This window comes from Lathamus discolor, chromosome 1 (genome assembly GCF_037157495.1).
Source record: "Lathamus discolor isolate bLatDis1 chromosome 1, bLatDis1.hap1, whole genome shotgun sequence".
NCBI lineage: Eukaryota > Metazoa > Chordata > Aves > Psittaciformes > Psittacidae > Lathamus > Lathamus discolor.
Window position 1 is genome coordinate 68,293,898 of NC_088884.1, and position 142,879 is coordinate 68,436,776.

Sequence of the window (142,879 nt, forward strand, 5' to 3'; positions counted from 1 at the left end):
CTTGATGCGTGGTTGTTAAAATCACGTCTACAGCTGAAATTATGCAGTGGATTGCCTTGCACTAGGTGTGTTCTTTGCATCTTTTATCCTCTATTCCTAGCATCTCTCTACAGCTGTTCATGCCTTTTGCCTTTGTTCTTGCTGTTTTCTTGTTGACCTGAGCATGTTTTTTGACTCTTGTACTGATAGATTTCCCGGCGGTGGTAGAGGAGAGATTTCTGGTGATGGTTCAAAGATGTCCTCTTTTACTGTAATGTTACTGGCACATTATACATTCAGATTCATATCCTTTTGCTCATATAAAAAGTTGTGCTTATCCATGTTTTACCAGCATCTTTGTTCATGTGTTGCAATCTTTGCATGTTTTGGCTTTGTAGGGCAGTGGCTTGTGGTCATGGTAAGATGGACAGTTTACACCTTCAGATTACTTACTGTTCTGTTTCTAATCCAGAATTAATTTAGTAGCTATTTGACTGCTTTTGCCTTCCCCTCCCTTACTGTGACAGTGAAGGAAGTTGATGACTGGTTGATTTTGCAGGAAACGATTGCAAGTGGAATTCGTGTATTAAAATAAAATTCCCTAACTGAAGACAGTCTCTTTTCGGTGGTCTGCATAGTTTGCTTTCTTAACTTTAAGTAGTTCCTCAAGAACAAGCTATTACACTCGCAGGGTACAGTCTTTGTGATGCTTGCCTTGTTGCTTAGTGTATTGTATATACGTTATGGACAGTGTCATCAGTTTAACTCTCAATTAACTGGAGAAGTAATTATAACAACAATTGTGTGCCTGTGTTAAGCTAACTGACAGGAAACTGAAGTTGTTTGTTTTTTGTTTTTTAATGACACGACCTTGAAGGTGTTCTGTTGGTGACATTTCTTTTAATATCTAAAGATAAGAAGACTGTCTCTCACTCTGATTGTTATAACTTCTCAAGCTAATATGATGCTTCAGCTGCTAACTTCACTTCCTTTGGGTTATTCTTTTGATTCATGATGACCTGGGGGTTATTGTTGCCTTTGGGCGTGGCATGACATCCTCTTCTTCTCTTCTCATTCATTTCAAAGATTCATCCACTTAAAGCCGTTTTGCCCCACAGTTGCCTCTTCTCTTGGCTGGATGGTCTCAGCTGGCATAATCATCTAGCAGAAGGCTGCTCTTAAGTTTAAAATAAAAACCTTCTGTCTTCTCAAAATAGCCCAGATGTACACACATGCACTTGCTCTTAGGTGCTGGAGGTTGCTTAGCAATTCTTATATTGGTAGGAAATTGCTATTACCCTGGTAACACAGCCCCAAAATGCAAACAAGGGAAAGCTGTTTATAGAGATGTTCTTGCTTCATTTGGGAGTTGTGCTCTTTGTTTTTTTCTTTCATGTGCCTCTCTGGTCTTTACTTACTACTTCTGAATTTTTTTCATGTTTCACTCTGGTTATTGAGGTTTCATGTTAGGGAAGGTGGTTCCTTAGTTTGTTTAGTTGTTTGGTTCATTTAAATACTGACTGTCAAGATTTTGATGATGCCACAAATGTGTAAATATTGCTAATGCATGAAGACTTAGTGCATGTGTCCAAGTCCAATGTGAATGTTGGATTGATTGAACTGTATAACAACACCATAAGGTGACACTGCTACCAAAAGTAGCTATCCTGATTTCTTCTTTTATTACCGTATCTCTCATTTTTCCTTATGCTAGCCCAAGTTTTTGGGGTTGCTGGGTGGCAAGCCAGATCAGAAAGTGACTAATGCAGCTTAACACTAGTAGTCTGTGTGTGTGTGGCCAGGTCAAATTTAATACAGATCAGTTCCTTGATCTGTTTCAGCCTTTGTTGGCCCACAGGAGCTCAGGAGTGAGCAGGCTGGACTGTTCCTTTTGTTGGCAATGCCAGTTCAGTGTCTAACCAGAGGATGTGATCTTACGATAAAGCTAAGTTGATCTAAACTTGCTCTTGGCAAGGGGGAAGGCTGGGATGCCTTTGTTGCTTCCTTGTGCCAGTGTTGGTGCTTGTCTGGCTTTACGATGGGATGATTAATGAAGGTGAAATGGCAGGAAACTAATCTTAATCCCTTCTCCCCCTTCCAGGTTTCTTTTTACTTTCTTTTTGCTTCTTCTACTGAGCTAGTTTACTGTGGGTCATACAGGTTTCAGCACTGCTGTGTCTGTCTATTTTGTTTCCCTTTTAACTCTTAGGCTTTGAGCTGTCCTTCAGTGATTCTAGATGAGCAGCTTTATGAGCAGTTTCTATAAGTAATTTTGTCATATAGTAAGTGCAAACTAGAATACTTTTTTCAGCAAGGTGTAAGGTAATCAGGTTTACTGTGGTATGATGTTGCTATGGCAGGAGGATAAACCTAAAAAGCTAACATGTAGAAGCTGCAGAGCAATTTAACCTTTGTAGCTTGCAGGTTTGATAATCTTTTTCCAAAAATTCTCATTGGCTGTGAGAATGTGCAGAATTGACCTTGTGAAAAATTGACTCTGCCTTATTTGTGTATCTGAAATTGAAATCTCCTAAATGCCTCCAGAAGTCAGAAAGGGATAAAGATAATTTATATATTTGAGTTGTGTCTAATGTCTCTTTTGAGCAGCTCCATCTTCTCCCTAGTGCTGTGGTCCATGCTTGTGGTGTTCTGGCAGTGTTTCAGTGCTTTATAGCAACATAATTTGGACGCTTCTAGCTCCTGAGAGCTCACTGTTGCCCCTGCATTTGGTGACACAGCTGTGTGTGTAGATGGCAATGGCCTAGGACTGGGGAACTGATTTTGCTCAATACCCAGGAAAGATGGCTGTCTTTAGCTAAATTGATTTCCTAGTGAAAGATGGGGCAGTGTAGGGATAGAACTGAGCGGCTGGACAGTGGAGGACTTGAGGGCTGCTTAAGCTGGTGTTGCTGCTGTAGAACATCTGTGGGATCACAGCCACTCTTGTCCTGGAAGCAGCTGGGCCAAAAGTAGAAAAATGCTGTGATAGAAAGCTGCTGCCTGGTTAGGCAACAAACAAATTTTATTAGCAATCCTGAGGGCACTCACCCTGAAGCCCTTATTGAGGTTAAGGAATACTTGTTCTTAATACTGTACATTAGCTTCTGGATGAGTCACTTGAAGATTGTGTGGCACGTTTCTTTATGGGAAACTTTCTAGACTGTTCAGAAATGGCAGGAAAACAAACATATTAAAATTTTAATTGGGTTCTAAATATTAATGCCTGTAGCTAACTGATTGATCATTCTACAATGACATTCTACAGTGACAGTTATAGAGTGGTGTAACTGTCTGGGAAGTCTAAAAACAGCCTTACTGTTGGTTGCGGGAAAGGATTCCATGCCTTTCACAGGACTTCCATATAATGTAGCATGGATGATTATAAATCCTCAAAGCATCTTATAAATCCCTCTGTGTCCTCATCAGACTTTTAATTGAAAACATAAAAATCAAACTTACCCAATTATAGCTTTTACTGTAGTCTTGTGCACTGGATGCCTGTTTTTTAAAGTGGGGATATGTTGCATGCTGAGATTTGGCATTGCTCTGAAAAAAGTTCTCTTTCCCTTAGGCAGAGGTTAGATGTTTGAACGTACTCATGGTGGAAGTGAGTTCTTTCCTCTGTGCTGTGCTGGCACAAGCACTGTTAGTGTGTAGCTGCACAGCATACTGCACCAGAGTCCTGGTTTACCTGAGTGTGAACCAGAAAACTAGCTTTTACACTTGGATCATTTTTATCCTGTGTCACTGCAGATTCTTGTGCTGGCCTGAAATGGGAGGGGATGTGGAGGAAGGAGAAGGCAAACTGGTGTGCAAGCACTGATTTCTTGTTCTGTTTTATGCTGTAGCTTGCTACTGTGCTTTTACAGAAAGGGTGTAGTTTCAGTGGCCTGGCTAATGTGAATACAGCTAGATTAGGGAAATAGATTCTGTTTTACAACATGGGTGTTAAAATGGTGTTTGAAATGTGATTTTCCTAGTTTATGCAGATTACAAATTCCCGTTAAAAAGAAAATTAGTATGTTAGAAGTTCCTAAGTGCATTTGCTGCTTACCTTGTTGAAGCAGATCTTACGTATTTGAGATATGTCAAGCTTTTTCCTCCCTCTCTTGAAAGAGGAAGGAACTCTTCTTTCCTTGGGTAGACTGAGAAAAGTAGGTTGAGTCTCCTGCCATACCAAATCCCTGCAGGATCTGTCACTTCTGGATTTGGGCCTGGCTGCACTTGTCCTCCTGCGTGAGCTAACCTAACCATCATGTGGTACTAGGCAAAGTGTACTATCTGCAGTACATTTCTTCTGATAAAGTAGATAGAGGCTTTGGTTTCTCTAAGATGGTGACAGCCAGCCTCCTAACTGACCAATTACTCTTCCTTTCAGCCCCTTTCCACAGGTCTCTCATCCTACAGGGACAGGGCCTGAGGCCAGTTATATTGGTTATCATTTAACGTCTTCCAGCCTTTGCAAGGATTATTATAGTTTACCACACTGTTATTCTAAGTCTGTGATTTAAGGGTGTGTATTTCCAGGTATTCATATCCATTATAAAGAGAAGAAGGGCAGAATCCCAATTTTTTCTCTTTGCAGATTACCGTTAAAATTTGCTCTCAAATGGATATGACTGATGTTTGCTTTGGACAGGAAATATATTGAGGAAGGGGTAGGCACTTTCTAGCTGTATTGTAGCAAGTACTTCATATGGCAGTAAGGTTTGGCTCGGTTTCATTTGTTTTTTTTGTAATAAGCACCAGCTTTGGTTGGTGGTTTTTGTTGTTTTCTTTTTTCCATCCACCCTTCTTTTACTTGCTTCTCTTCAGATCATGACATAAGGTCCTGGGAATGAATGTATGACAACATGGATGAAATAGTGCGTATTCATTACCAGTAAATACTTACTGTTGCTTGAATATACACTGAACAAATTTTTGAACAAACGTACTGCCACTTACAACTTTGTTCTGGGTATTACAGAGCAAACATGAGTAATCAGCAGAAGTATGAAACTGAAATGGAAGTGGAGAAGCTGACTATTAGAGCTACTTTATCAGCTATTAATGTGTCGATATTGTCACACTCAAGTTAAATTACGAGTTTTAAGTGGTGAATACTTAATAAACAGCTATTTTCAAAACTTGCTTTGAGTTTATGCCTTCTAATTGATTTCTGAAGGTTTATCCTGATGGTTTTTTCTTTGCTTCTCTGCAGTTTGCTTTGCTTGCATCTTTTTGAAGCTGAAAGCTAGCCTCTGGAAATACCTTCTGCTTGACAAATTACTACAGTGCAGCAGTTATGTAGTGGTAGTCTTCTGAGTTTAGAGTGGTTGAAACAGCAGCATATTAAGAAGCAGGAGACTTCCACCTTCATTAATCAAACCCAAGTATGATTTGTCCTTGTATAATGTCCGTTACTGTTTAAATGTTGACACAATAACTGTTTCACCAGACTTCCAGCTGGTTTGTTTCTGTTTAAATTACTGAACAGAAAGGACTTTTAATTTTAACATAGTTGTGCCTTTTAAATACTTATTTTAAGCATTATGGAAATATGAAACATTTAAAAATTGTGTATTGCAGAAAGTCCTTTTATATAGTGCAGATTTTGGTTACTATAGCTGAGGTTTTAAACAGGAAAGCTTTTCTTGTTTATGTGAAAAATTTTTCTTGCATTCATTTTCACTAATAGTGAATGGGGAAGAGAGAATAGACCAAGAGAATGATATTTTTCTTTTTCTTTGTTTTTATTTTAATTCAGTGCAATTGATTTTACTTGGAAATCCTCATTTGTTGTACTCAGCTGTCCTTCCAGGTTTATTATGAAGGATTACTTTATCTGACTGGATTTCATATTGACAATTGTCCTGTTAAAAACCCTACTGTTGGTATAAAAAGACAGTAATCAAGAGTTCAGCAAGATTCTAGATAGGCTGACTTCACTGGAACAACTTGATCTCTGTCTTCTCATGACTGGGTTCCTCAAGTATAAAAAGTTGAGAATGTTCTCCTACTTATCTGTAGCTTCATCAGTAGTTTCTGTGGTGATGCTGTTGGAGGTTTATGCAAGTTTATAAACTGCTGACTTTAGCAAGTTTCAGTCAGTAGTTGGCTTTGAATTGATGATGATAACACAAATGCTCTGCTAAAGAACATGTCTCTCCAGAATACAGAGATGCCATCATGAACTGGACTTATGGGTTAGGACTGTGAGATTTATTGTTTGGTTTTTATCTGGTTCGTCTTGCAGGTTGCCATCACGAAAGCCAAAGTGGATTTCTCCGGTGTGGTGTGCCTGCCCCCTTCCGTCATTGCTGGAAATGGGCTGGACGGAGGAGGGGCTGGCGAAAATGATGATGAGCCGGTGCTGGTGTCGCTTTCGGCGGCCCCCAGCCCTCAAAGTGAAGCTGTTGCCAATGAGCTGCAGGAGCTCTCCTTGCAGCCCGAGCTGACCCTCAGCCTCCATCATGGCCGAAACCCCAACCTCCCTCCACTCAGTGAAAGGAAGAATGGTAAGTGGTACAGTACACTCATGTCTCATGGAGCATGTCCTCACCAAGAAATTACTGTGTTGTTGTCATTGTATGTGGTCTCATGACAGGCCTGTTTCTTGTTGCTTCTTGCAATGTTCTATTTGCATGAAGAACTGCATGATCATCCAGAGTTGGCAAAGATGATTTACATTGTTCAATGGGAAAGACTGATGTTACAGGCTGTGGAAGTTCTAGAGAGCTCCAGTGATAAATGCTTTTGATTATTGTTTTAGGTAAGCACCAGCCACAACTTCCATGTGCTTTGTGGTGACTAGAAGTTATATAAAGCTGAGACAGAAAGTCAGTGTTAGCTCATCTTCAGGCTATAACCATCTGTAGATTTTAATTTGCGCCTTTGGTCTGAACTTACAAAGGGTGAATAACTTCCTCACTGCGAATATCTGAAAGATTCCATCATATTTGTTAGAAGGAGCAACAAGATCTAATGTTAAAAATGAAATATCCCAGTAGGCCTTCTAATCCTAGAGTGAGAATGACCTGCCTATGTTTCTAAAGCTATGGACAACTATGGTATGAATCCCTCTAACCATTTGGTGGGTAACAGAGGGGTGCTGAAGTATAGGGTCATTTGGTGACCAGAATTCCTGGTTTTGGAAAGCTGTGAACTGTCTGAAGCTCATAGTTGCCAGGCTGCCATGAAAGCCTTTGCATTTTCAACCCCATCCTGTGACAGACTGGTGAAACCATTGGTTAACTGGTGGCTTCTGTTCATGACTTCCTCGTGGTGATCTCCTGTCACCCACTGGGGTATATGTTGTGGGCTCTTCACAATATGAAGGTCTTGCTACAGTCTGAATTCTTGCTAGCAACTTTACCTGCAAGATACTATGGATTAAAGCATGGTTGAGTCCTGGGTGCCTTATAGTGTTGGGCATTATATGTTGCATTTAATGCATTACATAGAGTTGCATGGCCTAGCATGTTGGAAATGCTGGCAAGGTTTGTAGTGGCTTTATAGCCAGAACATAATGCTTATGGTAAAGTCATTTAGAGTATGTGAAATGCAGGACAGTAATTTGGATTGGAGTGATACCTCACTTGACATGCCATTCTTTACCTCCAGAAATTGAGCGTGCCCTTCTCTGAACAGTGTATCAGTGTTTTCCTGGTTGGAAGAATTAATTAACTGCAAACACAAATACTTTTTTTAAGAGGATGAAAAGAGTTTCTCTGTTCATATACATTATACCGTCGTTAGGTGATTACAGTCGTGTTTACAGGCCTTAAAAATGGAAATGCTATAAACTGCAAAAACAGAACAAAAAGCTTCTGATCCTTAATGTTTGCAGTCCTCTAAGTGTAAGAGAGAACAGATAGAGCTAAAGGTGGTGTTGATATATAAAAGAGAACAAATCGGAATATTAGTCAGCATGGTAGACTGTGATCTGAACACACTTCAGCTAGTGGCAGACTTGGGCATTTTATACTTATAAAGGCAAGGAGAGATTTCAAATTAAATTTAACCAAGCTAATTTGGAAGCTCGTAGAGGGCTTGAAGGTAACATGGGAAAAGCATAGGAGCCTTTGTTTCCAAAACCTGACAGCTGGCCACCTGAAGGTGACATCAGGATTTTACTGGAGGCAGGGTTCTTCTCTTTCAGTAAGACGTGATTAAGGGTCCTGAAGCAGCAGTTTATCCTTGATGCCACAGGGAAAGCGATACTAGGGCTGGGAATGGGTAAGAACACCTTAGGAAAATGAAACTTGTAGTCTCACTTTGAAGTGGTTACTTTGAAGAAGGACAAAGCAGTATTGTTATGGTCAGAGGAAATGATACTCAGAATTAAAGTCCTTATATGATTCAGTTGTTTGGATAGGTTTAAAAATCGGCATCTTAAGGATATTTTACAGAAATAGATAGTTTTTCTTGATCAGAATAATGTTATTATGGACTCAGCCTTGAAGCTGTATCACTGTTGGCTGCAAATCTTCTTGATTGGAACAGGTAAAATAGAGTGGGGCTTAAAAAATGTTTGGAAAGGAATACCTCTGCCCATGCCTTTTGCCAAAGAAAATTAGGATATTCCCGGAAATGACTCATTAGGTGGGTCTCTTCAGAGCTGATTCTTTATCAGGACTTGGCACAATAGTGGGAATTTTACTGCTGGAGGTGCAGCTTTTCAGACAAGGCATTAAGTCCAAAGTCCCTGATCTAGACTACTGAACAGTCCTTATCTTCAGAGGTATACAATGGTCTTTTCTCCTAGTCTGCAGTATGTTATGTGTTGTTTGTGTGTGCATTCATTAAAGTATTGTGGGACTGAAAAGTACTGTTGAAATACTCTGCAAAATCTGCAAACTGTTACAGCACAGAAGGAGGCTTGGTTCATTGTGCTGATGAGAAACAAAGCTGGTGTACTTTGAATGTATGGGAATTTTTCAGTTATCTTGGAGTAGAGGTTGTATGGCCGTTGAAAGCTGCTGAGCTTGTTAAAGCTTCTTTTAAAAATGTGGTATATCTTTGTGCCTTTGGTGTATGTTAAAAAACCTTTAGAGATGATCTGCCAGTTGAGATGGCAATCTGCTTAAACATTTGATCAATCCAAAGTGGTTGTAGACGCGTATCTTGGGTATTGAAACTGCTTCTGTGACAACTTGCCAAATTCAAGATATGAGGAAGATTGAAGCTGAGTGGCAGTGGGAGGGAAGGAGATGGTAAATAGGCAGCTTCCAGCAAGTCTCTTATCTGTGTCAAAGGGTCTCCTGTTTGCAGTTCTAGACAGGCATTGCTGACTCACAGCTCGAATAACTACTTAGGCTGGGCGCTTCTAACAGCTTAACCCGTTGTGTAACGTTTGCTTGCAGAAGACTATCTGTAGATGTCTATAGAAAAACATTACATAGATTTGTACTGAATTTGTACTTCAGACCACAGTTCTGGAACGTAAACTGCTAGCAGAGTTAAAATAGAAATCTGTTTGGCATGTGAAACATCATGGAATTCTGTATCCCATGGGAGAAGTGGGAGTGCAGGCCTGTATGCATATGCTGCCATGTGTCCTAGGACAGTGAATTCCTTTTTCTTTTTTTTTTTTTTCCCTGCCCTTAGAGAACTGAAGAGCAGCAAGAGACAAGGTTTTCTTGGTGGTGGTTTTATTTATTTATTTATTTTACTTTTTTTTTTTTTTCCTTCCCCTGACCCAGATCCCTTTTCATATTCTTCTCCATCATAGGTACAACTTGTAGGTGTGTGTACCAACAAAGAGGTACCCCTGGAGAGACGGGTTTAAAGACGTTAAACATCTTGACTGAATAGTTGTTATTAAGTTACACTAAATTAAAGTGCAATAAAAGCTGTTATGTGTGAAATATTGGAACATAATAGATATATAGGTAACAATTCCCTGTCATTTCAGTCGAAGGAAACCTTATGTGGTAAGGTGATAGTAAAATATTTTGACACAATTATTAGGTTCTATTCAGACATCAAGCTTGATGGAACACATAAGATGTAGTTATTTAATTTGTCTTTGTGCATCTCAGTGAATTTTCTATCCAGAATTCACCTCCTTTCTCTTTTATTTTAATCCATGTTTAAAAAGACCTCAACTTTCTTTAACTGTGAGAGATTACCTGTGACTGACTCATTTGTTGCCACACAAGGCAAAAAAAGAAAAAGTCATTGCAAAGTCATCTGAAGCTCTTCAGTGTATCTTGATTTTTCTCTGTCAGCTATATTAAGATGCCAAGATAACTTTTCCTAACCCGTAGGGCAGGGTTAGAGCAAGTCCCTGATAAATGTAGTTACAAAAAAAGGGAAAAAACAAGTGAAAAAACAATACACATCTTATGCAGATTGATAATTTCTGATCAAAACTGACCTTCTGTTTAACCTTCATTTGAAGTTATGATAATTGATCCTTTAGTTTATTGACCTTCTCTCTTGACCCATTTTCCTGAGGTGAATTCATAGTTACCTTTGTTCAGAGGTCATGGAAAACACTGTTAGAAGCCTAGAGCAGTCCTGGTTTCTTCTTACTTTAGGCTGGTTTAAGATCGGGTAGCATTCTTTCAAATGAATTGTTGCATTTTATGATTACAAGTTTGGGCAAAACTTGTACCAGCTTGTTGGGGTTTACTTGATCTGAAGTGTCTTCTACAAAGTACTTTATGTGCTGGAGGGAAAGAGACTAATTGGAATGTGTGGAATTTCAGTATGACTTGAAGTCATGTTAGAGGTATGTGCTTTATGTATCAGAAGGTACTCCTGTTACTGTAAAGACAGTACTGTATGAAGCATGTTATTCATTGTTGCCACATAAGCTGTTGGTGATTATACTGACTTACAAATTGCAGAGTTGATCCTTTGAAATGTTTCTAAGGAACTAATGTAGTGCCTATGTTCCTATGCCCATTTACTGTTAAAAGGCAGGAATGATATTTTAAATATTTAGTAGGGTGTATAATTGTATTTTAAAGAACTGTGTAGGTTATTGCTTCTATAGTTCTTTTTTTGGGTTATACATTACTATCTCCGTCTCTTTCTTTCCCTTTTCCATCCTCGATTGTCATTACATTGAATGCAGTCAGATTCAGGATTTATTTAAAGTATAGCTTATTACAGAAGCTTTGCAGATTCTAGAGCTGCCCACTTGCTACTGTGATTTTTAAAAGCATTATTAATATTTTCTTGAAATCATGTCATAAACTGTCCTTTAAAAAAGTGACTTGTGAACTCATTTAAGAAGTTAGACATGTTTGTGTGTCAACAAGGGTGGTATTTTGTTCCCAGTAAAGGGTTTTAAAGGGACAGGATTATTCTGAAATTATTTTCTTTTTTTTTTTTTTTGGTGAATTTTTTGGTTTTTTGTTTGTTTGTTCTAGTGATTTCTGGAATAGTGTTTTAAAGTTACATCTAATTACCAAGTGATGACTTACATGTGAAAAAGATTAAGTCTGTAACAAAAGGACAAAGTCTGTAACAAAAGGCCTAAGATAGGAAATACATAGCTTTGTGTGTTGTCCTTCACACATGCTCCACTGTGCCTTGCTCTTTTCTCTTATATGTAAGGAGAATGATTGTTAGAATAAAAGCAACAAGTCTATCTTGGATATATTTGTTGTAAGACAAGTTATGTCCCAGGAGACTATAAATTTAGCATACTGTCTTAATGTTTCTGATAAAGCTACGAGATTCAGAGCATGATAGAAATGACTGGCCTGTTGCTGATGGGAGCTACTAAACAGCTGAGAAGTGGTAATCTCTTGAAATACTAAAAACAAACTATTAAATTGTGACAGGGGAATTGTTGAGCTGGAAAGAGTAATGCCAAAGACAGCTTAATGTGATGGCTTTAACAGGTTAGCTCTCCACACATTTTTTTGTTTGTTCCTCATCAAGTTAACAAGATTAATGCCCTTCTCCAGTCACTGGTTTGTAATATTCCTCTCCTTTCTGTTTCTCCATTCCATTTTCTCTCTTATTTCACTTTGTCTTTAAGGTTTCAAAGTTCAGATCTGATAGATGAACATTAGAGATATAATTTGATACCTATTTAAAAAACATTCATTTTTCATGAATTTAAACTGCTTGCTAAACAAGTCAGGCCCAGATCTGGGCAGCTGTTTTGTCTGTGCAAGGAGTTCTGTTGCTGGTTTTGCTGTTTTAAGTATTAAGTATAATAGCGGGGAAAGGAGGTCTGGTTCTTTAAAGGGAGAATGCCATTCAACAGGATTTTTTAGTCTGTTCTACTTCAACAGTAAGTGGCTGTTTAATGCAAGAAAGATTGCACCATTGCACAACAGTCAGTTGCTGCTAGTACTTAGCAAACTGAATCCTAGCTTTGGGTGATAGCTTGTTTCTGTAACGTAGCTTTCCTCATGGAAATGTCAAGTTTTCTGTAACTCGTTTATTTGGGGATACTATTGGCTACTTTTGCAGGCTGTAACTCTGCCTTTGCCACAATCTACGTTACCACAAAGTATAATGAAGGAATCTCTGTCCAAAGACATTTGGGAGTGCAATCTTAATCTTCCTTGCTGGTTAAGTAAGCAACATGCTTTGAGTTTCATCTCTGTTCATGGTCACTGACAGTGCCTGTCTACATACTTGGGGGAGTTAAGTGACATTCCTTGATGCTGTAGGAAAGGTTTTCTTTCCACTTTACTCTTACTGCTTCCCCTTATATTTCCACCACAAAAGAAAAGGATATGTTCTGCTGAAAATTGATGGTTTCCTTTATGATGAATATGGATACTCATGGTAGGTGTTCAAGTGACTTTTTTTTGTCACTAATGTCTAAATTCTCAGCATACAGTGCAACACTGCAGTTCTGTCCTGTAAGGATTGCACAGCAAGAATGGGTGTTTGGGCCTTTAATTTTTGCCTGGTCTGGCTGCAAATTTAGGACTGCATAAGGCATTCGAATAACAGCCCAAATGAGCTGATTCTTGTCCTTTTACAACACACTACTGGTGTAAGAAGTATGGAAATCTAAATGCTACAATATCATCACTGTAAAGGATCTTCCTGTATTGTTTAAAGCTGTCAAATGAGTATTTGCTGCCTCCTTTGAAGCCTCAAATGTGTTTGTATGGGGGAAGGAAGGTATGTTAAAACCTGCCATGCTTTTCACTCAGCTGTTGAGCAGCTGTTGGGGAGTTCTTGCATCTGAGTGCTAGAGAAGGTCTGAAGTTAGTTAAGATTGGAGAGGTCAGAAAACAGCACTAAAGCAGTTTTGCACACCCAGTTACGCGTCTTTGTGAATACTGTTGTGGCAGGAGAGGGATTCAGACTTGCTACAAAGGGATTTTAAATCCAAAAATTGGTCTGTCTTTTCTGCAGAACTGAATATAATATTGGGCTTCGTGGAAATACATAGTTACTTACTTAGATGACCTAATGAGAAATGATGACGAGCCTTAGGGAGAGCTGGGGAATAAGGGAAAGCTGCTCTGGGGACAGAAGTGTTGAAATTAGTTTGCTAAGATAATTAAATTATCTGTTGGGCAAATTACTTGAGACTGAAATTGAATTTCTGTTGGGAGCTAGAATCATCTAGTGAGGAAAGACTTTATTCTATTTTTTATCTTTTGCTCATGAAATACCTGACTGTAAAAGTTTTGTCCACTATCCCAAATAATTTGAAACTAATGATCTGGATGTGGCAAATACGGCTCTAGACAGGTTGGTTGGAAGGTGTGATCCGCAACGGGGAAAGTCTGAAGGAGAAGGGGCATTTTGTTTGTTTTTAAGAAACAAATGCTATCATCTATTTGGAGGTAGTTCCATTCTTTTCTTACTGTAGTTCAGGCTTAGTGGTCAGCAAGAAGAGTTGATAGGGATAGGGGAATAGTGTGATTATTCACAAAAAGGACTGTTAAATACTGAAGAAAAGTGACTGATCTATCAGCAGGATGTATATGTTTTGGGCCATGTTGTTTCAAAGCTGAGGATGTCTGCATGTTTATGTTAACACTGGGTCTCCTTGTCCTTGGAATGAAATTGCCTCCTCAGCAGAGCCCCTTAGGGGATTGAAAGTCTACCCAAGACGTCATCCTTCCGTTGTAAAAGGGGGAAAAAACTGCCAGTTCTAATGTCTCTGACCCTTTCCTCTCCCCTCCCTTTTACTTACAGAGCATCAAGGGGTGGACCTTACTTCTGCAAACTACACATCTTGCGTTCCCCTTTGAGTATTCATTTTTCTCCTAGGAGTAATTTGATTCTGGGCTGTTCCAACTTGCCTGTAGTGAATAAGCAAAGAACTGCATGTTGAAAGACTGAGTTTTCTCAGTAGGCTTTTTCTATCTGTGTATGAACAGAGGTCTTTAAGGGATTGTAACTGTTGAGAAAAGGATCAACATGACGCTGCTGGAATCAGAAATGCAGATGACAACACTCCAATCAGGTATCACCCCAATCATATCTTACGGATAAATTTTGCTAGTGAATCATGGTTGCTGAACTATATAGGGAGTACCAGGAGGCTATGTGACTTTGAGTAAGACAGATTAGAGAGCTGTGGTAACTTCATGTACAAGTTGCAGGTGGATACTTGTTGGACGTTAAATACTGATCACTTAAGAACTTCATGGAATTGTCTTTCTGTTCTTCATTTGCTGGTCCACAGTGTTAAAGTGTCTCATGAAGATTAGAAAACCCCAGTCAAATCTAAGGCTTGTTCTAAAGAAATTTCCTCTGTTTAGCTTTTGGCTGATTTGTGTAGTTTTGCTGATAATTATTTTTCAATTACACATATTCTTGATACATTGGAGAGATTTTAAATTGTGTCATTTCAAATGCGCTTCTGCTTTGAAACTTCCCAGTACTTGTTTTATATCTTGAAAGACTGTTACCTTGAGAATGAAAATGGTATTACGTGTCTGTGATGTTGCCCTAAATATTATGATCTTTTTTGTGGTGCTGTGCTTACCTGTTAGATATGTAGAGAGTTGCATTTCTGACATGTAAGACACACTAGAGTGAAAATTATCTGTTAATGGCAGTATGGTGTACTTCTGTAGGGCATTTTTATCTGAGGCTTTAAAATATTCTGTAGTTATACTACAGAAGTGTAGACACTTAACAAATACATATCAATGGCCTCTGTTCTATAGATGGGAACAGAAACTGTAACTTTGGTAAGATCCGACTGCAAACCAGTAGTGACCTCAAAGCTTGGGTTTGCATTTGTGTACTCTTAATCTCTTGTACAGTGTTGCCTGAAAAACAGCACATATGTGTCAAGACAGACTTGTTCCTGAAAGTTAAATGCTTTTTCTTTTCCTCAAGTAGTGACTTCAAAAGAGACAAGTAAAACAGTAACTTCAGAGTTTAATACATTTTATTTTGTTTTTTCCAGAAATTGCTGGGGTTTTTTAATGAATTTACAGTGTTGATTTCCCTAACTTAGAGTCTTATGTTCTGTAAAGTATCTGTGAAGACTGTGTATGTCTATAAAGATCCTGTCTGACCTTTTTTTTGTTGTATTCTTTGTTGTTTAGAGAACCAAAGTACATTTTGGGTTGTTTGTTTTTTTTTTTTTGTTTGTTTGTTTTTTTTCCCCCCACCTCCTGTTGTAGATAGGAAAGGCAAGAGAGGCGTTATAGAAGAGCTGCATCTTATATGGAATACACAGTTTTTTGTCTCGCTTCAAGGGGATGTTTGGACACAATACATCATTCCTCTGATTGTACCCTTGTAGTTTGTGACTTGTGGAGGTAGGTTTTAGGCGATAGCAAGGTGTTTGGTACTGAACATGGTGTATATGGCAAGATGATATCTAATCTGTCTTCATTGTAAAGAAATTAATTTTTTTCCTTGATATGACACTTGCTGTGGAAAGGCCTGAAAAGGATCTCTACCTCAATGGGCTTTGTTCCTACTAGCTTTTCTAATTATGGTAACTTTTTTTGCAGACAAGAAAGAGCCATGGAATTTACATTTCACGGTTCTTAGAACTGAATTTGTGCGTGATATTCTGTGAAAATTCACAGAATAGAGTAAGGCTTGTTAAAATTTGGGAAATGGCCTTCATATTACTATTACTTTTTTCAAAACTATTTATTGCTGTGTTTCTCATTTCTTCCAGATTATAAAAACTTCCAAGGCTTACATTTAATTCTTAGGGTGAGAGTTTCTCCCATTAAAGAGTACTTGTGTGTAGCCTTTGCTTAAGTCAGCTAACTCGTCCTTGAGTATGCAGTGGCGTTCTGCAGTGGTGAGGCAATTTCCTGGCAAGCTTAGCTTATCTAATGAGGGATACAGATTTATTGTACCTCTTCCATCACTGGTAGCTCCCTTTTCTCCTAGATCAACCACTGCTGGAAAAATATTTAGCAAGAAGCAGACAAATGTTTTTGTAAAGGGATTCACAAGTTTGGTGGGTAAATTCAGTATGCCAACAGGATGGAACCATGTGGATAGTAAGTTTAAAAGATCAGTCTTGAATAATGGAAGAGTATTACAAGGTTCTAGATAAAGAAAATGGTTACTTGTTGAGCAATTTGCTCTCAGCATCAACTTTTTTTATTAAAAAACACAAATAAATTAATATTTAGTGACTTCAGCTCTTGTTGGTTGCTACTGTTATTTGGCTTACTGAGGTAACTAAGTAGTCTGAGTGAACTACATGAGACTTTTTAGAGACTGAAATTGGATCTCCTTTCTGTTGAGAGCTAGAATCATCTAATGAGGAAAGACTTAACTTCTCAAAGCTTCTTGGTCCTGATGTTTGTCTTCAGAAGCCCTACTGGAAAGATGGAAACTGGAAATGGTTGTCCCAATCAACTCCTCAAGGTTTCTGAACAGCCATTGAAGAAATAAGAAAATCATGGCCTAAGCTGGGTAAACAAATTATCCTGATAGAACTTGTACAGCTTGCACTCCATAGACCAAATGTTCTTAAAACATGAAGGTCATTAGACTGTGCTTATTTAGTGCACATGAGAAAATATTCCTAATATTTTAGAAGAACTGAGTGGGGGGAATATAATTTGACTATTCTAGGAACAGAATAGCTTAAGCAAGAAGGGACTGTGTCTTCAGAACAAAACATAAGTGAAGAAGGAACAATATGACTAGTGAGGTGCACATTGTATTAACCAGAAAAGTGAAACACACCTGTCAAACCAAAAATGGTGGGAGTAAAAAAAATCAATACAAGTGATGGATGACAGCTGAGGAAGAAAAAAGTAAAAGTGAAAATCAAGCTGAAAAGACATTCCAAAAAGGCAGTAAACCCAGAAGAATATGTGAAAATAAGATCAGAAGCTTAACTGCTGTCTTTCACATCTCATAGGACTATTGAACTTCTTTGAAGTACTTGTGGTATTACTGACCCAGTCATTCAAAGAGTGATCATACGCAATGAGGCAAAATTCCGCATTCATTTTCAAGAATAGAATTTCGGCAACAGCCCTGTGCCAGTTTGCCTGTTGTCATTCTCTTGAAAATGAAGCTGATGGGCCGGTCTATACTAAGCTCTTAGCAGTGGGAGTTCCCTTATTAGCGTGTTTCTCCAAGAGTCACTTCTCCTTCGGCTTTCTCAGCATCCAACTCATTCTTTTTTTTAATGTTTATTTGCTGATTCCAAAAGCTTGTTATTTCCTTCCCATTATCTGCTACCTAATCTCCCTATATAGCCTCTCTTTTTGTTCCACAGAAGCCTTTTAGTTGTTCATATTGCTACCTAATTATCCCATATGAAGATCTTGCACATTCTTTTGCTGTTGGTCACTGATTTTGCTGTTGGCCAAGATATGGATTGAATAGTTTGTTGATATGACCTGGCTTTGTTCTCTGACAAACTGTTTGGCCCACTGAAAGAATGAGTCATGAAAATTATTTCATTTTTTACAAAGAGGGAAGAATGCTAGAGGAATACCTTTTTTTGACACAATCTACAATCCGGTAACACTAATCATAGAATCACAGAATGGTTTGGGTTGTAAAGGACCTTAACATCATGTAGTTCCACCCCTCTGCCATGGGCAGGGACACGTCATCCTAGACCATGTTGCCAAAGGCTCTGTCCAGCCTGGTCTTGAACACTGCCATGGATGGAGCATTTACCAGTTCTCTGGGCAACCTGTTCTAGTGCCTCACTTCCCTCACAGTAAAGAACTTCTTCCTTAGATCTAACCTGAACTTCCCCCTGTGTAAGTTTAAACCCATTCCCCCTTGTCCTATTGCTACAGTTCCTGATGAAGAATCCCTCTCCAGCATCCTTGTAGGCCCCCCTTCAGATATTGGAAGGCTGCTATGAGATCTCCATGCAGCTTCCCTTCTGCAGGCTGAACAGCCCCAACTTTCTCAGCCTGTCTTCATATGAGAGGTGCTCCAGCCCCCTTAATATCATCCTCATGGCCGTCCTCTGAACTTAATACTGGTTTTGAACAACCGTATGAGGGACTCATGCAACTTAGGGAAATCTTGGGAGTCTTGGGTCTGCTGCTGGCCTCTATAGGCAAATTCTGTGCTTAAATGGCAATTACAAACTTTCAAAGATAATTTCAGGTTTTTATTTTGATTGTTATGGTTCACAAGTTTCTTTTTATGCCTCCTAGCAGGTGGCTGGGCAGAAATGTGTGTGCAGTACACATACACAGGTGCAATCAGCCACATAGAGAAACCCTAATTTTCACATAACTTTTTGCAAGCTTTTTGCATGTATGGAGAAGAGTTATGGCCACTTAGGGTCACTTAGAGTCTAACAGTGCCTTGCCAGAATTAATGGATGTTAGCACTTGGCCAAATGGGTACTTTTGTTAATGAATTCTGTTTCCCCTAAATTTTGCTGTACTGAGAAACTCAGTCTTAGTGTAATCCTCATTTCTTTCTGTGAGTATACTGTAAAGAAAATAAGATCTTTTCAGCATAGGATGATCTGTTGGATAACATCTTTAGCTTTTGATACATTGGTGCATTGACCAGCTGAAAAAAAACCCTTAGAATGTATTAGAGATCAAGCCAGGTACGCAAACCAGAAGCAGGTTGTTCCAAACTCTTAGAAGTGCAGTTTGGATGAACGAGAGGGTTTTTTTCCCATGCATATTTAGAGAACAAAAGAAGTGTTGTTTTGAAGTCTGCAATGTAAATGAGAATAGAAATAATTCAGTTCTCAATAGTGGATAAAACTTGACTTCTGTAGTCTAATTTGCTTTGTATCCAGCTGGTTCTGAAAAAAGAACAATTGTTTCAACTGAAAATCGGTGTCATCTTCAATCAAATGCAAAACTTCATTCATTTTCAGGGGAAAAAGCATTTTTGAGCTGCTTTAGCAGATTAAGGATATATTAAACTCGATTTTGGACAAATGGGTGCTGGTCCCATTCATTCTTTCAAAACACAGCTCCCAGGTTCTTGCTCTCTTCCCTCTCTGAAGGATTTAAGTTGAAGCACTTTAAGGATATCAGCTGCTAAACTGTTTAATGGGAAGAAAGAAGGACAGCATGTCTGTGTATTCACAGAAGGGATGTGTCCCCCTCCAGCTCTTTCAGAAATGATGAATGTCTGAGCTGCAGTTTTTGTGGTTGATTTTCTGGTTTTCCTGTTTTAAATAAAGTTTAAGTGCTGGCTTTTTGTACTCAGAAGAATAACCTCTCATGCATGCTCTAAAGAATGCCTTCTAACTTCATCTTGTCTTTTTCAAGCACCTATTAGTGGGATTTTTTTTTCCCTTACTGTTTCTTTCATTTCCTAGCAAGAGATTTTTCTGGTTGTGAGGCTTTTCCTCTAGTTTTGGCATTTTGTTTTATTTAAATAGTAGAACTTAAAATACAGGGGTTTTTTGTTTCTGTTTTTTTTTGTGTGGGGGGTGTTTTTTTTTGTTTTTTTTTTTTTTTTTGTCTCCTAGTGTGTGTTTTTTTTTTTTTGTGGTTGTTTTTTGGTGGTTGTTTTGTTTTTGTTTTTTGTGTAATTCCCCAACTTGGAATTTTGAGTTGCCAGTGATTTCTTGAACCAACACAATCAGGTTTTGGATGGAGGGTGGAGGTGAGGGCAGAACATTCCTAGCTTTATAGCTTTCATCATCACCACTTTAAAAATAGAACTTTTGATTTTGGTTTGGAATCTATGGCATTTGGAAATGTAAGCTTTTATATCTACATAGCAAGTTCCTGGGGAGCGTAAAGAGTTCCCTCCTTGCTGGGATGGCTCCCTGAGATGTATATATTCTGAGTAGTGATAAAATGAATCTTCACTGGCTTTTAACCAGAATCCTACATGTGATCCAGAGGCCGAACAAAGTTATGTGAGCTTCATCGTCATCATGCAGAGGGAATTCTTTCCGAAGCAGCAAATGGGATGTTCCTGAAGTCAGCTTTAAATATGGAAATTTTTACGTCTGAGCTGCTAACTGCATGAGGTTCTGAGTTGACTGTTGTAAGATATGGAGTGAGGAGTGCACAACTGTAAGCTGCATATTACTGAATTACTCCATTCATAAAAGAATTGAACATAACCTTTTGCTGCCTTTTATCCCTATGATTAACTAATTAAGTAATCCAATCACTGTGGTGTTTGTTAGCCAAGCTGAAGGATTGTAAGGAAACTAAATATGAGAAGGATGCTTTTTTTTTTTCTTTCTTTCTGTCAAGAATGACAGAAATGCAATAAAGACTGTTCAGTAAAATCACTTAGTGAACAGTACCTATTTCTACTTCTTTAAATGAGAAACTGCTGGAAATCTATTGAAACCTGGACTAAGTATTCCTGCCATGCTAAATTACCTTTTAAAAATAGTAAGTTTTACTCTACTTTGAAAATACTCCATTTATTTTATGCAGTGAGTATTACACTATGGGTTGAGAAAGAGGGAGTAGGAGAAAACAATCCAGGTAGCTTCTTGTCTTCACCTATTCTGTGTACTAAGATGAACTTGCAAGGGCACACTCTCAGGCTGCGTTTGTTCTAAAACAGTGACACAGGTAGACACAAACCAGTTATTCACTGGCAGCTTTGTTTCCTAACCTTTCCTATGGCTCCAGCTTACTTTAAAATGTAACTATTGAGAAATAACTTGAAGGGAGGGGTGTGCATTTAAACTAGTTTCCAGTGTACATACTAAGCTGGTCATCATCACACTGCATTTTTTTTTTTTTTTTAATCATTTACCAATTGGTATTACAAACTAAGTGAAAGTTCAAAATGCAGGTAAACGTGTCAGGTTTTATAAGCTGTAATTTTAATCAAAGCAAAGTCTTCCTTGCTCTGAAATTAATGCATTATGTATAATGGGGCCTATTGATGCCATCATGTTCTGTAAGTTACCTGTTCATTTACATGATGAATATAAATCAGCCTTTCTTTAGGAACATAGTTCAAGTGCATGAGCAAAATGAAGTAAGAAAGAATTATTTAAATCAGCCTCTTTTTTGAGGTCTTTAGGCACGATTGTATAAAAATTATTTAATCATTTAAATAGGCTCAGACAGGTCATTGTTATCTTTGTGGCTCAGGCTGATCATAGTCACTTTTGTGGCCTGCCACTAATTTAGATTCTGGATTAATATCTGAACATGTGTTACGCTGAGTCTCTCTAAACTGGTATGATGATTACACCATGCATGCTTTGCCTAAAGGGGTACAGTGCAGACATGCATCCGTTCTGTCTTCCAGTTACCTCCTCAATCCTTGCTAGCCAGTGTTTGCCAGATTTAAGAAATGACTAATCTTTAATAAAGAGCTCAAGAGTCCATTCCTGTTTGATAGCAGAAATTAACATTAGGGGTTAGATTCAGGATTACTTTTTTTTTTTTGACGGGATTCATGTCCAGTCTACATTTTGATTATAGGCATAAATATATATACATATCTATATATACATATATATTTTACATCTAAGCTTCAGTATGAGTCAATCTCTAACGTATGGCCAGAGCTGTACAGATCAGTGGTGGGGATTATAAGTAAGTGTTGAGGTTCTGGGAATGTCTTTCTCCTTGTCTGATCTTATGTGGAAATTGACATAGATAAATTTCAATATTTAGCTGTTTGCCATCTGCTTTTACTAGTCTCAAACGACTCCTGCAGCACTTCTCCCTGCCCCCAAACCTAACAAAAGCCAACCTCCAAAGCCTGAGATAACCTACAGCTTCCTGTAGCATCTGGATATGCCTTGGCGCTGAGCTGATGCACCCCAGTTCAGACTTACAGCACCCTCTGCTGTTCTGACCTTAGGGCTCTTCCAAGAAGAGACTGACACTTGTTTCAAGTTGTCTTTTCAAATGGAGAAACTTAAGCTGGTTATCTTGAGGTGGTGTGAACTTTTGTTTTTATTTGTGACTGAGCCCTGTTTTATGGAGGTGAAACTAGAATCTTAATGGAAGAAAAATTGCTCCACTCTCCTCTCAATTTCTTTGTCAAGCTAATTTTACTAACAGAATCAATACAGGAAAGTAGTTTAATTACGTTGGCACAGCTCCCATTTGTGATTAACCTTAGTATAACTTGGCGATAGTCTAAGTAGGTAAGGAGTCATAAAGAAACAGAACTTGAATTACCTTTCAGGGTCACAGAACCCACTCCCCTACTGTTGCAAGTAATCAGGTCATATACTCCTCTTCATACCCAATTTGTCAATCACCATTTTAAAAAGTACTAAATTTCTCACTCACCAGCAACTCCTACTAGAAAGCTGTCCTAGAATTTCTCTCTTTGGTTAAAAATCTTGTAGTTTTTTTCAATGTTAAGTGAGCATGTGTGTCAATGTTGTTTTGTCCAAATAGCTTTTTGTAGTTAAACTCATTCAAACCTTAATGCATGCGAAACATTTTCAAAAGAACCTGCATCCACTTACAATATACTTAAGTGGGCAAGTGCTAAAGTAGTGTCTGCTAATATGACCTGCTCATTACTTTTTGTATCTTTCTATCACAATGCTTATTTTAACTCAGATCCTCTATGTAATCTTAATGATACTTCCTAGCCCTTATGCACAGCACTGGATTCCCAACACATTAGGAACCTATTTAATCAGCTAGCGTGAGAAGTAGGTTGAGAAATGTATTTATGGTTCTTTGTAGGCTTTTCCATTTTCTTTGTCCTGATTGTTTCTTCTCAGAAATGAGCGTATCCCAAATAAAGAAGTTGCAGCTTTCAGTGAAGCACAAGCTGGCTTGATCCGCCTGTGACCTTGATGACATGATTTTTTTTTTCCTGCGAGAGATACTCTGAAGATGGTTTTCCTTGTCTGTGTCTTTCAATATTTGAGATTTATTTTTTGCATTCACTGATGTGAACTCAAATTAAATGTATGCCTCTTAAAAATATACTGAGTCATTTTGATTTATGAAAGTGACACTGAAGTACCACCAGTTACGAATTACAACTCCCCAAACTTTTGGTTAAGCTCTTCAGAAAGTATGTTTAAGCTTGACTTATTGTGAAACACTCCCAAGGCTTAGAGCCTTCAAAGTTCTTTCACTAAAAGTTCAAATAAACAGAAAACACTTTGCAGTATACCTTTGCTGACTCTGTGTTACCTCAAATAAGCAAGTGCAAGGTCCAGGTTAGTAGGCTCCTTATGGAGAAACCTCTTTTGCTAACCTTACCTTGAAAATTCACAGATGAACACATGAATGTTTTGAACAGTCTAATGCATGAAAAATGGTCTTGGACAGGAGTATTTAGCCCATGTAAAGGACAAAGCATCTTTAAGCTGGAAAGTTACCAGTAATCTAAATGGACCAGAAAAGAATAGCTAATTTAAACAGAAATGCAATACTCTACAGAAGTTTAAGTTGTTTTGCTTTTAAATTTTTTTTTTTGATTTCTATATAACGTTAAATGTACTACACACAATCTAATTTCTGGGTTTTTTTTTTCCCCCATTTTATTTTGTTATGCTTTGTTTTCTTCTCCTCCTTGTACCAGGCTTTTGCATTATGGTGACAGACAAAATGACTGGTTATAATAAGAGACTGCTCCACTCATCCCAGTTTTCCTTGGAGAGAGGCACTCACTGTTTGCTGTGATTGTTGATTTAATGCCTGGGAAGAATGAGGTTTTTTGGACCACTTCCTCATCACTCTCTCGCTAAGGGAGCCTGCGTCATTGAGAAATGTTTAACCTTCTGGCCTTTAAGTGGGACTGGAAACTTTGCTGCAAAATCTAGAAGCTAAAACTAGATCTTGCAAATGTTATTGATGCGAACTACTCTTTCCTTTGATTTAATTAGGACAGGAGATTGCAGAGCTTGATTTAGAGTTTTGAGTAGCTTATAATTTGGAGAGTAAGCAGGAGAGAAAAATTAGTTCTTCAGAGAAGAATGGGAAGTAACTGGTTTAGGAGAGGAGGAGGGAAGAGTTTGAGGTAGAAGATGGAGAAGTGTGGGAAGACTGTGGGGAAAGGCTGTCCTAACATCATAATCCTGGCATTGTCAAATGCTTATGTAGTTCTCTCTAATTTTTATAAGGAGGCAAGCTGTGCATAGTTTAATTCATATAGCACAATGGTTTCCAGATGCTGATAGTAGAAGCATATCCTAAAAAAGCATTGTAGAATAGGAGTTTTCAGACTTAACCTTCAAGCATGAGTTGCTTGTGGAGAACCAGGAGCCTAAACTGTGGTGGGAGCTCTTATTTCTAGAGATTTGATGTATTAGCAGATACTGCCTTTCCCTGTAAACTTTGGTATGACTATTATATGTCTGATTTTCCTAGACTGTCGACTTTTTTCCTTTCCCCTCCTCTTTACTCTGGACCATGGGGGTTTTCCTAAGACTCACACAGAATTTCCAGATGTCTGGCTGCCCTGCTTGGAACTACGCTCCATTAACAGAGAGGGCAAGAAGACATCCAGAAATCCCAGACGCTTCTGCAGCATAATCATAATAAATCTGATATATCTTGAAAATGTTGTGCTTTTGCAACTTAAGTATAGTGTGCTTGTAGCACAAAGAGTAATCCTGACATGTCCACAGAGGGCTGGATTTATTGTACATGCTCTGGCAATCTACACAGCATTTGCTTGTGTGTTTATCTTCAGGATATTCCAAACCAAAACGTGGCAGCTCTGTCTCTTGGAGTCCAATCACTTTATGGTAAAGAGGTTGAAACTAAAATGAAGAAGCTTGACTCAAGGGTGAAATAACAGGAGCCAGTTTGTCATGACTGATGGAAGGGAAGAGAAGGGGCTGTACTTTCTAAAGAGTTTTTTGCTGGAAGACTGAGCTGAATTGAGCGCTGCACTTCCGTATGAAACCTGCGGCCGTTAAAAGAAGGAATGATGAGAAGTGAAACAAGATGCTAGATTATTTCATCCATCTTGGGTAACATCACTCAAACTGTACTGAATAGTGAAACTGAGGAAAGTACAACTATGAAGTTATTGGTAGGATGGGAAAACTGCTGAAGTCAGTAAACAGTGGTAGTGTCTGGGCAGTAGGTCTAGGAGAGAAAAAAGATCAGGCAGCAAGGAAGAATATATAATTAAGAAATGTATGAAATTAGAAGTGGGTGATTTTTTAGGAGAATATTAAAATGTGTAATTCTCCAGTATGAAGTTTTCCGTGTTAGAATTTTGCTTGGTTTTATTCAGAAGTTGCTACATATCTATTAATGGACAAGCAAGCCCCTGGAAAAAGGGTGGTTACTTACCTATTACAGAATGGTTGAGGTTGGAATGGGTCTGTGGAAGTCATCTTCTCCAACTCCTCTGCTTAAGTGGGGCCACGTAGAGCTAGTTGTCTAGGACAATGTTCAGACAGCTTTTGAATATCAAGGATGGAGACTCCACAACCTCTTTGGGCAACCTGTGCCAGTACCTAGTCATCCTCTGTTGTGGTTTAACCCTAGCCAGCAACTAAGCACCACACAGCCGCTTGCTCACTTCCCACAAGCAGGCAGGTGTTCAGCCATCTCCAGGAAAGCAGGACTCCATCACATGTGGTTGTTACTTGGGAAGACAAATGCCATAATTCTGAATGTCCCCCCTCTTTCCATCTTCCCTCCGCTTTATATGCTGAGCATGACACCGTATGGTATCCCTTTGGTCAGTTGGGGTCAGCTGTCACAGCAGTGTCTCCTCACAAATTTTTGTGCACCCCCAGCCTACTCATTAGCAGAGCAATATGAAGAGCAGAAAAGGCCTTGCCTCTGTGTAAGCACTGCTTAGCAATAACAAAAACATCCCTCTGTTATTAACACCCTGTCCAGTGCAGATCCAAAACATAGCCCAGTGCTAGGTTCTATGAAGAAAATTAACTCTATCCCAGCCAAAACCAGCACACCCTCACAGTAAAAAAAAATTGTTTCCTGGTGTTTAGAGCGGACCTCCTGAGATTCAGTTTGGTGAAGCACAAGCTTCTGGTCCTGTCAGTGGGCACCACTTAAAGGAGCCTGTCTCCATCTTACTTTTACACTCCCTTCAGGTATTTGTATACGTTGGTAAGATCCCCCTGAGCCTTCTCCAGGCTGAACAGTCCCAGCTCTCTCAGCCTCCTCTCATACAAAAGATGAGCCAGTGCACCTATTATCTTCATGACCTTTTGTGGGACTTTCTGCAGTGTGTTCATGTCTGGTTTATACTGGGGAGCTCAGTAATGGACCCAGCGCTCAAGGTGCTCATCAGTGCTGAGTGGAGAAGGATCACCTCCCTCAGACTTGCTGAGAACATTTCTCCTAATGCCGGTGAGGATACCTTCCTTAGCCTTCTTTGTCTCAAGGGCACACTGCTGGCTCATGTTCAGCTTGGTGTCCACTACGATTCCCAGGCCCTTTTCTGTCAAGCTGCTTTCCATCCATGCAGCCTCCAACATGTGTTGGTGCACCCTCTGGGCCTGGCTGCTTGGACAGTTTTCAGTCCATCTCACCATCTCTTCATCCAGCTCATAGTTCCATCAGCTTCTCTATGAGGATCTTACAGAGTGTCAAAAGCCTCACTAAATCAGGGTGGACAATAGCTGCTCTCTCATCTACATATCTATCTCTCCACATTGTAGTTCAAACCTAAAGACAGTTTTGCCCAATAGCTGTCTTGCTCAGGCAAAAATATTTTCTGATATGAGAGAATTGTGAGTTTATAGTAAACTCTGGACTGACTATAGCATAGTTGCCAAAAGTAAGCATATGGCAATGTCTATAATGTTAAAATTGTTTTTGTTCTAAAGATTTGTTTGTAAGTGACTTCTGTTCAGCCAACTGTTAGGTCTGTGGGGAGTGAGCAGCCAAGTCCTGTCAGATCATAAGAACTGACAGGCATATGAACCCCATATCTTTTTCAGTTGCATGTTTGTCTATCTAATTAAATCATCAACCTGTTTGCTTTTCTGTAGTCCCTCTTAATGGTTCTTTTCTTGTGTCTGGGTTCATAAAATAGATTCAGTAGCCAAGAAAGGATGCTAGGATTTCTAATTCCATTTCTGACACACAGTTTCTGTGTTACATATAAATCTTTCTACTTAATTTAACCTGGATTATCAAACCAAAGGGGTTTTAATAGGATTGAATTGTTTAGAATCAATAAATGCACAGTTCTGACTGGTGAGTTCTTGTAGCTCATACCAAAGTGACAAAAAATCTTAAAGGGGTGCCAGGCAGCTGGTGAAAGACAGTGACCAAAGAGACTTCTCTTTTTTTCTCTTTTTTCTCATATTGTTTCAGGTGAGCTCACAGATTTGTGAGGAGGGAAGCAGAAACCGAAAGCTGAAGCCCGAATCAGAACATAGTGTTTCAAGTACATTATCTTTAGAGTTGTAAGCACTTCAGCTACATTCCTTTCAATGTGTTTAAGCCAGTTGAGGATTAAAACTCCTAAGATTTGGCAGGTTTTGCTGGGGCAACAGAAGAGGATAAACCCTCCCCATACCTTGTCATTTTTGTTTTGATTTCCTAGCTGGGATTAGCAGAACTCTTGGATACGAGATAAAATTTGTTTTAGAAGTAATCATGCTCCTTGCAAAGGAGGCCTGCATCTTTGTTTCCCCCATTCCCCTTCTTTTGGGTAGCCACATAAGTTAGATCAAACCACATGCAGTATTTTATTGCACTTTGCCTGCCTCTAAAATCTTTTCTGCCTTAAATTTTTGCCAGTGATGATAGTATCACAGGCGCTTAAAAAAACAGCAGTCTCACATACCTGAAAGGTCTTTGGCAGAGCTTTGTTACATGGCTCCATGTAGGCCAAGTTTAGGGTATAAAGCTACAGTGTTACATGTTGTAGCAATTCCTGGTGCATGTGAACTTACACTGAGGTACAAAGTAGTCGAAGCAAGGTAGCTCACCTTGGGTTTTGCTGCAGCGAGCTCTTGGCTTTATGGCTCTGTCTGTGCAAAATAACTGTTGCTTAAGCATGGGTTTTGGTGAGCTTTTTTTCCATGCAGACATGGTTCTTTTCAAATGTTTAGAAAATGGGATTTATCATGAACTGTATTTTAGGTCAATTCAGTTTGGGAAAACCACTATGTTTTGGTCTGGTTCCTATGAGTATTGTGACCAAATCATTGGAGAGAGGTACAAATGATGTATGAACTAGGAGTTGTACATTCCATACCAAGAGATGTCTTCTGTTATAACTTTGAACAGCTTCAAGCAAAATAAACCTTTGGATTGGTTAATGCAGAATACGATTTACTTACAGATATACTCTATGGAGAAGGAATGGTAGTACTGCCAGAGCTTCATCTTGCTGAAGTGATAGGCAAGTGAGTCCCAAGAAGGCAGTGAATCCCATGAAAGCATTAAAGGACTCTACGACAATAGCATAACCAGGATATTTTTCGTGCTAATCAAAAGCTGAGTAATTTAGTGGCATGCAGGTAAAGGCTATCCTAAATCCAGCCTCTCTAGTGCTTTATGTTGCATTTAAGGTCTGAAATGTCTGTACATGTGGACGGGGAATGAGTACATACTAGGTCCTTAAAGCACTTTACAGAATCAGTGCAGTCTGTTCCATGAGATTAAATGGTTGTGTTCCTTGACATTGTCTCAGGCTTATTTCGTGTTGTAGCTAAAGCTTAAAACTCAAACGTGCTATACCTTTTATGTTGGAAACATAAATTCAGTTGTTGAAGCTGCCATGAAAGCTTGAGATTGGCATCTATCCAGGGAGTAGTTGAGTTTCAGCACTAAATGAGGAGTTAGAGCATTTGACATTGGGGGTGATTTATAGACCTTTGGCAATGCAAGAACTGAATTTTGCATTCCAAGGATGCAGTTATTTCCTGTCTCAGATAGTCCTGACAATAGCTGTTTCTTGCCATGGGGCAAGATGAGCATCTGTGACAATGGAAAAAGAGACTACCACTCTCAGTGACAGCTAAACACGGAATTGGCTTAGAAGTTGTGTACAACTTCTGTCTCCTACTTGATGTTATCCAAGTCTCTATTACTGCCTGACTGTGACAAAGTACTTGAACCGTTTTTAGAGAGAAATTAACAGTTAAAAAACCCCACATCTGAAATTATTAATGTTGACTACTAACATTAAATGAATGGGATGCTTTATGGTCTTTTTAGAATTACACCTCCATTAGTGCAGTTGAGAAGTCTTCTGCAACCATAAAAGGTAAATAGAGACTTTAATAAAAATCTAGATTTTGGGATTGCAGTTTTGTATCAGATTAACGAAGGATAATTGTCATATTGTGCCTCAACAATGTTGTTATTGTCCATATTACTGATGTATCTGGAGAAGGAACAGGAGCTTTCTGAGCAAAAGTTGCAATCCTGTAGTGAGGGTGTACTTGGTAGCTGTTCTGCTGGTATGAACTGAGAAGAAAATTAAGGGTTTGCTACTCCTTTCACAAGCAGTGCATGAACATTGAGTGCAGTCTGGCTGTTTCCTCTCTTGCTTAGGTAGTTTAAAAATAGACTGTATTTCCAAGTATTTTCAGGTAGCACGTTTGTGCAGCAGGAGGGTTTGATAGAGACGAAACCTTTTATTGCCAGGAGCTGAAAAGATGTAGGAGGAAGTGTGGGGTATCTTTGCTCCACAACCACAGGAATTAGTGATGTAACTTCTCAGACTCTTAGACATGCCTTAGCATGAGGGGAAGGGTTTCTTTCTCCTCTCTTTTCCCAATTATCCCTTTCTAAAAAGAAATGGGTGTTTTAAGAGAAATTCAAATTGCCTCCTTTTCCACTCTGCTCTGCTCACTACCCTACTTGGTCTGGCCAGAACTTCATCTCTTTTCATTCTCTTGAGAGCGAAACCAAATGTTTTGGGTTTTGCTGTTTTCACTTGTTCATAGTGGTTTAAATTGAAGCCTTGAATATCTGCAAGAAGAAATGTTTTGAAAAGTCTGTTCACTTGCTTATTCTTCACTGGGCATAGTGTATACTTACTTACATGTCAGTCTTCCTGCACTTCTGGATGTTCTGCCTGTGTGCAGTTATGGGAGTGGGGAAATGCACATCTGCATATGTTGGAGCACATCTGCCTACCCCTGGAGACATTAAAGTTATTTGGGGTTCATGTGGGTGAATTAGCAGACCTAACTGTCGGTGGGAAGGCTGGTAAGATTCAGACTGTTGAATCTTGGGTAACTCTCTGGCTTGAAACTTTTGACTTTTTTCATAACAGGTAAGCTATGGCTCTTAGGTAAGAGCAGGGAACTGTAACTCTTACTTTCTTTGGTCTTAAGTAGTTATTTTAGAGCAAGGTGGTTAGTAGCTGAATAAAATGAATACAGGGGAATTCTATTGCAATTCCAGCTGGAGCAGCTCTCAGTTAAGCCCCTCTACTGGAGATACCCGCTCCACATTTGACTTGTCATACTTGATGTGTGAGCTCTCACTGTGAAGCTTGCTGGCTTAGCAAAGGTAACGTGAGCTAATCTTTCTAACTTTGCACTGGAACAGAGTGAGAGCATTCATACAATCAACAACTGGGGGCTCAGCAGGGGATGGTAACTTGACGAAGGGCTAGTAACTTTAGACTATAAAGAGGTATGTAACAGTCTTTGCATCTGAACAGAATTTATCCAGCAAAATGGTAAAAATAACTAAATGTGTTGGGGCATGGGTTTTTAACTTGCTTGTTTTTCTTGGGATATATGCACAGTGGACTGTGGTTGTTCAGATATAAAACTTCCTTCTCTTAATTCCTCTGCTTTCATTCTGCCCTCTTCTGTTGTGGGCAGAGTCCTTCCACTACATTAGCCAGAGAAATCCAGCTGCTAGTTGCATTTCTTATCTTGGATGGAAATCTCTTAATAGGCAACACCGTTTTGTAATCAAGGGGTGTATGTGTTTTTTGACAGAACTGTTGCCAGTGGTTTGCAAAAGATCAAAAAATCCCCCAAGCTAAAACCAAAAGGTGAATTTAATCAACTTGTCTTTAAAAGCTGCACCACTTTCTTTGGCTGTGTAGATGACATGTTCTGAGCGGGTGTACTCCCATGTAGTAATGCTAGGAGCATGTGCTGCATAATGTGTTGTTTTGGTTTTTTTTTGTATAATCCAGAGTAGGAAGACTTCTGGACCATTTCCTTCTCTTTATCACCTCAGCTTCCCCAGTACCACAGGTCCTGAAAGGATGGAGGAGGAGGAGAGGCATGAACCATAAGTGAACCAACATCTCTGCTTCCCTTCCTCTTTCTCCTTCCCCTCTTGTCTGCCCTTGTAGCAATATTGCTGCAGTCATTTTGCAGATGATCTTTGGCCAACAACACTTGACCAAGTAAGTTTTTGCTTTGGGGAGGGGAGAGGTTGGAAAAGCAAAGGTTTTGGCTTCATTCTTTTTCATCTCCTTCCTCCTCAGGTCTGCAGAGCCTGGGTGAATGGCAGGACTGAGTGACTCAGTATGTTAGGAAGAAGGGTATGGGGCATCACAGCTGCTGTCTCTCCACACCTCACTTATAATGTTGACTTGCCTTGCTGGTTGGAAACTGCTTATCTGCAGAGTTAATCAAATGCAGATCAGCATTGCATTCCTTGGGCTGAACTGATTCTTCTTGTGTGTTTTGCAGATAGGGATCATGAATTTCATGTGCGTGTTTTCAGGGAAAGGCAAACTGACATCTTGGCTGAATCCCAAGGAATGGGGTGGGTGGCAGAGTTTATAGATGTGCTGGGGGGTTGAATTGGCTCTAGCTGCTGTGTAAAGTTCACGCTGGCAGCTGAAAGATGCAGAGAGAAGCACTTTCAGAATTAGAGACAGTGAGGTAATGAGAAAGTGACATAGGAAAGGAAGTGGTGGGGGGGAAGGGAGGGCTTGAAACGCGCCTTGACATCATCTGATAGGTTTTCCAGCCTGTGCAGCAGCTATTTTTGTGCTTTCAACTCACAGTATTTACAGCTCAATGACAGCCAACTTGCCAAAAGTGGGGGTGGTGGTATATCCCATAGTGGGCTGGGGGACTGAAGAGCCGCTCAGAAGTTACGGCAAAGGTCCAGCTTCTCAGGCATCCCCGCTGCTGTTGCCTTTTTTTACATCTGCATGGTGGTTTACCTTTGGCTACCTGTCATGTCTAGGGGTTTTCTGAATGCTGACAGGCAGAGCAAGCTGTCATCAGCTAGTTGAAGAGATAAGAGTAAGAATAAGCTTCAGCCTCTTCCTGAGAACTGGAGAACCAAGAATGCACAGTGCTCCCAGCTTGGAGTTTCTACCCCTTTCTCAAGGTCACTGTTGGTGGGAGGCAGGATCCTGGGAATATGCAAAGCACACTCACATTACATATAATGTGATCCTTAGCTGAGAAAAAGTAAGTGACACAAGTGTCAGTGTGCCATAAGTCTCTGTTTGTTTTGAAGGATAAAATGAAGAGAGTCATAAGACATCAAAGGTTTACAGCGATGTAGGTGCAGCATTCCGTTATTTTTCCAGCTTTTATCTGCTTGCTAGAAATACCAGAGACAGATCTTAAATATAGTGGGTTCATATTTCTTCCTGAGGGTTTATCTGGCTTAGACCTCTACCAAGATCTTTCTTATGTTGTCAGAGTGAGCATATATTCCAGCTGTTTGCCGTTTTTTAGCAGTGCATTGTTTATATTTCATCACTACACTGTGTGCATGTAGATCCTTGCAGGCATTGTGTCATCTAAGAATATTATTGGGGGAAGACAGACACAGAACCTGAATTAAGCTGCAGGGAGAACTGGAGGTGGAAGGAGGAAAAACATACACATTGTAAGTTGGTGTGGGATGTTTTAAGCACATTTGCTATCTGCTCATTAACTTGAATGTAAAGAATATTTTTGCGGGGTAAAACTAATGATGCAATTCTGTGTTACGAAACATTAGCTGAGTTGATCCGAAGTCTAGCCTATGTCAAGACTTCACTCCCTTTTCAGCTGTGTTCACCAGCCACCAGCTGTGGCGCTCATCCCACCTGTTGGTATTGGTGTTTAGTAGGATGAATTGGCTCATTAAGATACCACTTAAATATCAGAATTGGTATTAAGGAGGATAATTGGTATTAAGGAGTTCCCAGGGAACTACAGACCAGTCAGTCTCACATCTGTTCCTGGCAAAATCTTGGAGCAGATTCTCCTGGAAGGCATGCTAAGGAACATGAAAAACAGCATGGTAGTTGGTGACTGCCAGTATGGCTTCACTAAGGTGAAATCCTGCATGACCAATTTGGTGGCCTTCTATGATGGGGCTACAGAACTGATGGACAGGGATAGAGCAGTTGACGTCATCTACCTGGACTTGTGCAAAGTGTTTGACACTGTCCCACACAACATCCTTGTCTCTAAATTGGAGAGACATCAATTTGATAGGTGGACTGTTCGGTGGATAAAGAACTGGCTGGATGGCCGCACACAAAGAGCTGTGGTCAACGGCTTAATGTCCAGCTGGAGACCTGTAACAAGTGGTGTCCCTCAGGGATTGGTGTTGGGAACGGTCTTATTCAACATCTTTGTGGGTGACATGGACAGTGGGATTGAGTGCACCCTCAGCAAGTTTGCTGATGACACCAAGCTGTGTGGTTCGGTTGATACGCTGGAGGGAAGGGATACCATCCAAAGGGCCCCTGACATGCTTGTGAGGTGGGCTGATGCCAACCTTATGAAGTTTAACCATGCCAAGTGCAAGGTCCTACACCAATCCCAGGCACAGCTACAGATTGGGCGGAGAAGAGATTCAGAGCAGCCCTGTGGAGAAGGACTTGGGGGTGTTGGTCAATGAGAAACTGAACATGAGCCTGCTGCAATGTGCACTCGCAGCCCAGAAAGCCAACTGTATCCTGGGCTGCATCAAAAGGAGCATGTCCAGCAGGTCGAAGGAGGTGATCCTGCCCCTCTACTCTGCTCTTGTGAGACCTCACCTGGAGTATTGTGTGCAGTTCTGGTGTCCTCAACATAAAAAGGACATGGAACTGTTGGAACAAGTCCAGAAGAGGGCTGCAAGGATGATCAGGGGGCTTGAGCACCTCCTGTATGAAGACAGGCTGAGAAAGTTGGGGCTGTTCAGCCTGGAGAAGAGAAGGCTGTGTGGAGGCCTCATACCAGTCTTCCAGTATCTGAAAGGGGCCTACAAGGATGCTGGGGAGGGACTCTTCTTCTTTAAGCTTAAAGCTTAAACAGGGGAAGTTTAGATTGGATATAAGGAAGAAGTTCTTTACTGTGAGGGTGGTGAGGCACTGGAATGGGTTTCCCAGGGAGGTTGTGAATGCTCCATCCCTGGTGGTGTTCAAGGCCAGGTTGGACAGAGCCTTGGGTGACGTGGTTTAATGTGAGGTGTCCCTGCCCATGGCAGGGGGGTTGGAATTAGATGATTTTAAGGTCCTTTCCAACCCTAACTGTTCTATGATTCTGTGATTCTTTGGTAAAAAAGAACTCCATGGCTGGCAGAAGGGAAAGAGAAGGTGAACTAGTAGTGATCCTTTTGATGGTACAAATCTTTAAGCTGTAGCCATTACAGTTCTGATGCTAACTTTGCACAGTCAAATTTTTGTGTGCTCTTGGAATATAAAGGTCAAATACCTACAGCAGGGTTTTAGAACTTATGCTGGAGGTGGCTCACTCTTCCATATTTCTCTTCTAGCACAGAATGGGAATTTGAAAAAGCTGCTGCTTATATGCTGCCTTGGCTTTTGAGGATAGAAAAATGAGAGAAGAAAAAGTTAATGAATTCATTCACATTAGTTCTAAATAGTAAGTAATTAGAACTGACATTAAAATGCAAGTATTGCATTCTGTGCACACTAGGCCTCAGAACCACCAGCAGTATCTGCGCACCTGATGTTTCTTTCTATTTCTGTATGAGAGTATACGTAGTAATGCAGCAACTTAAGGAAAAATATATTCCCATAGTCTGTATCTCATTTCATACTTGAAAGTCAAAGGATGTAAGACTCAACGTATGTATGTCTCATGGACAGATTATAAATACCGGTCCTGATATTTTCCAAACCAGAAATCTGTGGCAAATATCTAGGTCCTGTTGGTAAAGGTGATCTTTCTGCCAAAAGCACTGCTGCCAATTCCAGGGTGAATGTTGTGCAAGGCATGGAATGTTGGACAATGCACTGGTGTGGGTTGATCCTATTTTCTGGAGTGGTTAAGCATCTGAATCTGTTGTTGGAAATCCTACCTCAGCTGTGAAACAGACTTTCCCATCTCCCCTGCTGATTTCCAGAGTTGTCAAAGTTACTCATCAGGCCTTACTTCTTACAGTACATTGCTATTTCTGTCCCTGTGATCACTGATCAGACTTTCAGATCTCTTATGAGTACATCAGGATCCAACAAAAATTAAACTTTATTTTAACTTCTTGATGCTCATCAGCATCTGGCAGTAGTGTCTGTTTTTTGCAAGACAGTTTGCTCTTGGTGTTTACTCATCTATCAGAATCCATTTTTTGCAAGGAGGTATCCTGCAAGCGCTTGCTTGTCTGTTGAAAATATCCTCCAGCGTGGGCCCCGTGGAGTTTGTCTTCATACAGCATGGAGGACATTATCCAAGTCCTTTTTGGAGTGTTCTGGCCCAGCTTTTTTGGGTTTAGAATAATTGCTCCTTCTTTCAGACACTAGATAACACTGTAGGACAAATTTGATGCCGAAGGACAAAATTTTAGAATATCTTACTCAGCAAATAAAAGAGAGGATCAAATCTTCATCAAGTTACAGTTGTCAGTTATAGCAGCAGAGGATTGGTTATATGATCAAATTGCCCAACTGGCAGTATATTTCATGTATTATTAGCTACTTGGTGCCTCTTTCAGGTTGGCAAAGTAATAGTAGTCTTTGACCTCTGTAGCTGAATCTTGTCATTTCTACCATCCAGATGGCACACTGATTACCAGAAAAAGTAGGATTCAGTCTGGCGCAGGGTAATTGTTCTTTAGTCATTGTGGTAATTGTGGGACCTGTCTGCACAGAGTACCAGGTCTGATCCAATGTGCAGTTTTGTGTTGCTGCTGAAAGAGGAAATCTGGACAGTGTGTTTCTTTCTATCTCCTTCATCCTGGCTTTAGCACCCTTGTGGTTTGCCAGGTCAGCTTCCGAAGGCAGCTTTCCGCAGTCGCAACTGCTAATGCTCACACAAAAATGAGCTCATCTATTTATGCAGTAATTTGACCTTATTGGCCAAAGTTCATTGTGAAACTGAATCTTTACCTGACTTTTACAAATCCTAAATTTAAGTTTGAGAGTTTGTGTTGAGTATATGTTGGTAATTTAGGAATTAGGCATTACAGATCTTGTCATCCAAGGTATTTTTTTACCCTCAGGAACTTTAGAGTTTGGATTCTTTCCTGAGTGAAGGTTGAACATGTCAAAGTAAGAAGAGTACTGTTGAAGGTACTCAGAAATGTCACTGGTGCCATCTAGCATCATTATTTAGTAAACATGTACAATTCTGTATATTAGGTTTTAGTTTCTAACTTAAACCCATGTTAGATTGTTTTGTTCTACTAGTGCAGCTTATGGCAGAGTTGAAGTCATGCTTTTAAGATTTGGTTGAACACCACTTTTCTTAGAGATTAGCTTCGTTATTAAAGATTTTTTTCCTTGTGGTTGTTATTCCAGCCTGGCTTTGTAAAGTGACTTAGATACCTCCCAAACTATTTGGAGATGAGAAATTTTTGTCTTGACTGGGGACGGGGGCAGGGGCAGAAGATGATATGGAGATTGTTCCTATACTGTTTAGAGTATTTGCCTTTTTTATTTTTGTGATGTCCATGTGGCTGTCTTTGCTTCAGGCTTGCAGGATGACAAAAATTTCTGTTCATCTTTTCTTTTTCTGTGAAGATGCCAGAATACATTTTTTCAGGTATGTGTATTCACTGGACAACTCTTTTATTTTTGCATCTTTTATGATACATGCTTAGCGACATTAAAAACCAACAATGCTACCAACTGTACTGGTGAGAGTTGTCTCCTGGCTGTTGCTCAGATGGAGCATGACATTTTCTCTGGCCACTTCCAATTCCAGTACTGTGCTGGCTGTGTGTATAACCAAAGTTTGCCAACCCTATGGCATCTGTTTATGATACACATTAAATAAGTTCTATGTGAGACAAATGCCTCAATGCAAGCACAGATTTTGAAGTCGCAGTGCTTGTAGTAGAAGGTTATTGATTGGGTGCTGCTGATTATCTTCAGGTAGGTGTTTCTACTAGGTAGGGAGAAAGGATTTAAGAAAAGGTGAGGTGGGAATGTGTGCTTGTACAGAAGTAGCCTGCTGTTACCTGTATATATTCTCAGAGCAAATGCATATAAGAACTCTGTTTCTCAGATTATTAGTTTAGTTTTCTCCACAGCTAAAATGCTATTTCCTGTTTAAACAGGAAGGGAGAAAAAGCAGCATGGCTTGTGCACGGGGAGTGGTGGTGTGCTCCTAGCTGTGTGTACGGCGTGCTTACAGTTGGGAGGTGCAGGGGAGAGAGGGTAGTGCTCAATCACATGATATTGCCTGTGTGGCAGGTGTCTGTAGTGTGAGTAGAGAAACCAACTGTTCACTATTTTGGGTAAATGAGGTTGGCTCTTACTGCAAGTGGCCCCATGAAGGAGTCCACGCATCTGTTGATAAGCACTGCTCTGCATACTGGGATCCTGAATGCTTATAGCCGCTTGCTGAAACAGTGGAGTTTCTGACTGAGCTTTGAGATAGTAGGAAGAAAAGTTTTGCCAAGAGCCTTTCTGATTTTAATCTTTAGATGTTGGCTGTCGGGATTTGTCTGTGCCTCAAGTACCTCTCTGTTCCTATGCAAGCACAGCCTTGGAATCTAGCAGTAAACTGATTTTTTTTTGGTTCATTTTACCACTTGGTGCAGTGACCGAAACCTGGTAGAGAGGGACTGTGGTAAGGGTCTCTTGTGAGGATTAAGCACCCCTTCCACTGTCCTGGGACGCCTCCTGTGTTATATCATCTGTCTTCAGGTCCAGGGTCCTCTAATATGTTGGATAAAGCCAAGACACTGCAGCCTGCCTATGCTGGGATTGTGCCGCTTGCAGAGACTGTGTCAAAGCAAGGGAAGAGCTATTCAAGCACGTATCAAGATTCATACCACAGCTTACGAGAAGGTTAGCAGGCTCTGCTTTCTTTGTTGTAGACATTGTATAATTGGTTTGTGGTTTATTTGTTTGCATATTGAACCTGCCTGCTTTTTCTTTCCTGGGCAGTAGTCCAGATTATGGGTTTCCCACTGACTCCTGTGACCTGTTGTCCCTGAGGGTGTTCATAAGCATGTCACTGGACAAAGTTAGAGCTCTGTATGTAGTGACTTGCAGTGCTGGACCTTGGGACAATTCCACTTGCATTTGGAAGTTTTAATTTCAGAATTTAAATTTCTTCCTCTCCTCTGTGTCTATAGGGCTCTTGTGAGCAATGTTTTAAGGCTGTTTCATTAAAGGTGTAAAGGCTTGTTCTGGAGTGGCAACTCTGCTTTGAAGGAAATAGAATATCATGTTTTAAGTTTCAGCGTGGTGGTGTTTGGAGAATTTGAAAGGAGTGGGGTGTGTATATGTGTGATTCTGTTTTAGTTAATGGTATTCTCCTGCAGATACATGTGATTTTCAATGGGGGTATGACAATTCTGAAACATTATATAGATAGTTAGAGGTCAGATTTAAGGGAGTGATATCTATGAGGAAGAAGATCTGGAGGGATTGAAAAAGAAAGAGAAGATGAAAACAGACAGTGGTCCATTCATAGTGTGCTGCATAGTAAATAGCAACAAACAGGAACCTGGAAAAGATTGCAGAGAAGAATGGCAGAACATAATAAAATGCCAGTGGCAAACATAACAAGATTCGTGTTTTGTCAGGAGCACTGGGTCCATCTAGCTACAGGTGAAATTTTAATGGAAACTTGCAGGAGCAAACCAGGATCTTGAACTCAGTGGCCTCAGAAATGAGGTGATACAGAATTTCAGCTCCAAGTACTGTGATCTGAAACGAGTGGAAAATGGCTTTCAGTGGCATTTGGGACAGAAAAGTGAAGGGTGATAGGAGTTGAGGACAGAAAGCCAGATAAAATAAGGCTGTGTTTGTTGTGGAAAGATAGCCAGTGTGTGGAAGATGACTGTGTTTAGAAGATTTCTCTCTCGTATGCAGCTCCAGGCCTGCTGAGGCTGCCAAACAAAACTGTTAAGTTTCTACCCGCTATTGTCACTCCCCCTACCAAGCCTCTTTAATATGTATCAAGCATTAGTTTTTTATTAGATTTTTAAAATATACTTGCCTTTTTTCTTTTTCCTTTTTTTTTCCATTGGAATGCTGTTTGTTGAACAAATATGGAAAAAGAAAAGAAAACTGAAGTCACAGTCCTCAAAGTCAAGTTTGGGAGTTATAAATCCATTGGTATAGGCAGTATTCCCAGATTACTTTGCTCTGGAGGCAAAGAACTGCAACACATCAATCTTCAGAGGGAAAAAACAAACCAAATAAAAGGAGTCAGAACTTGCGTCTGTCTTGTATTTGCAAGGCATTAATTTTCACAGAAGGTGAGCACTCTGCATTTGGATGTGCCAGGATACAACTTTCATCCAGTCTCTACAGTCACTGTCTACAGGCTCTACAGTGAGATAATGTGTAGAACTACAAAAATGCAGTTCTGTCATACTTTCATTAATATAAAAAATGGTTGTGGCTGTCTCAAGTTGAAGTGAATTAAGGTAATTGAATTCTTGTATAATTCTGAGTATTGAAAAAGCTGTGTTGACTCTGCAAAGTCTAGCAATATCATCAGCCTACCCCATGTCTAATGCATGGTACTCTATGTGATGAGGAAAGCGGCTTTATACCAGCTGCCAAATGAAAGGTAGGGAAGAGAAATAGATGCTTCTAGCATCTTTCATTTCAGAAGAGAAAAGAGTAACCCTTTAGCTTTGCTCTATTCAAGTCTCCTGCAGTCTTGGGGTGCCTGTTGTATTTATGCTGTAGCATGCACTGTGTTTTCCAGAGCCATATCTTACATGCAGTGGAGAAGCAGATGCGCTCATGTGTAAAACCTTAAGGAAGCTGTTCAAGTCCAGAATTAGCATTCAGCTGAAACTATAATGATTGTAGTACCCTAAAAATGGGACGGCTTAGTTTTGTTATCAGTTGGGACATAAAATTTAATGCATTTCACTTCATCACTCTTTACCACACACAGGTGAGTTGGTGCTGGTCTACTCTCTCCTCTTAATAAAGCCAGGCAAATAAGGGATGTTTGTATTACACCGACAGTGCTCATACCTTAATAAATTTCATGAGAAGCAGCTATCTGGAATAGACTTTGTTTTATTTCTTTGCTTCTAGAAAACAGATGGCCTCCTATATCTGATTTATTTATTTATTTTTTAATTGGGACTTGACATTGAAGTTTGGGAACTGGTGATCTTTTCCACACAGAAATGGATTTGACATGGGGAAGTCAAAAAACATATGCTTGTATTTTTAAAAGTATGTGTTGGGGCAGTTATTTGTAAAATTCCTAGAATTCAGGAATCTATAAACATGTTTTCAATTCAAGAATGCCTTGGAATGATTTAGTTTTCAAATACCAGAGCCCAGTTTGCAGTTTCTAGACCAGTCAACACAACAGTATGATAGCCCCTCATAAGAGATACAAAGAGAGAACTGCAGAAAGCTACTACTTAAAAACCAGTTAGCTATCATGTGAGTCTAGCTTAGAATTAAGTAAGTTCCACAAGTAAATTTCAACAGTAAATTCCAACTTTTCCACCTCTGTCCTTCATTCATTGCTCTTAAATGAAACACATTTTTTGGGTCAAGTCCTCCCTTAAAAAATGTTCAATGTGACTCAGGGGATGACACTGAAACTCACCTGTCTTTTTCCAAGATTTGTGTCTCAGGGGCCAGACGCACGAACAAGTTCCTGCATGCCATCTGATCTGCTGTAGCTGTGTGCGCATTCTTAGTCCACAGCAAATGTGAGGTAATTTGAGTTAGCTTAGCCTTTGATTAAACTATTAATATCTGTTCAGTACTTTGAAGAGATCAAGAGTCATGCAAGTGCTTGTTAACATACAGCTTTCTTCATGAGTGACCTAGACCTTATTGTCACAAATGCCACTGACCAGTTAGAGCTGGTCAGTGGCCATTCATCTTCCAGTAGAGGGCAGAAGAACCTGCATGAGGAGACTTGGAAGCTCTCCACACCAAGGAGATCCCCAGCAAGAGGGCAGCCCCTGCCTCTGAGGCATCTCCACAGGAACATAGGATGACCTTTTCCTGTAAAGGTTGGTCTGTGTCTTTCTACTTCAGAGTGGACCTGAAGGTACTGTGGGGGATGTCAAAGCAGTGTCTCATGCAAATGCATGGGTAACGCAGGTCAGAGAACAGTCACAACATGTAACAGATGCATCTCTGTATTATGGCCAGATATGACCCACAATTCAGAATTATTTATAGAAATAGTGCTCTGATATGGAAAGGCATAAAAACGATGTTGAAAGTATGGGGAGCTACTCTGCTGGCACTTCCTGTGGCAAGTCCAGAGGTGCACCAGATATATGTAGTTGGATTCCTTGTAACCTAGTGCTGCAACTAGTGTTTGCAAATGTGTGGCATGGTGACTGTGACTATGCTTAAAAGTTAGGTGGTGCTATGAAGGAGAGATAATGATATATTAATGTGAGGTGGATCAAAGTTGGCAGTAAGATGGCAATTTTAGTTTTGCTTAATTCCCAGTGTGCCTCGTTCAGCTGTGAAAAGTAGAGGTGTTTCAGAGTATTTGCTAACTTTATGACATGAGTGGTAAGCTTAGGAAAAGGGTTAACACTGAATGATCAGTCCTTATCAGTGGAAGGAGAGTCATAGCATTATCCCTGGAGTCCTGCTGCCTTAATGTGTTTTTGGTTTTTTGGGTATGACATGTTTTTCTCTCTTGGAGTTTACTGAACTATTCCTGTCAGTGTAATGATCCCCAGCTGTTGCTTTAGCCCTAGCTATTTTCATTCTGGGAATGGGAGGAGGAGGAGGAGGAAGAGGAAGAGAGGGACAGAGAGAGGCTAGTTTGTTTACCACACTGACTTCATTTGTCAAAAACCAGCTACTATAATACTTTCTTTAGCACAATCTAATGCAAAAAGAGTTGTGGATTCAGGTCTGCAGGAGCAAGAAGATGCAAGGACTCCACACATACAGAAAACAAAGAGTTGAAACTGGGTGTGGTGTGATGAGTACAGCTGTCAATAGCATTTATGTAGGCAATGCTTTGAACCAGTAATGATACCAAGTAAAATCTGCAGTAAGTACTTTCCTGTTCTGTCAACTGAATTTTTTTCACAGTTGAACTGAGCTTCTTATTCAGTGGCAGTGATGCTGGGGTAGTGGTAATGCCAGCAACTGGGAAACATATTAATAAAGCGTGGAAAAACTTGTGTGGCTTTTTAATTATTCGTTATTTGATAATTAGCTGCTGTTAATTTTTTTTTTGAAGAAAATATCTGTATTTATACTTTTAAACAGCCAATGAGTGATGTTTCCCAGGAACTGAAAAGCAGATGGCTTTTTGAAAGCAGAATTATGATCCTTAAGCTCAGATTGCCTGTTTTGCATCCAGAAACAACTTCTGCAGTTAACATGCTTGTTCAAAGTCTTTGCCAGACAGATGTCACTGTGACTGTCCTGCCTAAAGAAGATAAGGGTCAATGACTGTTGTGGTTTCTGCTCATGTTTTTGGATCCACATCAGGTTGCCTGTGTAAATCTTATCTTGGTACTTCTATCATCTGTAAGATCTGTCAGTAGTCACCTCAGATTTTTCAGTGTTCTGTCACACCTGCAAGTCATTGATCAACACTTATCGAATATCTATACCAAAAATAAGTGCCTGCTTAGGTCTTTCCTTTCATGAGCCAACTCCCATCTACCCAGTCTTTTCTGAGCATTGAATTACTGATTTTGTCACCTGCTGCATCAATAAATTTTGATCCAAAATGTTAAAGCAGCACATTTCTTGGCAAGAACCTCTGCAGCCTGTGATAGAAAATGGGATATGGGTCCTGATATAGCTTAGGTTTATAAAATGAAAGCATGCAGAGAGCCTATAGGGAAAATCGTGTTCTTTTTTCTTGTAGGGGGCCTGTAAGTGGATGCATAATCTGCTGAATGCATTAACCTGGAACAAAACTCATGGTTTTCTTTTATCTAGGCTAGTGGAAGTAGATACGGTATTTTTTTCCTGGTGGTATGTAAAATTTACTAACCTATTACCTCTCCAAACGAGCTTACCTACAATAGCTGAAGTGCATTCCAAATGTTGATTACTAGTAAGAACTACAAAATGGTTTTTGCTTATCAGTGATCAATTTGATGGGTGGAAGAACTGTGGAGGTGACCTACTGTCAAAGTTCGTTATGTGTATAATATAGCAAGTGTTCTTCCAAGAAAACAAAGCTGATGAAGCTAACAAGAAATGTGAAAGAAGGTCAGTAATAAAGAAGAGGATATATTGCTTTCAGACATGGATGCTTTCCAAAATTGACAGTGAAAATTAGTGAAATCCAGGCTTTCTGGACAATCTCATTTTCATACCATTCAGAAATAAACAGCTGTAAAGAAAATATTTTGTAAAAAAAACCCCAGAAGAACCCCAGTCCTGTTTGAAAGTTTTCAGTAGAAGTGCCCGTAATGGATTTTTCTCCATGGTAGGGCCAGGGATCATCTGTTGCAGCAGTGCTTATAAAGACCTCATTCCATGGTCTCCATTCCCAAAGACAGCTCATGGGCCTGACACCATTCTGAGGGTATTTTCCATAACGTCTCTGCAGCACATTTAACATCTGTTTGGTAACCTTCTTCACTGAAACACTTGTCAGGGCACAAACATTGTGCTGCCCAGCTGGATTGTTGGGGGTGGGTCTGAGCGATGCTCTCTGGGTGACAGAAGGAAGAGATCAGCTTCAGACTTTCTTTGTGTGAAGTTTCCCCAGCTTAATGCTGCTACATGTTCCTCTAGTATTAAAGGCATGGAGACTGTAGTGGTGGTTTTTTGTAGGAATTGAATGTGGCAGTGGCTCTGTTCTTTGATTACTCATCTCTGCAAATTTCACAGCAGTGCTGGAAGCCAGGATGTACACAATCCTTTTGAGTGTTTTGGTCAGTATTACAAGCAGCATGTAACCTGTCCCTGCAAATAGCTGTGGGTTTTCTTGCTTATTTTAGTGAGTGTTCTTTCTAATGCTCTTTTTCTTCACTTTCGCTTTCCTACGCTTTCATGCCTGTTTCTGTGTTATACTTGCATGTGAAAGCCCTTCTAAGCCTTCTTGCAGTTCACACCATTTTTCATGCTCCGATGTCAAACTGTCCATTTTCAGAAGTGGAAGACAACATTTTAGAAGTAGATGCTAAGCTAGTAGTACCTTTGTGCCTCACTAAGAGACTTCTTTTACTGCTGCTAATAATAGCTGTCACATTGACTGCAGGCAGTTTAAAACGAGGTTTGTATCTTCAGGACTGACATGTGACAGTGAATCTAACTACAGAGGTTGCAAACACAGTCACCACGGAGCTATCTCCCCAGCGTTTTTGCTGGAGGGTGCAACAGAAAGGAAATGAGTCTGCCCTTCACTTGCTTTTGTTCAGTATATTAGCAAAAGCCCACCTCTGTTAGCAGTTGGAGGGAACCACTGCGTGCAATGAGTATGGGAGTACCTGCTGCTGCCAGCAGTCTCCTCTGTGTCCTTCAGTTAGAGGAGTGAGCCAGCAGTAGCATTTTAAACATCTACAGAATTTGTCCACCAGTCTGAAGTCAGTGGTCATGCAGGCCATTCTGGGCTGCTGGGTTTTTTTAGTTTGCTGATTGACCTGTTACACAGAATTATATTATTTAGATATTTATAGCTATGATAGCACTTAAGAACCACATTAAGCCTCATAGCCGAATTTGTTTTCAATGCTGTGGATCTTCCCTTGTGGAAAAACCCAAGAAAGTTGGTCCTGGAGATCTTTAGTTCAGAGTTTTGAGAGAAAGTAAATATCCAAAGAGAAACTAAAAAGTAGTAGGTCAGTGTTGTATGATCGGAGTTTTAAAAGAGTTTGAGGGAATTTGATGTGCGTTTTTGTATGTAATAGGAATTCTGGGGATCAGACTTTTGTATGTATTTGAACCTCAGATGCCATGACTGTGGCATGTGTTCTTCGCAGTCTTTGACAAAACAGCAAAGATGTTTCTCGCTACCATGAGTTAAAGAAATGTCGTAATTCCTTGTCGCATCCACCTGAAATGCTTGCTAAGAGAGGATGCTGGGGCTTGGACAGAAGCTCGTGGCAGGAATGCTAACTGGATAGGCAATGCTCTGATTCTTATATAATCTGTATATGTGTATAATATGCATGTTGGGCAAAACTACTTTTGTTCTGTGTCTTTTGAAATAACTGGCAGCACAATCAACTGGCTGAAGCTGGCTGATTCTCAAGCTAGCTAAATTAAAATGAGAAGGGCCAGCTTTCCAGGTTTCCTATATAACTGGTTAATTACATCTTCTAAAGAACTGCTGGGTTTGTGTTTGAATTTGCATACTTCTGAGTCCTTTTTTCTACTATTTGTGGAAAACCACATTTGTTCCCATTTGCGTTTAGCTTCAGTAAACCACACATCTTTAGATGGTTAAGAATCCAAAATGGTTTTGGAAATACAGAATTATTCCACATTTAAGTGGGAAACCCAGAAACAGAGCTCATATGTCAAGGTGTCCCAGCTGTTACCACAGAAGTTCTGTGGTATCTTGACCATTAGATGATTTCTGTGAAGGGAACTCTTCTATCTGTAGAGGGTGCCCTGTGGCAGAAGGAAGGCTGAATTATTGGGCCAACAACACAGTCTCTGAGAAATACTTGAGGAAGTTTTTGGCCTTGATGTGAGAGGCTGTTAGTATGCTGGAGCACTGTGCTGTAGCAGAAATTGCAGTATGGGAGGTGAGTTATGAAGGAAAAACATTAGACCATGTCTCTTATTGATGGAAGAGGCATGGAAGGATTTCTACATCAATTTTAGTATTATAAACATGTCCAGTCATGTGTTTTATGAATGTGTCTGGGCACTGTCTCAAGACTTGATATTTTTCTGCTTATTAGAAGCACACAAAAACATACTATCCCTTGAACTCAGAGGTTTAAATAAAATGAAAAATTGTTCAGATTCTGATGTATCTTCAAACATGTTTTTTTTTTCTTTTTTCTTCTATATAATTTTTCCGAACAAATATAAACAACTCTCATGTCTCATCTGTAAGGAAAATTAAAAGGTTGCAGCTCTTTCTTATTCCAGGCAGAGATACCTCTTTCTTTACTAGCAAGAAAATGAAAAAGGTTCAAACTTGTTTTTCGCTTGTATCTTGCCTTTTGTACTGTCACATTAGTAGACAGCTGTAGATCCGATTATTTGGTTATATCTACCCATTCCTTCTTTCTCCTTCATTTGTCCCGATCTGCCACATCACATTAAATTATCTGGGAGAATTTCTTCCCAGGGTCTTCCCTGCAAGGTGGTTAAGGGCAGTGTTAGTTCCTCCTTGTTCATTGTTTCATGGAAATATATACATCAGTAGTCTGTGACTCAAGTTTACACAGGGAGTTGGGAAATTCTGTTTCCCCCCCCTCGAAGCTCCTCTTCCAGCTATACATAGTAACAATGGATATATAGATGGCATCAGCAAGCACTGATTACAGCTAATATTTGCTGTTACGATACTGGTGTGTCAATTTTAGATAGACCTTTCCACCTAGGCATTTTGTTACAGGTCATCTTGTTTAATCATGCATGGTAGCCAAATTCCGTAGATATGGGTATGTGCCTAGTTATTCACATGCTCAGTTTTCATCTAACTAGTATTACTGGGGCAAAATGGTTTTATAAGAATCAGTACCCTGCACAGAAAGCAAACCAACTTTTCCTGTTGACAAGCTTTTTTTCATGTTGCGTATCTTACTAAATATACCGGGTTAGATGTATTTCAGGTTAATTTCTTAAAGTCCTGTTTTAACAGTTTCAGTGGGTGCTGAAATGAACTATTAGATGTAGTAAGATTTCATTATAAGAGTTGGCTTTTATGCATTCAATGGAAAGACCTGTGTACTAAGAGTTATTATTGCTCTTAGTAATCATTTATTTGATTAAAAAAGTTTAGTATTAAAGAAGACAGGGCTGGTGTGAGCTAGCAACATTTCGGTAATATGTGAGGATGGAAGTAGATCCTTTTGCTTCTGATTGTGTATTTGCTTCTGATTCTGTATTCTTTGGGGACCAGCCTCTTCTGTAGGTTGAGATCTTTGATTCTGCAAAATTACCCATATCAAAGAATCTGTATTTATCTGTCTCCATTAAGAGAGCTATTTAATGCCTCATAACATCGGCTTGTTTAAAGATAATACATGTAACTGTGTCATCATCCTTTGAGAACATTTTAGAAAAATAATTCCTATTTCACATTTCTCTTCCAGCAGCATTGTCCCAGCAAAAAGGTGCTATTGACCTGTACCTTGGGTTCGTTTTTGTTTCCAGTAGCCAAAACTAGTCTTCTGGAACACGGCCATATAAACAGTACATCTGGTCTGTCAGCAGGCATGTGTCATGCCTACATGTGTCATAAGCTGTATGTCATGTCAATGATTTTATATGACCAAAGAGCATTCTGAGCTGTAGAAGCTTTGAAGAATGTGATTTTATCAAAAAAACAAGCCCTTCTTGTCCTGAGGGTGTGAGTCAGTTAATTTTCTCTCTTCTTCCACTTTTTGTATTCTTAAATGACCAGTTGCTCTGTATAGTTTTCTGTACTTTTCAGCTGCTCTTAAAAGCTTCTGGGCATTTGAGAGTCTAAAGGCTTTTGGAATTGCTGGATGGAGAAAAACAACCCTGGTGTTATGTGACCACATGACAACCTGGAATTATTACTAGCACATCTACTGTGAAATATTTTGAAAGTTGTTTTGGAGGTGAAGGATCTGTTCAGTTTTTTAAGGATCTCTTGATAGAGGTTTTAGGCCTACATCAGGCAGAACTATACCCCTGTTCTCACATGTACAAATTGTTCATGCTCTCAAAAACTTACTGAGAAGATAAGAAATAAAGGGTGATTGTGAAAAAAGTTTCAAGTCCTCTCTAGAGGATCTGCCTTGAATGCAGCTGTATGGCTTTTTTTTATTAAACCTCCTGTTTGGCTTTGTACCTGCAGTCATCTCTGTTGGACATAGCTAGGTAAGGAGTTTATCAGTGCTCCTCAAACTGGTGTGAGACACCTGCAGATCTAAACCTATTGCAGCAGAACATGCAAATTTCTCTTAAGATTTCTTTCAAGATATTCACTTTCATCATTCATGTGACCTGCAGTAGGGAACCACTCCCAGTCCTGGTTTGTTACCTGTTCAGGATCTGCTCCACAGACCTCCTCTTTGGGTGTAAGGACAGTCATCCCAATCCTACTTCTCACAAAGAGAAGACCACAGCTTAAATATAAACAAGTGGCTTTTGCCTCTAGTGTGAAAGGTTCTTGTAACAGTTTTAAGAGACCAAAACAAATTCTGTTCTTTACCCTCTCAAACTCCATTTTCTCTGTAGTATGGTTGCTAAGGAAGAGCTGGTGAAACTGCCTGTGTTTTAATAGCAGCTGTTGTGGCTGCAGTAGAGAAAAGAGGTAGTGGAATGTGAGATAGTCTCAAATAGTAAATAAATAAATTTCTGCTTAACTGTCCTTTTGCCCAGGCTTGCTCCAAGCTGTTCTTTAAAATGCATTGAGATGAATAGAGCCGTGTGGCTGCTATACAAACAATGCAGTGGATACTTGCAAATTGTGAGGATCAACAGTGTATCCGCTGCTTCTCCTTCACCCCACAGAGGGGCATGATTTTTGGGCATCCCCTTCCCAGGGTAGCAAACTGTCATATAATCCCTGCAGTTTGGGTGTCATTTACAGTCTGTTTCACTTAAATGCTTCTCTGTTAACTGCACAGTCTGCTTAAATGCAAAGCCAGCACGTATTCCCCATCAGCAGTTAGTGGATTAAAATGCTGTTAGGCTCAGAAAATTGCCTTCAAAAAGGGCACGAAAAGTTGGCTTTTCTTTGTTGGTAACCCCATTCTAGCCCATTCTGGGTGATATGGGGGGTGTTGTTGATGGCGCCAGAAAAACACAGCTCTGAAAAAAATATGTCATCCACCTCAGGAATTTGAGTTATTTTCAAAATTAATTTTGACCACTGTATACTCACTCGCTCATTGATCACAAATGTTGAGAGCTGAATTTTTCTTACAGCATCTTGTATATGCTACAAAAGGTTTGGTAATCCTAACCGCCTTTTGCTGCTTCTGTACAGAAAGGTGTTGCAACTGGAGTTTAGCAGATGTTGCCCTTGCTGGTGTATGAACTAGAATCTAATCCGGCTTCTTGCTGAAGCATGAAATGGCTAATGTGAATCAACATTTGTTTTGTAAGCAGGCATAGCTGAAAAATGCTCACAAACCAGTTTTAGTGTGAAGGAAGGGTTTTTACACCACGTCTAAGGAACTGAACTCAGTCATAGATGTAGGATATAACTGAAACAATTAAAACAATGGCTGATGTGCTGATGTGCTGCATATTCCAAAGCTGAATTTGGCATTGATACTGGTCAAATGTGACTATTTAATCAGAAACTAGGAAAAAATTATTTTCTCAATGTAACTAGAAGAGCTGCTGCTGGCCAAGTGGTAAGTGGAAAGGTGGCTTCACCCATCAGAGCAGTAGTTACATGGCACTGTGACATTTCAGTTAGAGGCCCCAGTTCTCCACAAACAGCTGTGATGATTTTGTTCAGCAATATCCCATGTTGTCAAAGTTGTCTTTTATGGCTGCGTATTATAAGCAAGTTGGTTGCATATAGGCTGTTGGTTTCATCTAATGGCGTTATGCATTTTGTACTGAAAGACTGAAAAATACGTGTGAGCTGCAAATGGTGGCCTAGTGCCGTATTTCCTTGGGCAGTGGTCTCTGACCCTCACAAAGTAAACCCAGTCAGACCTGCTCAGTGCTAGGCCAGTGAAAATTCTCTTTAAAAATCTCCATTGCTACTGAAAGGTAGAGGAGTTAGGAGCTAACTGGCAGGTTTCTGTGCCAGCTAATACTGTATTCATGCTTTTTTGTGGAGTTAAGTGGATGCTGTAGCACAGGACTCTCAAATGGGGTATGCAGAGGTGCTGAACAGTGTACAAAGAAATGACCGTGGCCCCTTATGAGCATAGAGTGCACAGTTTGCTTTTTACTGATTTTACTTACGCTTGCACTTTCCTCAGCTTAGATAATGAAGTTAGGCTAATTTCACTTGTTCTTTGGTAGTTTCTCTTTCTAATCACATGGCTTATCGATTGGGTTGCAAGGATGAATGTCTCTGTCAAGCAGACTGCTTTCACTGAACTTACAAAATCGATAAATCATGTCTGAGCATGCAGCCTATCTTGTTAATATGTGGGTTTTGTCTTGCACTCGCCTTTTTTGCATGGGTATCCCAGGCCAGATTCCAGGGAGTTCTGCCTCCCTCAGCTCCTCTATAGGGTTTTATTTGGCTACAACAGCCTTCCTCCCTTCCTGTTTTGCACTACTGCTTGTGCTGTCTCTGTTGTAATCCACCATATGGCTGTGCTTAATCATTACCTTGGTTGGGCAACCTTGAGTAGCACTTGGGATTCCTGAGAAGAAAAGGTTTTGTAGAGATGTGAGCAGAGTCCCTTTGGCAGTAAGTCTGTATTCAATATAACATGCATAGAGCCTCACCACAGGCTGCAGTTCAAAGCTGTTTGCTTCTTTTCACGAGCTTTCAAGAAACAAGAAATGCAGAATATTTAAGATATTTTGTCATAAACCTGTCCTGGTATGTGACATAGTCTTAAAACGAGATTTTTTTTTTTTTTCTCTGAAAGTGCTGAGATGCAGAGGCTGTAGTCTAGTTTTTTTGTAGTAGGTCTAGTCACACTATTGAACTCCAAGTGTGGTTTAGAAATAGAAGGGCTTTCAGAGATGTATGTGGAAGGGCAGGCATGCCAATGCAGATTTAGATGACGAGCTGCAAAAAACAACTTAGCTCATCGTAAATATTTGTTCTTGCTACTGCCTACTACTACTGCACCCATGGACTACAACTAGAGTTGTTAAGTGTCCTGAAAGTGTCCATTTGCATGCAGCCTCTGTATGCTTTAAGCATATACTGCTGTGAGCTGCCACCAGCCATTAATAGGCAGAAGTAAGCTCTGGTCTTGGAATAGATCTATGGTCTCTCTATTAAGGCAGTTTTATGACAAGAGAAATAAAAAATAATCATGACTTGCTGTAGCTCACTGACAGTGTTACTCTGTTGATAGTAGCTGTACCTTGATGTTATGTGTTTCTTAAGAGCACTGCCCCTCCTCAGTTCTCTACCCCTCCTGTTAAACTGCTGACTGCAGCCCTTTATACCAGCTCCCATATTTCTCTGGCATATTTTATTAATTCTTGGAACAGTTCACTAGAGATACAAAAACGTTGTTCAAACTTTGTATTTCAGTATTTTCCTTATTTGTGAAATAAATAATGCTCAATTTCAAGTGGGAAAATCAGACAGGCATACAAAGCCCTCAGGATGTTACAGACTGTGTCACAAGTTGAATTAAAGAGGTGAGTAGAAGGGTACCAGTACGGAACTTACTTTTAAGCCTGCAGACATATACTCTCCTTTGTGTGACCTGATGTATTCTTAATTTGAAAATTATTTTTAAGGTCAAATACAGAGAAAAAGGAGCAGAAAATTGTTGGCTTGTGACTGAAAGGCACTCCAGTCTGAGTAACTTTGAATTTCTCTGGTCATTCTAGACCTTTGGCTGAGCTCCATGTACAACAGCCTTGGATTGGCGCTTGGGACATCTGTTAATCTATATATAGGATTCACACACTTGCACACGTAAACAGGTGATCTCCTAAATATATGAAATGGCATTGGGAACTCCAAGTACTTATTTAAGCCAAAATGAATTCAGGAGTGAACTGAGGTAATCCTTGTTGCCCTCCTCCCTGCCACAAAAGTAAGCTGTATTGGAAAAAAAGTGCATCATGTGCTGATTATAATTTGTGTTTAATATGTTTGTACATGTATTCAGAAATCCCAGGAATTACTTACTACTTATTAAAAGTATCCTGAAAATGACCTTTTTCCTATTCTCCAGCTTAGTTCTCTGGACAGTTGCTAGTTTCTTGCTGTGAAGAGATACGGTGTTTGAAGATAAAAGGTGCATATTATGGCTAGAGAAAAAAGGTAGTAAATGGTAACTGATATGGAAATAAGATATATGTAGAAAATTCATAAGAGAAGCTGAAGTCAGGAAGGGAATTTAAAGTCATTTGATGAAGTCTCTAGCTGTCTGGCTGAGACTGATTTCTAATAAATCTGGGAGCAGCTGGGAGAGACTTCAGAAGAGCTGAAGACCAGCAACGTTTTGCATCACTACTGAAAAAGGGTATGTGAGTAAAGAGTGGCTCATCTGGTATCAGTTCCAGGAAAAATACTATGGGAAATTTGATAAATAATTTAGATGGTATAAGAATAGCAGTATAATCACACTACTCAGCTTTTGAGTTTGTGACAACAGGTCTGCTCAAATGCGATTTTGTTCTTTGGATACATGAAAGTTGGTTGCTAGAGGTGTTGTCTGGGTGTTATAACACTTTATAACATCTTCAGCTTAGTAGCATGGTATATTTATTTTGGGTTTAAAAAGTACCTTTGAATTTAATGAAGGACTGCTCAAGTGGATTAAGAACTGACTGTAATCCAAGAAAGCAGAAAAGCGTTTCTAGTTGGGATCAGCCCAGTGGAGTTTGGAAACAAATTCAAGATGGTAACAGTGTGAATGGAGCAAAGATTAGTGGAGGAATAAATAATGACATTTAAAAAATGGAAAGTTGTTTAGATAATTTAGGCAAACTGTTGTCAGTTTGGGCAAAATGTGCATGAATAGAGGTGAGGGCAGAGTTATGTACCAAGGAGCAAAAAATGTCAGCCACACCCATGTTAGCAAGTTTTTAGCTGAAAATCCGTGACTCTGTGAGGCGAAAGGTAAATAGTAGGTATAGTTGGAAATGGAAGGGAAAATAGATGGTCCTAGTGAGTAAATAGGAAAGTGTCAAAAAGGGCTAACATCCGTTGCTAGATGTGTAAACGGGAAGATACAAGTAAGAGTAATGATGACATTATCTCCACTTAAGGCTGGGGAGATGGGCCTGATGCTGTAGGTCTGTGCCTTGCCTGTATAAATTTAGTGAGATGTGCTAATTTAGGGTATGGAAATGAGTCCCTGAAATGGCCCACTAGTGGAAATAATGCCATACAGCCAGAGATTTAATGTGTCATTACCTAATAGGGTTGAAATCACTTAGTGGCATACAGCTGCTGAAAGGATGATGTCTCACACCCACCTTATGTTAGTGTTAACAAATACCTGGATATACAGTCATCCTCTTCAACTCACTAATGAGACAGAAAGCTATTCCCTGTTTTGATTGGGCTGTGCTGCCTGTTGTGTCATTGAGTCCAGCCACCAGTCAGGGAACATGAGAGATGATGTGGTGAGTGAGAGATTTGACTCTTGCAGCAAGCTGTTAGATTAAGTGCTTTTGTAGATGTGTCATCACCTGATGAGGGTTTTGATCACCTCAAACAAATCCAGCAAATAAAGAGCTCTGTGAACAGGCCAGCTATGAGACTGTATTAGCCCTCACACTAGCACAGAAGTAGGATTGCGATCGCATGCTGGGTGAGAGGAAGAGTGTGGGACTGCCACTTCTGTTTGCAGTTTCGTGGCCAAACAAAGGGCCTGTTCCTTCCCCTGTGTTCCCTCCTCCTCATTCTGGCTCTTAGCTGATCCCACACAGAATTAGCATGGTGCTCTCTGCACACCCTCCCTCCCTCTCTCTTTTCCCCATACTGAAGGCAGTAGTTTTCTGCCCAGGATGCATATATTAAGAATTCCTAGTTTGGTTTAAGAAACAGAAGAGAGGTGACTTGGTTGTACACTGTGCACACACAGGTCCCTCCACAGGCAGGAAGTATATTCTGTCATAAGCAGTACATCAAGAGCCAATGGAAGTGGAATCTAGAAAAATCCAAGTGAGAACCAGAGTGTGCATTAAAGTGAGGGTGATTAGCTGCTGTGCAAACAACCAAGGAAGAGAATAGTTGTTAAGTTCATATGAAGACCAGAACCCTCACTCGAAGATGTATTGTAGTCAAATGCAAACTGCAGATGGGAGGTTGAAAGAAACAGGTAAAACATAATGATGTGTGTAAGTAGACAGTGGCATCTTCCCCTTAAATTTCTTTGATCCCTATGTTAGGGAGTGTCAGTATAAATTTGGATACAATGTATGAGTTTAATGTATTGGACAAACAAAGTACTTGAGAAAGGAAGCATAAGGGTTATAATGAGATTGCATAGTTAGACCTTAGAGCAGTTTTGTGCTCTGATGGTTCTACTTTTGTGTGGACTTCTCTTATGCTGAGTGCACCACAGACATAAGAGAAATGAAAACAGGGAAGATGCCATGCCATTAATTTTATTTTATGTAGAGAATACTTAGGAGCTTGAGCTTGATTGCAAATGGGATTCAGTATCTATTGATGCTCTCTCTGGTTGTCCTTAATTGATATATGTGTGTGTCCGCACATTCATGTGATGTTTCTTTTCTTCAGTTTTGAGAGGTCCCTTGCATATGGAAACTGTCTTTGGCTGTAAGAACAATCTCTAGAATGTTGCTTTGATTGTATCGTTTAAAGGGAAACTGCTGTTACAATCTAAATGTTAAAATGATGACTATTCCCAGAGATTTGCATTAGAGAAAAAAAAAATGCATTTCACACAGGTCATGTGTATGTTCTGTTATGCTAAAATAAATAGGAAAAATTCTAGTGATGATGGATTCCTTTTGCTATAGAACAAGGGTGCTTCTAGATATATCCGTGGTATTTCACTTTCATGAGATGATTCTGAGTTGAGGAAGGAAATCAGCCTTGTAATTTAAAGTAATGACCAATAATTTTGTCATATCAATTTAATCTGCACATGGTAATTAGAGTTTTCAGGAGGCATTAGTAGCTGGGGTGTTACTTGGTGTTTATTGAAGGACTGTCAGCCGGTGTTTCTCTTTGGTTTTTTTTTTCATCTTAATGGTTTGGAAAGAAGTTGGTGCTCTAGAAAACATTGAGAAACAGGCCCGGCTTTGTGGATTTTTATCACTCTGCCAAGACCCTGTGCAACTTCCTCTCCGTTACCCACAGCAGAATACGGAAACCTGACTGCTGACAGCCACTTCTGCAATTGCAGTGGGGCAGGGGAGCGGGCTGGGAGGTGGGCTCTTTTCATTTCTGCTGCTTGCTGTTGCCTTGGCATCCAAAGAGGAAAACAAGATGCACCTGAAGATGTCTTTTCAGTTGTTTCTTGCACTGATGGGTTTCCTTCTTTTCCTTCTCTCTGCTGTCCTGCAGTGCTGCAGTTGAAGCTCCAGCAGCGACGCACACGGGAGGAGCTGGTGAGCCAAGGGATCATGCCGCGTAAGTGTCACTTAAACTCTTTGTCTCAGTGTTTTTATACATGTTTTTGAGAGGGGAATGGTTTCACATATGATTTGAAAGATCAGGTTCTCTGTTTCTGCATGAAAAACATCATATGTAAGAGCCCCACCCAACTTGGTCCTTCTGCTAGTGTTGGCGCACTAGGTACAGGGCCATCTCCAATACTGAGGAAGACAGTAATGGCTGTAAACATAACTGTACCTGAAAGCAGTATTTGTATTTGATCACAGTGCACAACAGTCCTATGGAAAACATACTCTGTTAGAAGTGCCTTATATATTTGACACATGCTGATAATCAGTCTTCTAGCAGGCTTCCTGCTTCTGCAGTTTCTGTTCTTGTTTGTCAGCTCTGCAGAGCTCTTCACCAGTTTTAACTTAGTATGTGCTTATTCCATAAACCAGCTGAAAACAGGCAGTGGTACAAGATGTTAACCTATAAGGGGCCCTGTTTATGTTTGCAGCTAGAAAACATATCTGGAAAGAGCCCTATGGGCATCAGCCATTCCCCTATCTGCAGGGGAAGGCAAAATCTGTGGAGCCAGAGAACTTTTACTTTTCTGGGTAGACACATACCCTAATGTTAAGCTCTAATATATTAATTGTCAGGCTAGTGTTGGAGAAGGGGGCTTTGGTTTGGTTTGGGGTTTTTCCTCCTTCCCCCCAAAATGCAGAAGATATCTGACATACAGTTTTGTCATGCTTTGGTACCTCCGGACTAGATGACTTACAGGTAACAACTTGAAATATGACCAAAGAGCAAATGTTTTCTTTCTGAGATCCTCTCATTTTCACTGAACAGCTTTAGTATAAGCGAATGGATCAGGTATGTTTTCTTCTTTCAAAAACCTTTCCTCTCCCCCATTTCACAAGCCTTACTTGAAAACAGCATAGTAATGAGGCGTTTCTCATTGCTTCTATTTCTGGGGTGCACACTGTAATATGACACAGTGATGTGACTTAGGCTTTGATGAAGCTGTAAGGTTAGGCTTTCAACTCCCTCTGAATGAAGAGAAACTGTCAACAGCACTCTTGTCACCTGAAGTGGCTCACTGGAAGGCAGTGAAATGCTCAAGATGTTTCTGGGACCCCTACTTAAAATCCTGTTAACAAATAAAAAAGGAAAGGTTGTCCTGTCTGGATATAGTACCTCATGTCTGTCTTGTTTTTACCTGGGGAATTTGTATACGTGCTTCTACAGATTACACTTACTTTTGGATGAAAGACTAGTGTCCCAGGGCCTGTACCCTTTTAATAATACTTACCAGAAGAAAATGTTCCTGACTTCTTTGTGGTCTCCTGCTTTAGGTGGGTATGTATGCAAATGCTCTATGTTCAGTACTGTCTTTCTTCAAAGTGTGGCTGGCCAAACTTGTGATTCCTGAGAGGGGTCTGTTTTATGGGTCCTTTGAAAATGGGGCCTTTGCAAGTAATTCAAGTAAGGCACCCAGAGTAATTAGTCAGTCTTAAATTTGCTTAAAATACAGCCTAAATAACTAGTCTTTGCAGACTTGTGCCCTTTGTTGCTTCATTTAAGTCTCTTACATGTGGGTTTTATGTTGGATGAAGAATGCTCAGTGAAATATCATTGTGACAATACTGGTGACACATGAAAAGACCTTTTCTTCAGTGGAGAAAAAACACTTTAGTAGATCTATCCTAAACCTGATTTGGAATTAGTTCTTCCAAGTCATGGTATCATTTCCCCATACCTGGCAATTGGAAATAACTACACATAGGGAAATGGTTAAAATATTATTTGTCTGGGCCATTTTTAATGAGAAGATCAGATGAGAGAATGATTGTGATACTTAAAGCAGAAGTCCCTTTTTTAACCTGAGAAATACATAGGATGACTAGGGGCTGTGTTCCTCCTGAAGGCATCTCAGAGTCACGACAGCTTTGCTTCTACTTTCAGCAGTTCAGAATAGACATTTTTACTTACTACTGGCAATATGCAAGTTGTTCGTTCATCAGTCTGCCCTCTACCCACATCTGTGGAAATGCATAGGTACTTAATCTTGTTTTCTGTCATCTACTACTAAACATGGCTGTCCCGGGCCCCATGTCTCCCCCTTGGGTACGTTAGGAATCAAGCCCCACACAGCCCTTCATGAAAACTGAACAAAAATATGAAAGTGGGAATCCAGAGAATGGTTTGGTGTCAAATAAATGAGCTGGATCACTTTTTCCATGTGAAATGCTGATTGGTTTCTAGGCTTAATTTTTCATCTGGAGATCCTTCACACTCTTGAAAGAATTGTGGTAGTTGTGGCTGTATCTACATTAGCATTATAGCTTGTGTCAGGAAGGTGCTTTTGAAGTGAAGCTCCTATTTGCACCTGCCTTCTGTGTGTTTCTTTGCACCATGAAATTAAGCTTGAGAGTTGGATTAAACTGGGATGAAAATGAAGAGGAAGGTATTCTGCCTACAGCTAATAGGCTTTCAGTCCATGCATCGAGACTGTAACTTTCCTGACGCCACACCTCCCATTTCACCTTTATGTATAGAGTGTGGATGTCAGTTCCTCAGCATCAACTGTTTTTTTATGCAGTTTTGATCTTACTGTGCTATCCTACATGTTCATTTAGATTTGCCTTTAATACAGATCAGTTCCTGGATCTCGTAACCAAACAGATGTGCAAAAATCCATTAACCAAGTGTGATATAAGTGAAAGTTTTTGTATTATATTAAAAGCTACCTAGTGCGCAAACTCAGTGTGGTACCTTTGGCTCCCCTGACTCCAGTATAAGTCTTATGTGGTGTTTAGATTCAGCTTGGTGTCCTAGAAGAGAAATTTTATTTTAGGCTTCCATCAACACAAGATTTTTGGACACTGTAAAGGAGTAGAAGGAGACATATTTGTGTCACATTAAAATGAGAGTCACATTACTTCTCTTTTGCTTGTTCAGAACAGAGCTGGGAATTGCTTACTTTTTTCCCATGTGGAATTTTGTTTATATGGTAGAGAGGAAAGGCAAATGTCTCAACATTTTTTTAACCAGTACACTTAATCTCGCTTTAGTAACCTTTCCAACCCACCAGCCACCTACAGTAGAGCTTGCTTTACTAAAAGATTAGTGTATTATAATAAGAAATGAAACATTTCTAAGCAGTGACAGAGGGTTCAAAATAATTGGGGTTTATACTTCAGTAATTCTTCTTGCTTTTCTGTTACCACTTTGTGTAACCTTTCACTAGTAGCAAGATTCATTAGTTGAAGATTAAAATTCTCAACTGCCTCTAGGAAAGAGGTGGGAAGCAAATCTTCTCTTGCATCTGATATACCTGTGATTTGAGCTAGAAGGACTGTATTTAGAAGCACAGAGAGCTGAGTTTTCATATTTATTCAGGTTTTGGCCTGTTTTATGATAGTGCAAACTGACAAGCTTTTTTGCTATATTTGCATTTTTTGTAGCTATGCAGAGGTGATTTTCATCTTCTTGTCCTCATAAAATGAGAGCTAAGCAAATTCTGCTGTCTGTGCTCAACTCTTTGCCATGCTGTAGAAGAACAGTCAGATGCTCTCAGTTTTTACAGTGTCAAATTTAAAGGTTACAACTATTTGAAGTTTTTGTTGGGGGGTTATTAAACACCCAGTTTTCCGCCCTTGAAAGGAATGTCTAAACCAGTAGATAATGTGCATCAGTGAAAAAAGATGTGTGCAAAGTGTCTTGAAATAAAACAGCAAAAATTTTTAGGGGAGAGACATTTCCGAAATGAAGCACTATTCTGCTTTGCAAAATCTGTTGTGCTTTTTCTCTTTTGCAAGGTTTAAGCTTCACATGCCCGTTGTTTTATCCATCGGGATTGTGATCTGTGGCTTCTGGCTGCAAATGTAAAATACAGGCAAGCATGAACGGTTGTCATGTGGCACAGTCCAGCAGGAAGGCTGTTGTTGTGACCATCAGATTCACCTAAGCAGGCGAAACAGTAGAAGATAATTTCTGGGAGTGTGCTTTCTGTTGCTTTATAGCGCTGCTTGGTGACTGTCTGAAAGGGCAGCCTTTGAAAAGGGCATCGTCTGGACTGAAAGCTAGGAGTGAGGCTGTGATACACACAGAGAATTTGTAGGAGCTTCTGTTTCGTTCCTGTGTATCTGGTGTTCGCCAGTTTTTGTGCTTACACAAAATATATATGTAGATATACTGCATCCTGGAAAACAAGCACCACAGAATCTAAAAAGAATGGAGTTTGTGCTGTTTTCTAATGTGACTCTTTTTACAGATGCTGAGGTGTTCCCATGCTGTGCGTCTGAATTACCAACACTCTAATGCTGTTTTCTGCTTGGACATGTAGCCTGTTAGTTAGTTGCATGAGCATGTTTTGGGATACAAGATTTGTGAATCTTGTGCTGCTGGTTTCAGACCCTCCTGGGGAGTGTGCATTTTATCTCTGGACTACATGAGGGGAGCATGCCCTGGTCAATTGCAACACATCATACAATTCAGAATGATTGTAATAGAGTAGGTGGCCTAATGATTACAATCTTTTTAGGCTGCTCATATCACTAGCTGCATCTTTAGAATTGTTTTGTAGCAGTGAGGTTAATGGATAAATTTAGTATTTGTTATAAAACTAAAATACAGTATTTGCTTTTTGGGGGGTCTGTGAGACATTGCTTATAATTAATTCAAAAGGAATTTGCCATTTGCAAACACAGTTTATGCTTTGGCATAAATGATCAGCGTTGATCATCATCTAGGCAAAGCTTCTAACTGATGCTCTGCATCCAGCACAGCTACCATCACAAGAAAACAAGGATCTTTGAGGTATTAATTTCAGGAAGTGAAATGCTTATCACCTGTAAGTTATAAGTTAAAGTTTCTAAAGTTATATCCGTAGACTTTTAAGTTCAGGTGCAGTTCTTAATGTTGCAATAATATTTCATCTTCCACCTAAAGGCTAGGTTAGAAGGTGAACTGCTATGCTTATGTGGAGGTTGACTGATTCACAAGTGTGGCAGAGTGGCTGCACAGCTGACATTTGAAGATTGTTGTGTGTTACATTTGAATTGCAGATAAACCACTTGCCTTAACACCCTAGAAGAGCCCTTCCTGCTCTCTGCTGCATAACATGTTCCAATCATTCTCTCACTGCTTTACATATCAGGTCTTTATAATGATGTCCCCTATAGTTTTTGGAATATACTTATGGTAACAAAACAAAAATATGAATGTTTACTTCCCTGCCATCTAGTGTCTGCTCTTCAGCCTGTTGGTAATTGCTTTACTTTCATACCTTTTTTTCCAAAAACCAAGTTGAAACTGTACTTTCATTTAGGATAGGGAGTTATGGAATGTAAATATCATTACTCCCAGACTTGTTTAATAAAATGTCCAAGCCTGTAAAGTCTTTTAGATCTAAAAATAATAACGCTTTTTCTTTAGTATTCCATTTAACCTCTGAAACCTTGCTATTTCCTGCTTCATTGTGTATAAAATGGGACTTCAGATGTAGAGGCTGCAGTGAGACTTTTGATATACTTGATGTTATGCTCTGAGAGTAAGGCTGGAGCACTAAGCAGGTACTGTAAAACCTGCTTTTGTTTGTAAAATAGACAAGAGCTGTAGAGGGCACTTGCAGATGTATTTCTGTTTGTGGCATGTAACACAAAGATTTGTAACTGGTTTTATTTTAATTGATCATCTAACTGTAACTTGCCTCCCAGAAATTATTTGGTGCTTTTTTGACTTTGATCTCTTGAAGTACAATTTCAAAGCTTTGGGGCTTGTGTGGAGAAGTCTGTCCATTTGAGCTGACAGCCTTATTGTCTGGGGCCTTATGACTGCACCTGGTTTGTTTATATTTTTAGATAGCTGTCTGATTATTTTCCATGTGCTTATAACATTTGTGATTAATAAGACATGGTTTGAGTAGGAAAGTTCATTGTGTTAGCAATGAAATGTGCTGTTTGTCCTTTGTGAAGCTGCAGAAAGAAAAGGCCATGCTTAGGGGTTTGATAGGCTGCGTTTAGTCCTTGATCCCTGCAATGACAAAAGATTTAACTCTGCCAGTTGCAAGAGAAACGTGGTAATTCAGGGGAGTAAATTCTGGTATGTAATACTGCTTTTTCCTCTTTGTGTTCCCACAGTTCTTTTGTTGGCTGGGAATGGTCTTTCCTTTTTCTTCTCATGGCCTCACACTTCCCCCAGCCTGGGCACTCCATAAAGTTGCCAGAAGAGGTTGCAAAGGGTGATTATCCATCCAAGAAGCAGGCATGAAGTCTGGTTTAGGAATACATAGATCAAACGGGTCCTGGTAGAAGTTCCTTGTCTAGCTTGTCCTTTTCAGCTTGGAGATGGCACAGTCCTAATTGTAATGAAGCTTTATCGTTTTTATTTTTAATTTCAGGATCTAGGTAATGTCTTCTGAATGCTAAGAGTTAACGGCAGTGGACAGAGTGGGTTATACATTATCTGCACTTGCTGTAAATGTCTTTTGACACAAAGCTGTAGTCACCTATAGATCTGATAACTGTTACCATAGGTGACAGTTCCATTTTGCTCCTGAAGAGGATGAACTTTCTGAGAAATTACACACATCTATTGGAGTTTAAATTAACTCAGTGTGGGCCCTGAAAAAATCTTAGCTCTTTCTGTCAATAATTTTGCATCTTTTTCTGTGGCAAACCTACACTTGAGGCTTTTCACACAGCTAAATGAAAATCTTCAGCTGCATCATAAGGGAGATACCGCTGTAATAAAGTTACTGACAGTTTTGCTGAGTTCTGGATGTGAGCTGTGGAGGGGTGCTTGTTCCAGGTGTTGGAAGCAGCTCAGATGGTGCGCGGCTCCATAGTGAGCTGAGCTGAGTCAGGGTTCCACAGTCCTGCCTATACATCTGCCTGTGCAGCCAGGTCAAGCCCAGTTCAGGGAGCTGGAAAATGGTAGTTCTGGGTAAGAGTTGCTTTGTGAGCCAGTACACTGTACAGGCTCATGTAATAGGGAGGACTTGATAAAGCTGTAGCACTGTAACTGTAATGTCATGCTTTGGCAGGGCAAACATTTGCAACATGGAGGAGAAACTTTATCCAGCCTTCTTCTGTTTGAGACTAGAAATACTCATAATTCTTTAATCACAATGACACTGTTATTGAAGGGCGTCATAGAAGGGCAAAGCTGCATTTGTTATGGGGCTAGAGATGTATTTCTCACCTTAATAAAAATATTTGGATGGTTATTTTTAGGTCAATGTTAATTTTTAATTTTTCTGAGTTTATATGTTGTGGAGTGTGAATAATCACAATTTACCAGCTATGGCTTCTTTTCATATCTTCAACTTAATACTCAGATCTTAGGCTTAATCCAAGGGGTGAGCTTACCAATGCCAGGGGTGTTACATCAGCAAGAATTCTCAAGTATGATCAGGTCTGTGTACCAGATGTGAAACTCCCTGGAGCTATGTAAGGAGAAAAAGGTGCTGGTGGAGCTCTCTTTTCTCTCACCTGTGTATTTTCACATTTCTACAGCATACTGCTTTCTGATACTGCCCGACTAGCAAGATGATAGATCCTTCTGTGCATGTGACTCTGGTTTTTGAATACTTTCTTCTTCCATGCTATGAGAAATGCTTTTTGAAAGTGGGGTGAAGATGAAGGGAAGAAGAAAATGCCAGCTGCCTCTCTCTGTGATTCAGGTTTTGTGTCTCTTACCAAATGTTATGCACCAAATGCTACAGGGTGGGAGCTCCACCCTGAACCGACAGAGGAAGTTGTTGAGCCTATTTGCAGCCCTTTATCTCATCTTTTTATGAAAGCATAGTAAACAAGAGAGAAACTAGAATTCTGTTTCAAGCTGGGGTGAATAGCTGCAGCAGCAGGCCTTCTGCCACTGAATTAACTCAGCGTGTCTGGGGCTGGGTTTGGACAGGACAGGAGCTTCTCTTCGTCATAGCAAAGAAAGATTTTACCTTTCCCTCAGACACTTATCTAACAGAAGAGCAGAATGCTTGACTCAGTATTTAAAATTTAGTGGCAGCCTTTCTACAAATACCGCATGTTATCTGACCAACTGATTTGCAGTTCAAATGTCACCTTGATGTCTATGATGAGGTAGATAATATGGCCAAGAATGGCTCATGTGCTGTCTCTCCTCTGTCAGCCTGCATGTCTGGTAGCCTACAATAATGATCTTACCCATTGCAGAAAGTTTTGCAGCTTCTCCTAAACTAGACAGTTGAGCTATGATGACCTGTGAAGATCCTTTTGCCTCTTTTCTTCCCTTTATTTGGTTCCTTGCAAACCTTGGTGTCTTCTGCCAGCTGCATAAGTAAATGCAGGGACTACAGACAGACATTTTGACCTCTTTTTCTTAGCAGTTTAATCAGTCCCCTTCCCTTGCTGTGTTTCGCTCTTAGAGTGACTGAATTCGGTTCTGATTCTACTTATTTCTCACACTAGGTAACGGGAACTTGAAGATCTATATATGAATATCTTTGAAAGCTTTACAAGGCTAAAATTTGCTTTTGTACATTGTAGGGTAACCCTGAACAGAAATGTCTGACCCATTTTGCCTGTTTTTTTGCCTCTGCTGTTAAGCCGGAGATTTGGGGTTGATTCCTGGGCATTGATTCAGTCTGTTTATAACAGCACCAGTCTGGAGCTTTGCAGCAGTATTTTCTTTCCTTCACACATTGCCATCTTCAGAACGTGGCTTGGACTGTAGAACAGTGAACTCATGCATTGCAGTTTTGAGCCCTGTTTTATAGGGATTAATACATTGCTTTGAAGTGAAGAGTAGCAACTATCTCTGTGCTTTGCATGGAAAGGTGTGCATGATTGTAGACGGTCCTGTGTGCCGCTGTGTAGCTTTTGGGGATTAGATGGAAGGACAGTAGTTGCAGTGTATAGCTGCAAGCATTTTTGAAGCAGGGTGGAGGCACAAAACAGTTGCATCATTGATCTCCAGGGAGATTTCTCATGGTATCTAAGGGTGTGACCACAAAGATACTAATGCTTCAGGAATTCTGGTGATGAAGCATCAAAATGGCCCACAAGCATCAGAGATATGAAAAAAATAGGATGTATGCGGTAGAAATTTCATGAGATCCTCGATAGCCAGCCCATCTGTGGCAGGAAAATTGCATCCTGCTGTCAGTCATCTAAAGGTGAGGGGTAAAGCTCATCCCCCTAACGGTAAATACTGCAGATTGCCAGATGGTTGTCCAAGTGGGGCAAAAGTATGTACAACTCAGTGAAGGGCACCTTCTGGCCTGTGCTATCCCAAACTCTGTTGATGATGCTGTCATCCCTTGTATCACTATGCCATTTTAGTGCTTGTTCAGCCATTTGTAACAGCAGGCTGTTTTCGTAAGGTGGATGGGGCAATCTGAAGACACAGGAGCCATGGTTCAGCAACGTGGGGACTCCTGCTGCAGCACTGCCCTTAAATCCAGCCTCTTGTTTCTGACTTTAGCAGGGCAGTTGTGCTCAGCTTTGCTGACACTATTATTTGTGGAACCATGCTGTAAACCAGTGTACCAATACAAGTTAAAATAACTCTTTCAAAACAACTGTGATCTGAGTTCACAGAAGGTTTTGTCAGCATAACTGAGGGCTAACATGCTTTGTCCCAGGCCTAGGTACAGCAACAAGGGCAGAAAGTATAACCACAGTTCACTGATAATGAAAATACCGTGCACATACTGTGTAGAAACAAAATCAGAAAGGCAGGCAAAAGGTGCACCTAACTGAAACTGGACATTGCAGAATTTACTTCTTCATTCTCCAATATCTCAGTAGAAGAGAAATGTGAACGAATTGTTTTCTGCATACAGCGGAAAACAAAAACTCTCAACAGCTAAGACTACTGTTGTAGTTTGGCAAGTTTGTTTTTTCTCTGGCAGCACTCTGTTCTCCTCAAGGGCTCACCCAAAGTTTTGCTGGCAAAGCTGAATCAAGTTAACTAAAGGGGCAAGTACCATGGGGAAATGCTGGAGATACTTCATGGTGACAGTTCCCTTGTATAGCTTCTTGTGCAGTATGAGTACAACTGGAGCATCAGTAGCAAGGCAGAAATGCTGGGACATGGGGGAGGGGGATAAAGAGCTCATTATTTACCTACAACCAGACTAAATATTTGTTGAACTGCCTCCCCAGGAAGTCAGGGTGTTAAACATCTTTCTGCACTTCTTGGGTTCAGTAGGTTGCTTAACAGAGGCTTACTTGATGGTTTTGTAAGCAAGATGGGATGACTTGAAGCTGTGCTTGTACCTGGTGAGAGAATGGCATTGAAATAAAGGCTTGATGATAGACTGGAAGGATGTCTTGAGTAGGGCTTTTGGGTGGTGTGGGGATAGAGAAGGTCAGTGTCTGATACTATTAAGTATTTTCAATAATTTGATTTAAACAAGAGAACTGTGCATATTTATTAAACTTGCGAGTTAAGAGCTTGTGAAGAGGACAGGTTTGGGACTCACAGTATTTGGAGAAGCTGGGAAGTACAGGGCAAGACCAAAGAAATAATGCAGAGTTCTGCATTTTGGTATGTCTAGTCCATAGTATTAATTGAAGATGGAAGATGGCTGGCTAGATAGCAGCTCTGCAGAGGAGGATTGGAGATCTTTCATGGTTTGTGAGCCAAGCACAAGTGAACATGCTAATGCACTTTATTTACACAAAAAAGACAAACTGGCTGGATCATATGACTGAGAAGTGTTATTTAATAATCATGTACTTTTATAAAAGCTGATAAAGCCTAGGTTGAAGTACGTACCAAATTTTTGACACTGTACTTCAAGAAAAATGGAAAACAAATGGAAGGAGTCCAAAAATAAGTAAACAAGCAAAGGTCTGGGAAATGTTATCTGTAAGGGAAGGTTGAAGCAACTGGCCTCAGTCATTTAATATAACAGAAGACTGTAGGAAAACCAAAATTTTAAAATATATAGGGATAGGCACAAACAGGAAGAGAATAAATTGTCCTCTGTAATAATTGCAGGTAAGGCAGGGAATAATGAGTATAAATTATAAGAAGGGAAACGTAAGTTAGACAGTGTCCTGGTTTCAGCTGGGATAGAGCTTTTTCTTCCTAGTGGCTAGTACAATGCTTCAGGAAGGTTTTTACATAGTAAAGACATCTGTGCACTGGGATAATTTCTTTGCAATATCACATTTTTTTCATGGGAAGTCTTCAAGACCAGGTTGGACGAAATACTGTAAGGAATAGTTCAGGATATTTTATCCAGCCTGAGAGGTCAAAGGCATTAGGTGATTGGAGTTCCTTCATCCTGATGTGATGGTTATAGCTGGTTGTATCTGCTGCTTTAGGTACCAAATTCTGTGGACACAAATTCTGTCAGTGGTAGAAAAGCTGCCCCTTTCCTACCTGGTTGCTGCTGCTTCTGCTCCACCAGCTAAGCCGCTCATTTGCATACACCATTAGAATGAGCCAGAAGAGCTGTTATAGCTGGGAACAGTAGAGCTTTGTCAATATGGGTCATTTTGAACAGCACTTGGGTTGAGCAAGCCAGAAGGGTACAGGGGTAGGGACAGTTTTGCAGGGATCAGTGCCAAGTAGCTGGGAAGGCCAATGGAAGGAGCTGGAGAAAGGGCATATTTGCACTGTGGGTCTCCGGTAGAGTTTACCTAGAGCCTTACTGCTTGAGATTTCTTCATAGGATCTTTATTTTCTTTTCAATTTACTATAATGCAGTTAACAGAATTGCTTGTTCCACAGCTCTGGGCTATGTAGTCATTTCAAAGCCCCAAAAATGTGCAAGGCTTAGTTAACTTCTGCAGGATAATGGTCTACAATAGGCACTCTTCTAACATGTCAGCCCCATCCTAGACTGCTGAGGGAAGCAGCAAAGGATTTGTGCCCTCTTGACATTTTCAGAGGTCGAATATGAAGTCTTCTGTCATGTTGCCAGCCCAGATAGCTACAACCCAGTGTTTGTTTCCAGAGGACTCGTCATGAGAGACTGAAATTGTTCTTTACAAGATTCTTGCCATGGCAGTTTTACATTACTTACTATTAAATGTGTATGTGTTTGGAAGGAGGGTTTTTCTTTTTTGTTTGTTTTTTATTGCTCAGGGATTCTTTTCTTCTTGCTTTGCTCTTCTGTATGCAAGAATTTTCCTGGACTACCTGTCACATTGGCTGAGCTCCTGCAGTGATTTTCTTGACCATTTGCTGCGGTCAGGGAAATGTCACTTAAAGTTCATTGCTGCCTCTTAACTGACGGAATAGGTAAGCAGGAAAGGGAGAGTAAAGAATTACTGCCATGTCTGCACATTCTGGTGGTAGAGAGCTTTTGAAGACTCAAGATGAGGCCTGCTTCACTTCCTTCCAGTGTAGATTTTTATACCAATTTATATATTGCATGGTATCTTTGCCCAAGTGTAACCGAACTTTGATTTCACTTTTCTATGATATGCATACAATGAAAGAAATGTGTGTTCAAGCACATGCATATTCAGAAGCAGGTCATGCCGCTTGAAAAGAATATTTCCCAGTATTATTTTTTTGCTCTTCATCGAAGTATGATGGTAAGGCTGCCCAGAAGCTGATGTCTCAGCCAGCCAGTGAAGGTTTTTGTATTGTATTTACAGTTATTGCAAAACCGTATCTCTACCCTTACTTTGGTTTATCCCAAAGTGCAGTCAGTGCACTCCCATTTCACAGCTTGCATAACTTTACCTGGTGATTTCTGTCCGTAACCATATTGTACAAAACTGTCTTTAATCTGAACAGGAACTATTTACCCCATCATTGTAGGGGTCTGTGTACTCACTATGGTTAGTTTTCAATTATTGTTATTCTATTCTACAGATTATTCTTCATTTCTGTAGTCTGAATCCCTTCTATGATGCCCTGATGTGTTTAAAATTCCTGGCGTATGGGCTAAATTCTACTTTTTACCCCATTAGAACTTAGAAGGATAGAACGTGTGTGTTGTCTTTGACTACTCCATTTTATTCTCTAGGAAAGAGTTTAGGAGTCTACATGTGCATTAGAAATAGTTTCATACATTGCATTTATGCAAGGGCTTCTTTTTTTATAGTCTTTTGAGATTTCATTATGAAGTTACACTTGAGAAGTATTTAATCATTGGTCTTAAGTGAAAAATAATTTGTAGACTGTTTCATAAGGCTTAGATGCAATACTTTGGAGTTACTGTCTGTACAAGTTTAGATTTCTGTCTTCGTAAGACTTGCAGTTGATCTTTAAAGATGAAGTTTTTTAATTTAGCTGTTTTAACTTGATGGTAATTTAGAAACTTCACACGGCAGTTGAATGAGTTGAGTGAGTATTTCAGAAATATGAAAAGAAGTTACTATGTTCCCTGCAGCTAGCTCTGAATGCAAACCACAATGTGACCATTTTAAAAAGCAAGCTACTTGTGGATTCGGAAAGACCATGAGGAGCTAGTGACACCATGGTCACCCTGTTTCTCCTCTTTTACTGTGGGACGTGAGCTTCATGTGCTCCAGAAGAGCAGAGAGGTAGAGTGAGAGATTCCTCCAGGGTTAGTACGGTCCTGGACAGCAGAGGATCAGTTTCTTAAAACATGATCCATTTTGGCTCTGGTTTTATACTGAGTCTGAGGGGGTGAGGAGGTCTGTTATATGGAGAGCTGCTGTTAATTCCTCACGTCTTGGTTTTCTGTCAACAAACAGATGTACTTTCCTGTCTAAGTGTTCCTGTTCTCACTATAGTTCCTCTGACATGGAGCAATATATATGTCCTGTGGACCTGTAGAATTTGAAACCAGCCCTTGCATGTACACAAAACACAGGTGCAGATTAAGGGAAGACTTGCAGCTTCCTTTGACATTTAAAGGTAGTAAAGAGAATTAGCAGTTCATTAGGATTGTCCCCCATCCTTCTAATCATTTCATGTATTTCTTCAATGTTTCAATGCCATTCCCTTACTTAAGGGTCCTGATAATCTTACTCTGTGTTGAGGCTTTTAAAGGCATTTGTTGGGGTACTGTTTCTGACTCAGGTTCTTGGACCCAACTTTGTCAACAGTGGTTAGTTCTACTAGAAGTGTACACATGTTAGTCTCTTCAGCAGCCCACATAAATTCCAAGTCAGTTCCTGTAGCTCCTGTGCTGTCAAATGGAGTATGCTAATTGACACTGCTTTATACCAGCTGGAGACCTGGTCCAGTGTGTTGAAAGATGCAGGAGGCAGTTGCTGTGGTGTTTTTAACTTAGTTGGCCCGAAAGGATGTGCAATTCTGTCATTCTCACTAATTCTCTAAATGTTTTCCTCTCAACAGCTCTGAAAAGTCCAGCTGCATTTCATGAACAAAGAAGGAGTTTGGAGCGGGCCAGGGTAAGATCCAGTATTGTCTTTAATGTTTTGGGGAGGTCAAGAGTAGTATTTTGGGCATCCTGTAGCTATAAATGAGATGCAGAAGGGAATCATTCATGTTTTGGATGTGGTACAGCACTATGTAGTCAGAGACCTATTGGATGAGATGTTCTTTAGCTTGTATGTAGTGGTGATTAACCCTCAGTTGTTCCTGAAAACCATTGAATACGATGCCTGGATTTCCCCTGGAGTCTTATTTCTCGAAGTCACTGATATTCTTCTTCCCCACTGTCCATATACTTTACATTTTTATTTTTATGATGTCTGGTTTTGCCCTTATATGCTCCTATCATGTGTAACTCAGTTCCACCTTTGAGTAAACTCTATATTTTCTCTGTTACCTGCACATGCACTTGTTTATCTAGGCCATCAGACATGGAAAATTTAATGGAGAGGATCCCCCCGCCCCAAAAATAATTACACAGACTTCTGGCTGTATGGAAAGAGGAAGCCAGGCGTCACACTTCATGTGGTACCTTTGCTAACTGGGGGGTTTCTTGATGATTTCTGTTCCTCAAAAAGCCTCTGGGGATAGTTTTATTTTTCTGATTAGCCTGCAGAGGAACAAAACCTGTTATGACTGCTGGGCTAAATTTTGTTTCAAAAGTGAAAGCAACATAAGTTAATAAATTACAGCTGTTATTTAAGATCTGTAAAGGAGCGTTAACACTTTAAACAGTGGAAGGATTGGAACAGAGGACTTTGTGTTAAGACCAGTGTCCCAAAGGCTTTTCCTTCTTCTTTCTCTTTTTTTTCTAAAACCTTCTTATTAAGTTAATATTTTGGTGGGGACAATTGAGCAAGTATGGTGCAGTTTTCTGATTAACGTTAATATTTATTTTCTCTGAAGGCCTATCCTGATGGTCAGTACTTACCAGTCAGTTACCCACTGCTCCCAGATTCCCATTCCTGGGCTCCGTAAAGGGTAGTGTGCTCAGCCCAGGCAGGGTAATCAGGAGCATTGCTCTGTAGCATGTTCTCCAAAGACAGCTAAAAGCAGCTCTGTAAATTAAATGAGTGTTGTTGTAGCATTTAGATGCTGCCTGCCAAGGGACTGAATAGGGTCTTTAAGTTAACAACTAACGTATCTTTAAACAAATAAAAAAGTATGCCCAAACCACAAGCCAGTCACCAGTATATGAAAGTATTTGCTGTGAGCAGTGGAACCAGTGCATTTATCTTTAATGTAAAAAGAAATGTCTTGAATTTCACCCTGACAAATTAGTGGTGTTGCATAAAAGGGGAAAAGAGAGCTTTAGCTCTTGAGGAAGTCCTTTACAGTTTCTGTTCTGCAGGCCAGCAGTGCACAGTTTGACTGAGGCGATTACAGTAGAAGGTCATCTTTAGAATAAGCTCATTCTCTGGGTGCTCTGAATCAGAAGATATGCCCCTTCTCTGTTCTGTGTTTGTTTAGATCTTAGCAACAACTAAAGATGCTTTTTTCTCTTCTTTGTGCTGTCCAAGATTAGCTCACTCCTGAAATTGGTTCTTGCTTGTCTGTCTTTGCTGCAGACAGAGGACTATCTGAAACGGAAAATCCGGTCCCGTCCAGAGAGATCAGAGCTGGTTAGGATGCACATTCTGGAAGGTATGCCATGTGCTAAACAGGAAAACATGAACAATAAACTTTATCGTAATTACTTATTTATCAGCTTTCTATTTTGCCTCTGGTCCCCAAGTCTTTCTTTCAGTTGAGAGCAGGCTGAAGATCATGCCTGTTGCATGATTTCTTGGGCGGGATTCAACTCTGCTTGCATGGAGATTCTTAGAAGAATCTGTTATGTGAACTCAACTTGTGCAGTTTTGTGTAGCTGAGCAACAATGCAAGAGAATGACCATGGATTGCTCTTCTGTTAAGGGAAGGCACTACAAAATATCCAAGAAGGAGTAAGACAGAATTGATGAAATTAGTAATAAGCACCTCAGTTTCAGAAAGGGGGTACTGTGCTGCTGCTGAGTACCACATCTTTGGACCGGAATTGAGTTACATCAGTTTGAGAACAATGAATTTGTCCTATGCTAGAGTCACAAGGGCTACTATAGTAATATTTATAACTTAAATGCACATAATAATGATTGTATCTTTATAGTGCATAGTTGTCGTTATCTGCAACTATTTTTCTGTAGTTACCTACTGTTATCTACAGTAACCTTTCTCCATAGAAGTAAAATACTGCTGAAGTGTAATAGGTTGACCATTGCTGAATTGATACCATTTTATTTACTTTCCCCCAAACAGAGACCTCAGCTGAACCCTCCTTGCAGGCTAAGCAGCTGAAGCTAAAGAGAGCCAGACTGGCAGATGATCTCAATGAGAAGATAGCACAGAGGCCAGGTCCCATGGAGCTGGTGGAGAAGAACATCTTACCTGTGGAATCAAGCCTGAAGGAAGCCATTATTGGTAAGGCCTGAGGAGGATCTGTGTTGAGGGCATTTCCCACAGCAGCTGTGATTTCCTATCAGTCCTTTTGCCTGTCTAAGAAAGTGCAGCCCCTTGGTTGGTCTTGTTTTCCTGTCTCAGAATCACAAGCTTTCAGCCCCAAGGATTCTGAAAAACAGAACTCCCTCCAGCCAGATGGTGCTATGAAGAGATTAAATTATAGGGAGTATGGATGTCCCAGAATAATGTGAAAGCAATTGCATACCCTAAAGACTTGAAAGACTGTTGAAGATTGCATTCCATAGATTCTCTCATTAGAGATCCTTCTCTCAGTCTGACATGTCAGCAACCTTGGTCAGGGAGAACCTACTGACTTACTCAGATCAGGGAGAGGAGACAGAATATAAACAGGTGTGGTGAAACAAAAGCTGTCTGTGAACTTAAAAACTTCAGAGGATTCAACCCCTTTAAAAATAAACCAGAACAGATGTAAATCATGCCAGTGCCATTCCAAGGGCAGAAAGGAATGCTGAGGAGTAGCCTTCCCACTGCCTCAGCAGTGCTCTTTTCCGTCTTCCCAGACTGAGCAGTCTGTGTGTGTCTGTGGTTATTCATCCCCTTAAATATGCACAGCTACTTTAAAGACAAATGGAACACAACTGTGAGCAAGATGGAATACTTTCCATGGAAAAGGAAAAGCACAGTATTGTGGGAGAGCCTGACTTCACCATTGCACAAGAAGTGGTCGAGGAAGAGAAAGAATGAGCTTCTAAATTGGAACATTAGAGATGTGGCTTCCTTCTGACTGAGCAAAGAACATTTCTCTGGATTTCTGTTGCTTCTGCGTTAGGTGCAAATGATAGTATTTTCATGCTTACCAGAATTAATTTGAGATAATGTAATCTAAAAACCACAAATGTACACTCACATGAATTTGTCTACTGGGCGTGTAGATAGACAGAAATCTTAACAGCTGTCAGGGCTATCACTTAATCCATAGCCTTTGTTGCTTTGCTGGGAAGATTAGAGGACAGTTTGGGATTTTGTCTTAAAGAGGCATTCTGCCTTCCACCACACAGGATGAATATCAAAGAAATCATGACTCAGCCTTACAGTGTCTAATGTTCTTTGGTGTCCATGCCACAGGAGTGGGTTTGGGCAGAGTTAAGTAGCACTTGTCCTGAGCTTGTCTGGCTAAGAAGCAAGGGAAGTGATTCACCCCAGTCTGCACCATTTTATTCTCCTGATAGTGGAGACGAATGTAAACACAACTGATTCAGTTTGGGCTGTGTTCTGTCATTTTTAGTTGGCGCTTTAAGCACAGCTCAGACACATCTCTCTCCATGTCTTCATTAATCTTTATTAAACATCTAGTGTCAAGTGAAATAATTCCTTATTCCACTTCAAAGACCACAGTTGATGTTTGTGTTTTTAGTTGGACAGGTGAACTACCCAAAGGTTGCAGACAATTCCTCCTTTGATGAGGACAGCAGTGATGCCCTCTCCCCAGAACAGCCAGCCAGCCATGAGTCCCAGGGGTCTGTCCCATCACCAATGGACTCCCGGATTTGTGAGCCTCTCCCTAGCACCACTGGCACATCACTAGCTCAGGTGAGAATGTGGTGGCTTCCTGCAGTGCCCTGGAGCTTCACAGCTACTGCTGATTTCTGGCAGAGGATCCTAAAAAGTGGGACCAAAGGATCCTTAAAAGGTGTAGTCTGTGAGATTTCACAAGGGGTCTTTGCTCTGTGTAGCATTGGTGAAGTCCTCTGGTTATTCAGAAGCCCCCATAGTAGTGCCGTGTGGGGAGGGGCAGCAGCCATCACTCGGTGATACAGCCTGTGTGTGACTGATTCTGGTGGGCAAATCTGGGAGGTACAAGTGTGGGATTTTGATTCATTTTCTCCCCTGAGAAGATGTGCTGCTTCTCAGGGATAACTGGAGCAGTGAGTTAAAGGAGTCAGATTAATGACTTGAAACCTGTGCTGCTTCCCTGTAAGTGGACATTTCCTGCACTCTCTTTAAACTGTTTTCTTCCTTGTATGTGTATTCATCATGCCTTCTTCTGTGTCTGCAGGGTACATCCCAATTGCAGATCAACGCAGACTCCAGTGAAACACTTTTCCTACCTGAACAGCCACCCCCACCTCTGCCACCTCCGCCTCTTCTGCCCCCTAGTCTTACCAATGGGGCAGCTCTTACTGCTGCCAAGCCCCCACCAACACTCATTAAGGTACTGTTTTGGCTGATTTCTTCATAATTGTAGTCTGAAGGAAGATAAGATGGTTACTGTGAAGAAGGTTTGGAGCTGGAAATACTGTGTTGACAGATGCAAAGGAGGGAGAGCTGATTTCTTGTGAGCATCTTCCTCTGACACTGGTTGTAACGTATTTAACATTCTGTAAAATGGGTCCTGAATGCAGAATGTTTTGAAACAATCACGAGTATCTGAGTGAGTCTGCACTGGATGAGCAAGTGATCTGGTGTGCTGGAAAAGGTGACCTGCATTATGGTGCAGTGTAAGCTGCTGCAGGTGCTGTGACCATACTGTTGCCTAAGTTAGAGAGGCGAGGAAAGACGCTGAGGTCAAATCTGGAGAATTTTGAAATGAAAATTCCAGTGTATGTTCTGGTTTACATGGGGTGTTATATTATTTCAGTGTTTCCATTCTTACTTGCTTCCTCCTTTTTTTCTAAATAGCAAAGCCAGCCCAAGTCTGCTAGTGAGAAGTCTCAGCGCAGTAAAAAAGCCAAGGAGTTGAAGCCAAAAGTCAAGAAGCTTAAATATCATCAGTATATTCCCCCGGACCAAAAGCAGGACAAGGGAGCTCCTCCCATGGATTCATCCTATGCCAAAATACTGCAGCAGCAGCAGCTCTTTCTCCAGCTTCAGATCCTCAACCAGCAGCAGCAGCACTACAACTATCAGACCATCCTGCCAGCCCCACCAAAGTATGGGTCCTAAATGGCAGCTCTCTCTTAGGAAGCACTTGCTTTTTCAGTACTGTTATTAGAGGCAATGTGTTCTGGGGTGAGGTGTGGTGATTGGGTGTAACACATGTAAATTTTGCTAGGTTGCAGCAGGCCTCAAAAAGGGCCTGAAGTGAGTCGGTTGCCAGAGTAAGGGTCATGGATATAGTCAAAGGCATTGGTGTGGTTTAATGTCTAGGATGGCACTAGTGACCCAGATGTTTCTGAACTATGTGATTGTTGACACTAGGGCCTTTGTTGCTTTTGTAGCTTGGTTTTGATGCCTGTGTTTTTTCTTTCCCTGCAGGCCTCCAGGAGAGCAGCAGAGTGGTGCCAGTGTCCCTGCTGTACGCAGTCTCTCTGCCACAGTCAGCAGCGCATCTTCAGTATCCTCTGGTTCTAGTGGGCTGATGCGACAAAACAGTAATGCTGCAGTGGGCAAGCCTGGCCCTCTCCCTGCCAACCTAGATGAGATGAAGGTAAATTCCTGTGAAGCTGCGTAGCCCCTTTTTTGCCATCGTCGGAGGGCAGTACTGAACAGGCAGGGCTGAAGTGGGCTGGCAGGATTTAGTGACAGAAGCTGGTATCGCTACCCTGCAGTCTGTACCTGTGGTGCAGGTTTGTTGGCCTGCAGGAGGGTCAGTTTAGTCCTTTGCCTCATGGCTCTGGTAACTGTTAAGAGTTGTTCTGGATAGAGTGTATGTTCTCTTAATGTTTCCCCCCTTTTTTTTCCCTGATTCAGGTAGCAGAGCTGAAGCAAGAGCTGAAGTTGAGGGCCTTGCCTGTCTCAGGCACAAAGACGGACCTGATTGAGCGTCTCAGAGCTTACCAAGAGCAGAACAGTGCAGCCGGCCAAACAACCCCCACTCCCAAGCCCAGCACAGCAGCCGTGCTCCCAAAAGCTGCTGAAGTGGTAGTAGCCTTCCCAGCTGCCAGGCTGAGCACAGGGCCAGCCCTGGTCACCACTGGCATTGCACCAGCAGAAGTAGTTGTGGCCACAGTCACTGGTGGTGGCGTGATGAAGTTTGGCAGCACAGGCTCGACTCCTCCTGTTTCTCCAACTCCTTCTGAGCGCTCGCAGATGAGCACAGGGGATGAGAACTCAGCCACTGGAGACACCTTTGGAGAGATGGTGACCTCACCCCTGACCCAGCTCACCTTGCAGGCATCTCCAGTGCAGTTCCTGGTGAAGGAGGAAAGCTCCAAGTCTGCCTCCTGCAGTGTAAATGCAGCACCCAGGTCGGAGCGGTGCAGCACTGGTAACAGCAAAGATGCAGAAGTTAGGGACAAAGACCAGATGCTGCAGGAGAAGGACAAGCAGATCGAGGAACTCACCCGCATGCTGAAGCAGAAGCAGCAGCTGGTTGAGATGCTTAGACTACAGCTAGAGCAGGAGAAGCGCTCTCAGCAGTCACTACCGGCCCCAGCGGCTGCAGGAGAAGGAGCAGCCCTTGCCTCCACCCCAGTAGCATTTGGCATTCAGGTCAAGAGTGAAAACGGTTTCCTGAGTTGCCAGTCTGCAAAGCAATCCTGTGGCCAAACAGACCAATTCAGCCCTGCACCAACTGCTAGCCAAATGGACACTTCAAATCCAAGCCCAGTGCCAAAGAAAGCTGTGATGGTGAAGCAGGAGGTGCCAGCTGCGGAAGCAGAGCCACCGTGCCAGTCCCACAGCCCTCGGCTTTTCCTTGGCCAGCAAGGGAGCTCCCTGAGCGACCTCATCAAGGGCAGTCCGCCCCCCACCCTCATCACCGACTCCACAGGGACCCACATCGTCCTCACCGTGACCAAGCAGAGCGCCGAGAGGCAGGGCCTCTCGCCCCATGGGAAGGCAGGGAGTAGCTGTCCGACCTTGCAGGTGGGCAAGGGTTAGATCACATCCCTGCTGCAGGCAGTTGGGTTTGTCTCTCCCTCTTCCTGATCCTAGTTAAGTCAAGCACAGGGTGACTTAATATGGTGGAAATTCAGTGCAGTAAATACTAAAATGGCTGAGTTGCCCACTGCGAGGGCTGGTAGATTATGGCTTTGTAAAACAAAGCAGTGTAAGCAGATCTTCAGCAGAAAGCCTGGAATTTGACAGTGATGAACTGTGTACAGTGATGCAGGACTGACTGTGTGCATCACAGGCTGTTCAGCATTCTTCCAAACACAAACTCTTCTGCCTTTTGTCAGGCAGGATCTCAGGCTTGGAGGACAAGGGTTTGCTGCCACATTTCACTAGTGGCAGAACAACTATGCCTGTGGTAGTCAAAAAAGCAGAGTGTATTTCACCTCTTGTCCTTTACTGGGGAGAGTAGTCAGAATGATAGATAGGTTACCTTATCTACCGAAAGCTGAAACCAGACCCTGAGAGCAGTCTGTTTGTTTGCTTTTTGACTGCTCTTTGTTTTAATGCATGTCAGTATTTCAGTGTTAACAGAGTCTTTCATCAGAGATGATCTACTATTCCCTGGCTGGCATGAGCTCAGCACTTAGCAGAATTGTTCCGAGCGTTTCTTCCAGGAAGGAATAAATATGCTTAGGTTTTATGGCATAAGTCAACCCTCAGCATCTTTCATGGCAGAGATGATTTCCATTCTGTGCTGCTACATTTCTTGCACCTTCTGCAGAGCAAGTGGCAGTGTCTGCCACCAGGGACAGGCATGAAGCATTTGCTGTGTAGCAGGCAGCTGTCTAAATACCAGCATCCGGTGTCACTCTTGATACCCTGGTGTATCTCACCTGAACTCCAGCCACTCCTTCAGAAGGGCCCAGGTCCTGTGTCAGGTCTGCTAGCCCTTGAGGGATGTCATGGATAGCCCAGGGATTTAGACTGGTACCACCTCCTCTTTTGGGACTCTGAATCCCATCCCAGTCTGATTTCTCTGCTTGGTGAAACAGAACGAATCACTGAATTCCCTAAAGAATAGCGAGTGGGGGAAAAACAAACTTTATAAATCCTTTGAGAAACACAAGCCTTGCTCCATGTTGTGTCTGGGGAATGGATACCCTTCTCATGGATACCCTTTTCTTTCCAGAAAGTACAATCATCACCCGCTAAAACTTCCAGCCAACCACCGTGTCAGCTACCTGCAAGCACCCCTCAGCAGCCCACGCAGCAGCAGAAGCAGCCGCAGCAGCCCAGAGGACTAAACCAGTCTGTCAGAAAGGTAGCTCACTCCTTGCTCCCTTTCCTTCCTTGTTTTTCTTTGCCTGCTGCCAGGGTTTGTAGCAGTGCTGGGAAGGGAACACGTGCACAATCCTGGTCAGATACCATCATCACAGCAAGTGAGCTCTCACAGCAGCTTCTGCCACAGCTTGCAGCTGCATGAGATGTTTGGTTTTGAGTTTGAACATGGCAGCAGAAAGGGTGTCTGGCACAGCCTCTCCATTCCCCCTCCTCCTCCTGAACTAGCTGTAAGGGAGATTGCTCCTCAGACATGAGGTTTCAGGAGCACTGAGTGTCCATGGGGGTGCTTGGAAGAGTTGTGGAGGCTTTACAGCAAAGAGCTTTGGGCTGAACCATGACAATTTCCTAGCTTCTGCCCTCTGGTCTTACATTTGGGCAGAATACCAGCTGGTGTTTTAAACAAGCATTGTTTATCAGATAAAAATGGTGAGAGGCCAGAACTGGTTCACAGTGGTGTTCCTGCTTCTTGAAGGACGGCTACTAAACTGAAAAGGTGGCTACCTAGAGGGTGGTGTGCGCAGTATGTCTGCTGCTGAAGGTGGCATCTGAGCTCTGATGGGGGTAAAAGGATGGGACCTATTACTCTCTGGTACTGATGAACATGCTGCGGTTTCCATTCCTGTACCTTGAGCACATCTGTTAATCATCTCTTTGTGAAGTGCAATGCTGGTTCAGGAAAGAGAGCACTTCTGGCTTTATCATTCTCCAGGGGATGGTTATGCATCTCCCTTTCTAGCCGATTTTTAGCTGTCTCTAACATGTAATCAAAATACAGAAATATTATGAAGAGTTTTTAGAGCTTGTTAGGATCACTTCTGTGTCAGATCTTGGAAAGAATATGACAACTAAACCAGGAGAAGTTTATATTGTATATAAGGACAAAGTTTTACTGTGAGGGTAGTGAGGCACTGGAACAGGTTGTCCAGAGAAGTGGTGAATGCTCCATTCCTAGCAGTGTTCAAGGCTAGGTTGGACAGAGCCTTGGGTGACATGGTCTACTGTGAGGTGTCCCTGCCCATGGCAAGGGGTTGGAACTAGATGATCTTAAGGTCCTTTCCAACCCAAACCATTCTATGACAGGAGTAGTTTCTAGTGTGGTCAGAGTGGAATATCCACTTTGCAAAGGGCCAGTGCCTTGGTTTGCTTTGAGACCTTTGAGGAGATGCAAAGGTGATCAGTGGCACTTTCCTAATCCTTTTGCCTCCCTGTAGGGTCAGAAGCCAGGTCTGCAGGTGGTCTTAGGGCAGCCATCTCACACCATATTCATACTGTCTTTCTCAGCATCTCCAAACCAACAGCCCTTCTTCCTCAGTGGTTTCCACAAACGGTCCCTGAAAATTGGTGCTTCTGGCAAAGGAGCGTGTGTGGAAAAAGGTACCCTCCCAGCACGTTCCACACACCAGCTTCCAGCCCCTCTCAGGAAGAGAGCAGACCCCAGAGCAGCTCTACCAGCCAGGGCCTGTGGTCACTCCTCCTCTACCTGCAGGTCACGGAACAGATGATGAGCTTTCCAGGGAAAACAGGAGGGGGAAGAGCATCAACACGTATGAGTGTTGGAACTGGCATTCATCTAATACCTGGGGATCACTGCTCCAGGGAGCAAGCTTCACTGTGCTATCACACATAGCTGCTGTAGAGGCAAAGACCTGATCCCTGTTTTAACTTATGGGCAGTTGTGTGCTGATTCATCTGGTAAAGCTGAGTCACGAGCACCACTTCCTGCAACACTCGGGGTTTCCTTTGGAGGTCCCTGGTGCTGCTGAGTGCTCTGGGGCCCTCCACCCACCATCAGGCTGTGAAACTTGGCTGCTAGTGAAGCTGGCTTGTGTCCCCAAAGCAGGCACTGCAGGAAGAGGTGGGTAAAAGAGGAGTCCTGGATATATTGGGCAGAGTAGGCTGAACACAAAAAGGGAAGTGCCCTCTCTCTCTGGGAATTCCCCACTTGGACAGAGAGGCTTTCCCCATCCAGGAGCAGCCCCGTGGCGGTTTGTGGCATTGCATTAGCGTTAGAAACGTCAGCAAAAGATTTCCAGCTGTGAGTTGGAGGGGAAATCTGTCTTCCACCCCTGCAGCCATAGTGCATAGAGTACACAGAAGAAACCACGCTGCTCAGAGCAGAGCAGGGCATTGCAGACCTCTCGGCAGCGCTCACCAAGAGAAAGGATGACAGTCTCTCAAAGCAGCTGTGAGGCAGGAGTTGGTGTGGTCTTTCCCCTGATCTCTCCCTCTGCCTTCTTTCTGAACAGCCCTCATCACAGCCTGGCTCTCCTGCTGCCCCTTCTCCATCCCAGATGGACCTGGAGCAGCAACAGCACACGTCGCTTTTTGGAACTTCTCCGTCTCCTCTCTCTGTTCCCTCGGTCCCAATGAAAGAGCCACCAGGCTATGAGGAGGCCATGAAACAACAGCCAAAGGCCCAGGTCAGAGCAGTTCTTCTCCTTGGTTTCCTTGGAGAGCAGGTGAAACATTGCTGTTGTAAATCTGCTTAGATTCCTGATCTGGGCCAGTGACAGAGAATGGAGACACAACTGCAGCTTCCTAGCTGAGTTCCTTCTGAAGGGTTTGGGGCAGACCCTAAACCATAGGTAGAGCTCCCCAGCCACTCACTGTCTGGTGAATGGTAGTACGGCAGATGCTGACTTTACCTTCCCATCCAGAAGCAGCCTGGAGCTACAGAGGATTATGGTGTGGTGCCTCCATGTGCTGGTTCTTGTTAGCTACTGTTAGACCCATCTCGGGGTGAGGGAGGAGAGCCAGCAGCTGAGGGTGTTGCAGGAGGTGGAAGCTCCCCTGGTAAATAGGAAGCTAACCCTGCACTCGCTCTCCCCAGGAGAACGGCTGTTCCAGCCAGCAGATGGATGACCTGTTTGACATTCTCATTGAAAGTGGAGGTAAGGAGGCAAAGCCAGCATTTCCCAGAGACTGGGTTTGAGCCTGGGGATTGTAGAGCACTGAGGGGAGAGTCCGTCATGGCCTAGCTCTTTGCTCTTGTGTCCCTGCCAGTGCCTTCAGCATTGGCAGTCAGTAAGGCACTGAGGGAGATGTCAGTCAGGCATTGGTATGATACAAAGCTGCTCAGTGGCTCTTCTACATCAGATCTGGGTACATCTCTTCTGCGAAACTGGACAGAGCTTGAATTCCCCGAAGGCAGGCTGAAAACTCCCCATAGCAAGCCAAGCTTCGGTACAGGAGGAGTTTCCTTACTGCAGTTGGTGGTCAGTGATGGCTCAGTCTGGGAGGTCCCTGTTGCCATGGTCGGTGGAAGGGAAGAAGGGAGGGAGGGACTGATCCTTCTGGTGCTTGGCCAAGCTTTTCCTCACCCCAGCCTGCCTGTTTGTTTCCTGTACAGAGATTTCGGCTGACTTCAAGGATCAGTCATCCCCTGCTGGGAAAGACCCACCAGTGGCCCCAGCCTGCTCCCCACCACCAAGCAGCCACCATTCCTCAGAGCTGGCGGTGCCAGTGTCCCTGGGGCAGCCGGTGCCCGTGGGCCGGCTGGAGGACTTCCTGGAGAGCAGCACCGGCCTCCCGCTGCTGACGGCAGGCCACGATGGGCCGGAACCCCTGTCCCTGATTGATGACCTCCACAGTGAGATGCTGAGCAGCTCGGCCATCCTGGACCACCCGCCTTCACCTATGGACACCTCAGAATTGCACTTTGCTCACGAGCCATCTGGGGGCATAGCCCTGGACCTGGCTGAGGCTAATTTGGACAGCATGGACTGGCTGGAGTTGCCAGGGGGGCCCGTCATGAGCCTGGCTCCCCTCAGCACTGCGGCTCCCAGTCTCTTTTCCACAGACTTCCTTGATGGACACGATCTGCAGCTGCACTGGGATTCTTGCCTGTAACTCTGTGAGCAGAGACTGAAGGGAATGGGAGTGGGAGGGCAGGGGCATGCAGGGGGAAGAGGCCAGTCAACCAAAAAGAAAAAAAAGAGATGAGCTCCTAGTATTTGTACTCCTCCCGCAGCAGTGTCCTTCCTGCATGGAGCCGGTAATGGTGGCAAAGGCAAATCCGCTGCTCAAGTCACAGCCAGACCAGAGTAGGGACAGCGGTTGCTGGGGGCAGAAGAGGCTGTAGGAGCTGTGGGGCTGGTGGCCTCCTACCTGCTCTGTGCAGCCTGACCCAGCCGGGGTGAGAAGGGAGCCGGCAGCCCCTCTTCCACCAGGCAGGAGCAGTGATGGCAGCACATGGAGCGCAGTGTTGCTGGGCAAGAGTTCCCTCACACCTTGCAGCGGGACAGGGCATGACCAGGCTGAGCTGTTTCCAGAAGCAAGCACCCCTCACCTTGCTGGATGGGCAGATAAAGGGGGTTGTGCTGCCCCTGCACGGTGGGTTTAACAGTTGCAGAAGGGGATTCTACCTCTGGAACAGGACACAAAGGCAGGAGTGCTGGCTGCAGTGGCTGCCCTCTGCACCACTGGCTGGCTGTCAGGGAGGGTCTGATCTGCCGCGGGGCTGTGAGGAGCTGGGCAGAACAGGCACCTTTTCCAAATGTAGCCAAGGGGAATCGGGGTTCCACAACAACCTGGTAGTGTCTGAGCTGGTTTCCCAAATACTGCTGAGCTTGGCAGAGGCATACCTGCTTGCTTCACTCGCTTTGGGCTGCAAAGCAGATTTTTAAGGTGCTAAAATCCAGGTCCTTACATATTAAATCTGTCCTTTGCTGCCCCAGACCTCTGGCTGTGCCCAGTCTGCAGGCACCCTGCTACCTCCTAGCTTCCACAGCACTCATGGTGGGGGTTAGGGACAAAAAAGCATCCCCGTATCCTGTTGTGGTGCATGGGGCACAGCTGGCAACGAGCAACATATCATTAGGGGCCATGTGCAATCTCTCCTGCCTTCAGTTGTGCTGTTCCCTCCCTACAGCAGGTGCCCCAGTGGAAAGAGACAGCTGGGGATGTCAGCCCCGATGGGCAAGGAAGGGGAAGTGGTGCTGCAAAAGGAGTGTTGTGTGGCATGAGGATCCTGGCTCAGTGGTGCAACTGTGAGGGCCCCTTTTGGGGGTGAAATGGTAGCAGGTAACGGGCAGCTGACCTCTGCTCTTCCTTCCCTCCAGGCCCACGGTGGGGAAAAGGCAAGAGCAAATGGCTGTTTACTGTGAGCTGCTGCCATGGAGGGCCCTGGGCTGGTGCCTGAGGGCAGCTGCTGACTGCCGTGAGGGCAGATGAGTACTACAAAGTGTCCAGAGCCATGGTGGTGCTATTCCTTGTGCAGGGTGTTGCATTGGGAACCCAGACCTCTGGCTCTCTCTCGTGCTGTTACACCTGTCACTTTGGAATTCCTGTGTTGGTTAGTAGTAACTCACTGCCACGTTCACCGGGGAGACAGAGCCTAGCTGTGCCTCACCAGGCAGCTGTCCCTGCTTGGGCCCTGAGCTGGATCCAGGCTGGGGGAGCTGGGGAGGGCAAAGCTGGAGGTGGTGGCGGTTGAAATCATACAGCCTAAGTTGCTGACCCTGCTCAGGCAATGGAAGGATAAACCGCCATCTCCTTGAGGATGCTGACTGTCCCCACCTTTCCCTGCTGCAGAGGAGTAGGTGTGAGCAGGCACATGCTGCACCCTTGCACCTTTGGTACCTGGCACTCTTCTCAGGGGGAGGCCTTGCCTAGGAGAAACTCCTGCTTTCCTGAGCCCTATTTGCTTGTTAACTGCATGGGGAGCCACTTTCTTAATCATTTGCAGGGGGAGCCTGATGGCAGCTTCCTTCCTTTCTGCCCCCTTCTGCTCCCTTCTCTCCCCAGTTGTAAGCAAGGCAGAGCCTCATCTGCCTCCCTCAGTGTCCGGGGAACACTGCCTGCTTTCTTTTGTCCAAGCTACAGTGTCATGTCCTAAAGACAGAATAACTGGGACTGGTGGACACCCCCTTGAGCCCTCTCTGAGCCTTCCCTCAGTTCTCTCCTGGTGTTCCCTGGGAGCAGTAGGTGCATTAGCAATTGCCTTACAGAGCTTTCCCCAGGGCATCTGCCCAGCCCTGGTTCCAGGTGGGTGAAGGAGGTAATTGGTTGCTTAAGGAGGAAAGTACTGGGAGGACTCTCAAATGCTAAGGGAGAAAAGGGAGGCTGCAAACTCATGCAAAATCAGTTTCTTCTGTAGCCCACAGTGAGCCGCAGCACCCCCCCCCCCCCCCCCCGGTGGGGGTTTCTTTGTACAAACACTTACAAAGCTGCAACCAGTAAACAAAGAATGAACTCAACCGAAGTGCAATGAGCTCCTAGAGGCAGAGGGTGCACTCCCAGCCTGACCCTGGCCTGTGGCAGAGGTGCCCGTGCCTGTCACTGGTGTAGCCCTTCCCAGGGTTGCTGGGGCCAGGCTGAGCTCCCGGCTGCTCACACTCACCTTCACCCCCCCACCGCCATTTGTGAAACGCTCTAGGGAGTTAATGACCCCAATTTAATTACTTGAAATTGGCTGATGGGCTGAAGAGCCCCCAAGGAACCCAGATGACACAGAAGCACCCCAACCCTCACCTCCTGAGGATCCCAGCCGACCTGCCAGAGCCGCTCTGCACAAGGGGCTTCTGCCAGGGGAGCGGGCGCTAACGCTGTGCCCCGAGGCAGAGGGGCAGACGGTACCTCATCCCAGGGAAGATTAGAAAGCCTTTTCCCCAAGCAGTGCCCAGCACAGGCAGCCCAGTTCTCTGCTTTCTTACTATTATTTGTTTGAATAATAGTTCAATAGTTTGTCGGAAGAGGTGTTCCCCCGGACGTACATTTTTGCACCCATTGGGAAAGAAAACCCACGAAGTCTGATGTTCTGCCTCTACCTTGAATGTAATCCTGAATCTTTCTGCTGTAACCACTACTTGTTTGTAACGTGTATTTGAGTAGCGCGCACTCTCCCTTCCACTATGCAGCACGCGGCGAGGGGTGGTCAGCACCGCTGGAGACGGGTGGTGCTGGGGCATCAGATCCAGAGCGAGTGTTCAACTGGAAAAGGCTAAAAGTGACAAGTTAATGGGGGAGAGAATGGATCTTTAAATTGAATTATTTTTTCAGTTACAGATATTTGAAAAAAAAAAAAATCCATTTTATTAAAAAAATTCCAAACAGCCACGTGCTCAGAGGTGTCTGTGCTCCGCTGGGGGGAGGACACAACCTGGGGCCACTCCGCCTTTTCCAGCTAAGGGTGGATGAACGCTCCGGGCCTTTCTCAAACGAAGATGCTTGAGTGGTGGTTCCTCATCCCTTCTCGGCTGCAGGGAGATTCCCCCCATGTATGGAAATTACCCACCCTGCAACTAGGTCTGATGGTAGGAGAAGCATGGGCAGCTGGTGCAGCCTCCACCCCAGCCCAGCAGGCTGGTCTGGACCACAGCTGCTGTGGTGGTGAGGTGATGCTGCAGCCTTCCTCGGACAGATGGCAAACTGGAATTATCATGGAGTCATAGAACGGTTTGGGTTGGAAGGGACCTTAGAGCTCACCCAGTTCCAGCCCCCTGCCACGGGCAGGGACACCTTCCACTAGGGCAGGTTGCTCCAAGCCCCGTCCAGCCTGGCTTTGAACACTGCCAGGGATGGGGCAGCCACAGCTCCTCTGGGCAGCCTGTGCCAGGGCCTCGCCACCCCCATAATGAAGAATTTCTTCCTGTTATCTAATCTAAATCTCCCCTCTGTCAGTTTAAAGCCATCACCCTTGTCCTGTCACTACGTTCTCTTGTAAAAAGCCCTTCTCCAGGTTTCTTGTAGGCCCCTTTAGGCACTGGGAGCTGCTCTAAGGTCTCCCTGGAGCCTTCTCTTCTCCAGGCTGAACAAGCCCAGCTCTCAGTCTGCCTTCACATGAGAGGTGTGCTCCAGCCCTCTGAGCATCCATTATCTGGCCCACTTCTCCAGCCTGTCCAGGATCCTCTGGATGGCATCCCTTCCCTGCAGCTTGTCGACTACACCGCAGTCATGCCTGGGGTGCACTCAATCCCATGTCACTGATGAAGATGTTGAACAGCACTGCCCCCAGTACCAGCTCCTGAGGGACACCACTCTTCACTAGTCTCCACGTGGGACTCCTCCAGGTAATTCCTTATCCAGCGAGTGCTCCATCCATCAAATCCAATTACCTTGACTGAAACCACTCATTTTCACATCAATAAACATGCTGCAACTTCCACCTTCCCATAAGCTTCTGCCCACAGTTCTCCCAGGCCCTGTGTCATTCCCATCCCACGGGGCAGCCCAGACTCTGTGTTTTTTGTGGAGAAACTGGCTGTTGGACAGACAATGCTGCTACCTGCCACTGCCCAGCCCTGCTTCCTGCCAGCCCCGCTCCCTTCCCTCTGGGCCCTCCTCCCACAGTGTCCCTACACCCACTACTTGTGCTTTTCTGCTGCACTTCAGGGAGGACGGTGGCAGAGAGGCCGCTGCTGGCAGCACAACTGCTCCTGCCCCAGCTGCTGGTCTGATGCAAAGCTGGTGAGGAGCCCGCCAGAGTGCCAGTGCAGGCTGAACGGAGACCTCAGCTTGATGCTAGCAGCAGCCAGCGCAGAAACGGGGTCCTAGTTATCAAAGAGCAGAAAAGAAGGATTAAATCTCATCCTGGCCCTGTCAAAAAACAAAAGCCAGAGCCCAGCACGCTCCCAAGATGCAGTTTATTTACAAACCCACCAAATAAAGTAAGAATCTAGTGTCATTCCATGAGTAGTTTGTGCTCACAGACAAGCGCTTTCAGTAGAAAGTCACAGACTCCATATCCAGAGCCACCACCACAAAGCAGCAATTCTCCACTCCCGACCTGCGTCCCCGCTGCCACCGCAGGGCGAGGAGGACGAGTTACATCTCCCTGAGCCAGCTCCAACCTGAACCTCATCCTGAGCTACAATGGTGCCAAATATACACACATTCCTGGAGTTCATTTACAGCTTTTTGGTTAACAGTAAAAATCACCTAGAGACTAAAGTGACAGCAAGAAACACTTGTTTAGGGGAGAGGTGGTTTTTTGTCTGCTCCCAGAGGAGACACAGCCCATCCCCTAAGGCTGTCACACTGGTAACAGGCCAGTGCCATTGGGCACTCTCTTGTCAACACCCCACACACCAGTGCCAGGGAGGTGGGATGAGGGTGATGATGGCTGTCCCTTCTCAACCCTGGCTGCAGATCAGAGGAACTTGTCCAAGTGCTTCAGGATTTGCCATCCCTCTCCCTAGCAAAAGCAAGCCCTTGGCTGGCACGGGGGGGATTTGCCATCCCTGCTCCCATACAGCCACGACTCTTTCACCAGCCCAAATCCACCCGCAACCGCAGTGCCGCCTGCCAACGGCACCAGCTCTCATGGACCAAAGCCACCCCACCAGGGCTGTGTCTCTTCCCCATGGCTTTAAGCCCATGGGGCAGTGCACAAGGGGCTCTGGGCCAGGCTGCTCCCCGGGCACTGGGGGGAGGCAGGGCTGAGGCAAACATGAGATGGGGGCATCAGAGATGGGGAAAGCTGGGAGGGAAGGAGAGAGGGGACACTTGTTTTTGTGGCCAGAACACACTTGTCCCTTTGCAGCATTGCCCTTGACCATCACCTCCCTCGGGTCTGCAGGTCAGCCTCTCGGTGCTGCTGCCATCTGCCCCAGTGGCCTGGCAGCCCTCCGAGGAGGATTCTGTCACAGATACAAGTGGGGGGTTTGGGGAGGGCAGGGGGGAGATGATGGGGATGGGGGAGAGGAGTGTGCGCCATTGAGAAGGTTCCCCAGGATGGGGCAGGGCGGGGGTCACCCATCTATGTCCCAGCTGAAGAGATGGTGCTTCACGAGCATGTCCTGCACCCCTTCCTTCAGTGGCTTCTTCTCCTTCTCCTGCAGGACGACACAGAGAGCCAGGTCAGTGCTCTGCACCCAGAAAAGGGAGGCTGTGTCTGCGGCACCCAGACAGAGCAGCCTCCTGCTCTTCCCACCTCCGCACAGCTGAAATGGGGAGAGGCCCTGCGGTTTGGAGAGCGCTGGGGAAGGGAGGAGCCTCCATTGCCCCATTTCCCCCTGTCCCTGCTGCCAGCACCACAGGCAGAGCCTGCCCTGGCAGGGAAAGCAGCCCCGTCCACAGCCTCTGTGCCGGCCTAAGAGGAGGCACAGGATAGGCTGGAGCACAGGGCTGGGAGAGGCAGGAAGTGAAACCCTCGGCTAAAGGAAAGAATGAGAGATGCCATCTACTCACCTCCCTCTTTACTGGCAGCTCCCAGTCCTGAGAGAGGCTGAAGGCGAATTTGCAGAGGACTCTGCAATGGGAAGAGAGTGATGGTAACACACACACGCAGCCCAGATCACACTCCCAGCCTGGGCCTACAACTGCTGCCCCCAGGAATGTTTGTTGGTGTTGAAAAGGCATCACAAAGCCCTTCATTCCCTGTTTCCCCCCTCCTCTGGGCTTCACATCCTGCCAGGCCCAGGCTGGGAAGAGAAGCTGGAAGATGTGACTCAAGTGCAGCCCCTACAGAGCCTGACTCAGCAGCGCAGGGAGGCATGGGCAGGCTCGGATGCTGCTACACTGCACTCAGCTGGCAAAGGGGGTGGCAGGTTCCTCTCCAGAAAGCAGACCCCTGCCAGTAGCACCTCAGAGTTCACGCACTCCCCTCTCTCTCTCTTGCTGGCCGCAGCTCTAAGCAGGGGCTGCAGGCACAGCCTCAACCCTGTCCTTAGGACAGGGATGCAGAGCTCAGACCTCCTGGCAACAAGCACATCAGCCCTTCCAGCTCAGGGGAAATCCTGAGAGGGGGTCTCCTCTGACTCCTGCAGCAGTGGTGGAGCCGAGGCTCTCCCCAGGAAGCTGGCTGCGAGCAGTGCAGCGTCAGCCTCTGCTCCAGCTCCACACAAACCCAAGCCCAGCCATGAACCAATCCCACTGGATCCTTTGTCTGTGCTGAACTAGCACTGCCCCCGTGCTGCGAGAAGGCAGCAGCAGGATGCCCACAGCACAGCGGTGAAGGGGACTCCTCCCATTCAGCAGCAGCACAAGGAGGACCGGGCACCCTGAGATGTGCACATCCTGGCTATAGATGCTTCCACTGGGGCCAGAGCGGGGTGCGGACAAGAGACAGCTCCCGCAGGATGGCAGCAGTAACAGGGCTGGAATGGTGGGTGCTCTGCGGCTCCCTGGGACTGGATGTGGCTCTGCAGACGCAGGAAGGCCAGCAGCATGCCATGTGATGTGCAAAATGGGCTCCATGTGATGTGCTTCACGCAAGCTCAGGCACTAAAGCCACATTCAGCCCCTGACATCATTCCCTCGCTTAACCAGGAGTCAGCCAGTGACTTGGCACCTTCCAGGCCAGTGACAACCACTGTCTCCCCAGCACATTCCCTGTTGCCTGCTTGCACTCACAGTGGCTGGTAGAGGACCTGGAGAGCAATGGGTAGAAAAGGCAGTCTCTCCATCAGAGTAGGTGCAGGGTACAGCAGGAGGTCGCTGGCAGGCAAGAGGCTGCCTGCTTGTCAAGACAGCTACACAAAAGCCAAGCCCTTGGATCAGGCGGGCACCCTGCATCGCATTAAACTGTCTAGACAGTTGCTGCTGCCTCAGCACACAGAAGGAAATCTCTGCAGCAGGGATGTCTGGGCAGCACAAGCTGCTACTCACTGGAGAGGGCCACCTCCTGCAGGGGAGGAGGAAATCCATGCCAGACCCTGGTGAGGTCCATGGGGACACCTACCTCAGCTCACATTTGATCTGCACCCAGCCGGGACTGCGCAGGAATGACCAGGGATGGAACCACTTCTCCACGGTCTGCAGGCTTGAGCACAGCACCTCCAGCCACAAATGCAGCACCTGCTCACTGCAGCAATGGGGTGGAGGTGTATTACTAAGCTGAAGGAGGGAAAGAAGCCCCATCCCTTTGGGACAGCCTGTTTTCAGCCCAAGCCTTGACCCCAACCCACAGCCCCAGTGGGACTGGATAACACAGGTGAACTTGTGTGAGCCACTTCACGCAATAAGCGCTACTTCTTCCAGCCAAGAGCGAGACCAGCATGATGAACAAGGAGCAGATCTTGCTCTTTGGCTGCAGTGAGATAAAGACCCTGTGGCCTAAGGCAGATTGAAACAGCTTCTGCCCTTTAGCCCACTCTGCCCCCTCCCAAGCTCCTTGCACCCACCATGCTGAGGGTATCAGGACCAGATGACTCACTTGAGTCCAACACAGATGAGGGAACGAAGCTTCACATCCATCTGTGCATGTGCAGCATCGTGTGTCATGTTCACAGCCTGAACTGCCTGCAGGGAGGGAAGATGTGGTTACCGCCTCCTCAGCTGAACCTTAGGCTGGGCACGGCAGCCACTTCAGCAGCAGAGCTGCCCACCCTCACCCAGTGCCACCAGCTAGCACCAGGGGAACCAAGCCCTCCCAACGGCTTCACTTTCTGCCTTCCCCCCAGCACCTGGAGTCTCTACTCCCTATCAGAGAAGGTCTGGGAGGCTCTGAAGCATCTCCCTAGAGATGGGCATTCAGCAGCCTCCATGGGGAATTTCCCCATATTCGGAGCTGGGCTCTGGCTGGGCTGAGGGCAGCACTTACCCGGTAAAGCAGCTCCTCTGGGGTGAGGACTTTGCCATCTTCATCAAGCCTGCAAAGATCACAGCAGAGACCTAGCTAGCTCTGGAGCTCACACAGGCCTTTTCCTTCTGTACCCCAACAGCTTTCTTACTACTGCTAAGCCCACAGGTGATCCTGCAGCCATGAAAGAGCAGGATACAGATCCAGAAGCAAATACAGGAGTCCAGAGAAGGGGATGAGAGCCACTGCCTGCCCCAAGTCAGCACAGGCACAGCAGCCTGATGATACAACACCAGCAAGAGGATGGGGCAGCGCATGAGCCTTCCCAAAGTGGAGAACAGCAGTGGTTTGATGAGCATGCAGGAGCAGGGCACAGACACAGCCACTTCGTGTGACTAAAGCTGCCTTACCTGTAAGTCTTGCAGAGCACAAGGCGAGAATACACAGAGTCAAAGTCACGTTCCACTTCTCGGCTTGCAGCCTAGTGGAGTGGAGGGACAGTCAGCAAGCTCTGCCCTCCAGCCCTCTGGCAACACTGCCCCACAAAGGGAACTGAAACATCTCACCTCTTCAATGAACAGCCAAGGGTGGCAGGGCCCCCCCAGCAGGGATGGCTTCTTCAATCCATGTTCAAGTATGGACTTCAAGGCTGGACAGAGTGTCCCTCGCACCAAGTCCGTCACCCCTTCTGTGACTGAGTCATCTCCAGCGATGGAATACTGAGGAACATCAAGAAGCAGCTCTCAGCATGCTGCTGAGGGGCAGAGCATGGAGGTGCCACTCACCTACAGCTTCTCTGCACAAAGCTCTTCCACTCCAGGTGCCCACCAGCCCCTCCTCCCTTAACCCCTCATGCTCTTGCTGGCTCTGGCATAAGGCACCACATTCAGTGCTAGTCCCTGGTATTTGCTGGGACACCAGGACCTTTGTGCCTATGTGGTGCCCAGGAGACCACACAGGTGACCGCAGCACCATCCTGGCAGCATTCAGCATGTAGGAACTGTTGTGGTTTGGTTTGATGCTGACTGAGCTAAGGTGAGGGACTTGACTTGCACTGAGGGTCTCTGGGACATTTTAAGACAAGGCAAATGGGGCTAAAATAGGAATTCCCTGGTCAGCTGGTACATCACTTCGACGTATCACCCTGACACACTGTTACATGAAAGATATTCCAGAATTAGGATGAGTGAGATCCTATTTCCACAGCTGGGAGGAGAACTGCTCAGCAGTACAGGGTGTGTTTACAAACACAGAAGTGATCTGCATCTAAGGAACTAGCCCTGAGAAGGGAGTGAGGTAGCAAGAGAAATGTCAATAGTGAACTCTCCAGGGGCTTCTCCTGGGGATCTCAAGTCACCCTTTAAGCCCTTCTTCACTCTTCAAATGCTGAGGAGAAGAAGGAACAGGGCTTTCTCCACTTTCCCTGCAAATTGCCTAGGCCAACAGCCGATGATGTTTGCTTCCTATCCATTACCCCAGTCTTGGGGCCATATTGAAGTGTCCATTCTAGACAGGCGGCAAGGAACTGAGACACTGCCCCTTGGGCACAGCTGCTCAGGGAGAATTCACTGCAGTGACCGCAAAGCATGAGCAGGATCCACAGGCACAGCCTCAAAGGAGGCAGGAAGAGAGCACAGGCAGCGGGGAGCCAGCAGAAAAACTGCCCACAGGATCCTCCTGCACAGCTGCCTGCTGCTTTCTCAGCTTGCCCAAAGTTCATCTCTAGGTCCCTTGCAAGCCCAGGCATCACATTCAGCTACACCCTGCAACCTGCGGGGCCCTCATTCTCCAACCATTCAGCTTGAGAAAGTTGTGCAAAGAGGCTTAGGAAGATAAGCTGCCTGATCACATCACCAAGTGCTCAGCAACCAAAGAGAGCAAACAGACTGAAGGAGGGAAATAGACAGCTCTTTCCAACTGTTTTGCAGTTATGATATTACAGGTGGTGGGTTTTTTTAATTACCTCTTTACTCCGCTCATCCAGGACCTCCACAAATTTTGCAGGAAACCAACCTACAAAGAGTGACAAAGACGTGAGCCTGACACAGACACTGAAAACCCCTACACAGACAAGATCAGAGCCCAGTGGAAGCTGAGAATAAATCAGAGTTCAAACCCAAAGAAGGGTCCATCCCAGAGCTCCACACGAGCATCCTGAAAATCACAAGAATTAAGGCAGCTGCACAAAGAAGCCAACTACAGGACACTGCCCGCAAGCAGCAGAGATGACACGCACCCAACCACCTTGTGCCAGGAGGATGGAGCCTAAAGTTGCTGTTTGCAAGAAGTAGGCAGGCAGCTGCACGACCACTCTCATACCCTGCTTTTACATTTCCTTTGTCCCTGCCAGATGCTCTGGGTAATCAGCAGAGCCTTTGTTACAAATGTGCCAGAGCAGTTGCTGCGGATGAAAGGATGCTCCGCATCCAGTCCTACTCTCCCCAGTGCAACCCACCCTGCTCTCACCTCTCAGTCCATTCAGCTCTCCCACCCAACAGTGCTCATCCTTCTGGGAAATGATCTGAAAAACAGGGAGTGGAAAACACTGGTTAAAGAGTGCAGTGCCAGGAGGGCTACAGCTACCTGGCTGTGTGTGCACAATGAGGAACTGCTTTCTTAGCTGTTTTGTCAATGTTCTGTTCTCACATGGCCCGGGGCCTTCAAGGTCAAAAAGGTACTGCAAACACTACACTACCCCTGCTCTCCCCAGTTTTGCATGTGACACACACAGCTAAAATGCAAATGAATTCTTTTACAGCCTTACCACAGCTCAGTGTGCAGTGTTAAACTGGGACTCAGGCTGGACCAAATCAATCTTCTACTCAGTTGCACGGCAGCCAGGAAAGGGACTTTGTGTTTGCATTGAGAATAACCCACAAGCCAGCACTCACAGGAACACACTGCCTTATCCCCTGGTAGCTCCCAGAAACACCAACTGCTTCCCTTGGGCTCCTAACTGGGCTCTAAGCCAATCTCCTCCCTTCTTTCCCTGCAGAAGAGGCAGTGCACCACCCCAACAAGTCGGTCCTGCCCTGGTCCCTGTCTCGTAGGCTGATGTACCGTGATGATGTCGTTCTTGCGGAAGCCCAGCTCATCGTCATCGTGTCGCTCAAAGTCCAGCAGTGCCTTGGCTCGCCGGCGGCGGTTGCGGGAACAGGCCACATAGTTCTCGTGGTCCCGCTGGTGGCTCTCCATGCTGTAGTCTGGAGTCAGATCCTAGCACACGTGTGGGTGAAGAGCAAAGAGGAATGAAAACCAACAGATGACTCCCAGCTGATAGGCCAAAGCCTGCATGCCCCTCTTCCCAAAGGTTTTCCTGCTCCTAGCAGGAAGACAACCTCCTGACACAGCCTTTCTCCACCAGGGATGGGTTGAGCAACCTTCCCTTCCACCCATTACACCTGGTGTGTTCTTCCTTGAGCCTATGCTCCAGAAGCCTGTGGTGGACACCCAACACTCATGCCTGGAACACACAGCAGTGCAGACCCAAGTGTTCCCACTCACAATGCTGCAGTTCTTGGGATCCACACACTGGAAGTGCCGTGCCACCTGGAGAATGGCCTCACGCAGGTCAGCCACCAGCTCCGTCTGCTTGATGTTCTTGGCTTTCAGTGCCTCCAGATCATCATCGCCTGGGGGAGCCCACACAGCAAGAGGGAAGGCAAGGAAAGAAACCAAGCATAAGGCATTTATTTTTTTGTTAACATTAGAAATCATTGATTCTGTAGAAATCAAAAAAGCCTGACATTAAAAGTGCCTCCACTAAGGCAGATACTTACTGCCAATCTATCCAATGATGTAAATAGCTTATGCCAATTTGACTGTCTCAAATTCTAAGGAGCTGGTATTTCAAAAAAAAAAAAAAATCTGGAACTGGAAGATGTCACAGAATCACAGAATAGTCAGGGTTGGAAAGGACCTTAAGATCATCCAGTTCCAACCCCCCTGCAGTGGGCAGGGACACCTCACACTAAATCATGTCACCCAAGGCTCTGTCCAACCTGGCCTTGAACACCACCAGGGATGGAGCATTCACAGCCTCCCTAGGCAACCCATTCCAGTGCCTCACCACCCTCACAGTAAAGAACTTCCTTATATCCAATCTAAACTTCCCCTGTTTAAGTTTTAACCCATTACCCCTTGTCCTGTCACTACAGTCCCTAATGAATAGTCCCTCTCCAGCATCCCTGTAGGCCCCCTTTCAGATACTGGAAGGCTGCTATGAGGTCTCCATGCATAGAGATGTCATCTCTTGTCATCTGGGTAACTCAGTACATCAAGGAGCTGCGTACTGCGTACCTCCTTTATACTGGGTGACATTTCTCTGTAGTCAGCTGAATGATGGCACACAAAACTTGGGAACTTTCAAAAATTCTCTTCAACTGAAATTGTCTCGAAGCTGAAACACATTTTAGTTGAACTGTTTCTGATTTCTGTACACCTCGCAGGCTGAGAGCATATTCTTCCCTGAGTCCCAAAAAACATGCGAAAAGCCGAAACAGCCCACTTTGCTGAATCAGCCTGGAAGTCAGAGCAACAAGAGAAAAGCTGCCACCTACTTAAGACGCTGACCTCCCTAACAGGCAGATTTCAGAAGTGTTTGGGCATACAGAAATGGCCGTGAGTACAGAGTAAAAATTACCAAAGCATCTTTCAACAGTCACTAATTCCCCCCGGGAGTTTTCACAGCCTACCTCTATTAATTTATGCAGACAGATACCTAATGGGATGGATTCTTTATAGACAGCTGATGTATCTGAATGCTTTGAAAACGGGTACATGATGCTTGGTACAAGATATTTTGTTTAAACTCAAAAATGTGTTTTCATACATCTGTTTTTTCTCTCTAATATACTGAGGATGTGGTAGCTTGAGTAACAAAATCAGCATTTAAATAATGTCTAATTTTTATACAAACACAGCTTTAATGCAAGACCCAAGTAAATCATTGGCTAGCAAATCAGTACTCTGCTTATCTTCTAACAGCACTGTAGAAACCAATATGAATAGTGTGGCCCAAGCTATATAGCTACTGCAACAGCTATGTACACATGAAGCTTCTGCTCACTGAAAAGTGATTAACGTTATCTTTTAATTGTAAGCGATCTTAATTAAAAAGACCCAAACTTCAGGAATACAAATAGAAGCCCAAAATTAGATTTAAAAGAATTTTTTGTAAATGTTTTCTATTTATTAAATTAAATTACTAGAGAATCAGATGCACAAAGCTTAACAGAAAACAGAACTTTGTTTCTGGACTAGAAAAATTGAAGGGCATTGCAGGCACTGGACTTACTTCCAGTCCAAGCAATGAAAATTAACACAACCTCCTCCTCAGTGGCCAGGGGTAGGAAACAGAGCCTGTAAGAAGTCTCACTAGAGATTCAGATATACAAAGATTGTAAATAGATAGGTGATCACACAGTCAGTGGGGATTTCCAGAAACTGCATGTTGCTAAAACATACTGTGACTAAAGAAGAAACTACTCAACCACAGCCGCAGTAGCTCCATGGGCTGCTCTCATTTACATACATCACTGATTCTTTCTGTACTCATTCAGTCCCTTCTGGCCAAAATACTGTGCTCCTCCATCTGTACTCAGGTCAATCCCAGCCAAACACAAGCAGGAGATATGGGAAGCAAGCTCCACACAATCCTACCTCAGAATATACATGACAGAGAAGAAAGGTTTCCTCCAGATTCACCTCACTGCACCTGACACGCCTGCATGTACATTTCCAAAACAGGAAACCAGTGTGGGACCAGCAATGTGTGAGGAGGCTCTATTTTGAGTCTGCAGGGACTGATTAGCTGCACAGTTGTGCAGAGGAGGACTAGCTGTCCTGTATCTCCTTGTTGCAGTGACCATCCAACAGGAACAGGGCAAGATTGCACATCATGTTCTCCGTCAAACTACCTTTTGCTGTTTCTTCTTTCTATTCCTTCATTAGAAATCTGGTCCAACTGCTTGCATATCAGCTAGAGAAACCCTGGCCAAACTCATGTAGCAAGACTCTGGCCTTGAGCAGGAGAGGTTGCACCACAGGCTCCTAGAGGTCCCTTCCAAACAGTGCTCTGTGATTATATGACTCCTGTCCAAGTCACTACTAGTATCTGCACTCACTCTAAGAAAGAACAACGAAGTTCTGTGTAAGCTGTTATTCCCACCCAGATGAGGTCTATGTACCAGCTCTACACAGTAACTATCACAGGCAGCAGACTTTACACTTAAGGTTGACTGATAGTTCTAGTATAAGGTGAATTTATCACATCCCAGCTTTCCTTCCCCTCTCTTAGACTGAAGTTTTCCATTCTGGTTATCTGCTGCAGGATGACAACTTTTCTATTCTAACCAAGATTTTAAATACCAAGAAGAATACTATGTAAAAAACATGACAGTCACTGTTCAGAAACCCCACTAGAATGAGAAAGCACTATCAATCATCTCACTTGAAGCTTGAACTTAAATTTTATCTTTGTGTGTGTGGTGTAACTCACTATCATCTTCATAAAACTACTCAAACTTGGTCAAGGAGACTATTTGAAACACAAGAAAGATGCATCTGGCAGTTCAGTTTCCTGATGGTTCAATCTGTACTGGGTGTATGACAACATTACATACAGGAGGTCTGAGATCAGGTTGCACAAGCAACTTCCTTGCACTTCTTCACTTCTGCAGCTTGACTTTACAGCATTGCTGGTCTTCTACCATAACTTTTATATGTAATGCTGTATGTGCTTGTAGCAAGCCTGTGACAATAGATCACATTCCTGGAGAACATCAGAAAAGCTCTTCTCTGAAAATATCAGTAAGCCCAAGTTTTAGATTTAGTCAGGCTATTTCAACCACAACAGGAACACCATCTGAACCCTGTAAATTCAGTATGGTGTCTTCCTCCGGAAAAACAATTTCTGTGGTGAAATGTGGCAATTTCAAGAACACTAACCAGTTGCAAGGAAGGTGATGACAGTGAGGCCTAAAATAGAAAGGTTTATTATGGAGTCAAAGAAGAAAGTTACTATTAAACCCATACAAAACCTATTCTGGCTTTGTGCCTTCTGGATATATGCTGGCTTAGCTGATAAGCAAAGAAAATTAAACCTCAAAAATGTTCACAACATTGAATTCTCAAAGTAAGTAAGGAGGAACACCAATGATGTTTGCATTTATAAATTCTGATGGTGACACACTAGACCATCTTTCCCTGTCTCAGATCTTCAGAGATGCTCCAGAGTAAGACTGGGAGAGAACAACTTCCAGCCTGTGGACTGCATACAGTCTGCCAGAAAACGCTTTTGACCTGTTGGTCAGTGCAAGAAGGACATCACAGCTGGGCTGAGCTGCAGCCCACTCTTAGTCACCATTCAAGGACTAACCACGCAACCTAAAATTTACTTCCTGAGCTCAGACCAAAGCAAGCACCTAGAAAACTGCATTTCTTCACTCTCATCCTTCAGTTCTGGCTCCCTTCTATCCTCTTCTTCTGCTCCAGTGTTTCCCTACTTTGCTTGCTCCCTTCCTAGGCTGCTACACCCATCAACACCACATGACAGGCACAGGATTGTCCTTACCAAAAAGCAGAGAGGTGATGCCAGATTTCCTGCGCTGAGTTCTGCGGCGCACAATCTGAGGGAGAGAGAAGAGAAAGAAAGAATGCAGCACACACATCAGGACAGATTTCAGAAATAAAATAAAGCAACCCTCCACACTGGGCAGCTTTGGGCAAGGGGTCCAGACAGCTACCACTGCACAGGGGAGGCAAGTGAACTAGCAATTTTACATAGGAGTTATTCTGGTTCTGATGCAATGAATCACCTCTACTGCTTGACCTGCTCCATGTGCAACAGGTTATTTATAGCTCAACTGTTATAAAAGTGTAACTGAAGTTCACGAATCAACCATGATTCAAGTAAATAATCTAATTGTACTTGTTACCAAAACCAGGTCCACATGTAATTATATATAAATTTCTAAGCGGATGCCAATTATATTTTAGAATTACATGAGTACCTTGTGATAAGCACACAGATGAGCATCTTCCACATAGGCCTGACAAACAGAAGCTACATCATCTGTAATGGCAGATTGTAGTCCAAAATTAAAGACAGGTGCACTTTTTATTCAGCTTCTCATGCTGTTTTCTGACTCTGCCTTCCAGAGTTATTTTAGTGTACCAGATTCTTACTAATGGATTAACTCCAGCTCCTACTCTGCTCTGTGTGCTCCAAGCAAATTCTGCCAGAAGCAGTTGATTCTTTTAGTTTCCATGAATGAAATGTCTCATATTTCATCAGAACTGTCATTAATGATAACTACAATCAATGTCAACATCCCTTTCACCTGATGATTTATCAACCAGGACAGATCTGACAGCATCTCATTAGTACAGACCTTCCTCCAACTTCCCAATACTTTTTCTCCTCTGGATGACAGTTATCTTGGAGCCATAATCCTCTCCTACAGGAGGACTACTTACTCACAAACAGCAATTGGGAGGGAATACATAAGGGAACGCATATGAGCAGCACTCACTTTGGATAAATTGTTGACAGTGGTGCTGGAGTTGAGCAGCTGCCCTTGGTCAGCAATGAGGTAGGCCAAGTGTTTGCGACGCTGAGTCTCCACTGCCACATCTGTCAGGGAGCCAGCCACACGCATGGCCTCCTGCAGCAGCACATCTGCATCTTCAATCTGACTGGGGATGTCCGAGAGCGTGTTAAAGATTGAGGCAGAGTTCTCAGACTGGATTAGCTCATCCTCCTGCAATTAAACAGTATTTTGCCACACAGAACAATGAGCACTACAGCTATGCTCTTGGGCCTGCTAGATGCGATTTATATTCAGTGTAGAGCCTGGGTATGTGTAACTAGACGTAAAAGTCTAGTTCCATAAAAGACTTCAAAATCCCATAAAAGACTTCAGCAGAAAAAGTTCAAGCTATCTTTGGGAGGTGAACAGCACCTTTTAATGCTCTACTGCACTGAGACCTGCCCTCAGAATTTTAGCTGGCACATTTTTGAATCACAGCATTCATCATTTAAAGGAAATCAAATCAGCAAGGAAAGACAAAATCAAAGCTATTCTGCACCCACCAATAGGACTGGGCACAGTGAGATCTAACTGGGAATAAGAGAATGGCAGCTGCTCAGTCTCACACACTCTAGAGTGCCTACCAAGTCCAGCTGTGCTCCACCTTTCCCTCACTCCCAGCAGGCTCACCCTTGCTCTTCAAACAACAAACTGAACTACAAAATCGTTTTTCACATAAAAAGGAAAAGATCATGTGGTTAAATTAGGTAGGCCAGGCAAATCACATGAGGTCAGGACAATGTTAATCTCTTGGAGCATTCAACAGAGCCATCAAAAGCTTCCCAGATGACCCTAATCTCTGCTTTAAATCTCTGCTCATAGATTGTGCAAAATCAGGAGGTGCCTTGGGTTAGCTAAGATGAACCCTCAAGTTGGGATCTAAACTGAACAGAAGGGACAGCTGATGGGGTTTAATTATGAAAGAAAGCCATCAATCCCAGATTCCTGCATAGTGTCTTTGAGATATTTCACAGCCTCCAGTTCTGAAAGCAGCAGGAAGTCATCTTCCCTAGCACACTTCCAAACCACATATAGGAAGCAGATAGAAAACCTTCTTGCCCTAAAGAACTTTTCTAACTAACTAACTAACTAACTAAAACTCAGGATTAAACATCAAAGTACTATAAAGGAGGAAGAGGAAGTGGAAATTACCTTCATACTGAGCATGCCCAAAGTGAGTTGGAACAGCACCAGAGAGCCCTCGTAGAAGAACAGGTCCCAGATACGTAGCAGCAGCTTGATATGAACGACACTAGCGAAAGAGGTGAGGAACCAGTGCAAGGTGATCAAGGAGAGCTCTGTGAACAGAGGTACAGAGAATCACAACATAATGAGTCAGCCAACCAGCAGACAGGGACTCTCCTAAGTGCTATCCTCTCAGCTTAAAGATGACCATGCACTGCCTCCAGGGCCAGGAGGTTTGCTCCTAGCTCTGCTTCTCTCTCTTTGTGAAACAAGAACAATAATCTGTCTGCATGTCACCCTGGCAAGAAAAGCTATGGTTTCTAGGGTACACTTTTACCAATGTCGTGCTCCTGGAGCAGCTTGTCCAGGCGAGGCAAGTATTGCACAATGAGCTGTCGCAGTACACGCTGGTCTGTCTGTACACCCATCAGCGTGGTGCTGAAGTAGGAGGCAGGAACCAGTTCCTCGATGATAGCACACATCATCCAGAAGGCATCTTCTTCCTCCAAGAAGAGCAGCAGAGAGGCAGCCACCTAGGATTTTGAAGGAAGAAGAAATGCATGTCCTAAGAGGAGCAGAACTCTTTCCGCACTTCCTCATGTGGAGAGATGGACCAGTATCTAGGTGATGAACACCCTCCTTTGCAGCAGCTCTCTTGCAATCTCCACTGGAGGGGTTTCTTCTGAGTGTAATGCATGCTCCTCCCTAACAATTGGACAGAATTCCTCCACATCTTTGGATACATACTGCTACTCCCTTACTGAGGAAAAATATTCCATGTGGAAGGGATTTCCTTTCACTTCATCTGGAGGCCATAGTGTCTGGCAGTATTGCCTCAAATCATTTGCACCAGCATAGCAACCACAGACAAAACTATCCCTATCACAAAGACACTCTGAAAGCAGGTTACCATGCCAGTGCCCTGGCAATATCCAATCTCTGGGTAGAGCCAGGCAAGTCCACGTAGTATCCTCCGTAGCCGTGGCACACCGATACTGTTCATGTTGGAGAAGCAGGCATTGCTGGGCATCGTGCGTAGCAGGTCCTTTTCAATCTGCCGTAAAGCCATAAAAAAAGGACAGAGCCAGTTTGCAGTATCTGAACAACTGTCTTCTGCTCTATGCACTTCCCCATGGCCCCTTGCCTCAGGTAACTCTGCTTCCCCACACCCATCCATATGTCCTTAGGCACCAAAGAAGGTGGCTTGCCCAAGCACCTGGGGTCAGTTTAACAGCCTTCAGTGACATGTGAGACACAGTGACGTGGTGACTCCCAAGGAATACTTGCCTAAACTCAACCCCTAGGTTCACCACTAAGAATAGCAAGCATACTAGTGAAGAATTTCATCTGCTTGGATTTCAAGGAAGGCTTTCCAACAAACCTATTCCAGAGAGAAACCAACAACCTGGCTGTATCTGTGACAGAGGACTTGGAGGTGAACAGCCCAGAGATCTCCCTTAGGTAGTGCTGTTCCTTCTTCCAACCATTTTGAATCTAGCTTCTTGGTGATGTGTGAACATATGCAGAGCAAGATTCAACCATGTATGTCCTCTCAACCGTCCCTGCTGCAGGTGTCAGACCCCTTCCTCCTCACACAGTAAATCTTCCCTTTCTCCCCACTTCCTTGTGCCCTGTCAGATGTCAGAACTAGGCAGTGTCTCCTACCTGTTTGGCAGCAATGGTTTCATTGTTAGAGCTGTTTTTCACAATATCCCGATACGACATCTCTGAATTCCTCTTCTTCTGCAACGCTCCAGACAAGCGCATCCACAGCTACAGGAACAGGGTGAACAAAGACAGGAGGAGTCACTAAGTCACTAAGAAAGTCAAAATGTGCCACCCTCTCAACCAAGAGAAAGTGGTCTTGCTCCACTGTCTCTTACTCCAGGCAGGAGAGCCTGTCCAGAACAGGCAGCACCCTCACCTGTGGCCTCATGCTATGTGGGATGCCGGCTAGCACCAGGGAGCGCAGCTTGTCTGAATGAGGTAGGGTGACCTCAATTTTGTCCCAGGTGAGGTCACCCACGTCATGGTTATGTGTGAATTCCAGATGAGCCTGCCACTTGAGCCTCTGTTGTGGCTCCTCTGTCAGTGGGATCCCCAGAAGCTTGCTGGAGTTTGGCTCAGCACCATCTGCCTCAGCAAACAGAAGGGAAAGAAACGGAAACATGTGAGTGAGAAAAACAGGAGAGGGAATGAACATAGGGCAGGGAGTAGGATGGCCACCTAAAGAAAGCACATTAAAAACATTCACGTCTTCCAGCCTGAGCATGGAAAGGAAAAGCTTGGTTTCTGTCTTCTCCATGCAGCAAATTTTATGGTCATAAGCAAAAGGCAGTGGGGCCTTGAGAACTAAAGAAGCTGTCAGCAGGCTTCCAGTCCCTACTTAATCATGATTTAGAACAGAGTGTGGCTAGAATTAAACAAGATCCTGGCAGCAGTCATCCTACTGGGTTTTGTAATGATCTGTAAATCAGGCTGACAAAAGCACAGCAAGCCCCAGAGGTGGCAAGCAGAAGGTATATGCTCATGCAGGTAATGAGGTGCAAAATTTTAACTTTGGGTCTGTTGAATCACCAAAATAGCTTTAACAAGAACACTTCCAAATTCACAATGAGAGAGTACCTTAACCTGAGGCTAGCTTTCTAAAACAGATACTTCAGCACAAGTACAGGTTTGACGTAAGGCACTCTGTCCTTCACCATGTAACACATCCCGACAATGCAGTCCAAATCTTTCTGCAGATTTTATAATGCACGAGCCAATCAAATGTTATGGCTGAAGAAAATCACTGTGTCCTGTCCTCATCTCCAGGTCATTGCCTCAAAGAGGATCCTCTATGACTCAAGGTGCCTCAGTGCTCACATGCAAACAACTTCTGCCCTTCCACCATATGGCCTGAGCCTTAGAAATGTAATCTCAGAGTACATAAAGCCATTCCTATTCTCCCCACTCCCTTCTTTTCCTCTTTGCAAAGGCAGACAGCTGTTGTAGTTCAATGCCCAGCTGCAATAGCTCTCCCTCTTACTCATGGTACAAGCATAACGGGGCTGGAAATGACTCTGCTGCATAGCTTATGCTCCAGACCCCCATTAGACCAGCATGTCCAACACAGTCAGTTACAGTGGTAGGATACAGAATGATGCCTACAGATGGGTAGACGAGACTTGGCACAGAGTGGTTGGAAAATCACCCTGTCATACTCTGAAGCATGGAAAGGGCTGGATACAGGACACAATGGAAGGGGAAGGTATGGGACTGGCTTTACCTTCCTTATCAACTCGGAAACCAAATTCATCATAGTGGAACTCTGGCTGCTCGACAGATTCTTCTTTCTAGGAGACGTGAAGAAGGAGAACAGACACTTTAGCTCTGAACAACTGAACAGAGACATTTGGATAGTGCCCCATCCCACCACTGTCCACACTGTGCCCTCTGAGTGACTAGACTAGACTTCCTTGCCCTCTTCATTTTCAGTGCCTCCCACCATGATTCCCAGCTGGAAGTATGGCAAGTATGCCATTTCCATTTTGACTTCTCCATAGAAGTCGTGAGGCCCTGCCTTCACGCCTGCACAGATTTTCCCAGCAATCCTTTTTCCAGCACCATATTAAGATCAGAACTTCCCACCTGGAGGGGCATGCAGCCTTCTTCATGGACTGAGAAGTCCACACACACCAGCTCAAGTGGTCTCTATTGTCTATGTCTATAATACACAGATACCTCCCCTTTTCTGCAAGGCCCCTGCCCCTCCTGTGTGGTCTCCCACAAGCATTACACCTAGGCAGCACCCAAGAAGCATGCTTCCAGCATAGCTCCACAGTAAGGTTTACTCTGCTTTACAGGGCCCAACTGCTTTCAGGAAACACTGAGGGTAAATTACAAAATTCCACGGCTGCTCCCTTCCTTCCTGCTCTGTCCACCTGGTGACAAGTCTTGAGGCTAGCATTTCCTGCCATGCACCAGCCGTCTTGAGCAGCTTGATGATGACAGAGACTCCCTGAGGGTGTCAACATTTTCAAAGTGGAGCAATAGTTGCAAAACAGCAAGGCAATAATTCACACAAGTTTCTCTGTGCTCTGAAAGATGCTCTTGCAAAAGCCAGGATGCAGCCGCAAAACATGTGAAGTTTAAATAGCAAACAAGCATCCACAACCAACTAGTGGAGTAAAAGTGCACCCCTCCTTCCTTTTCCCTGTGGCTTTCAGAGACCACCAGAAATCACCAGGGTCCCAGAGAACACCCCTCTCCCTGCCCCACACTGTACCTGTGTGTATTTTGCCAGGATCTCCTGAGGCCAAATGCTGGGAGTGAGCGCTGAAAAGGGGCCCCCAGCAGGGGGAGTGTGATGGCCTAAACAGAAAGAGATCAACACACAACAGTGAAAACCTGGAAGGACTCCCTTGGAAGGCACATACTCAGTACAGGCTGTTTCTGCAAGGGAAGGACTCACTCGGCAGTTTGTCACTACTGCTATCCTAGACATTGAAACAGCTCCCGCTTCACCAACAAAGCAAGTAAGCAGAAAAAAATTGTTTGGGTAATGGTTCCCCTGGCTTGGCACTGATTGTGAAGCTTTCCCAAGCAGTAGAAAGATCATACGATCACAGAATCATAGAACCACAGAATGGTTAGGGTTGAAAGGACCGTATGATCATCTAGTTCCAACCCCCCTGCAGTGGGCAGGGACGCCTCACACTGGCCCAAGGCTCTGTCCAACCTGGCCTTGAACGCTGCCAGGGATGGAGCATTTACAGCTTCCCTTGGGCAACCCATTCCAGTGCCTCACCACCCTCACAGTAAAGAGCTTCTTCCTTAGATCTAACCTGAACTTCCCTTGTTTAAGTTTAAACTCATTACCCCTTGTCCTACCACTACAGTCCCTGATGAAGAGTCCCTCCCCAGCATCCCTATAGCCCCCCTTTCAGATACTAGAAGGCTGCTATGAGGTCTCCACGCAGCCTTCTCTTCTCCAGGCTGAACAGCCCCAGCTTTCTCAGCCTGTCTTCATATGGGAGGTGCTCCAGTCCCCTGATCATCCTCATGGCCTCTTCTGGGGTTGCTCCAACAGTTCCATGTCCTTTTTATGTTTAGGACACCAGAACTGCACACAATACTCCAAGTGGGGTCTCATGAAAGTAGAAGGGCAGGATCACCTCCTTTGACCTGCTGGTCACGCTCCTTTTGATGCAGCCCAGGATACGGTTGGCTTTCTGGGCTGCGAGCGCACACTGCAGCCGGCTCATGTTTATTTTCTCATCGACCAACACCCCCAAGTCCTTCTCCATGGGGCTGCTCTGAATCTCTTCTCTGCCCAACCTGTAGCTGTGCCTGGGATTGCTCCAACCCAGGCCTAGGACCTTGCACTTGGCATGGTTAAACTTCATAAGGCTGGCATCAGCCCACCTCACAAGCGTGTCAGGGGCCCTTTGAATGGCATTCCTCCCCTCCGGCGTATCAATCGAACCACACAGCTTGGTGTTGTTGGCAAACTTGCTGAGGGCGCACTCAATCCCAATGTCCATACTGCTGACAAAGATGTTGAATAGGATCAGCCCCAACACCGATCCCTGAGGGGCACCATTCATTGCCTGTCTCCAGCTAGACACTGAGCCACTGACCATAACTCTCTGCGTGTGGCAATCCAGCCAGTTCTTTATCCACCGAGCGGTCCATCCATCAAATCCATGTCTCTCCAATTTAGAAACAAGGATGCTGTGCAGAACAGTGTCAAACGCTTTGCACAAGTCCAGGCAAGTGATGTCAACTACTCTGCCCTATTCATCAGCTCTGTGGCCCCATCATAGAAGGCCACCAAGTTGGTCAAGCATGATTAGCCCTTAGTAAAGCCTTGTTGGCTGTCACCAAACACATAATTGTTTTTCATATGCCTAAAACTAAAACAAGATGCCATGGAACTATCTCTCTTCCTAAAAGTCCCTTTCTTAGAGGGACCATTTGGCCTTTCTGCTTCTTTTGCTCAGTAGTAAGAGACAAAAGCATCTATTTCACCTATACTGTGTCCATTTCTGTCTGCTCACCTGACATTGTGCTAGCTACGGCTGAGTAGCAGAGGTCGTCAGCAGTTCCAGAAATGCTGTTCTCGCAGGTCAGAGGTCAGTATCCTGTTACAAGAAGGAATAAACAACAACAAACATACTGGGGATGACAGAATTTAGTTAGTATGCAAGAAGATGACGGAGAACAGACACACCCTTCACACACAACTTGCCCACAGGAAAACTAAATCCCTTAGTATTTAAGTTCCCCCACAGGAACTTTAAATTCCCGAGACTGGACTCTTGGCTTCATACCTGCCCATTAGCTAGAAAGAGCATGCTGTCGTTCACCAAATTCCTTGTGACAGTAACAGCACTGCTGACTGAAAGAATGTCAAAAACCCAGTCAACTTCCATCACTTTTTCCATTATGTATTGTGAGTCCTGTATTTATTCACAAATACTAAAAACCCCATACCATCATTCTCTGAATATACTGTCCATGGAGAAAGGACTGGAATGGTGAAAAGAGTTTAAGGATTAGATGCAATAAGACTGAAAGGGATTTTAGGAGTGGCATCACGAACCACAGGAGCAAAGTGTATTATGCTGTGGAATACAGCTCCCTGAAGGGAGCTGGCAAAACTTCTGAAAATGATTTTCTGTGATGAACTGGGCTGGGATGCGGACAGCATGTTATCAAGTACCTCTGCAATGAGCCAGGCTCCTCTGGACTATATCAGGCAATAGACCTCAGATGATGAAACAGCGTGCATAGCTCCCCTGCTGACTTTCCTGATACCGGTTCACAGCAGAATTTTATAGGGGTTTTCCACAAAACCAGTGGAATGATTTAGTAATCAGAGAGAGAGATTTTGGACTTTAAGATCAACCTTATAACTCCATGTGGGAGACAGCAGGAGCCACCTCTGTGAAGCAGGTAAGGACAGTACTGGAATGTATCAGTCACTTGCGGTTACCTGGAAAAGAACCTAGTTAAAACTTACATTTGCATGACTGGGATGGGTTTTCCAGCTTCCCCATTCCAGTAAAACTACTTAAGACTGCAAATCACTAAAAGAAGGAACCCCAGGGATTCATCCAGCAAGCCCTGTCCAGCTGTTTATAGTGCTCAATAGTACAAGGTGATACTGCCTTTGCATCTCAGTGAGCTCTCCAGTGAGTTCTTGCAGCCTGCAAGTGGCTTGCTACAGCACTCCAAGATAAGCAGCTGTAAAACACTACAAAAGCATAAAAAGATCTATCTGAGAACACAAATGTTAAGGCTTCTTCCTCCCAGATCTGAACAGTTCTCTGCAAGGGAAAGGCTGGCATGGATAAACAGACACTGATTTTCTGACACCAACTCTCAAGGCAAAAAGAAAAACACAGATAGAAACAAAAAAAAGTTCAGCCTTTATTTCTGAGAAGTAACATTGTCCACACAACGGTCAAGTGCTTACCCATGAGTTCTGTAAATGTTTTTCTATACTTTTCTATCACCATAGCCCCACTTGTTGTCTTAGCACCAACTCTTCCCTGAGTAGCTTTGGAGATATAAGAATTACAAAATGAGCACCTGCAGCTCATTATACATGGGAACGCACACAGCACGCACGCCAAGCAGGTAAAACTGCTGACAATACTTATTCCCCTTTCAACATCATTGTGAACGTATTTTGATGGAGTATTTTTCAGCCTTATCACGGCTCTGCAACCACAGCTGCTCTGTTCCTGAGCCTGCAATATGTCCTTCTCCCCGCCTTCTCTCAGCCCAGGTTAACCCTGTTTCTAATTACTTTTATTAGGAATGCAGTCACAGTTTCAGCCATGTTGTATGTCTGCCATGCTTCTCGTTACCTGTGCTCTGAATCTGTCCTCAATGCCTCAAGCTTGTGAACAGGGATCCCCTTGGTCATTATCAACCTTCATCGCATCCACAGTCACTGCCGAACCAGCCTGCTAACACAGGAGCCAGGCCCATGTGCTAGGCATGTAGATGTGAAAACACCCCATAACAAGAGAATTAACAACTGTGCTTGGGAAGCTGGGCAGGAGTGCTGAAACTACAAGCGCTTCCTCATCCCAGGACAGGTGTAGCAGAGGAAAACACCTTCCCTTGTCCACGTCATCACACGCTGCCCTTGCTGGAAATCACTCCCCTGCCTGCTGCCTGCATTAGAGCACTGAACTTGGTGGGCAGGTTTTTCCTGTCCCTGGTTCCTATAGAAACCTTCCTGTGAGCACACATCTGGGACAGGCCCCAGGGAAAGCTTGAAGCTCACCTTGCTGCTGGCACTGGAGTGTGCAAAAGGGCAGGGTGGCAAGCGTGAATCACACCAAGAGAAGGCTCCAGCTGTGGCACAAGGACGTGGTGCACTGGGGACCACCCATGGAGCCAGGTGTCTTCAAGAGAAGGTGCCAAGCCCACTGTGCCAACCCTGCAGGTCTCCATCACCCTGCTTTCTGCCACCTCCCAGCTCTGCTTCCAGTACAGCACCACAGGAACTGGTGGAACCACAGGTGGAAGAAGGCTCCCTGACACAGCCATGCAACACCCAGCGCAAGCCAAGGAGGAGGATATATGGCATATGGGATTGATACAGGAAGTTATTTCCTTTGACGGGTATAAACCTAAAGCAACACTCAAACTCTCCTAAGCAAGGAGACAGCAAGCAACCAAAGGTGTTTCCACGAAGCCTGTGAAATTGCATGCCTGAAATTGCCGCAGCTTACTTAGCTGTGTTATTTGCACAGTACATACTTCTGAAATGAACAACAGTAAGGGATACAAAGGAAAAAATAGATCAGATTCAACAAATACTCATGGCAACCTGCAAACCATCAGAACTCTAGAATCAAAACCAGCTTTCACCTATGAATTGAGAGGCATCTCCCATTTTTAATGGCAACTTGAATTTCCTGTACAAAGTGATTTTAGTCACACAACAGGTAGTCCTCACACTTTGAAAGAAATGCATTTTTTTGTTAAAATGCAAATGGTGCCTGTTATTTGCAGCTTTACCTTTTAAGTTGAGCCTGTAAAACAAATCACACCACCATTGATTCCAGCGTGCCAGAAGACAGCTGTAATGTCAGCGTGTGGCCCTGAAAAGGAAGGCTGCGAGCTATTTGAAGCGCTCCAGCTGCAACACCTTTGTTGGAGCTGCAAATACACATGGTGCGGGATTATATCCAATTAGTTTCTTTTCCAGTGTAGGTGTCCTTTAGAAATTGATGTTTGCAAAGAAGACCTGCAAATTTACTTCCACTTAGTGATACCGAGCCTCCTCTGGACACACTTGCTCTTCCACACAGCTGTGGTATGAGAGATTTCAATTACCTGGCTTCTTGCTAACACCAGATAACAATCTCCTGCTGCCTATGTTGTACTTGCTTGGCCTCTTTTGCCATGTGATCTCCACTTCAACCTGCTGTGGTAGCGCCTGAATGAGCTAGGCATGAAATGACACTGTCCAAAGCCTTTCAGTAAGATCTTTATTTTGAGACAGAAACTCAGGAGTGTTCTTCCCCTGCTGCTTTAAGCAACAACAACAAAAAAAAAGAATCTACTAAAAAGCCACCAAAAAAAGCAACATACCTCTAGCAGACTGCAGAAAATTACCATTTTGCAAAGCAATGGTTCTGTATGCTGTAAACATTACAACTAGTACAATATTACAACTATGCAAGAACAGTCAGTGAACATCATCAGAAGGAGCAGAACAAGCATAACAATTCTTCCTAGAATGATTTTCAACCACTACCATAGGGACAGCATATACAGCACTTCCTCTGACAGTGAGCTAGCACGGGGAAAAACTGCTTTCCGTTACGCTTAGTATGAACACGAAGCAATACTGCATGCAGTAAATCCCGCTGCCACCTCTGGAGTGTCAACTGGTTTCCACTGCTCTCTATTCTCTTCCTTTATTAAATAGAAGAAGTTTTGAAAGAGAGAAAAGCAAAAGCCACAGTACCCATCAAGAGGCCATGCACTCAGGCATAGTTCTAGAAGCCTCTTCCAGCTCAGCCTTTAAAACCCCAAGTAGATTGAATCCAATTTAACAACTCCCTCTCTCAACAATCAGACAAAAATCAGACTGTGCACCAAATCTGACAGTTCATTTCTGTCCTCTCACACCTGGAAAGCTTTGCTTTCTTCATTAAAATCCTGACTTGCTCAATGAAATGCACAAGGGGTGTTCTCACAGCAGGAAACCCTTCACTTTCCCTTCCCCCACTGGTTTCTCCCTTAGGTCAGGCAAACGCATATCCTGAAGCTGCAAATACCATTAGTCCCACGAGTCAATATTTGCTTTGCATGTATATAGTCAGAAGAAAGCTTTACAAACAGGTAGGCAAGTGAACAAACCACAGCCACAAACCTGAACAAGGGGTGCACAAGATGCAGATAACTTCTGCCCCTTACACCTTGACTTTTTAAGCGATGCAGAATCCCACACAGACACTGACACACACAAACCTCTGGTTAAGGAGTCAGTACATTGTTGGTGAACGTGGGTCATTCCAGGAACTGTCTGCTTAAGGCTTACAAGCCACGACCAGCCTTACATCGCTTTGAGTGCTGAGCAACACGCTACAAATGCAGGACGGAGCTAGGTTTTTTTCAGTGATGTCCAGTGACAGGACAAGGGGCAATGGGTGTAAACTGGAGCACAGGAGGTTCCATGTGAATATCAGGAAAAACTTTCTTACTGTGAGAGTGACAGAGCGCTGGAACAGGTTGCCAAGGGGGGTTGTGGAGTCTCCTATGTTGGAGATATTGAGGGCCCGCCTGGACAAGTTCCTGTGTGATGTACTCTAGGTTACCCTGCTTTTGCAGGGGGCTTGGACTGGATGATCTTTTGAGGTCCCTTCCAACCCTTGGGATTCTGTGACAGAGGTGCTGAGGTAGCCTTCATGCTTGCTTTCTACCACATGAGCTGGAATAAAAAGTTGGAGGACTTCAACTGCCCTCAGCCCACTTTCTCGTAGCAGAGAAAGTGAATCAAGAGATAAAATAACCTGCAGAGCCAGGCAGGTAGGCAGACAGGCAGGATGTCCAGGGTTTGACAGCATCATGTCCCTGGGAGACATGTTGCAGAGACATCACTCAGAGACACCCAGTGCTGCCCAGTCACCAACTGGGATCACATACTCACTGCAGCAGCCTCCTCCCAGCTGCCTCAGGGCACTATTAGAGTGACACATAACAGAGACAACAAAAAGTAAACTGGAACTCTGTGTCTCCTGCTGTAAAGCACTCTGTAGACTCCTGACTATACTGGAAATGTAATTTCATGCAGAAATGTACTAAAAGGTACTTCTATGCAAGTTATCTGCTCCCTGCACTGATCAGCGTCCAGCAAGTCTGCCTGCTGTAATTACAGACAGCCCTGCTGAAGCCAAATGTGCTGAACCATTTTCAGTTTATATAAAAGGAACAGAACAAGTAACTTCCAGTTTCATATCCATGTAACCTCAGTTTTGAAAATAAGGATGTGAAAAAGCAGAATCCTGTTTCCTCCTGCACTGGACAGACAGACCACAGATGGACTTCCTGATTGTAGTTCAATGTGTCAAGCTTGCCTCTAAAAAAACCCCTACACAACACCTACTCATGTAGGATGCAGCTATCCTACATACTAATAGATATTTTCTTCTCAGAGCAGAACTACCTTCTATTTATCTGGCTGTAAAGCAAAGAACTGATCCTTTGTGCAGGACACAGCTTGAAAAGGCTGAAGCTCCTACTTCTAAAATCTGGAGATAACAAAGGCTTCCCCCATGTGGTTCACAAAAAAAATCAAACCAAACCCAAACCAAACTTATTTATGGCTCTGCTGATTCCCTGTGTTACTAACACAAGCTACCATACTTTCAGCCCCGGAAAGCAGAAGGTGTGCTCCTCTCACCTCACACAGGAGGATGACAACAGAGTGAGCGCTGGAACAACAGTTGTCTTTGTTAATCTGCATTGAATGAGGTTGGAGAAAAAGGCCAGGATACAACACAGCAAGGTGTCCACTCTCATTGCATAGCAAGATTTCCCTTGCATCCAACAGAGACAGAAAAACAGCCCTGCGTGCTAAAAGGCGGGTCTACAATTGCCCTAGTTGTCAAGGCTTAGGGTAAAGGCAATTCCACATAAACACTGCTACGCAAATATAATTCAAAGGTTTCTGATTAGTGTCTAAGGTGGCCCCAAACATCTCTTCCATGAGAGTCAATTTCTGCCCAATAAACAGGCACTTTCACCAAAATAAGCATGGTGCAGGACCAGGAGACTTCCACAGAGCTCTACAGAAACTCATTTTCGCCAAAATTCTCCAGAAGTGGTTTTTACCTTCTGATCCACAAACTTCTGCAAGTCTGCAAACTGTTTATGAGACGTCTGTGGAAGGTAATGACAACTGTTCAGTTTCATTTGCTATATAGAAGTTTGAAAGGAAACACTTCTGTTAAGAGATGCAGGGTTATACCAACCAAAGAAACACTAGAAGACACTACTGACAGTTATTGAAAGACAGGTATCTTTTATATGACATTCCTATCCTGGGCAGTGACAAGCAGTGCCATCTGAGGTGTTCTCCATCACCTCCAGAGCCAGCCCTGTATGCTCACCCCAGGTGAATGTTTGATTCTCAACCTGGTCTCATCCTACTGTTCCCAGTGACAAACGAACAGCCTGAAGAATGGCTCTTCCTTGACATGGTCTCTGATGGATTTGCAGAAGTATAGCTGTCAAGGTTTGCCACTCCCTTGGTGAGGCACAAGAAAGATTAGATTCAGGTCACTCTGCCGCAGCTCTATTGTATTACTATTAGGCCTAGTATTAGCAAAAACCCATCAGATTCACCCAGCAGGACTCTAAGCTAGCGGTCACTTCATTTGTCTCCAGAAAATTGCTTTTTAAGGACAGTATATCCCACAGCACTCGAGATCTTTCTCTTTCAGGGCTCTGTCTTTCCAGTACCTAGTCTTTCCAGCACTCAGCTTTCTGAAGAGGCTAAAAGTACCCAAAACACCTCTCAGGACTGTTTGCAAAGCTCCTACCTAGCATGTCATGTTAAGACTACTTAGATCTTGCTCAAGCAGAAATTTATAGGCACAGATAACTCAGAGGAAAAAGCAAAATATATAACAACCATTAACATGGGCAACAAAACAACACCCCGCCCCCCAATATTTCCTGTTTCTGGGGATCAGAGAGATGTTCTCCAGAATAAAAGGCCTGTCGGGTTATGGACATTTTCCCTCAACTCTGAATCATCAGGTACTTCCCAGCCAAGAAATACTGCACTGACTGGGCAGCGACAGGAGTTCTTATAGTCATACTACTACCATTATGCTATCTCCTTTTGTCCTATTTCATAAAACAAAGTGTTTTCATTTCTCATAGCTTTTGTTTTGTTCTGCTACCAATATAACTTGTTGCACTCCAGTTTAGAAAACACGAGCCTTCCTCAGAGATAAAATAAGTGTGGAAGGACAATATCCTCCTCTTCCCTACCTTGTGTCAACAGTAACACAGCTGAGAGATTTTCCCCAACGCTCCTAGACACTTACCCTGTGTAAACTTTATGTATCTAAAACCTTAACTGTGTGATGAAAGGTGGCATAGAAAGAAGTTTAAGCAAGTCTTTGTGTTGCTGAGGATACAAACCTGAAGTGCCAACATCTTTCTGTCTCTTGAGGGATGTTTGTGGCACTGTACTCATGACAGAATGAAGCTATTTGTCTATGTCTTCCTACTTGACAACTGTGAAATCTCCACATCCTAGCAATAGGATCCAGGATAAACACTGTGATACAGATCACCAACTAGGATCACCACTGAGTTAGAGAGAAGAGCTGTAGGACCACATACACCAAAATACACATACGCCTTACCATTATCACTGAAGACAAAGTTGCATTAATCCTTAGGATTCATTTTTTAAAGTTTTCTTTCCTTCTCATGCTTTGATGATAAATTTGCAATTAACAGCCAGAAAGACAGACATCATCCCAGCCATTTCCAAAACAGTTACAATCTCAAATGCAGCATCACCTGAGAGGGACAAACTCACCAGTATCTTTGTTAAAGCATCCCGAACACCAAACATAGTAAGTAATTTTGCAACCAACTCACTAAGAATGAGACTGAGACTGGCAGCTCATTTTGTACAGGTCCCTTAACCAATAATCTCTACTGCTACCATGCACCTTGGAAAGTAATGTTGATTTTTGAAAGTTAAATATTTTGATTCCTACCTGTCTTTTTAGATCACCAAGGTCCTTTAGAACACTGATATTTGCAAAAGATACAATCTTGCAGGAAAGCAAGCAACAGGTTAAGAGAAGGAAAACCTAAATGACATTTAGCTGAGACACTGAAGAATCATTTCAATCCTGAGCAGTTATGCAGGATTTCCCTCACCTCATTAGCTGGTATTAACTCTGTCATCCCCTGACCAGTGCACTTCACTCAGAAATATGCCCCTCAGGGATCCCCTTCGCCCTTCGTTGGAGGAAAAGTCCCTGTGAATGACACCTTCCTGAGATTACCGAGACGCATTATCAAAACACTGCCATAAACAGGAATTAAGAAAGGCGGTACCTGTTATTTCAATCTATTAAATACAGAATTAACATAACTTTATATTACTAATACTCCACCAGTCCCACCCTGACCTCTTTAGTTACATGTCATGCCTCTTCCCATACCCTTCCTTTGCGAATACTTTGTGAATTCTCTAGGGTAGGAATCCAACCTTTCTTTCTGCATAGGGACACCCCCCCACCATGTGCAGATCCAGAAATACATAATGAAATAGATCTTTTTTTCAGTGACTGTTTATTCCAGGATGCCACTCCAGACCCTGTAGCAGCTGAAAAGCTACTCTAGAATTCAGATTATCCAGCAAGCAACTGTATTCCTATCAACATCTTAGCAAAAGCACAGCAGTGCTGCACTCCTCCTAGGCTGGTAGTTCATTCTCAAGTGATTTTTAGATTCAGCCTCTCACTACCAAACACCCACTGTTCTTAATTCCGGCAAAACTGCTTCTCTCTCCTATCTATAAGAACTAAAAGATGCTCCATTCCTTAAGGCACTTATATGACTTTATTCCCACCACTCACCCCTCAAACAGCACAGCAAGCCATGCAGAGTAAGGCTGAGACATCACGAAGCAGGAAGCTGTAACAACATGTAACCCTCCCCACACACACACCGACACCGAAATCTATTCATTTAGAGGAAAGTACCTGTCTACATTCAGAAATTAGGAAGGAAGCAATGCAGACACTGAGAAGACATTTCTCCTGTCCCACCTTCACCAGCTGTGCGAAGAAACACCAGCTGTCCCAGAGCCCATAGCCACAGCCTGCGAAGAGATTTAATCTGTGCCACAGTGGTTCTTCACTCCTTCCAATTTACATTACCAGATACAAGAAATTACCTTTGCCTCTCAACTTGCTTCTAACATTTATTACAGCTGACAATCACAGGGCCTTGCGGTACGTCCATTCATGCCCACTGCCTGGAGGATACTGTCATGTTTCCACCTCAGTTTCGTGAGTGCTCCTCGCCCCCGCCTGACAGGAAACAGATTGTGCCTCCTCTGGGGCACCTCCGAAAAGACCCTGGCATGGAAGGTAAATAAGGATGGCAGAGCTGGAAGGAGGACACCAGCGGAGGGTCTCAGCCACGGAGAGGAGAACAAGCAGGCCACGGGAGCCCTCGGGGGCAGGAGGGAGAGGAGCCGGGGGGCAGCAGGCAGAGGATGCCCGCAGGCAGAGCTCGCCCCACCGAGCCCGGCCAACACACCGCACAACATGAGTCACCCGCCGGAGCCCAGACCCTGCGTCAGCGCGGTGGGGGAGCGAGGCGAAGCCGGCCCAGGGGCTCGGCAGGGGGGCGCCCTCGCTTCATAGCCCCAGCAGCGTTAGCTCCCCCCTGCCCCACCGCGCCCAAGGCGCACCTCAGCGGAGAGGGGAGCGCTGCGGCGGCGGGCGGCGAGTGAGGCGCCTCACAGGTGGTTGAGACCATTGCCGGGAAGCGGGCTGTCGCGGGAGAAGGAGCGGGGCTGGCAGCCGGGAGGGCGAGGGGCGGCCTGCCGAGCGCCGCTGCCCGCCGAGAGGGACGCCCGCCGCCTCGGCCGCGGAGACCCCGCCGGCACTCACCTGCTGCCGCCTGCGCCGCGTCCCCCGCCGCGCTGTCCCCACGGGGTAAGCGCCCGACCCCGACCCGGCGGCCTCACACGCCGCTCCGGAGGCCGGCGAGGCGCGCATGCGCGGCATCCGGGCGGCGGCGCTGTAGGCCGCGGCGGGGCTGGCCGCGCGCGGTGCACGGAGGGGCAGCGGGCAGCGGCAGGCGCCGGTCCCCGAGCGCGGACGGGGTGCGCGCAGGTGGGGTGGCGGCAGTCGGCTCTGCACCGGCCTCGCAGGAGGCAGAGGGAGCCCTGCCCGCCGCACTCAAGCTACGGTGAGCAGGGCAACAGCGGCCGGGCGGCAAACCTGGACGTGCTTGTAGTATGCTGAGAACCTCCTCAGTTCTTTTCCATCATTCAGGCCCAGGTTAACACCAAGGAAAAGGGGAGCTACATCTCTGGCTGGTGCCTCTGGTGGAAAAGAGAGAGCGAGGTTGCAAACCAGGCTCTTCTGAAGAAGTCTCCAAAAGAGTTTGTGTATTGTGCCACAGGTTCCTAGGAGGGTGACGTTTTCCCGTGCATCGCTGTTATTCTTTTTAAACTTCCCAGGAAAACAAGTGCAGTGCCTCACCGGAGCTGGCAGCCTCTACCTGGCACAAAGATGTATTTCCTGATGATGAGAAAAAGATACGTGAGCTGTTCCTCTTCTCTGCACAGGGTTGTTTTTGTGTTTGTTTGTTTGGGGTTTTTTAATCCCACCAAGACTGAGGAGAGAGGACCAAACAAGGAGGAGTATCCATATCTATCTGTTTTCTTTCTTGGCTACCCATTTGAGTAATAGTTTGAAAATTGCCAATGTTCAATTAGAGTTACCCTTTCCAAACAGATGGCTAATTAAATGTTAATAGCATGAACAGGCAAAATGTTTTAAACACCATAAACCTCACAAATGTGTGAGACATTTTGAATGCTGTAGCCGAGAGGTGAGGTAAAGCCAGAGCAATCTAGATGGGAAGACATCATGGTCATTAAGACCAAAGCGCTTGAATTTCTCTGGCATCCAATGAATTCCAACAGTATTATAATTTTTTTTTTAAATCCATCAAAACTCTCTTGTAGTAGGAATACGACTTTGACATGCCAGGGTCCACCTGCCATTCAGTGTCAAGCGCCTACAGCCAAAGACCTGGAAAAGTAAATCACAATGGCTGTTTCCTAACACGTACCTGTAAATATGATTTTCAGAAGCTACAGAGGCACAGGTACGGTATCACACCACAAAGGGAGTACTGAGTGACCGTAAGTTTGATAAACCAAGAATTTCCATGGCCTCTCCTTCATTATTCCTAGTTTGGGGTTTTTTTTTTTTTTTCCTATTTGCTTCCCAAATCACAGAACCCTGAAAGCCAGGGCAATCTTTTATTATCTTTTGAGGCACCTGCAGAGGAAGTTTCAGAGCAGATATACAAGATGGAAATGGGAGTGGGCTCTGTTCCCCTTACCCCTGCTCTTCAACAAGTCATTCACACATGAATTTCATGCAGCACCTGGCATTGCTTTTTAAACAGCTGTCAGTGCTTTGTAAGGGGCCATTGAAAGGACTGTGATAAAGTTACCTTGTCACCCTCAGGCGTTTCTCAGTAGCTCAGCACACAATAGATGGAGGCTTGATTAAACAGCAGGCAAAGAATGAAAAGCCCATCTAGAATTAAAGTGGCTGTAAGCTCTGGGGGTTAAATGTACTGTAGAGAACCAAAATTACATGACACAGTAAACAGACCTGGTTCAATAAGGCTTTTATTATCTTTCTGTACCCACACACCTTTGCAGAATATATCTAAAGTGCCAGCTCAATTTTCCCACCCATCTTGCTTTGGTATGGAATCAGCGCTGGTCGAACCTCCTCCTTCAGGAACTTTGCCACCTGTTCAAGAGAGACAGGGAAAAGAAAATGAGCAAAACAAGAGGCCTGCCTTCTCCTCCTCATTCAGACCTGTTTTTCTCACTAGGGTCTCTTTCACAGAGCCACCTAGCAGTCTGATATGTCCAGGGTCAAAAGTGTGAAGCCCACAGGGAAGAAAGTCAAGAAAGCCAAGGAAAATAAAAGAGAAATGTGTCTGCCTTAGTAGTATGCAGAGGTACATAATATGCACATTCTCTGGCATAAAACAAGACACGGCATTAAACAACACGTTGCTGTATTACAACCAGCAGGACCTGTAGCTTCTTTCCACTAGTTACCTGTTGAGGAGCACGTCCAGTGAAAGAGGAGGGATCCAACAAGCTTTCAAGTTGTTTATGGATAGGGCTGAAGTAAGAATCAGCACGGACACGGTCAATGAAGTCATTATCACCCCCTTCCTGTTTCACAACAGCAGCTGCTTGCTGGGAGAGAACACGAATTTTCTCGTGGCAATCCTGTAGGAGCAGGGAGAAGAGGAGGGGGAAAGGAAAAGGTCATTCCATTGCTACTGACAGCACATGTTCACCCCTTGGTGCGGGAAGGAGAAACATCAACAGGTGCTGCACTGGACAGCACATAAATGAGACACAGCTTGGACTGCTGTGTCTCATAGACCACTGTGTTAAAACTAGATTTTCTTTACTCTTCCACATCCGCTCTGTGAGACTAAAACAGTCTGAATGTCACGTATGTTCCCTGTTCAATTATGCCACAAAATTATGACACTGGAATCCTTTACACTTTTTTACATTTTGCAAATACTCATAGGTGTCACTATAGGCTTGGTTTCTTGGTTTCTTTTTTCAGTTGTAAACAATGTAAAACATCTACAGATTTGGAAAAGAGAAAAGAAAAGAACGTGTCCAAATTAACAAGCAGTGAGACTTACCTAAACCGTAGTTTACATACAGACAGACTGACAGAAAAGAATCCCACCTCACAGACCTGAAGGCTTTTAAGACATTCTCTCCTGAAGAACTCTTACATAGCACAAAGACTGGCAAAAGCCTTACAATTACTGTTCTGAAAGACTTTCTAATCCCTTGACTTCCTGTGGAATCAACCGGCAGAAACAAAGAAACCAAACTGCAAAATCAGATGCTCCATGATGTCCCTAAAATAGTCACATCGTTGCATTTACAGCCATGTATGAATGTTCTCCTCTTACGTATTATCCTTGATCTATCTTCAGTTAAGAGGAAAATAATCCTGTTCCTGCTTCCAAATGCTATCTTGCTCTAGCACTGACCTGTGTCATGTGAACAGATCTCTCTTCAGAATGTTTAGGGAAGGGTGCTGTTCAGTAGTGGGGAAAGGAAGTGAGCTTCTGTGCTAGGAGGTGGGAAAGCACAGAGAATGTCCTGTTCCAGAGTTCTCAGCACATAAAAATGGAACATACGAACGTGAATATGAACAACTTTTATAAATGTGCTAAACTCTATAGATTTGTAATTAAACAGCACAAGAAAGAAGGTAGGCCAATCATAAACACAAATGAAATTCACTCTTCAATCTAATCAAAAGAGAGAGGACTGTTCAAGTAACTATGGGATAATTTAGAAAGGGAACCAACCAGCTGTAAAGATAATGAAACTTATCCACATGGTGTGACCCTTAATATGTTTAGTCAGGAAACTTACTGACTGACTCAGTGACAAACATGAGAGACACAGGGGAAAAACAAACAAACAAACAATATATTTTCTGACTAACATCATGGGTGAGTTGCCGTGTTTCAGAGAACTAGAACTACATAGTCTACGCAAAGCTTCTAGCAAACGCTGCCACTATTGCTGTCTTGCAAGTTTAACCTCTGTCCCTTATGTGTAAATAATAATTAATGGAAAAAATTACTATCTTAAGGTAAGTGAAAATGAGCTGTTTTATTAAGATGTAAATTTGATTATCAGTTTTAAGTTGAACTATGAAATTAAATGATATGGAAATATAATCTAGTTGTGCCTGGGTATATTTACCAAGGAAAACATTTCATTTCAATTTGCCTGAACACAGAAAAGTGAATGAAGGACAATAAACAAAGTTAATAAAAAAAAGCACTATACTGAATTAGGGAAGAGTGTCATGTGAGCGAATGGTTTGGAATGGTCTTACTTGATTTTTTGTTAACATCACCGATTCGTTCTTTTAATTTATAAGGTAGCCAACTGCCAACATATTCCATTTAAAGAAGCCTGACCTGTGTTCCAAGTTCCTTCAAACATTATAAAAGGAAAAACGTCTACTAGTATCTAGTATAAAAATAGGTCTCTTTCTTCTCCAGCAGAGCCAGCCAGATTAGCTCAAACACAGAGTGTTCCTAACAGAAAACATGGATCTCCACAATTGCTCTCCTGGTGGCTTTGCAGCACCAGTGTGATATTAAATAACTCTGTGGGAGTAGGTGGAGAACAAAGAAAGGTGAGACAGTCAGGGCAAGAACCCAGATACTTTGGTTTCTCAGGACTCAAATGCCAGGAAGTGAACAAAGGTATTTTGGACTGCATTTGTACCTGACGATTGCCCCCTGCTTTCACCATCGCCATGATTATATTCTCTGTGGCCATAAATGGCAGCTCCTGACGGATCCTCCTCTCAATCACCTTGAACAAAACAGCAACAAAACAGAAATAAGAAACAGCATTATAGAAATTCTGTAAACTGGGACTCCCAGCGAAGTTTTTCTCTCCCTTTCAATCTCCAGGACTGGACAATGATGCAAAGATAATTTCTCTTTGTGAACTTAGCTCTGGAATTCCAGGTATTGAAGCTGGTAATACTTAGCAGCTCTATCTTGTAAGGGTCATTACTATGAAAAAGATGTACAATTGTTCATGTTGCGGTTTGGTTTTTTTTAACCTGTAGGTAAGTGACAGGACTGTATGAGATCTGTCTTTTGATGCTGAGTTCTACAGATCCATGTTGTAGCTCAGGGAAAAAATATCCTCTGTGAGAAGTTTTGAATTTACTATCTTTTGCCTTCAGCAAGTACCCTTTGCATGTCTGCCCTGCAAACAGCAAGAGTGTAACAAGAATAGAGAGCACAATTCAGAAACTATTTGGACTAACAGATAAAAATGGAACCCTTTGAGTGGAATGATTTTTATACATTTTGGCATAGTTGCAGCCTTATCAAGGCAGCAGCACTGCACACTTTATCTCCTCCTTTACCTTTGGATATACCACAAGTCCCTCGGAGATATTCTGCAGTGTACTCAGAATGATGTCAGCTGTGAGGAAAGCCTCAGCCAGACACACGCGCCTATGAAACACACATACCCAGGGCCCCAGTTAGCAAGAAAGGCCATGTTCCAGCCTACCTCAGATCCAGCTCTTTAGTTTCTGTAAATAATTGTCTAAATAGCACTACTGTGGCCTTAAAGCTGGAACTGTTCTCCTTATGGGTGCTGCTTGGTGCTTAAATGTCACAACCAGGAAAGCTAAAGAACATCTTACAGCGGTAGCTCTCAAGCTGGGGAGAAAGGAGGGGGGTTTGGTTTGTATTATTACCATTGTTATTGTCAGTAGAGGGAGAAAGAGGAAGATAAAGGGTGAAGGCACACATATAAAGCTCCAAGACAATTCAGTGATTACACAGATAGGAAACAGGGAAGCAAGTTAGAGAGCTACCACACTTGCGAGTATCTTCCTGTGTTCTATCCCACCCTTCAGGAGTAAGACTGCTGCACACTCATGCTGTGCCTGGCTGTGCTCAGTGGGGAACTTTCAAAGCAATCCATGCATTTAGTGGGGGCTTCCCTCAACAGACCAGCTCCTGGTCATAGAGGAGGCTCCTGACAAAAAGAAAAGGAAGTAAAGGGGAGGAGTCGTGGGGACTGGGCTGTATCAGGCAAAAGGCTCTACGTCACAGTGAAGCAATTACAGCATGATCCATCTGTGATAACAGTACCTTTCACCAGTGATAGCCCATTCTAAACTGTCATCTTTTAAAATATACCAGTAATTGAACCTTGTGTTACATTTAGGCCCTGCAGTTCTATCTCACTGTCTTAAAAAGGATTTTGCTGTTTTGTAGGTTGATTGCATTTTCTCCTTTCAAAACACTGTAGCTTTAACAAGAAAAATCCAAAGCACAGGATTTTTTAATTGGATTATGAAGTGGACAAATGAACCTTTCTATTAGATGAGATGAAAGTAAAATCTGAAGCATCCCACAACATCTCTCAACACTTGGTAGCGAATGGGAAATAAACACACCATATCAACCAGTATCAAATTTCTTAAATTGTTTGTTGCTGCCTGTGCAGCTCTTTTCTTAACAACATTAGCAAGATCTTCCATGTTTTCATGACATTTTAGGCAGACATTATGTTTGTGGAGACATTTTTAAAATAACATTCTCATCAACAATCTTAACACTGGTTTATAGCCAAAACCGTTGCTCGTTCTTCCAAAAGCCCCATAGCTTAGGAATCTAAAGACTTCTAAAATCCTAGGAGATCAAATTCTGCAACAAAAGACTACTTTGAAACTAAAACATTTCAAATGTAAATATGAGCTTTATGCAAACTTAGTACTAACCAGAAAGTGGAAGTATTGAATTTAATTGCTGTAATTTACTTGATAATACTTATAGGTAACTTTTGCTCTTCTCAAAATAGTCATAATGAAGAGTCAGAAAGCAATGTTTGCTGAGCAGTATCTGAAAGACCTGCACAGGTTTTCCTGAAACATTACTTTAAAATAATGTCTGTGCTCTTTCTTTAGGATCTGAACTTGTTTACTTACTGTTCTTTATTTCTTGTAAAGGATAACACTTCACAAAGAGACTGGAATAAGTTTCTTTAGAGTATTTGGAGGGTTAAGGGTTTACAAATTAAATGTTGGATTGTTCTTTAAGAAGTGAAGAGCAGGGTCAAAACTCACATTCAAAACAGGGCGGAAAATTTGAGAAATGTGAACCCTGTTATACTATGCCACTTTTGTTTTTATTAAGCATGGCTTCTGCATCCCTTCCTCTATCTACTGGTTTACTCTGCAGAAGATCTTGACAAGAAAAAACCCCAACAGTTTTAATCTGATCTTGTAGAAGAAACGAGTTTGTAGTCTTTACAGTCTATTGAGACTGCTTTTCATCAAGATGGTAACTTGTAGTTTTAGTTAAAAAATAGTACTTTTTAAACACATCAAAGGGCCTTCCTGCACAAGACCTGCTGCCATTGCTGCACTGAATGAGCTAAACAAACCTGTTGGCACTGTCATCCAACGTTCGCTCAAACCACTGCACAGAGGCTGTTTGGAGGGGATCCAGCACCAGAGTCATTAGGTGTCGAGCCAGGCTGCAGCAGCGTTCTGAACGCATTGGATTCCTCTTGTAAGGCATAGCACTTGAACCTGTGAAAGACAAAAGAATGATGGGAGCAGGGCAACAGAAGTAGTACACTCAGACTGAAGAGATGAAGGTCCTCCCCTGGAAAAGAAAAATGTGTCAGGAATCATGTTTTCACTGAAGCCTCAATATATGATTTTCTGAGGACAAGTTTCCCCTTCAGTTTAGAAACACACAGATTTGGGGAGAAAAAAATGAGAAGACATTTTGCAGTTCTGCAAGACAGAAGAAGCACTACCTCATAAAAAGAACAAATGGCCTTAACTTTTAATGCAGTACTTAGCACCATCTCTCTAGGCTACCCATGGCAATGTTGAAGACCTCATCTGCTCAATAATATTGTCCTTCAAAGTCAGACACTTACACTCTGGTGAATGGGTATCAAAACCACCCACAGAATGTAGAACGGTTCAATGATTAAGGCTTCATTTGCCGATTCAATCCTATGCAACTATTTAAGGGACCTGAACTTTCTTCCAGCCAAAAGTCAAATCTCTTCCTCCTATTAATGTCAGAAACACATCACTGGTATTCTTCTGGCAAGGGTCCAGCCTAATTTCGTTATTCCAAACTTGCCTGTTTATAAAGATCAAAATGCTGAGTCAACCTGAAAACCTACAGCTCCAGTCAGCTTCAAGAGGAATGGAAAACACTAAGTACTCCTCACACCCAAGTCTTCCTCTGTGGGGAATGGGGCATGCATGACTGCTTCTGCTCTCCCCCCAAACTCAGGAAGTGCATGAACACAAATCTGATTTTAATTACTTACTATCCAAAAACTTTTGGGTAAAGTTCCCTTTTTTTCTTTTCTGTTTTTTTCTTTAAAATACTAATAATGCCAAACCCCAGTTAATTTAAAGCAACCACTGCCAGTGACATTTCTAAGTATCATTAAAAGGCTGCTGCAACATAAATGGAAAAACACATGCACTGGTCTAAGAAATGCCTCCCATCTCTTACCAATCTGGTCTTTCTCAAAAGGTTCCTCTATCTCCTTCAGGTTGGCCAAAAGACGAATGTCAGTACAGATCTAGAAAAAGAAAAAACCCAGAAATTAACAAACAGAACCAAACTAACACGCACCAGTATATATACACTTCTGTTAGCATTCTTCGAGAAGTGTTTTCATCTGTGTCTGAGAAGTAAACTGGGGGGCACTGAAAAATTTGACCAGAAGACTGATAGTGCAATCATACTTCCTGGCCTAAAAATCCCAGTCAAGAAAACATGAGGAAGAATGCATGAGAATATAACAGGACTCCAAGAAGGACAAATATTTGCAGGGAATGGAAGACAGACCAGGAGGGAACACTGAAAATGCATAACAAAATTACACAGTGATTTGCAAACACAGATAATGTGTGTTCACTGGGAAAGCCAGTCTACAAAAATAAAAAAAATACCACAGCCCAAGAGAATGAGGGAGGGAACAGAGATAAATCAATGAAAAGCATCCACAAGGACAGAATAACACCATTATCAGAGAAGCAATTAACTAGGAACAAATGGTGAAATATAAAAACTCCATACACCGCTAGGAAAGACATTTAGTTTAATTGGATCAATTTAGCACAGATTAGGTTAACATCTGGTGTGGGATTTGTTAACCCATTTTAGAATCTGCTCAGTAAACTTGCTTTATTTGCCACTGGTCTTAAGATCTTTGAGGTTTGATTACTAGATATGTACCCAGCGGTGAATTTGCATGATCACAAAGAGAACAGCTAAACAAGGAATAACAGTATTTCTTGAGAAGAGCATCCTGCATTATAAGCACCTTCTCTTCACAATCTAAAATGTTTTTCCCTCTTCCCAGTGTATACAAAGAGGGTGCTCACCTTGTGTATAGATGCTCCCAGACTGGCCAGCACAGACAGGACTTCAATATCCACCTTGCGACTATAGGTCTGCCCTGTGACCATATAAGCCCTAGAAATAAGCACAGAAGGTGAGTTCTCCAGACGGATACAATGGTAGTGCAAGACTCTAAACAAGGAGTGACATGGTTCTTTAAGTGGAGGGCTGTCACTCTGCCTTAATGAGAACTACTTTGGATTCGGGCTGTCAGTTTCTTGGGGCAGCATGCAGATGGCAGAGAGAAAAACAGAGGAAGAACTGACAGCCATGCTTTGACAGGGAGACAAGTAGAAGCAGCCTGTTTAGAACATGAAGTTTCTTGCAGGAAGCTGCAACTGGGAATGGAAGATGGCAAGGGGAGATAAGTCAACAGCAGCACAGATGTCAGCTTGGCAGCGAGGGGAAAATAGGCCAACAGAGACAGTAGGAGTCACACTTTGCTAACATCAGATATAGGTGACTAAGTATGCTTGTTACATACCTTTTAAATCCTGCCTTTGCAGTCACTAATCTGTCCAGCTCTTCAACCTCAGGGTGAAGGAAAAAACCAAAACAAACAGAGCTCAGAATGCAACAACTCAGGAAGGTCAGCAACAGTCAAAAGGATCCTCTACTTTTCTCAGTTTACTGTCAACAGAAGTTGTACTTGCTGGGAAGCCCCCCTCCCCAAATTCTGCTCACTTTCACACATTTGATTTTGATTCCAGAATCTCCATGTTCTGCCAAGGAGAAGAGCATTCCAGAGGGTAGAATTGCCAAAACTGCAAGTCTATGCCCTGGGCTGTCTGACTTACTTTACTATGGTCTCCCTCAAAGAGCTGCAAAAAGCTGGCTTGAGTGCCAGTGGTGCCTTTGACACCCCGAAAGCGCAGGTCATCCCGAGCCCGCTCCAGGTTCCGCAGATCCATGCACAAGTCCTGAATCCACAAGCAGCAGCGCTTCCCCACAGTGGTGAGCTGCGCAGGCCTGAAAACCAAGAACAGAACGTGACGTGTTGATAATTTGCACAGCAACTCCACAAGGACCACAGTTTGCTTCCGAGTCTGCCGTTAAGACGTCCTTGTTGGTTGGTGTCTCTGACTCCTTTAAGCAGAAATTGGAAAGATGTGGCTTACATCAGTAAATGTACTGAAGATATGATCATTCTTTTGAGAAATTAAAAGCATACAACCATAGAATGGTTTGGGTTGGAAAGGACCTTAAAGCTCATCCAGTTCCAACCCCCCTGCCATATGCAGGGACACCTTGCACTAGACCAGGTTGCTCCAAGCCTTGTCCAACCTGGCCTTGAGCACTGCCAGGGATGGGGCAGCCACAGCTTCTCTGGGCACCCTGTGCCAGTGCATGGGGGTTGGAACTGGATGATCTTAAGGTCCCTTTCGACCCAAACCAGTCTGTGATTCTGTGTTACCAGACTTCCCGGGAACCTGTCCATCTCCCCATACCTCCGCTGGCGGAGGGCCCCCCCTGCCGGCCCCCGCGGAGAGAAACCAGTGAGATGGCAGAAACGCGGTGGGGGCTGCATCTATCCCCCTATCCTTGCCCCCAGTTCTGCTCGCCCAGGGCACAGGGGGTATCCTGGCTAACTCACAGCACCCGTGTGAACTTCTCAGTGCAGAAACATCTGCGTCCACGCTGTGATTTTAAATGATTCCTCTTAAGGGACTGCTCCTTCTTATTTATAAAACAGGATTCCTCAGCGTCTGGCCAAACATACAGTAATTAACATTTTCTGGCAAAACCTCCGCTTTGAAATAAGTATCTGCAAGCTTCAACCACACTGTACCCTTGCAAATGCTTTGAGGAGAAAAATGGGGAGATTATGGAGTACTGAGAAGTTGAAATACTTTATCCACATAAGTTTCAAAGACAACCTCCACACTATTTCAGAAAAAGCATATGCACATAAGCAAAGTGCTCCTGATTAAGCTCAGGCATAAAAAGGAAGCACACAAGATGTGGAAGCACAGACTGGTGATCCAGGAAGAATACAAAGTAGCTGCTCAGCTCTGCAGGGATGGGGCTAGAAAAGCTGAAGCCCACCAGGATCTGCTTGATGTCAGATGTGAAAGGCAACAAGAAAGGCCTTTCCAAATAGGTAAGCAGGAAAAAGGAAAGCCAGGGAAAACATGGACCCGTTCATAAATGGGGCAGAGACCTTGTGACAAAGTACACAAAAAAGGCTGAGGTAGTAATGCTTCCTTCACCTTAGTTTTTATGACTTTGCCTTGCATACACTTCTTGAACACTCCTTTGCTCTCTTTCCAAAAGCCAAGGTAAAACTCAGCTCAGAGAACACTCCTCCAAAAAGCTGTACACGAAGAGGGACCTAGGACTAGAGCTGATGGAGCTGACATGGCATATACAGCAAAAAAAATTAACTGGATACCTGACTCAAAGCTCTCACTCTCCTTTGGCAGAAATTCTGAAGTGCCAGACACAGTCTGACATGACTTGTGCTTAACTTCCCTGCCTCTCATGTTCCATATCACCAAGGTAGAAGATCCAGGCTTAGTTCAAGGTGTATAGTTTAATGCCTCTGAAAGCAAACTATCTTCATGAAGCAGTAGATTAATCTACCCCAACAACAGACCAGTCCAGATCTTGTGGTCCTTTGACTCACTAGTCTGCCTTAATCCTGTCTATTCCATTCCAGTCTAATCTATTTTTCTATTTCTTGTTCTATTCTATCCTAAAAGCAGTCAATGTCAGAAGTGCTGCACAAGATGTCGGTTTCCCAAAAAACAGAAAACAGTATCATCCTGTTAAGCAGAAGAAATTCTTCATGATTCTTCCCAGGGAGCCATATAGGGATGTATGAAAACAGATGGGATTTTCATCCCTTTAGAAGAAAGCGTCAGCTATAGAGACACAGTAGCTGTAGTAAAAAGTAGCCAGGAATAAACCTGTCTAAGCTGCAGATAAAACTAACTTAACTGACAGAAAAACATAAAAAAAATGTGACTGGAAGACAGGCAAATGTGACTGCAACTCCCAGCCATGCCTTCTGAAACAGCGCAGAACATCTGTGTTGGCCACAAAGTCGTTCTTTATGAAGATGTGTTAAGACAACTGCTGACAGTTAATCAAAGCAACAGTTCAATTTCTGAGACAAGTCTGGAGTTAGGAATATACTTCTTTTCTGAACCACCAGCAATGTCTTAATGATGCCCAGCAGTACCAGCTGCCAGTGGCAAGAGACAGGAAAAAGAAGGATGAAAGCAAGCCATACCAGGTCAATTTAGCCAAAGCACAGTCAACAAAATGAAAGCAAAGGCTGATGACTACTTACTGGTAGTGAGTGAAGCCCAAAGTAGGCAGGTCAGCATACTTCTCAGCAAAGTCGGACAGCCGGCTGATCACCCTTGCAAGCTGGTGGGTGCAGAGAGGATAGGTAAGAGGTGGAATGAGAGAAAAAACACACAGCAGAAGCTAGCATGCTTAAGCATAACGGCATTGTGAGAGAAAGGGGAGGGAAACACCTGTGCAGCCCTTGTATACTCCTCTAATTGCTGAGTATCATGCATTTAATTTTTTCAGGGTATGCACATAATTCCTGCTTGCAAAAAACTCAAGCAAGAGACAATACAAGCAGCTGGACTGCAGCTCAAACTAGTCTAGTCCTCATGCCCAACCTAATACTGCAGTTGGTTTACCCCTGGGTACTTTCTGTACTCCTGGAATTGGTCAGAAATAAAGCTGCTTTGTGTATAATTGGCACAGGGCAAAATGGGTTCTAAGACATTCAGGTAATAGACAACACTACACACCCACTATATTTGACCTCAGAAAACTGTATTACATAGCTTCTTGAATGCTGACACACTCCTAGGAATATAGTCAAGAGGATGCCTCAGCTGACCCTGAAAGCAATGCAGTCGTTTTTTAAAACTAGTACCCATGGCACAGATAAACAAGGAGTTGCTTATAAGTCCCATGGTGGGCAAAGACGTGTTCGGGAAAGACTTGAGAAAAGAAAGGCAGGTAACTGTTCACTTCAGAATAACCCAAACAGGCAAGCTCCTCCTAGCTTCCCAGCAAGGCTTAGGAAAATCAAAGTTAAACACAGTCTATTCACTGGACATCAGTGCTGCCCACTTCTGAGACACTGCACAACCGCCTTCCTTCTCACCTTGGGTAGCAGCAGGTCAAACCCGTCACGGAGGACAATCAGATCCTGAAGAAAAGCAAAGAAAGGAAGTTTGGGCTTTGTCTGAAGGAGCAGACACAATGACTTATCTCAGAGAGGACACATAATTAAAATATGCTTTGCCCACTCAAACATCTCTTCTTACAATGAAAGCTCTGTTTTTCTTTTTGTACCAAATCTTGAAGTGAACTTGCTTATGACAAAAATGGTGGCTCCATCATTGCTCCTTCTTTACTATCCATAGAAAGTCATACTGGGCAGCAAAAAAACCCATATCCACTGACTGGGTCAGGATGCCAATGGAATTACAGACTAAATCATTCATCCTGAGAGGAAAAAGCAGGTACCTTAGGCTAAAGACAACAGGAAAGTAAGTGGACTGATCATGCAGCAGTCATCTCTACTCCTGCTTTAGAGACTGAGATACAGCTAGGTGCAAGTGTCACAAGGAAGGTGGCATTACCTAAAAGCCAAACAGGCTTGCAAAGGAGTAGGGTGAAAATAATCATGCAGCAGCTTCTTGTAGGACAAAAGTGGTTGTGAAGCTGCAATGACTTAGACACAGGGGAATAGCAAATAAATACTGAGAAATTTAGTTTTCATTAAATTAGGTTTTTCATTAACATTTTCATCAACGTTTTACAGTTCTATAGAACAGTGGTACTCCTTTATTCACTTAACACACTCATCCATTCTCTTGGATGCTTTATTTTTATTTAATAATTGAAACACTTTGAAAAGCTTTATTTTTATTTAATACCCTAAATTAATAGAGTAGTTCAAAGCAGCTCACAGGCTGCGTGTGTCAAAAGTGGCCTTGCTTTATAAGTCAGCGAACTCTTGTCCTGTTGGCGTAACTGATACTTCCCACATTTCTGCATGCATTTGCAACTCACCATCTCTTATCTCCTTGAATATTTAACATGCAAGCAGAGCTTAGGGAACAGTTATTTTCCAGACAGACTTTGCTTCATCACAAAAGAAAGAAGGCAAGAGAAATTTGCCTTTCCAGGGTAGCGAGGATAAAGAGGAATTAACTTCAACAGTAAACCTAACAAAAATGTCTGAAAAAAAATCTATTTAATGTTATTTCATAACTAAAAGTTTATAAAGAGCTATCAAGTAAGCAGCTGCAGCATTTTTTTGCCCAGCTCTGCAGGCTGGAAACAGAATGTATTTTATTACCGTATTATCCCCTACATAACAGGAAGTTGCTCCAAGGTGAATGATTGCTGCAGCTTTTGGACAGCAGTGGGCAAAGGTGTGAACATGGGCCATCACATCGTGACGCAGCTTCTTCTCTTCCTCTGCTGCCATCTTGAAGTCAATGTTGTCCAGATTGGCTTCCATCTCCTGTATCTGCTCATCTGTGATAGGAAGCCCAAGTGACTGCAAGAGGAAAAGAATTTTCTATTTCTTTCTGTCTTTAAGAGACAACCCAAATTTAGACAGAAGCTGTTTAGGTAATTTGCTCCCATATGACATCTCAGGGAAGCATGGCAATTTGGCATAATCAAGAGCTGTAATATTCTAGGGTTTACATTCAATGCAACATTCAATGCTTTCATTCTAGGGTTCTCCAATGGGATAGGATGGTGCTCATGCTTAGATGGTCCTCTTGGGCTTCATACCTTCCTCAGTCATGTACCACCCCTGTGACAACTACAAAAATCAGACACGTAGGGAAAAGTGACATAAAAATAATATAGCTTCGAATTCTTCTAATGAAATTCACCCTTTGAGTAATCCAGCTACCATGTGTCTAGATAGCTTGTGTCAGGAAGAACTCTTTGGACCACAAATAAACCTACAGAACTACAAATGTTTGTACCTTCCCAGAAGTCCTGACGTACTTCATCTCAGTATGAATCTGGAAGCCTGGGAAATCAGTCACTTGACCTGGGAGCAGGAGATAAATGCTCCTAGTTCGCATTCAAAAAATATCTGCTAAACCTTTTCAGCAAGCTGACTTAGAATAAGATATCAAAGCAAGAATTACACACTGGTATAACTTTTGCACAGCTCTATACTGGCATTTGCTAGTTAAGCTGAGAAAAAAATGTCTGTTCTGATACCAAGAGTTTAAAAGCCCCACAGTGAACTTGGCATTGTTTCCTTTTCCTAGTTAAAATGCAATTGCCTTGTGCATTAGTAATTAGAATTCACTAGCCAGAAAGCTTCAAGGACAAAAAGTATTTCAAAAGCTGGTTCTGTTTAGAACCAAACTGATTGACAACATGGTTTACAGATGTGGAATCTGGCACTAGAGAAGACAAAATATGTGAAGCAGATGTGTCTTCAAGGTCTTCATCAAATAATTAGTACTCACACAACTTAAAATGTAATGCTGCAAGTGTATACACAACCAGGAAAAAAAGGAACAAAATACCAACTGTAAAGGTTTTCTGCCTGATCCAGTTTCCAGTGAAATAATTTTCCAGTTCTTACTTCACATATTCTAAGTGGACTACTTGAAAATCTTTCTCGTAAGTAGGGTGATTATTGAAACTATTTGCCTGGCCCTGTTCTTTACGTAAAACTTTATCACTAAAATGCACGTTCCCTCTCTTACTACTTTCCTGCAACTTCTGGAAAACCTATGGTTAGATATTCCTAATGTTCTGATATACTACGACAGTGAGCACTGCCCAGAGTTCATACATTACTTTTCTTTTAATGCATGCAAAAAGAAATATTGTGTATCTTCAAGAATGAAACTAAAGAAACTGCTTATATCTGTAACTAACTGAACACTGACAGAGCTGACAGGTGCTGAGAGTAACTGACTCTTCTTCCTGCAGTCCAGAGCTGACATCAGAAGACAAACTCATCTAGAATGAGGAGACAGATAAAAATAGTAATCTCCTTCCCACTACAAAAAGGGTGCAAGATCTGTCTCTGCTTTCTGGGAACAAAACTCTAAGGTGGCAATGGGAGGGAAAAGCAAGGGTCAAGAGAGGGGAACCCCAAGTTCAAGGCTTGGAAAAGTGTTGGAAAACTGGCAGTCTCAGCAGCCTGCTTTTCTCATCTTGGGTAAGTTGTGTAAAGTATTTTGTTCTTGAACAGAAGAAAAAGCGGTCATTTTCTGCTGGAATTGATACAACAGTGTTTAGGTAATCATGCTTTGAACAGGCAAAGCTTCTTAAGCATATATTCTTGGTACTTACAGTTTCTGCCTTCGGTGAGATTTGCAACAACTCACTCCAGCAGTTCAGCTGTGACAATACTGAGCATGTGGCCTTTCAGAGGGCAACTCCTATTTAACACAACTGTATAATTACATCTTCAGCTTCTAAAATGTCCCATTTGCTGCAGCATACTATTGATAAGGCCACTGTAGTGGTATGATCCTTGAAGAATAAACACAATAAGGACCCTGTGCACTGGTTGTTCATTCTCCAGGACGGTGTTTCTCTGCCCTCATACTAACAGCCAGACCTAGTGCTTGGATTGTTTCCAGACAAAAAAATGGAAACCGAAGGCCTGTACAAAACAAACTAGCAACTATTGAGTCTGAAAACTAAAGATGCCAGAATGAAGGGTGGTTTTGTGTTGTTCTTTTCTTTTTTGGGGGACATATTACAGCTTTTTCACTGTCAAAAACCTAATATGAGACTTCCCCTCAGTAACAAGGAATCAAGTTAAGGCATCTTGAAAATTGACTGTCTCAGCTGGAAGGGCTATACTCATACCCCTCATTGGTACCAAAGTCAAGAAAGTTTATCTTAAACTACATTTCAAAAACGCTGACTCTGTAGCCTCTGTTAACAGTTTACAATCATATGGACATACTCTCAGTTGCTGCTTCCTGCTAGCTGAATTGATATTGATCTTCTGTGCTCTCAGAGGTTCTTTTGTGGCATTTGGCCTGTCAGAAACATCAGAAGCATTTCTGGGTAACTGTTCTGCTCATTTCAGCCAGAAGTAAACTTATCTCAGAAATCAGGGCTACCTACAAACAGCTGGCTGCAGGTGAATGGGGTGGTCCAGTTGGCACGGACTGACAGCAATGGGATTGCACGAGAGAGTTCTCCCCAGTCACACCTCCTGAAAAGCAAACAGCCGAGTGCTCCAGCAGGCCACCACTGTTCTCTGAGAACGCGGAACACCTCCCACAAAAACTGCTTAGCAAAGCTTTTACAAAGCTAATTTCACAAAAAAAAGGACAAAAGTGCAAGGGGGAGGGCACGAGATAAGGTGATTCGCAGATGGGTGGATGACAGGATTGTGTACCAACGGTTGTGTAAATCTGCGCTTGCACACCCCCCTACCCCCGACTCCTTCTTCGCCCCCCCAAGGGCGGCCAGAGCCCGAAAGCTGCTCTGGGCAATGTTCTCCCGCCCCTCAGACACCCCGAGCACGCACCTGCCGCGGCCTGAAGGGAAGACGCTCGCCATGGCAGTCCCCGCTTTCCCCCTAGGGCCAGCCCCCATCCTCCGCCAGCTAACGGGGGTGTCCCCGTCCCGCCGTTACCTTCTCGGCCTGGGCGAGGTAGAGCCAGAGGCGCCGCCAGGTGCCGAACTTCTTCCTCTCGCTGAAGTTGAAGCCCATCTCAGGGCTGGCGTACCGCGACACCAGCGGCGAGCGGTACCGCGCCAGCCCGTCCTCCTCAGCGCCGCAGGTCGCCATCACAGCGGCGCAGCAGCCACGGCCGCGAGGGGTGGGAGGGCCCCAGGGCAGCGCGGGGTAAGCGCGGGCAGCGGCTCCGCCCCGGCGTCCTGAAGAGGGTCCGCCCACAGCGCGGAAGGCGCCCCCTGACGGCTGGAGGCCGCGCGTGGGGCGATGGCAATAAAGATGGCGGCGAGGGCACAGCGTAAATAAAGGAGCAGCAAACGCGGGTATTAAATGCTTAGCAGCCAAACACATTTATTAGTCTTTTTCTTTTTTTTTTTCTTTTTTTTTTTTTCCAGGAACCCAAAAATATTTTGTAGTTATAATGTAAGCAACTGAGTTGCACATAATACAATCATATCTTTCAAAAAAAAAAAAAAAAAGAAATTAAACATAAAATAAAAACAACGAAAAAAAGCTGTTTAAAAGCCAAAAAAAAACCAACCTTCAGAAAACTTATATAAGTATTACACCATCTCTCAGTATGAATGAAATGACGACGACTTAATTCCTTATAACTCTTGTCACACTCCAATAAAACATCACCCTTTTGTTTGTTGTCTTTTTTTTCTTTTTCTTTTTTTTTCTTTTTTTTTTTTTCTCTAAATCCAGCATGAGAAATACAGTACCTGCTATGGCAAAAATACACATAAAATGCAACATTTCAGCTTATTTGTACATTAGTAGAGTTTAAACATTTTACTGTTGTTTTTTTCTTTTTTTTTTCTTTTTTTTTTTTTTAAGTGAACCAGTGATTTTAAGTACCACTATACTAAAAGTAAAATAAAAATATAGAAAAGGAGGAGAAGGGGGGGGGGGGAGGGCAGCCAGCCATACAAGAGCACCTTCTAAAAAGTGCTGAGTTTCTGTGTCCATGGAAAACCCCTTAGGAAGTTCAAACTTAGGAAGTTCAAACAAGCATATGGGATGGAAATGAAGATGGAACCTGGATATGCGAGACACTGCGTCATCTCCTCTATGTTCTCCCCGTTTGTCCTGTAATTTTCTCTACTGCACACCAGAGAAGGAGGGGAGAAACCAGCGCTACGGAAGAGTTTAGTGAAGGAAGCCATTTCAAGTATAAGAAAAAAAAATAAACACTTAATAGGTAACTTGCAAATAGCATCAATATACACACAGCCACTATCTTTATTATTACAATGTCTGCTTCTGGGGGACAGTGTTTCAGGCAAGAGGACTTGAGCTGTACCTTCCTGTTACCTATTTATGTGCAAAGTAGAAAAGCTGCCTTTTCTAATCCAGCCATTTTGGACATCACTGATTTTCTGTTCTGCAACCTCCTCCCCCCCTACTTTGTAAGGGGAGGGGAAGGCGGCATTGTTTTACCAAGACTAGATGAAATGAATCTATTTCTCCATTCCTCTTCCACCCTTCTCCCATTATTTGTTGGCAATGAAGAGAAACTCGCCAAACATCAGATGCCCACCATTAGCCAGTCCTGAACAGGTAGAAGGCATTTACCTTTGTAAACATAATCCCTTATGTTTGTGGAACTCAAAGCAGCATTTCGCATCTCCATCCAACTGGTGGAGATTAAAATAGATCAGAATGCTCCCCCGTCACTGCTCTTCCTCCTCCCCTTCCCCTCCCCGCCTCCAGAAAGATGACATTTGGTTACTTTTGTTAGAAGGTGGGGTTTTTTGGTTCATTGGGGAAAATACTTAGCATTTAGTTCAAAGTAAACATTTTGGAATTACCATCAGCACAGCCATACTGCTGTTTGTTCTGCTTTCTAGATGAGAAAGAAAAAAGCACTGTGCATCAGATATTCTGCATGTTTTAGGGTGCGGCAGAAATCCAAGGTACGTAGGTGTGTAAATCCCACAGGTGCACATGCATCATTTCAGCTTCTTTCTCTGCAGAATCACTGTCTTCGCTTCCCCTTGAGTACTGGCAGAGATGGAGAGGGTGGCATAGGGCAACAGTGGAGAGATGTTCCTAAGGCCACGGGGAGCAATGAAGGACCAAGAGGACCAGGGAGTGTCAGATAGAAGGGTTTCAGCTATAGAAACCATATTCTTGATCTTTCAAAGGCCAAATTCCAAAAGGCATGGGCTCATATGCACATCCCTGAGACGCACATCCAAGAAAGAAGAAACAGCGACCACATGATTGGAGAGGGGAGAAAGTAGCAGAGGTTCCCTGACAGCTGTGGGATCTACCCAACGCAGACCTCTTCCCCCACCACCCTCCCAGAGACATTCTGGGAGAGCTGTAAGGCATATACACAAGCAGCATCTACTATCATTCCCTCTGTTCCTACGTTTTATCTGGCAGGTGATGGCTTCTGTGTATTGTGGACAAGAAGAGACACTGCATTTGAAGTGTGACTGGTAACACACTGAAATTATTTCAGGGAAGGAAACAGAAAGCTACTCTGCCCTTCATCCCTGGAGCAGCAGCATAAACTGGCAAGGTTCTTCATATTACAGTCCCCTCTCTGGAACTACACACCGCCACCACCTCCCCTTCCTGATGGTAGGAAAAGATGTGTCCACTTGAAGGATGACATTATCAAAAATGCTTTTTGAAGGCAGGGGAAAATACACAAACTGATTCCAATTTGGTGATCCGATGAAAGAAGCAGCAAGCTCCAAGTACTTCAGTCAAGTTTGAAGCTTATCAAACAACTTGAGACATGTGACCTGTAGCAACACTGGCATAACTATGTAAGGAAGAGCAGGAAAAGGAAACTGGCATAAAGACAGAGGAGGAATACAAGTAACTGAATCTCAATCAACTTCTACTATGTAGGATCTTGAGTGTTGGATGGCTTTAATCATTATATATGTATCTAAAAAAGTTATCTCCCTCCATACAAGCAAACAATGTAAAAAAAATGAACGATCTTGCTATAAAAACCTCCTAATACTTCTACCATGCTTTTCTTTCCTTTAAAGCACTTCACAAACACTTACTAGTTGATCCTCACAAAACCCCTGTGAGGTAGGTAAGTATTATTATCACCCTCGCTCTACAGATGAAAAAACAAAGGCAAATAAGTTAAATGACTTGCCCAAGGCAAGGGAAGAGTAAGGGTCGATGTTAAAATTCAGGAGTTCCAGGCTTCTGGTCCTCTGCTCAAAACCACTAGCTCAATCATCTTTTTTGAAAGGAGATAACAGATGGTAATAAAAGCCTATTGAGTTTAGAAGAAAAGATTTAAAAGGTTACATCAGAGGGGGAAATGGAAAATGTACCACGAGGTATTTTTGTGAGTTCAAACTTCAGATTTTTTTTCCTCTTTTTTATTTTAAAGGCAATCTGACAGAGTGGAACCCTGATAAGATCACATCTGCAAGGCAAGCACAGATGCGAGAGTGATCATCAAGTCTATTACTTATTACAGTACTGTGAATGTCAACAAAAAAACTGCTGCATGAAAACACTGAATACAGGCAGGATAATCTCTCAGTTTATGATATTACATCTAAGATAATGCCAAGGGTAATGCAAGTACCATGGTACACCATGGACAAAGGAAAAAGTCAAGTCACAGGGTCCCTATAAAGATGACGAAGAGGGCAGTGACATCTACATTTTTCTGAGGAGACTGCTCCTGGAAGCTGAGCAAGCTTTAAGGAACACACGTAATTCCCAATGACTGCATTCTGGAGATGTGAGGAAGTGAATCCTTTGTTACGACTCGTACGATACCACCTCATAGTAAAAAAGGATCATTTCTTTAATACAGAGGGCCTTGTCTATTCATCAGTCTGATTTCCCTAAAACTTCACACACTGTCAACATTAATGCCAAGTCACTGGCAGTACAGACGACAAAGCGCAGGTAGCTGCAATGTTGAAGAAATGCAGTCCTCGGTCATGCTCTGATCAGCACTAGAAGTAAGTACCATCTCCACCATCTTGTCCATAGCTGTGCTGTTACTGCATGAGCTGTGCCAGAAAGAGCAGCAAAGAAAATTTTAAGGAGAAGAAAGTGTAGACATCAAGGCCCTGCTGTGTTCCAATTCTCCTGGAAGAGCACAAGGACTGCTGTAATGGAAAATGAGTAGCAAATTCAAAAAGAGAGTGCCTATGGCACCGTGTTTCCTGAGGTTGACAAGGGCCAGAACAGAGGAGGTGGTAGACAAGTTTCCCAGGTAGAGCTGGTGTCCCATTCACCCTATTGGCCCTGGGTTAACACTGCACGGTTAGAATTCACAACCCTGCATAAGGTTCAGAGCTGATCCCGTTTCGCAGTCAACATTAGTTTCCAAATCCCTGCCTAGTTACCGATTGGCCAACTTCTGAAAAAGAGAGGTTCTTTTCAACTCTTTTTTGTTTCAAAGGCATCACCTCCCCACTTCCCCAAACTATAATAGATAATACCATGGACACAGAAACTCCTAACAGTTTAGCAAAGCTATCTTTGTCCCCTACACCCCCTTTGCAGAATGCATAGTTTACAATTCACTTACAAAATAAAGAAGCAATGCTGACCACATATGGGACCTTTTTTTTTTTGAAAAAAGAACAAACAACCTCTTCTTAAGTTCAGTATCAAAATTCACATTTGCATAATAATACATTTCAAGGCCATTAGAGAGGAATGAGAGCGAAGCAAAGAAAACTGCAGAGTCTCTCCTCTCTTTGTCTTCCTGAATAGAGCTGAGGGATCCCACTGGAGTTTCTTTTCAGGGTGGGAATTATGAAGGGCTACAGCAACAGCTCTTGTTCTTGTACACCTCATGTTTTGGGTGGGACGAAGAGGTGAATTATTAGGAAAATAATAATAAAAAACAAATGGAAGGAGACACTGCAGATTCCATGTTTAGCTACAAACAGCTTCGAAGAAACAAAAAATTACTTCAGATTTTTTACCTTTTTTTAAACACTTCTACCTCACCATTTCAAAAACTTTTTTTTTTTTTTTTCTTCTTCTGTAATACCCTGTTCATTTAAATGGCAACATTAAGTGTGCTGGAAGTTGAAGGGTTGGAAAAAAATTTTTTTTCCTGTTTTTCTTATCAGGACACGGACAGAGAGGGTAAAAGTGTGCCTGCACCCACTATTTAACAGAAGCTACAAAACATCATCTTCTCTACATGTATAAATTTGTCTCAAACATCACTGTGTTTCAGTTCTCCAGTGCTTACAAAAAATAAAGCCACACGCACACTCATGCACACAAACATAAAGAGAAGCCACACAATACATTTACAAACTCAACCTGCAATGGCAGACTAGCCTAAAACTATCAACAGCTTCTGTGCATCACATGACATCCCTTAGCACCCTCCCCACCCCAATCTCTACCACATATGAATACGTATTGTGCAGTGTAGAGACCAGCCCAAAGATGCTGCTTGTCAAAAGGGACCCGTGGGCTGCAATCTCAGTATCTGACCTCTTGAAAGAATAAATTGACCATTGTCTCCCCTCCAGCCCAAGTGGTCTCCTCAGTTAGACAGTCACTATACTCACAAAGGCACATTCATAAATACCACATTTAACTTACTGCTTGTAAAAACATAGGAGGAAAACTTTAAGCGCTTATACCCCAACCCATCCCTACTGACCCAGCAAGAAGTATCACAATAACGTATCACTTGGTGAGACCTTACTCTACCTTTAGAAGGTAAATATTAAAGAAGTCTTCCAACACCTCTTTTAAATTATTTTTTTTTTGCATAAATGAATGCTTTTTCTTTTTGTTTTTGGCTTACATATTTTGGAATACAGCACACTCACTATAAAGCTCTGTTGTAAGGCTACCCCCTAAAGTAAGGCTGTTCTACCTTGGCTTGCATTTTCACTTCATTTTGCTTCTTCTCCACACGTTCCCAAAACAAAACAAAAAAACCCACACAGCGCCTTATATAGAAAGGGTAAGCCATATCTGGCAGGGAGAAGGAGGGGAAAGAAAGCACATAATATCATAACCATGTCACTAAAATAGCTATTCTAACAAGCTGTGCAACCTGCTCTTACTGCTCAACAGTAAATGATGAAGACAATGTTCACTTATGGTTGTGTTTCATCTGAAACAGGAGAAGTTTCCACTATGTCTCAATAACAAGAAAAAAAAAGAGATTAAAAAAAAAGAAAGAGGAAATTATTTCTGTGAATGCAACAACACACTAATACCCAAGAGCCTCCCTGTATTGCGCATCCATGCAAACTTCTCCAGTCTCTTCCCTTCTGCCCACCACAGTCTAGAATGTTTGCTGCAAAAATACTTAATGCTGGCTGGCACAATGAATTCTTCCTCTTTTCCTCTGGAGTGCTCTGTATTCATTAACAGAAAGGCTGTCAAGTCAAGGAACTCCCTTTCTCACTACAACGTTAACAGGAGACCTAACACTGTCAAATGTCACCAATCCCAACTGTCACACATACTGGTCGAAAAGAGCTCTTTGCAGAGGGCACTTGATTTGCTAGAAGCTTGCTTATACAGCACAGGAGTCTGGGAGACTTTGAGAGAACAACTTTCCTGCATAGCTTGATGAAAAGCAACACGCACACAAACTGTGGATGCAAATGGATGTTGTCTGCTGCATGACACAGATGAAGCTGCATCTGTCTTGGCCTGACAATAGTTTTAAAAATAGGCTCCAAACCACTGGGAGCTGTGGCGCTTTTTGTAGCACAGATAAAACCTTAAATCACTTTTCATATAAGGATTAGAAGCTATAGTTACTACATCACAAAGTCTCACATAACACCACAAAATAGAGAGCTATATTTTAAACAGGACCCTGACTCAGTTTTAACAGCAATGTAGACAGACCCTTGAATTCTACTGTAGACAAAGCTCTGCTTGGTGAGTAATTACAAAAATGGACCTAGTTAATATTATCTACTGGGAACTTTGGTAAAATTCAGCAACACTGGTATTTACAGTGATGGGACACTTATGCAAAACATTGTGAGGGACATGAACTAGAAAGGCTAGTAAAAATCTCCAGTTAGGCCCCTATCATTTAGCCCAACCAACAATTCTGCTACAGTGTAATATTTGATTCGTGTTTTAGGTCTGGTTGTGAATTCAGGACAACAGGGAAAACCGGCTCTGTCTACACTGGGAAATTTTACTTATTTCTCCCCATTAATGTTGACATCCTTCTGCCACAGGTGGAAACCTACTACTGGAGGGGAAGGAAATGGAAGAGAGTTTGGCCTTTAGACATTTGTATTTTGACCACAGTGGGAATAACTGATAGGATCTAAGACTATCAGTTCCTAACTCTAAAATAGTAGCAAATAAACTACAGAACAGAAATGGTATGTTGTGCAATATAGATTCAGACAAACCAACAGATTCTGCATATGTTGTTTCAGACTCAGGACCAAAGTTGCACTTCAACAGCATTTGTTTGGTTTTTTGTTTTGTTATTTTCTAGAATTCATTTCAACTTAGTTTTTCTTTGTATTACTTTCCTGCCCACGAATACATGCATGCATATTTACAATTAAGAAAGCTGCTTCTGCCAGGTGAACCTTACCTCTTCGGAGAGAAAAAAAAACTACCTTTTACTCAGTCAGGACTCATACCCTGAGATGCTAATAACCATCCACCACAAACCCAGCATTTCAAACCACTTGAGAAACCTGGATACTAAGGTGACATGATTTACAGTGAATGTGATACATGCAACACAGATGTTTGCTGCACCGGAAATACAACAGATCTTCATGTGCTACCTTGGCCCTGGTCCAGCTAGGGTTTATTACACAAAGAGCCCTTACCCAAGCAGTACTCATTCATTAAAGGTCAGTGGGACTAAATCACATGAGGATCACTCCTGATCTCCTGGACCAGACTGGGCCAAATTTGGGTTTCTCACATACCCAAAATATACTCCTTTAAAAGTCAACAGGGAGAAAATACGCACAAGCAAAATT

General features: G+C 43.3%; 3 protein-coding genes across 12 annotated transcripts; 1 reads left to right on the top strand and 2 right to left on the bottom strand.

The window, feature by feature from the left end:
* Window positions 1-5,333: 5,333 nt before the first annotated feature.
* On the top strand, window positions 5,334-85,761 carry MRTFA (myocardin related transcription factor A). 6 transcript variants are annotated; one of them, XM_065677599.1, is made up of 16 exons: window positions 5,334-5,354; window positions 6,218-6,479; window positions 38,233-38,376; window positions 55,781-55,846; window positions 70,097-70,152; window positions 71,704-71,779; window positions 72,431-72,592; window positions 74,007-74,182; window positions 74,649-74,804; window positions 75,272-75,522; window positions 75,848-76,019; window positions 76,283-77,398; window positions 78,558-78,689; window positions 80,956-81,129; window positions 81,540-81,600; window positions 82,059-85,761. In XM_065677599.1, exons 3-16 carry the CDS (start codon window positions 38,250-38,252, stop codon window positions 82,556-82,558), a joined length of 3,225 nt encoding a protein of 1,074 aa, XP_065533671.1. In that variant the 5' UTR covers window positions 5,334-5,354; window positions 6,218-6,479; window positions 38,233-38,249; the 3' UTR covers window positions 82,559-85,761. The 6 variants fall into 6 exon arrangements, with proteins under 6 accessions (XP_065533671.1, XP_065533636.1, XP_065533646.1 ...); XM_065677564.1 differs by lacking the exons at window positions 5,334-5,354; window positions 80,956-81,129 and having other exon boundaries at window positions 6,417-6,479; XM_065677574.1 differs by lacking the exons at window positions 5,334-5,354; window positions 38,233-38,376 and having other exon boundaries at window positions 6,462-6,479.
* SGSM3 (small G protein signaling modulator 3) lies at window positions 85,724-117,233 on the bottom strand. Of its 5 annotated transcripts, none has more exons than XM_065677632.1 (24): window positions 117,118-117,233; window positions 116,394-116,577; window positions 116,266-116,318; window positions 106,987-107,070; window positions 105,213-105,298; window positions 104,214-104,280; window positions 102,870-103,078; window positions 102,611-102,718; window positions 101,856-101,999; window positions 101,283-101,478; window positions 100,913-101,058; window positions 99,704-99,931; window positions 98,743-98,797; window positions 94,674-94,801; window positions 94,230-94,385; window positions 93,636-93,690; window positions 93,133-93,182; window positions 91,736-91,888; window positions 91,580-91,650; window positions 91,191-91,239; window positions 90,804-90,889; window positions 90,330-90,452; window positions 88,838-88,898; window positions 85,724-88,482 (listed from the first exon to the last, which is right to left on the bottom strand). In XM_065677632.1, exons 4-24 carry the CDS (start codon window positions 106,991-106,993, stop codon window positions 88,399-88,401), a joined length of 2,262 nt encoding a protein of 753 aa, XP_065533704.1. In that variant the 5' UTR covers window positions 106,994-107,070; window positions 116,266-116,318; window positions 116,394-116,577; window positions 117,118-117,233; the 3' UTR covers window positions 85,724-88,398. The 5 variants fall into 5 exon arrangements, with proteins under 5 accessions (XP_065533704.1, XP_065533695.1, XP_065533714.1 ...); XM_065677623.1 differs by having other exon boundaries at window positions 116,200-116,318; XM_065677642.1 differs by lacking the exon at window positions 116,266-116,318.
* A 1,631-nt stretch (window positions 117,234-118,864) lies between these two features.
* ADSL (adenylosuccinate lyase) lies at window positions 118,865-135,090 on the bottom strand. Its single transcript, XM_065677666.1, has 13 exons — window positions 134,874-135,090; window positions 131,586-131,789; window positions 130,383-130,427; window positions 129,543-129,622; window positions 127,045-127,216; window positions 126,732-126,778; window positions 126,232-126,322; window positions 125,354-125,423; window positions 124,251-124,398; window positions 122,215-122,305; window positions 121,557-121,646; window positions 119,325-119,501; window positions 118,865-119,007 (listed from the first exon to the last, which is right to left on the bottom strand). Exons 1-13 carry the CDS (start codon window positions 135,027-135,029, stop codon window positions 118,921-118,923), a joined length of 1,458 nt encoding a protein of 485 aa, XP_065533738.1. The 5' UTR covers window positions 135,030-135,090; the 3' UTR covers window positions 118,865-118,920.
* Window positions 135,091-142,879: the final 7,789 nt, after the last annotated feature.

What these genes read in the sequence shown, in the direction of transcription:
- MRTFA (XM_065677599.1), top strand. Translation starts at nt 38,250, where the DNA reads ATGTTGGATAAAGCCAAGACACTGCAGCCTGCCTATGCTGGGATTGTG. An exon ending in ATCCTGCCAGCCCCACCAAA is followed by an intron (nt 75,523 to 75,847) that starts GTATGGGTCCTA and finishes CTTTCCCTGCAG; the next exon opens with GCCTCCAGGAGAGCAGCAGA. An exon ending in CCAACCTAGATGAGATGAAG is followed by an intron (nt 76,020 to 76,282) that starts GTAAATTCCTGT and finishes TCCCTGATTCAG; the next exon opens with GTAGCAGAGCTGAAGCAAGA.
- SGSM3 (XM_065677613.1), bottom strand. An exon ending in AAACCATTGCTGCCAAACAG is followed by an intron (nt 102,000 to 102,610) that starts GTAGGAGACACT and finishes GCTTTACGGCAG; the next exon opens with ATTGAAAAGGACCTGCTACG. An exon ending in CTGTCAACAATTTATCCAAA is followed by an intron (nt 98,798 to 99,703) that starts GTGAGTGCTGCT and finishes TCTCTCCCTCAG; the next exon opens with ATTGTGCGCCGCAGAACTCA.
- ADSL (XM_065677666.1), bottom strand. Translation starts at nt 135,029, where the DNA reads ATGGCGACCTGCGGCGCTGAGGAGGACGGGCTGGCGCGGTACCGCTCG. An exon ending in TGGGAGCATCTATACACAAG is followed by an intron (nt 125,424 to 126,231) that starts GTGAGCACCCTC and finishes TTCTTTTTCTAG; the next exon opens with ATCTGTACTGACATTCGTCT. An exon ending in TTTTGAGAAAGACCAGATTG is followed by an intron (nt 124,399 to 125,353) that starts GTAAGAGATGGG and finishes TGTCTTTCACAG; the next exon opens with GTTCAAGTGCTATGCCTTAC.